General features: G+C 41.8%; 3 protein-coding genes across 3 annotated transcripts; 2 read left to right on the plus strand and 1 right to left on the minus strand.

Moving 5' to 3' along the window:
• Positions 1-1,406: 1,406 nt before the first annotated feature.
• rbis (ribosomal biogenesis factor) lies at positions 1,407-23,798 on the minus strand. Its single transcript, XM_028792827.2, has 4 exons — positions 23,659-23,798; positions 18,982-19,101; positions 10,986-11,102; positions 1,407-2,995 (listed from the first exon to the last, which is right to left on the minus strand). The coding sequence occupies exons 1-4, from the start codon at positions 23,743-23,745 to the stop codon at positions 2,927-2,929; spliced, it is 393 nt and encodes a 130-aa protein (XP_028648660.1). The 5' UTR covers positions 23,746-23,798; the 3' UTR covers positions 1,407-2,926.
• Positions 23,799-26,683: 2,885 nt separating this feature from the next.
• zfand1 (zinc finger, AN1-type domain 1) lies at positions 26,684-54,130 on the plus strand. The gene is made up of 8 exons (XM_028792826.2): positions 26,684-26,784; positions 31,367-31,409; positions 34,195-34,234; positions 35,041-35,168; positions 35,268-35,359; positions 38,442-38,563; positions 52,868-53,023; positions 53,871-54,130. Exons 1-8 carry the CDS (start codon positions 26,730-26,732, stop codon positions 54,045-54,047), a joined length of 813 nt encoding a protein of 270 aa, XP_028648659.1. The 5' UTR covers positions 26,684-26,729; the 3' UTR covers positions 54,048-54,130.
• A 36,058-nt stretch (positions 54,131-90,188) lies between these two features.
• LOC114653205 (aquaporin-4-like) lies at positions 90,189-103,271 on the plus strand. The gene is made up of 4 exons (XM_028803389.2): positions 90,189-90,676; positions 98,635-98,799; positions 98,893-98,973; positions 102,710-103,271. The coding sequence occupies exons 1-4, from the start codon at positions 90,302-90,304 to the stop codon at positions 102,902-102,904; spliced, it is 816 nt and encodes a 271-aa protein (XP_028659222.1). The 5' UTR covers positions 90,189-90,301; the 3' UTR covers positions 102,905-103,271.
• Positions 103,272-113,765: the final 10,494 nt, after the last annotated feature.

The raw sequence follows: 113,765 nt of genomic DNA on the forward strand, positions 1-113,765 counted from the left end.
TATGTATGTGTGTGTGTGTGTGTGTGTGTGTGTGTATTGTGGCGGACAGCTGGTGCCCTTGCCTTAACAATGGAAGGACCAGGGGAGAGAGAGAGCTTATTCAGGGCACTACCTCCCCCAGGACCCTAGGTGGCAGCATCCCTGGGTTGCAGCGGTGCCTCAGACTCCCACAGGGCTCCTTGGGAATTGAGTTTGGAGCAGACCTGCTGGGATCTGTGGGTGCTGCAGGATCTATTGAGCCCTGTGTGGCAGCACTGTGCTTCCGGAAGAAGGTCGTTGAACACCTGGAGCGCTTCCGGGTGTCCTATAAAAGGAGCCAGCCGCCAGGACTCTGGGAACCAGAATTGGGAAGAGGTGGTCAACGCTTCCTGGAGGGAAGAGTGGAGTCAAAGAGAGAGGAAGACAAAGAAGAAGAGAACTGTGTTTGTGTAGTGTTGTGATGCGTGCTTGAACTGTACGTTACAGGTGGGAAATTTTTGAAGACACTTCCCGTGTGGGAAAAAATGAAAAAATAAAAGTGTGTGTGCTGAACTCGTGTCCGCATCTGTCTGTATCAGCGTTTGGGCAGCAGGAGTTCCCTCTAGCGGCCACAGTATATTTCTACTTACTATGTTACATTGTTTTTTCTTTTTAGGTGCGTTTGCATATAATGCACGAAGCACCAATTGTGAAAACCCTCGTCTGTCTGTCCGTGTGAAACAACTCTGGGGGAGAGAGTTTCTAGAGTCCAACTGGGAATGAGTTTACTGTTTCAGTTTTACCTTGAGAGCAGTTGCTTGAACTTTTTTCTGAACACCCGAGTCTATGGTTAACATTAAAGTAGCTAATTATGGCCAACAGTTTGTGGGCACGTGACCTTCAGACCTGGCTCTAGATAGATAGACACTTTATGAATCCCCAAGGGGAAATTCACATTATTCACTGACATGGACAACTAGAATGGTGAGATCATGGGGCGACGTATTTTTAGGATGCAGTGTCCTATGAGACATCCTTTCATCTCTTAACATGACTTTTAGATTTTTAAGTGTAGTACAAGTGAATTCTGACACTCCATGTGTAAACTAGTCCTGATTTAAAGACTTTGTTTTAAATCTGTGGTTCACTGGGCTGAATGAAAATACAGCAGTGGATTCAAATGAACGCTTACATTTACAAATCTCCACTTGTGTGTAAATGAGCACTTCTCTACCTTCTGTCCATGCCCGAGTGTAATGCCATCTGGCGTCCACAAGAGGGCGGGAATGTCTCAAGAACGAAGGCAACAAGACAAGTGACAGATGGCATAACCGGTGGACAGAGCTTCAGAACAGTCATTTTGTTGAACTAGCACAACTTTTCCACTACTTTTATTACTGTAGCCTTGAATTAGACAGATACAAATTCAGAAACAACAAAACGTAGACAACAATTTAATAATTAACTTTATTTGGCTTTTGTTAAATTGAGAAACATATTACAAACCCTTTGATCATTTTGTAGTATTTGAAATTTTAATGGCTTAAAAATCTTAATAGGTGACCCCACACTTCATTAAGTAAACACCACTTTAAAAAAAAAAAAAAAAAAAAGTCAAAATCAATCTCTTACAACCTCACATTTCTAAACACACAACTTCCCGTACATCACCATGCCTTTTCGTTGTCCATTTTACAGCAGGAGTTGGGGTATTTATTACCAGAGGACGCTTGTAATTGCAGTCCCACCCGATTCACACAGGCCTACTTTAACCTGGGGGGTTACTTTACAGATTTTTCTTTACAGAAGGTAAAAGTCACTTGAATCTTGAACATGTAAGCCTGCAAAAAGTTGAGACATTAGCGATTTAGACGGCCCTCCTGTCAGTCATTACGTTACCCCACTTGCTGGTGTCAAACTAAACCTTGCCGAGCAGGGGCTGCTTGTATGCCTAAAACTCAGGGTTTACATTTTAAAACCTTGTGAGCGGTTTGCCTTGTCGAGAGGCGCTCATGTCAGTCTACCGGACCTCCTCTGCCTACCCACTGCACAATTCACAGTGCGCACGGCCACGTCAAGGGGTACTGCTAAGCTAACTCTCTCTAAACAGAATACAGGCAGTTGTAGCTGTAGTACACTTACAAGCCGTCAATTGGGTGGTAATAAAAGTACAAAATTGTAGAGCACTAAAATGATCAAAAATAACAAACGGGTGTGCTGTTGGAGTAAACGACTCACCCAGAACTACCCAAGGAGTTCAGCAACCTTCTAGCTGATGTTCAGTGTCGGGTCTTAAGCTCTAGACTAGTGTTAACAAAATATGAACTCTTGCCAGATACTAAATTGTTTACCTTCAAATTTTATTTTTTCTTTTATCAAACTAGAAACGAAAATCCGATTGCTGGTTAACATTTGAGTCACTGCAGTACTCCATAAACGAGGCTGGCATCCATCTCCCCTCCACTTCAACGGGTCTGCCGTGATACACCTACACCTCACGTTAAAGCCTGCTGATGCACTTTCTTCAAGTAGCAAACCAATCAAACTGTGGACAGGTAAAAGGAACACCAGCTAATCCTGTCTCAATTTTCTGAAGTTTGGAGAATAAAGAGCCCAAAAATACGATTGAGTTAAACGAGACGACCCAGCCGCTTCAATAAAATGCAACAATGAAAAAGCCAAACAGATGGCAAGAATTTCAGTGTCCACAACTGTCTGGCATTAGAGCACCAAACCCCAGTTTTCCACTAATGCCTTCTTTTTTTAAAATTGACAAAGTCTGTAATGATGAAGACATTTTTGACAGCAATGAACACCTTTTTCCTTGTATAATTTGCCAACTTTGGTGAAGCTTAATTTACTTTAGAAGTTTGTATTCTTTTCAAAAATAATATACACAGTGCAATGCAGGCTTACACGGCCCGTAGTACAAACAATTTGTCATCAGACATGAGGGCGCAGAAGCATCTTATAGTTGTGAAAACAGCTGGGTGGCAGCCTCCATATTCACACTTTCAACTGGTGCCGATACTGGAATCTGTAGAGGAGAAAAGCAGAATGGCATCAGCCACAAATAAAATACACTCGGCTAACGGAAGAGAGCAGGGAGGTAAACAAATGAAATGGTCAGAAAGAAACGTTATACACTGCCTGGCCAAAAAAAAAAAAGGTCACACACTCTAATATTTCGATGGACCGCCTTTAGCTTTGATTACGGCACGCACTCGCTGTGGCATTGTTTCGATAAGCTTCTGCAATGTCACAAGATTTAGTTCCATCCAGTGTTGCATTAATTTTTCACCAAGATCTTGCATGATGGGTGTATTACTTCATCTGCCTTTCTTCTTACCCTGATGCGCCCATCACTCTGGAACAGGGTAAATCTGGACTCATCAGACCACATGACCTTCTCTCATTGCTCCAGAGTCCCATCTTTATGCTCCCTAGCAAACTGAAGCCTTTTCTTCTGGTTTGCCTCACTGATTAGTGGTTTTCTTACGGCTACACAGCTGTTCAGTCCCAATCCCTTCAGTTCCCTTCGCATTGTGCGTGTGGAAATGCTCTTAATTTCACTATTAAACACAGACCTGAGTTCTAATGTTGTTTTTTCTTCGATTTGATTTCACCAAACGTTTAAGTGATCGCCGATCACTCAGGATTTTTTTCCGGCCACATTTCTTCCTCAAAGACGATGGGTCCCCACTATCCTTCCAGTTTTTAATAATGCGTTGGACAGTTCTTAACCCAATTTTAGTAGTTTCTGCAATCTCCTTAGATGTTTTCTCTGCCTGATGCATGCCAATGATTTGACCCTTCTCTAACAGACTAACATCTTTTCCACGACCACGAGATGTGTCTTTCGACATGGTTGTTTAAGAAATGAGAAGCAAGTCATTGCACCAGTTGGGGTTAAATAACTTGTTGCCAGCTGAAAGATAATCGCCCATGCAATAATTATCCAATAGGAGGCTCATACCTATTTGCTTAGTTAAATCCAGGTGGCGACTTTTTTTTTGGCCAGGCAGTGTATTACGACCATACAGACATTTATGATTAGATTAGCTGAACTTTACTAATTTCACGGTGAATTTCAAATGCATTCAGCAGCAGGCCCAAAATAAAACAAAAACACAAACTCACAGGACTCCGAAATACATCAATCAACAAAACAAATCTAAGGAGTGCAATCGGGTGAATTATAGCAGTGGGCAGAAAAGACACCCAGAGACGTTTCTTAGCATGCCATGGTGGGGATTTTTAATGATGCCATCCAATTTACAATTACATATATGAGGGACGTTCAAAAAGTTTACGCACTTTTATATTTTCATTGGAAACGGTGAAGCTGGGAGGAGAAGTAACTGGGCATTAAAAAGCTGTCACGACTCTGGGAAAATTGCATCGCAAAGGAAGGTGACCATGTAGAAAAGTGATAGAATTTTGTTTTTGAAGTTCTTAATAGAGTTAAACGAAAAAAAAAGGGCTGATACTTTTTTGAACATCCCGTGTATCAATCTCTATCTATATATGTTGCATAGTTTACAGTCAAATAATGCAAAGTGTACACGACCCGTGTTTCGCCCTCATTTGGGCTCATCAGGTGTACACACTCGACTGCTCCCCTCTCGGGGAAACGAACCTCGGATGTCAGAGGCGAAGCCTCTTTACATTGCGCCACGGCGTGTGGTTTGTTTATTTGACAGCCTGGAGATCAGAGTAATTACATTCATAGCATTCGTAGTCTGAATCACAATCTGATTGTATGAGTGGTTACCTACCAGGTAACGCTTGTGGTTGGTCTGCAAGTCGGCAAACATCCGCCACGGTGCCCTCTCAGTTGCGAGACGCACGCTGACATCAGAGGTTCGATCCCCGAGAGGGGTGCAGTGAGTGTTTACGTCTGATGAGCCCAAATGAGGGCGAAACACGTGTCGCGTACACTTTGCATTATTTGACTGTAAACTATGCAACATTCTATGATCTGCTTCTTGCAACTGAGAGGGCACCATGGTGGATGTTTGCCAACCAACCACAAGTGTTACCTGGTAGGTAACCACCCACACAATCAGATTACGAATGCTGGGAATATATACAGTTGTGCTTGAAAGTTTGTGACCCCTTTAGAATTTTCTATATTTCTGCCTAAATATGACCTAAAACATCATCAGATTTTCACTCAAGTCCTAAAAGTAGATCAAGAGAACCCAGTTAAACAAATGAGACAAAAAATATTATACTTGGTCATTTATTTATTAACGAAAATGATTGAATATTACATATTTGTGAGTGGCAAAAGTATGTGAACCTCTAGGATTAGCAGTTAGTTTGAAGGTGAAATTCGAGTCTGGTGTTTTCAATCAATGGGATGACAATCAGGTGTGAGTGGGCACCCTGTGTTATTTCAAGAACAGGATCTATCAAAGTCTGCTCTTCACAACACATGTTTGTGGAAGTATATCATGGCATGAACAAAGGAGATTTCTGAGGACCTCAGAAAAAGAGTTGTTGATGCTCATCAGGCTGGAAAAGGTTAAAAAACCATCTCTAAAGAGTGTGGACTCCACCAATCCACAGTCAGACAGATTGTGTACAAATGGAGGAAATTCAAGACCATTGTTACCCTCGCCAGGAGTGGTTGACCAACAAAGATCACTCCAAGAGCAAGGTGTGTAATAGTCGGCGAGGTCACAAAGGAACCCAGGGTAACTTCTAAACAACTGAAGGCCTCTCTCACATTGGCTAATGTTCATGTTCATGAGTCCACCATCAGAAGAACACTGAACAACAATGGTGTGCATAGCAGGGTTGCAAGGAGAAAGCCACTGCTCTCCAAAAAAACATTGCTGCTCGTCTGCAGTTTGCTAAAGATCATGTGGACAAACCAGAAGGCTATTGGAAGAATGTTTTGTGGATGGATGAGACCAAAATAGAACTTTTTGGTTTAAATGAAAAGCGTTATGTTTGGAGAAAGGAAAACCCTGCATTCCAGCATAAGAACCTTATCTCATCTGTGAAACATGGTGGTGGTAGTATCACGGTTTGGGCCTGTTTTGCTGCATCTGGGCCAGGACAGCTTGCCTTCATTGATGGAACAATGAATTCTGAATTATATCAGAGAATTCTAAAGGAAAATGTCAGGACGTCTGTCCATGAACTGAATCTCAAGAGAAGGCGGGTCATGCAGCAAGACAACAACCCTAAGCACACAAGTCGTTCTACCAAAGAACGGTTAAAGAAGAATAAAGTTAATGTTTTGGAACGGCCAAGTCAAAGTCCTGACCTTAATCCAATCGAAATGTTGTGGAAGGACCTGAAGTGAGCAGTTAATGTGAGGAAACCCACCAACATCCCAGAGTTGAAGCTGTTCTGTACGGAGGAATGGGCCGGTGTGCAGGACTGATTAACAGTTACCGGAAACATTTAGTTGCAGTTATTGTTGCAAAGGGGGGTCACACCAGATACTGAAAGCAAACGGTCACATACTTTTGCCACTCACAAATATGTAATATTCGATCATTTTCGTTAATAAATAAATGACCAAGTATAATATTTTTGTCTCGTTTGTTTAACTGGTTTCTCTTTATCTACTTTTAGGACTTGAGTAAAAATCTGATGATGTTTTAGGTCATATTTATGCAGAAATTTAGAAAATTCTAAAGGTTTCACAAACTTTCAAGCACAACTGTACAACCCAAATACCATTCATCATGAACCATGAGGACTTGAAATTTGTAATGTAGGTTACCCTTGTCCCATAGGTGCTCACTAAGAAACAGTTTTAAAAATTCTGTGGTCCAAGCGCATTTTGTCTGTATGTTTGTCCGCTTTTCATGAGAGAATTACTTAACGGATTTAGATCGGGTTGTTTTATATAATTTGCTTGAACTTTCCAGTTCATTTTGCAACTTCTCTCATCACGCTAAGTACCAGAGTTCACTTGCGGTACCGATGTAGTTATGCAAATCCAACAGAGTGGCTGTTGGCCAAGAGCAGTGGGATGGGGCCTTCCTCATTCACTCGCCAGCCTCCGTTCGAGTCGCTCTACCTCTCACCACGTGTTGGAGTGCACCTCGCCTCTGGTTAGCTAGCGATACCGGTTTCTTCAACACACATTATCATCTAGAGATTGTTAAGGAGTAACGTTTGACGTTTTTGAGAGAGAGATCAGAGCTCCGTGTGTTTTAGAGTGTAGCTGCTGATTGGCAGAGGTATCACGGCCATGTGCTTTTCTCCCCACATAGAGAACACTCTCCCGTCAGAGCTGAACATGATCAGATACAGTGCCAACGTCTATTGATTTTTAAAGTTTGCCCTGTTTCATTACTATGTGGGCGAAGCTACAGGGTACAGCTAGTTAGAGATAAATAGAAGATATATATATATATATATATTATAAGGTCACAGTGCATCTCAGTGTACAAAGGAGGTGTGAAGAGAGTACACTTATTTTCCATTTATGTATTTGTGTCTTTTATAGTCCCAACGTGTTCCAGCCTTATGCCCAGTGCTGCCAACACAAGTTTCCCTATTGCCACCCTGAACTGGACAAAGTGGATTCACGAAATACATGGAGATACAGTAGGAAACTGGTTTCTTGCTATCGGGTATAAAAAATACATTCGGGGACATTTTGTCCATAAATGTAAAATGGGTGAATGTCCATTCGCTATGCTGTCAGATGCTGTACACTTTAAATCGCTGTGTGTTTAATCCCAGTCATCAAGTGTGCCCATCGAGTGCTTAATCCAACACCACAGAAAGGTGAACCTGGAATGGCAGGCTGTAAACAAGTGTGAAAAGTCAAAGCGATGTCACCGAGTACCTGCTCGCCGCTGCGACTCGGGCCATTGCTAGTGTCGCCTGCTTGGAGTACCAAAAAGAAATATTTGGAGAAAAGCTGTGTGAGAATGAGGTGAATATTCTACAAAGGTGGTAGAGACACCGCTAAAGGGACAAATGTGTACTTGTTAAAAATTGTGCTGGAGGATAGTGGAGGACATGCACACATTTTCCATCGATAACCGGCAGTGTGCGGTGGTGATCTGATCTAACCCACACACACTACTGCTGTGTTTCATAATAATAATTTGTTACATTTGTTCAGCCTATATACAACGGACTTCCAATACAACTCGGAGTCCTGCCACGTGCAAAAGTTCGCTGATGACACTGCTATCGTGGGCTGCATCAGGAGTGGGCAGGAGGAGGAGTATAGGGACCTAATCAATGACTTTGTTAAATGGTGCGACTCAAACCACCTACATCTGAACACCAGCAAAACCAAGGAGCTGGCGGTGGATTTCAGGAGGACCAGGGCCCTCATGGACCCTGTGATCATCAAGCTATATATCAAGCTATATATATATATATATATAATCATATAACTATTTCTATAGCTCTTTTTCTCACTACTCAAAGCACTAATGTGCTATCAGACGTTTCGAAGCTCCCATTTGTGATGTTTTACCCTCCCGCTTCAGTGTGTTCACATGCATTTGCAGTCAAACTATTTGGAGCAACGCAAGGTTACTTTTGATTTGTTACCTGGACTTAAAGAACAAAAAAAAAAGGAACTAAAGACGGCCTCTATGTCTTTCATGAAAATAAAGAAAATAACTAAGCATATTAAATGTATTATCAGTTTGCCCTAAACACAATCGGACTACAACAATGTAACTTGTTAAGCCAGAGAGAGCTTGTTTTAATTTGATAGAGTTGGCAAAGGTGAAAGGTCGCCGGACTCGGCTTGCTTTGTTTTCTCTGAATTGTCAAACCCGAAGCTGTGAGTTAACAGGGCGTTCATCACGTGAAACTCCGTTTGTCTAAAAGTAGCGCGCGTGTCCAGAACAAAGCTTGCATGTTTTCCTTTAGATGTGTATGAAGCTGCGATCGCCCACACTGTGCAACATTCTCTGTGGTCTCTGACGTCGTTTTAAATGTTAAATGCTTGAAGTGTTCACCTCCTTCATATTTCACAAATACAACAGAAAAATGACTGCAGATGAGCTGATGGGCCATCCAATAAAAAAACTGTTCAGCTCATTAAATTCATTTGATTCTTACACAATGCATTTTTCAAAAGTCCAGCTCAGAGTGCACCATGGCCTTCATTAAACCTGACGATAGCACAATGTGGTCTCCACTGCACATGGGGTCGGCTTCAGGATATGTTTCCCTTATTTTTAACAATTTCATAAAATATTTTTACATCTGAAAGTGGTCCCTGGAAATTCTTTGTATTGCCATTCCTATTAACAAACTGACACTAGCCTTTTCTGTTTTAACACAATAAGCAGCAACATTAGACACAACTTTAGCCAAACAGTAGAAGCTGTAATGTCAAATAACAACTAATAATAATTTGAAATGCAACTCGACACAAAATATGGAGACACACCTTGTTCAAATGAATTTTGTCACTGAGGAGAAACTTCAGTTACACTCTTTAGATTTCAAAATCTGTTGTATTTTTAATTTTCCCCTCATCCATTACCAGTTAATGTTTTTCTACTACTCGAAATGAACATCAGAACAATCTGAACAAGAGCAGGCCATCATTCAGCCCAACAAAGCTCACCCGGCCTATTCGCTTAATTCTTCTGAAAAGCACCAAGTTGAGTTCTTAAATTCCTATGGTCCACCACCCTACTTGGTCACTTATTCCATGTGTTATAATATTTGTGCAAAATTTACCCTTCAGTTTCCAACTGTGTCCCTGTGTTCTTGATGAACTCATTTTAAAGTCACCGTCTTGATCCACTGTGCTAATTCCCTTCATAATTTTAAACACTTTAGTCAGGTCTCCTCTTAATCTCCTTTTGCTTAAAAGTGTAAAGGCTCAGCTCTTTAAATCTTTCCTCCTAACTCATCCCCTGTAGACCTGAATCAGCCTAGTCGCTCTTTTCTGGACCTTTTCTTGTGCTGCTATGTCCTTTTTGTAGTTTGAAGACCAAAACTGCACACAGGACTCCAGATGAGGCCTCACCAGTGTGTTATAAAGCTTGAGCAGAACCTCCTGTGACTTGGACTTGAGTTTTGAAAGTCCCTAAAGTCTTACTGTCTACCACACTACTTGGTGTCTTATTCCAAGTGTCAATCGTTCTCTGTGTGAAGAAAAACTTCCTAATGTTTGTGTGAAATTTCCCCTTAACAAGTTTCCAACTGTGTCTCCATGTTCTTGATGAACTAATTTTAAAGTCACCGTCTCGATCCACTGGACTAATTCCCTTCATAATTTTAAACACTTGACTCAGGTCACCTCTTAATCTTCTCCTTAACCTGTAAAGGCTCAGCTCTTTTAATCTTTCCTCATAATTCATCCCCTGTAGCCCTGAATCAGCCTAGTCGCTCTTCTCTGGACCTTTTCTAGTGCTGCTATGTCCTTTTTTGTAATCAAGAGACCCAAACTGCACACAGGACTCCAGATGAGGCCTCACCAGAGTGTTATAAAGCTTGAGCAGAACCTCCTGTGACTTGTACTCCACACATGTCAAGGCACTATATAACCTGACATTCTGTTCACCTTATAAATGGCTTCGGAGGTTAAGTAGTTTGACACATTCGTGGTGCCGAAGGGGGGAGGCACACTGCAATTTGGTTGGAGGTAAAAGTAAGAAGTTTTTGTACACACAACAATATGACTGCCATTACTCACAGCATTTATCATCGTAAGCTGTCCTTCAATTTAAAACTTAGTATTTACTAAATTTGTCTAATTTCCACTCTGGGAAGAGTACATAGTAAAATGGAAGTCGTATTTGCATGTCCTTTTAACATTTTATCTCGGTAATGACATATTTTAAACAGGTCTGTGTTTATGCGTATGTTCTTAGTTTTGTATATCTTACTGCTTTTATACATGAAAATGTGTTTGTGTGCCATATATACACAGATACAGAATTTTATTTGGCTGGTCTTCTAGAAACTGTGATATGTAAGAATCAGCTGACTTGAACTGAATTCACCCAGAAGCTTCCCAGAGCTGCTTTTAATGTACCGTCTGTCTGAAAGCTGTCCATCCACACTACCTGAAGTTTGCGTGTTCTTTCCGGTGACTTCTGTTTTCCCACACTCTTCACTTCGTTTTGCACTTCTGTGAAAATTTTGTTGATTGTTTCCACTTTTCTGCTATTTCCAGCATTTATCTGAAGGTTAAAAAAAAAAAACAGCAATCATCCTTTCAGGCTTTCTTGTTAAGCAGAAATATCAAAACACTAGTAAAAGAAGCATTGTCAACTATCTATTTTATTTCTTTCCCTTGTTTTCTTAAATGCTGAAGCACCTTGTAGGTTGTTGCTGTTGTTATTTATTGTGCCTTTAGCACACAGCTTCACATGGAGACTCCCTGAACAATAACATACTACATTTTACAAATGAAACCCGTTTTCTTAAAGGCTGCACACTGCCCTGTCGTTCCTCTTAATTACAATTATCTCAATACAACTGAAATATTTGTGGCATTATTAAAAACTAACACTTTAGCTGAAGGTTCTGTTCAGGGCTCTGTGTCTGGGCTTGCGAGTGTCCTGATAAAAACTAACACCCAGGCCTTTAATGACCTCTTAGGCACGGCCATCAGCAGTGTGTCTGTCTGTGGAGAGAGTGTCGACCTCATCGAGAGGTTTACTTACCTCGGCAGTGACATTCACGTCTCTGGTGACTCTTCTTATAAAGTCAGTAGATGGATTGGGAGATTATGGGGGGTCATGAGGTCACTGGAAAGGAGGGTGTGGCGCTCACGATATCTCTGCTAAAGGACGAAGGTCCAAGTCTTCAGAGTTCTGGTGCCCCGTTTGTGAGACATGGACGCTATCCAGTGACCTGAGACGAAGACTGAACTCCTTTGGTACTGTCTCTCCGGAAAATCCTTGGTTATTGCTGGTTTGACTTTGTGTTGCTCATGGAGTACTGAATGAGGCACATTACCTGCATTGTGAGGGAGCATCAGTTACAGCACTACGGCCATGTGGCGCGGTTCCCCTGATGGTGATCCGGCATGCAGGATACTTATTGTTGAGTACCGAATGGCTGGACCAGGCCAAGGGGACGCCCACATAACACCTGCCTTCGGCAGATAGAGGGTCATTTCTGGAGGGTGGGACTGGACCGCGTGTCTACCTGGGAAATTGCCAACCGGGATCCTAAGCCATTTCCTTGTGTGGTGGGTGCAGTAATGTGCTGTACCAGTGCTTGCTCATCAAGGAGGGCTGTTTGGAAGAGCAGTGTAACTGCATTAGAGCAGATGTATCTAATAAAGTGGCCTGTGAGTGTATAAAAAACTGATATAAGTGACTTCAAAAACTATACCAAAAAAGTTACATAAAAAACAAAACAAAATAGATAGATAGATCCAGTTAATAATGAAATGATTAGCCTCCCAATAGAAATGGAGGAAAACTGTTAACTTTAACAAGGAAGTGACTAGGGCCTTCATGTATAAAATATTAAAATATACGCTTGCCACAAAAACAAGAAAATGTGTACACCAAAACTTGGCATACGCACATTTCTATTCAGTTTGCTGTTTATAAATTACATTTGCATATATGAGCGAACCTCGAATGCCACCATGAAACATACATAGATGGAGCGGGCTACTCAACATCAAACACATGCAATCATGGTGCTGCAGGACTTTGGCTGGCAGAGCAGCCTCCCTCTTGACACATCGAGACCCCACCACCTGCATTAAGAGTATCTGGCTGTGCTCCACACCTGAAACCACAAGATCAAGTAGCGACGTTATGGTTACTGTACCTCTCCATGTCTTCCTATCGCCTAGAAAAGGGCATAAGGTGCCAGCGCCTGAGTAGATAACAGTTATCACTTGGCACATGTAATGACATGATTGCTGTCACAATGAATAGTACAGGCCATGTGACACACTGAGGGTTCAGCCAGTTACCTTATCAACAAGCCAGCCGTCACAAACATCACGTTTTCTAAAACCTGCTTTGCCTAAAAATAAATGAATGTCACGTTGACCCAGGCCATCGAGACACAACACTTGCCAGTCACATCCCAGATGACTTGTGCATTAATGGAACGTCTCTGCTTATGGTTAACAAAAGCAGCTTCTCTCTCACTACTTGCCCCCTAATTACAATATGAATACAGTAAAGTGCTCTGAATGTGCTGAAAACCAGACACTGCTGCAAAATGCCTTCTTTATGTTGACAAAAATCTTTTGTGTTTTACGTATGTACACCCGCGCCACACAAAAATTGGATACGTCACCTCAGCAGTCAGTTAAGGACTTCAAGCACCGCTGTCACAATGTAGAGAAAGAATGTCTGAGACATTCCTGTACTGTTGGCCACTTCTCTGAGAAGTGACAATAGGCAGCCAATATAAACTGAAGAATAACCAAACAAATTCTTAAAATGCAAATAGACCGCCTCAGGCCTAATAAAAGAGAGCTAAAATACAGTCTGTGTATCGTATTTATCGGTTTTGAGTAGAAATTGCGTTTGTCACAGAAAATCACACCCTGCCCACATCCCACTCGGCATCAACGGTTTAGATGTGGAGACTGTTAGGAGTACCAAGTTCCTCGGTGTACACATAACTGAGGAACTTATGTGGACACATAACACCTCATCACTAATCAAGAAAGCCCAGCAGAGACTACACTTGCTGAAGTGAACAAGTCTTCCCCCTTCCATCCTCGCCATGTTCTACAGGGGCACCATTGAGAGTGTTCTGACCAGCTGCATCACTGTCTAGTATGGCAACTGCAACACATCCGACTGCAAGCGCCTGCAAAGGATAGTAAAGACAGCAAAGAACATTATTGGGGCGCCTCTCCCTTCACTACAGGACATATTTTACAAACGCAGTGTCCGCAAGGCCTGCAGCATTGTGCAGGACCTCTTGCATGCCTCACATGGACTTTTCACACTTCTGTCATCCAAGAGAAGATACTGCAGCATCAGACCCAGATTTGCCAGGCTGCAGGAGAGATTTTACCCCCAAGCTGTCAGACTCCTTAACACCATGTTGCCCCCTGGGATCTTCCACATGGCCTCAACCACCTCTAAAATCAGAACTTTTATACTTGCGAGCCACTGACCTGTAAAGACGAGTGTGCAGGTAGAGAAGAACTGAAAATCTCACACTGACTTTAAGGATTTTGACACTCTTGATATCCTACTGCTGTGAAACATTCTGACCTGTCATTGTTTACACGTCTTAAACAACTATTATCATACACTGATCAATTCTGTATTATAATAATAAATAGCAGATATAGATATTACATATCTATTGACTATATTTATGTATCTAGATTGCAAATGCCATACATTGCATCAATGTTCATATTGCTAACTACACGTCAATATTGCTGCTACTTCTTTGTCTTGTTTGTGTTTTAATTTTAAATTTTAATTCTAATTTTAATTGATCATTTACACTTCATGTTGTTACACTGTGGACCCTGAACTTCGCAATTTCGTCTATCTGTATACTTGTATATGGTTGAGATGACAATAAAGTTCACTTTGACTCTGATATGAATTATTACATGTGCGAGTCATCACTTATCTGGATTGTCTGCATTCCCTTACTGGATTAAAGGTGCCATCATTTCCCAGTTTCCCCAAAATGTCATGCAGACACGGGTCAGAGTTGCTGTAAATATATGCATGTTCCTCCAAGATATCTTTGATAAATCCTGACGTATGTGTGGGAAGTTGCATGAGCAGATTTCGAGCCTCTTTTTTGTGCGTACACAAGCTTTATAAATGAGGCCCCAGGACCAGATAACTCTTATCTTCATGTGCTTTAAGGGTTTTGCGAGTACAGATGTAAACCCCTGATGCATAATTTTAGGGAGTCACTGCACCCTGGGGAAATTCTAAAGGCCTGGAAAATGGCAAAAACTATCAAAAAGGGTGGTTGAGCAGAGTAACTACTGGCCAGTGAGCTTAACATGCATCACAGGTAAATTAATGGAAGGAATTACTAAGGAGAAGATTGAGAGATACTTGGCAAGGACAGGAGTTTTACTGAAACATCAGTGTGGGCTCAGAAGAGGGAGGTCATGTTTTACTGACATGCTGGAATTCGACGAGGGACGTTCAAAAAGTTTCTGCACTTTAACTGTATTTATTAAGAATTTCAAAAACAAGTTACATCACTTTTCCACATAGTCACCTTCATTTGTGATGCAGTTTTCCCACAGTTGTACCAACTTTTTAATGCCCAATTACTGATCCACCCGCCTTCACCGATTCCAACGAAAACATAAAAGTGCGGAAACTTCTTGAATGTTCCTCGTATGACGGAGCAACAAAAGGGTATTATCAGAGAGGAGCATCTGATATTATTGAATAAGATGCCACATGAGAGGCTAGGCATCAAACTAAAAGAAGTGGCAGTTCAGGGTGCTGAGTGTAGATGGGGGCAGAATTGGCTCAGACACAGGAACCTCATCAGAATTGACTGATGTTTAGAGTGGTGACCAGCAGGGGTCAGTGCTGGGGCTGCTGCTATTTTTAATATTTATAAATGATTTAGATAGGAATATAAGTAACAAGTAGGTTAAGCTTGCAGACAATACCAAGGTTTGTTAGATAATCAAAAATTAGTTGAATCATCATATAGACAGCATACAGGCTTGGGCAGATTTAATGTCAGTAAATGTAAAGAATTACAGATAGGAAGTAAAAATGTTAGGTTTCAATACACAATGGGAGGTCGGAAAATCGAGAGTACAGCTTAGAAGAATAATTTAGGGGTCATAGTGGACTCAAGTTCAGAAGCCATTAAGAAGGCTAACAGAACGTCAGGTTATATAGCGCCTTGATGTGTGGAGTAATGAAACTCGGCCAGCTGATTTGGTCATACGATTTACCCAAGAACTGAAATTGCCCGTGTTGTGGATCAATAGTAAGGGAGATTTAAGCTAATAAAATTTTAACTTGTTTGGGGGAGGATTATGACTTTGACTGGTTATATCTACCTTAAATGCAAGTTCCACAGAAATGGTTCCCATATTATTTTAAAGCTCTTTTCCAGCTCTGTATTTTGCGTAAATACTATGCTATCCCCAAAATGAAAAATGACCATGTTACGAATGACTATAATATTAAAAATTGTATAGCGAAAAAACCTATACAGTCGACCCTCGATATATGACGGGCCTGACATGCAAACACCTTGGTTTACGACCAAAATTTTTGTTTTGAATTACGTCAAACATCTTGAGTTACGACCCGCATGCGGTCACGTGTATCTGCTTGTGCGATTGTAAACAAACAGCCGAGAGCGTTCGTAAGCATCAGTCGGAGCCCAGATATACGTGTGTTTGTGGATGTAATTTAGGTCAGTGCAGTGATTTATATAATTTATTTCAATAATTGCTATCAAAATGGCACCAAAAAGCTAGAAAAGAAGCTAAGGAAGGAAGAGAAGGTAACGAAGGTAAAGAAAGCGATCACAATTGAAACGAAGAAAATATGAGAGTGGCATTCGTGTGACCGATCTCGCTAATATGTACAGCATGTCGAAATCCACCATCTTGACAATTTTACAAAGAAAAGATAACCACCTTCCATTTCATTCTCCTCCTCCTCCTCCCTTACTGCAAGCCAAAGATGTCAACTTAAATGGCGAGTACAGTATGAAATTGTTGTTTCTGGTAGGCTAGGCACTTTTTATAACTTTTTGGTTAGTACATTAGAAAAATTATTGGTGTTTTTGGTAAATTATGCACATTATACAACCCTTTTTTATTATGAAAAGGTTAAGTAAGTGTTGCTGTGGGAGGTTCAGAACGCATTATAGGTATTTCCATTATTTCTTATGGGAAAAATAGTCTTGACTTACAAACTCAATTTGTTCGCAAAGGCTAGTTGTAAGTCAAGGGTCCACTGTATGCTAAATAACGATATATTATTTACCCTACAGAACTCACACGCAGATAAACAGACTTGAGCTGAGAGAACTTTCTGTCCATTCTGCGTTGGTGAAGGGTGATGGGATAGCAGTGCCGCTTGTGCTGACCGACACATTTACAACACAAAAGAGGCTGACGGAGAGGTGCGAAGGGATTTAAGGTGGGGCTGGGATTACAAGTTTTTCCGTAGTCCTTGGTAATTCTAGTGTTAAAGCAGGGGTTACCTTCTTGAGCTGAGATTTGAAAGGAACACAACAAGATTTCTGATCGAGTTTAAACACGTTCTCTACCAAAGACGTTGCATGCTGCTGCAGCAAAGACGATGCTTTCATCTCCACTGGGTTACTGACAGCATCTTCTATTGATTGATTGCACACCTCACTTCCCCTCTGATTAACGCAGGCTGGAGCTTTGGCATTTATTAGCCACATTGGATTGGGCCCTTTTCACAGAAGCCATTTTGACATGAAAATAGTATGGCAAGCACAAGGGGTCATTACTGACATTAATGAAGCTTCTGTTCAATTTCAGTGTAGCATAACCGGAACCTTCATTAATGTCATTACTTACACCTGTGCTTAAAATATTAGGTCATGTCAAAATGAAAAAGGCCCACTAGTAATATGAAACCATGTTAGTAAAGATAGCTCAGCAAGGACTCAAAAACCAAAGATCACATTTTCTGGAGATGTTCATGACATTATACGATAGCTTTAGTAAAAAAAAAAAAAAAAAATTGACCAATTTTAAAAGTTTTTTTTTTTGCTTTTTTAACATTATAATTACTAATAAAATGTTTTTGTTTTTTTTATTTTGGGGATAGCATAGTATTTATGCAAAATACAGAGCTGGAAAAGAGTTTAAAAACAATATGGGAACCATTTCTGTGCAACTTCTATTTAGGGAGATATAGCCAGTCAAAGTCATAATCCCACCCCTTTGTTAGCTTAAATCTCCCTTAATATTGACCTAAGGCATGTGCAGTTTCAGTTCCGTGGGTTACTCATATGACCAAATCAAGTTTTATTAAAATCTTGTGACAATGAGGTCCAAAACGTGTGAGCATTTGACATGGAATTACCCTGATTAGGATATAGCAGGTTGGATAATGGATGGATGGAATACAAAATTGTAGCCACAGGGTCGCCCCAGGACTGAACATGAGAACCCCTGTTGTTGACCATGCTTCATAGTGATTTTTAACTTTAAATAAAGTTGATTGATTGATTGATTAATGCACACAGCTAGTGGGGCTCGGAAATCCTGTTCTCTGGAGTGACAAGTTATGGTTTACTTCCTAGAAGTCTGAAGGACTGATCTGGGTTTGGCAGATGCCAGGAGAACCCTACCATCAATACTGCAATGTTTGGTGGAGGAGAGATAATGGCAGGGTTTGGGCTGGGCCCCCTTGGTTCCAGTAAAGGGTATTGTTAATGCTATAGTATATGCAGACATGTTAGACAATTTTGTTTTTTTTTGTTTTGTTTGTGAAGACTCTTTTCTGTTCCAGCATGACTGTGCCCCATAGAAGGCCAAATCCATAAAGACATAGAAGAACTCAGGTGGTCTACACAGAGCAATGACTTCAACTCTACTGAACACCAATTGTGAGCCAGCCAGGTCTTCTCATCCAACATCAGTAACTGACCCTCATAAAAGCTTTTTTGGATTAACATGCAAAGACTCACTCAGAAATCTTATGGAATGCCTTCTCAGAAAAGTGGAGACCGTTATGGGTACAAAGAAGGGGTAACTCCATATTAATGTCCATGGTATTGGAATGGAGTGTCTAACAAGCCCACATAAGTGTGATGGTTCACAAACTTTTGGCCTTAAAGTGTATGTCTGTTGTCTGCTCCACTCACTGTTAATTGTCATCATTAAGATAGCGTTAAAGGAGTCAACTCCACAGAAGGAGAGGTAAGAACTGAAAACTGAGGTATAAATGTGAGTATTTCTCATTTTCTTATGATTCTAAATCTGCTCTTTTCTAATTGTGGAATAAGAAAATCAGCTGATTAAACCATTAGAGAGAAACTGGCTGGAACAAAAACCAGCAGCCTCCGGACTGGGACTGGAAACGCTTGGCCGGGGCAGCAGGGTTCAGAATATAGAAACCTCACCTTCTTAAGGCTCGTTGCGACGGGCTTGGCTTTATTCTTGGGTTTGATGTGTTTGTTGGCCACCTGGAAGACATTTTTCTGCTTCTGCGCTTTCGTTTTATTCTTTCCCATGATGAGAACCTGAAAAGACATTTAATATACACACACAATTTGTTAGTTTGTAAAGTAGAAATCCTGTTTGATATGCAGAAAATATGCAGTGAAATTGAGAAGCAGATCCAGAATGGGAGGACAACTCATGCCAGGGCTCACTCCCACATTCACACACATACCCGGCTGGCTCAGAGTCACAAAATGAATCTGTCACAGATACCGGGGAGGGGGGGGGGGGGCTATGGGGCGTTGGATACACTCTACAAAAACACATGCAGAACATGCAAAGTCCACCGAGGCAGAGACTACTGTAAGTCAGTATTTGAATTCAGGGTCCCAGAATTGGAAAAGCAGTAGCTTGGGCCACAACACAATCCACAATTGCTTCCATGATTATTAGCACCACTAGTTAAGAGGAGTGTTAAGAGCCAATCTTAGAAAGTTAAAGCTTTGAGTTGAACTCATATTAGTGTTTGCTTAATTTGAATAGAATATAATTTTCTTTCATATAGTCATAGACAATGGTATGGTCTTTTCCCCCTATAAGTTAGTAAAGATAGAACTTTCTTGCTATAACTGAGACACAGTGTGTTAATTGTGTCAGTTGTTGTTTAGAACAGGTCCCAGTACACAGGGTCTTGAAACAACAACATTTATTTCTATAGCACGTTTTCATACAAACAGTGGAGCTCAAAGTGCTTTACATGATGAAGAAAGAGAAAAAAGACAAAATAAATCAGAATTAAAATAACATAGAATAAAAGTAAGGTCTGATGGCCAGGGAGGACAGAAAAAAACAAAAAAAAAAAAAATCCAGACGGCTGGAGAAAAAAATAAAATCTGCAGGGGTTCTGAGGCCACGAGACCACCCAGCCAGCCCCCTCTAGGCATTCTACCTACCTTACCTGAAAGACCCATCGTCAACTCAGAAATGGGATAGGCATCCAGTTTTCTGACCATCGTTTTGAAGTGATTTGTAACGATTTGAAATGTAACAAGACTTAAGCTTTGAACAGAACTTTTCTTAACAAGATTTTTTTTTTTTTTTTGCTATTTTAATTTACTTTTTTATGTGAACTGTTTTACTTTGAATTTTAACTAAAACTTACAAAAACCAAAGATATTTTGTCCGTGCAATCATTTCGGCGCATCAGGCTTTTGTTGAATCCCATTTTTTAAGTTAGAGCTGCTGAACTTTGGTAATTTGGGAAAAACGCAGCTACAAGGAGAAAAAAAAAATATTTTTACAAAATCACGTTTTGGTGAATTACCTAAATCTCACACTGAAAAAAGATGAAACTAAATCCAACTCTTAACTGAAGGAAACTTATTCTTAATAAAAATTATTTCTCATCAAGAAATGTCCATCAGGTGAACGTCTAATAAATTTTGATCTATTTGGCCAAACAACACCCTGATGGTATCCTCAGAAAAATAAAAAAAGTTTCATGGCAGCCATATTGCCATGCAGTAGTACTAAAAGCACAGGTGTAAGTAATGACATTAATGAAGGTTCCAGTTATGCCACACTGAAATTGAACAGAAGCTTCATTAATGTCATTAGTGACACCTGTGCTTGCCCTATTATTTTCATGTCAAAAGAAAATGTCTGGTGTGGCAGAATATGAGCACCAAGCAACCATGGAATTAAACAACAGGTTTCACTAACAACAAGAATTGGCTTCTACTTAAGAAATTGGTTGGATTTGGAGGTCCCCTGCCTTTGCTTTGTCACATGTTGGCTTGTGTCGTATCCTGCTTTTGTTTAGCTGCAAGGTAATAAAAAAAAAAACTAAATAAATAAAAGAAATAATTAAGAGGTCTGGGTAACAGTAACGGCTCTTGTCCAGAAAGCGGACGCCACTTAGTTATTTAACAATAATTAAGATTAGGTATATAAATAGGTTTCACATTTCTATTATCATTTTAGCCCTAAAGCAGTGACTTAACATCAGGGACCTATTTTATTGACCTTAAGGTTAGAGTTTGGGCGAGGGGAAGGCCGTCTCAGGTGGCGTCCGCTTTCTGAACAAGACCCGCATGGCTAAAACGAAAGCTTGCAGCAACTGTGACCCTTGAGGAGTTCAGGATGGACAGATGGACACTTTATTAAACCCAATGATTTACTAACTAGTGAGTCTGACATTGAAGTCGTTGCTGCTTTCATCATCCCGGGTTGTTAATTGTCACTATTAGGGTTAATTGAAGGGAGCAAACTACACAGCAAAAGGGGAAAATAATAGAACAACAAAACAGAAATAAGCATTTATAGCTTTAGAAAAAAAAATTGAAATATTCCTAAAAGTCTTATAAATGTAAAAACCATAGTGTTGTGTTTTTCTAAATGCAGAATAAGAGAAGAATAAAAAAAGACCAGCTAATTAAATGATGAGTTGTTATCGATTATTATCACTGATTATGAATCTGGTTGGAACAAAAACCTGCGGCCACAGTGGGTCCCCAGGATCGAGTTTGGGAACCACTGTTGTACCCCGATCTCAGTTATTTTTGTCCGACATCCTTTTACCTGAACCTACCAGCAGCATCTGCCATCTCTCCTCCACTTGATTCACTACTAGCACAGCATCACAATGGTTTACCTCCAGTGTGCCCCCAGCCGGTTTTATGAGTGGATGCCCAGTTGCAAGTTCCATGTGGTGCATTTGGTACATCGCATGGGTGCTTAGGTACAGTATGTATGACAACCATGAGATGTTCTTGTTGCAGTGACTTTGAATGGAAAGAACATTCGATAACTAAAGTGAAATGAGATAGCTGTGCAAATCCTGCAGTGGATTAAAGTGTGACTGGTGACGAATGAGCACTGGAGAAGTGCATCAGGTTGATTTTCTGATAGTCTTAATAATAATAATTCTTTGCATTTATATAGCGCTTTTCTCACTACTCAGGGTTAGGGTTCAGTATTCAGTAATGTGGTATTAAATTAAAAACATGTTAATTTAAAATTATTGCAATATTTTATATTACAACCTCACAACGTGCATATAAATAGCCACTTTAGCACTGGTGCATAAAGTACACAACGCAAGTACTCATGAGATGAGAAATGGTTCGAGCTGTTAAGGGTTAAAGATTTCAGGGTTCTGCCTTAACTGGGTTCCTCCCCTTATCCCCTTTTTAGAGGTCTGCTAGGCCAGCTCAGTACCACTCAGGGAACAAGACCACCATGGCCATGGGGCAACTCACTGTAGAGGGTAGAAACAACCCCATGTGGTGTTCCCTGGAGCAATGCAGCTGTCTCAGTCTGTTACCGATGGGGCTGCTCATACCAGTGGATGACTGTCACTGTCCAGAACAAAAAGCTTGCTGAGAGGTCATCTATTCCACCATTTCCTCCAGTGAGTCCAGCCCGACTCCCAAGATTGAACCCAATGTTTCAATCGATTCATTTAGTCTGTTGGCATCATCTGTATTAATGCCATTTACCCAGTACACGACTGCAGATTAGACGGCACTGGCCACTACAGTCTGGTTGAAAACATCTAAGAGTGGCCTGCATACACCAAACGACCTCAAGCTCTGTGAGAAATCGAGGTGACGCTGACCCTTCTTGTATACAAATGGCCTCTGTGTGGGTACTCAACTCAAGCCTGCCATTCAGTTGCACCCCAAGGTAATTACCTGCATGTTTTTAACATTGATATTCGCCATCAATGAGAACTGGGGGCAGAGTGGGCTTGACCCTGCTGAAGTCTACGTTTACCTCCTTTGTCTTGCTGATGTTGATCTGTGGGTGGTTCAGTCTGTGGCACTCAACAGAGTCCTTCACTAGTGTCCTGTATTCTTCCTCCTGCCCATCACTGATAACACCCAACTATGGCTGAGATGCCAGGATTCGGTGTTGTATCTCAAACTTTACTTGTTGGCAGCGCCCTGTAAAACGTATGGTCATTTTTTTCGGGTGCCCCCCTTGGAGTTTCTCTACGTTTTGGGGTTGTGGACGTCATTACTTTCATAATGTTCGCCGTGCACCGTTTGAGAACCATTGATCTAAAGTGTGAGGTGCACAGGGTTAACAGGAATGGGTTCCGGTGCAGTCCACTGTGGAACCTCAGTGCTTGCTACTCGTGATCAGGTCCGACACACGAACTGTGGGCATAAGCTGGCTGGAGGTGGTCTGTATGAGCGGTCACGACCAAAAAAAAAACTCCTGCAAGCTCACCTGGCGACCCCGGCTGGACAGGCAGCAGAGGATTCCACGTCCCCTTCGCCGTCTGTTTATCCGACTGAGGCTGACGACAGGACTGGGCGCAGGCTGGCGATTCAGATTGTCTGCCTATAGAAAAGCGACATGAGTCGATCTGGTAGCTAAACAAGCTCACGAGATGTGTCGTGAAAGGACTGCCGGCTCCCTCCGTAAACATTTTGAAGAGTTTACTCTTCGTGTTAATCACGAACTTCAGCCTCGCCTGCTTAATCGAGTTCGTCTAACACGAGGGGTTTCAAATAGAAAGTCGGTCAGCTTTGCGTTCGTATGTGTGCTCAACCTCAGTTCTGAAGGTGGCATCTGCCCACCTCAGCTCCAAACCTATTCCACCAAAAAATAAAAATAATCAAACTCACCGCAACCTGCACCACACGTGTCTTCTTCTTCTTGTCTTCCTCTTGACTTTCAGATTGTTGACCGGAGTGACTGAGCTCGCGCTTCATTAGTTTTTGCTGCCATCTAGTGGTTGGAGACTCACTTGCGCCAACAGAGGCAATTTTGTACCGCTGCCGCTGAAGACTCGAACTTAAACGGGTAAATAGATTAGGTGTGTGTGTGTCCGGTTGTTGTGTTACTGTCATTGCAAAAGGTGTCGCAAGATGATCCCAAGAATTCTAGAGGTAACTGTATGCCCCACTTCAGTGAAGATGTAGGAGTGGTGAGTATTTACAAGTACCACGGGCTGCATCTGAATGACAGGCTCGAGTGGGCAAACAGCACAGAGGCCATCAATTTATAAGAAGGGTCAGAGTCGCCTATGTTTGCTGAAGAGGCTGAGGTTGTTTGGTGTATGCAGGCCACTCTTATATGTTTTCTACCAGTCTGTAGCAACCAGTGCCATCTTCAATGTCATAAGTGTGCTGGGGAAATGGCATTAGTGCAGGTGATGCCAACAGACAAAATAAACTGATAAAAAAGGCTGGCTTCAATCTTGTAAATCAGACTGGACTTACTGGAGGAAGTGGTAGAACAAGAGGGCCTTTAGGATGCTGCTGACTACCCAGGACAATGAATCTCGCTCCATATATGAGGAGCACCTTCAGTAACAGGCTGAGATAACTGCAGTTGCTCCAAGGAGTACCATTAATGGTTGTTTCAACTGTCAGCAATCAGGCTCTGTAGAGTGTCATCCCTCAGCCGAGGTGGTCTTGTTTCCTGTGTGCTGAATGGTCCTGAGCTGGCCGACAGCAGACATCATAACAGACAAGAATGCTATGTGCCATACGCTATGCCATTGAGTGGCATCCAGTACTGTGAAATAGTAAGTGATAAGTACGAGCAAACTTTACACTTAGTAAATACCTACATATGATGTTAATTTACTTTACAAATAATTCTTGTTATATGTGTCTTTGTACCTTTTTATATTTGCTTCTGTAACCCAGCAATTTTCTTTATGATTAATATCTATCTATCTATCTATCTATCTATCTATCTATCTATCTATCTATCTATCTATCTATCAGTAGTTACTAGGGTGTTGTACCATGTTAGCCATTATAAATGTAGTGAAAAGTCAAGCAAAATGACCCCTTTTATTGGTTAACTAAAGAGATTACAATATGCAAGCTTTCAAGGCAACTCAGACCCCTTCTTCAGGCACAGATGTAATCATCTTGCTTACATCTTGCTTACATCTTGCTTACATCTTGCCTGAAGAAGGGTCTTGAGTTGCCTCAAAAGCTTGCATATTGTAATCTCTTTAGTTAACCAATAAAAGGGGTCATTTTGCTTGACTTTTCATTTATCTATCTATCTATCTATCTATCTATCTATCTATCTATCTATCTATCTATCTATCTATCTATCTATCTATCAAATAATGCCTTTACAGTGCATGAATCCTGAATTGGACTCAGAATTGGGATTTTTCCATTACACAACAGCCCAGACCATTTTACAGTTTATGTACCATACGTAGGATGCCAGTTAATATTGGCATTAGAAATGGAGTTATCTGATATCAGAATGCTATTCCTGATGTGAAAGTTGTTACTTTTGTGGTCTAAATGGAACACCAACAGTTGGAGATATTATCTTAGCATCCACAAGCTGAAGAGCCTCACATAACAGTTTTAGCTGTCCTGCTAGTGACTAATTTTCATTTAACCATCAGAGTAAAAGAATGTTATTATTTTATTAACATGATTTATTGAAATGTGTTCACCCGCATAAACATGTTCTCTTCTAATTTTATGGACGTGCAAATCTCTTATGTTATTAACTAAAACTGAGCAGCAGGGTGGCACATTCTTCAGATAGATTAACAGATAGAACAAGGTACCATATTGAATAAACACAAAAGCCGCAATATAACAGAAATATACATAAGCATGAAGGACAATACAAAATGCACTGTATCATGTACTATACAACCGAGGAGATGATTACTTATAAAAGTCATAGATAGATATGAAAGGAACTGTATGATAGATAGATAGAAAGGCACTATATAATAGATAATAGATAAGAAATGGACTATATAATAGATAGATAGATAGATAGATAGATAGATAGATAGAAAGGCACTATCCATCCATTTTCCAACCCGCTGAATCCAAACACAGGTCACGGGGGTCTGCTGGAGCCAATCCCAGCCAACACAGGGCACAAGGCAGGAACCAATCCCGGGCAGGGTGCCAACCCACCGCAGGACACACACAAACACACCCACACACCAAGCACACACTAGGGCCAATTTAGAATCACCAATCCACCTAACCAGCATGTCTTTGGACTGTGGGAGGAAACCGGAGCACCAGGAGGAAACCCACGCAGACACGGGGAGAACATACAAACTCCACGCAGGGAAGAAAGGCACTATATAATAGATAATAGATAAGAAATGGACTATATAATAGATAGATAGATAAAAAGGCACTATATAATAGATAGATAGATCTTCTTCTTTTTCTTTCGGCTGCTTACGTTAGGGGTCGCCATAGCGGATCAACTTCTTCCATAAGATAGATGGATAAGGCACTCTATAATAGAAGATAGAAAGCACTTTATTTGTTCCAAGGTGAAATTTGGGAAGCCTCAACTCATAAATGAATATTATAACAAATAACGACCCCCTACTATAAAGACAGAAAAACGTCCGACGTTGTCGTTGGTATTCAGAAGCCCCAATCTCGGTTCTTGACACTTATTATTTTTTGAACGTTTGTATACCATGTTAATGGATAAATTGTATCACTAATGTATTTTAATACTAATGCAATAAACAGATGTTATAAAAATACAAACATGCTGTCTTGCCCAACTGAGCTAAATACATTTCATTGCGGGTATTAGGAGGGTTGTCGTAATGGCAGAGAGGAGTGATGCGAGTCCCAAGAGATACGAACGCGTCCTCATTTCGCGCTCCGTACTAAAGGAGATTTGGCCTCCGCGACTTTCCGTAGATGAGCCGGTCAAAGACGTCATGGCGGAGCTGGACATAGGAAAGCACTGCAGCGTTCGTGAGTGTAACTTAAAAGGTACGGTACATTTGTCAAATTTTTTTTATCATAATTATTTTTTTTTTAATTTAAGGTGCATGTATAGTTATTTAAACTCAGTTATGACGTGTCACGAAACAGCCATTCATTTTTCCTAAGACACTGCCAAAGTTCAGAATCAGAATTTGACTCGCTTAATTTAATTCAGGATAACGGGGGACCTGAGCCTAACCGAGGAGTATCAGGAGTAAGCAGGAGGCAGTCCTGGATGGGGCAGCAGTTCAACATGGGTTCAATTTAGAATTTCAAAAATTGGCAAATAAAATGTACTGAGAAAATATTCAGACCCCTTCACTCTCCGCACACTTTATCGAGTTACAGATTTAATTTGAAATAGTTCATTTGCCATTTTTGCCCATCAGTGTACACACAATAACCCATAATTACAAAGTGGAAACATATTTTTAGAAAGGTTTACTAATTTATTAAAAATGATAAACTGAAATCTCTCATTCCTGGAAGTATTCAGACCCTTTGCTGTGACACTCCCAAGTTGTGCACAGGTGGCCCGTTTGCTTTCATTCTACTTGAGATGTGCTGAGAAACTGATTGGAGTCCACCAGTGAGGAACTGAATTGACTGGATATCATTTAGAAAGGCCCATGTGTACCTGTGTATAGAAGGACCAACAATTCCCACTGCATGTCAGGACAAAAACCAAGCCATGATATCCAAGGAACTCCCTCTAGACCTCAGTGATCAAATTGTGGTGAGGCACAGACAAGCTCAAAGGGATAAAACCATTTGTAAAGATTTTGAGTGTTCCCAGGAGCACATTGGCCTCAAGAATTCTGAAATATTTTGGAACAACTAAATAATAAGAATGGCCTTGGTCAGACCCTAACATCCTCAATAGGATCTGTGATCACTTGCTCGCCTACCAGCAACAGCAGCAGCAGCCTGATTTTACACCTATGAAGTTTACCATCGACTGCATCCTGGCCATTGAGGTTTCTCATGGAGCGCAAGTGCGAATATCAGCAAGAGTTTCTTTGCAGCCTTTGTCGATTTTCGTAGAGCATTTGACTCAGTTGATAGAGCCGCCCTGTGAAATATCCTGAGACTTTGCAGGATCCCCCTAAAGTTGCTGGATATCAGGGCCGGCCTGAACACTGGTACCGTGAGTGCTGTGCAGAGTGGAGGCAGGACCTCTGTGTTTTTCCCAGTTGATTCTGAGGTTCATCAGGGGTCTGTTTCTGCTGCTACTCTGTTCAGTGCATGTATGGAATGGGTGTTGGGCAGGGTCTTGGGGTCCAGCGGCTTGGGGCATCTGTTGGTGAAGAAAGATTCATGGATCTTGACTTTGCTGACGATGCTGTGATCTTCACAGAGTCAGTGGAGGCACTGATTTGATCAACATGAATTTAAAAAACTAGGGGCTTTGCCCCTTCTCGCTTCACCTGCCAACCCTCCAGCCTGTGCTTTGCACCAGCCACTTCACGTCTCTGCTGCTCACGTATGTGGATTTCACTTTCACCAAACAACAAATCTTTTAATTCTCGTGGATAGGCCTCTTCATTGGGAAGAAACCCTACTTTACCCTGATGGCAGCACGAATTAGACGATCTACAAGTGACTTAAACTTTACAGCCAAACAATATCTACATACTTCTGTCATATCACCTATGTCCATATATTCAATCTGTTTTCGCTGTTCCGTTATTTCACCGAGTCCTAATTTCCATTTGTTAGTGCTAATGCGATCTTTACTATCAGTTTTTTGAGACTTTTGAATTTTAGTTCTTTCATAATCTCTAACCTGCTCTGCATGTGTATCGCGCCAACGTTTTTGAACCTCTTTACGACGTTCTACTTTGTCTTCTTCTCTTTGTCTTTTATTTCCAACCCCGCTTGGAGCTGAGAGCGGAGGAACTGTGTCTGACAATAGCATTCACACGAATGAGAAGTGAGTGGACCGTAGGCGTGGTTGTAAATGTTTGAGAGGAGAGATGGGACTTGTCAAAAAGTCTCGTCTCGCGGGACCTGAAATTATCTCCGAGAAAGTCTCGTCCCAGGATTTCCTTTTCTAATAGAGAGAGAAAAAAAAAGGTTTTCTTGTGATCGAGTCAGTTAGAACACATACAAAGGTGGCAAAACATGAACGGCAGTGCCCTGTTAGACCGCCGATCAAATGCCCTAATCTTGTTCCATGATTACGCCATGCATGCAGGTGGGCCGTCGTCTCACTGTTCACACTAACATTGACGTGTTAGTCAACAACAACCACATTTATTTGTATATACAAATGATGTAGCTCAAAGTGCTTTACAAGATGAAGTGACATGTGATTCATCACACAGGAATCTGTTGCCCTAGATGTTTAGCTGTCATAAGCTAGGACTACGCTGACCTGAGAGATGTGTCCGACACTTTGCTTAAGATCTTGATAACGCCTAGGTACAATAACTTCACTCATTTGCTTTCTGGTTGGCATAGTATACCACAATTCAAAAACCTGTACCATTTGTTGAAAGCCCTCGTTTTCAACAACGGTGTACGGTCTCATATCTTTACAGATAAAAATTGCTACAAATTGTTATTATTTGAGCAAGAGGTTAATTAAATGGAAGGCTGGAGTTACCTATCGTCTCCAGAGTAGATTGTTTAGTCAAGCATTCCAAAATAAATATTAAATAAGTACAAGAGTTAAAACAGTAGAAGTAATTTGAGGTGACGTTCACGTTGTGGCTACTGGAGAGTAAACGTGCAGCATCAATGAAATCAGGATGTGGAAGACGTGATGCTGCCAATCCACACATGATGAATTGTGTCCAAAATCCAGTTACAGAGGCTGGTGCAGAGTCCTACAGTTGAGGCGTTTATTGTCCAGCTTTACTGGTATAGAGCTGTTAAATACCGAGATGTAGTCTACAAACAGTTCTCTGACTTAACAGTTTTTATTGTCCAGATATGCCAGGATAGTATGAAGTGCAAGGGCGATGGCATCTCGGGTGAACTGCTTGTGACACGATATGCAAACTCCGGCACCAGCCTCAAAGAAAATCTGGACTGCGCATATAATGCATTACACTGGTCCACAAAAAAATATTTTTTGTTGGGAACTTCAGAGCAGCTCTTTATTAAGTTTTTTACACTGATTCCATACACGAAATCAGAATAATGCTAGCACGTCAGGTTTTTGATATACACATCACTGACGTTTTGACACTTTTGAATATCAATATATCAACACGATATCTGGAGTTTGGACTCTGTGCCACCAAAATTGTTCTGATGTGCTTATTCTGAAAACAAACCAGAAGACGATACCAGAGATACGTTAAAGTATATTTATGTCAATTTACCTCAATATAAAAGTGAGGTCGGCATGCCCAAAAATGTCTGAAGCACTCACTATTGCGCTTGTACTGCACATCCGTCTCTCTTTGCAAGAACCAACAGTAGTCACCCATCATGCTCAGAGTGAATTTTCCCCGATATCAGTTTTCCATCACCTTTGTTTCTTGATGAAATCTTTCCCTATACTCATCTCTTACATCGTCCAGATTTGGTGGAAAAAAGTCGAGATGAGAATGTCAAAAATGCATCTTCAGTGACATTCTGGCTCCCATAAGTTGATATACGTCCAGCAGGTTCTCCACAAGCTCAGCGTTATTCTCTCCTCTGTGACTGCTAAGACAATTCTGGACAACCCGCACAAATGAGGGTGCTGATTCAGTGTGGGCTTCAGTTTCCTTTTGAACTCATCGTCAAGCATCAGTTTACGGATTTCAGGGCCAACAAAAACACCTTCCCTAATTTTGGCTTCACTTTTCTCGAGACCAAACTTATTTCTTAAATGCTGAAAAGCATCGCCGTTTCTGTCCATCGCCTTGACAAAATTTTCAAAGTAATGGTGAATCTAACGAACGAATTGTCCTGACATGCAATGTTACATTTAACGGTAAAACTGACTACCTACTGCACCGTCATGTCTGAGTTGTGTCATTATGCTTTACAGTCATATAAGACCTGGTAATCAGTAACAAATATTTTTTTTGATAATTAAAAATTAATAATTAAAAAATGTAATAATGATGAGGTAAACAACTTACAGCTGTTAGTAACGTGTGGCGAATTCTTTTATCTCAATGGCATTCCTAGTGGAATTACTTTGTGAATTTCCCCTTAGATAGATACTTTATTAATCCCATCTATCTATCTATCTATCTATCTATCTATCTATCTATCTATCTATCTATCTATCTATCTATCTATCTATCTATCTATCTATCTATCTATCTATCTATCTATCTATCTATCTATCTATCTATCTATCTATCTATCTATCTATCGGGGTTTATCAAAATGGTTATCCGTCTTTACTGTCCAGTCACCCTAGTTGTCCAAGACCTGGAACATCATAACTAAAACACAGGACGTGCTGCTGGACGAAAACAGTTTTCAGATTTGGAGTCGGCAAGTGAAACCTGTTAAAGTGAAGGTGAAAGACTCCCAGTAGCAAACTTCTTGTTGACCAGTGTTACTAATACTCTGGTAAGCAGAGTGCCCCTTGTTGAAAGCTGTGTGTAACTTATTTATTTATTTATTTTTTTAACAGATTTTCTGCCTTTTGTCTGTGATGGCTGTTCCGGAGTCTACTGGTATGGTTGCTCTGTTCTTCTTCAGCTTGTTTACAAATACATATTAAGGTTACTTTTGGGTTATGTTCACTGTGCATAATGCTGCACTTTTACCTGCTCACAGAACCTTGCAGACATTCCTGATCATCTAACCACATCCTTCAACCCACTTAATTCAAGTCAGGGTCACAGAAGGCCGGTGCCTATGCTGGCAGCTCTGGCTGAGGCGATATGTGATGATATCGTCCATCGCCGATTGGCTGACCACATCATCGATGTAAATAAAAATCGACAGTTGGCTCCAAATATTTGCACTAATTTCCTCAAAACACCAAACTGAGAAACGCTGGTCTATCCAGTACACATTTTCAAAGATGCTGTGTCTTTTCAATGGTATGTGCAATACATTTTATTTTTTTCTTGGTTAGTTCTTATATATTCTTTTACTTTACACCAGTGTTTCCCAGCCTTGGCCCTGGTGTCCCCCTGTGGCTGCAGGTTTTTATTTCCCACCAGCTTCTGTTTTTAATTGGACTCCTGGGCTAATTAAGTGATGTGTTATTTCCCGAGTTCTGTGTTTTGGGAACAATCTAGAAATTAGAAAACTAAGTTTGGTAAAAACAAAATATACAGTATCTCACAAAAGTGAGTACACCCCTCACATTTTTGTAAATATTTTATTATATCTGTTCATGGGACAACATTGAAGATATGACACTTTGATCCAATGTAAAGTACTCCGTGTACAGCTTGTATCACAGTGTAAATTTGCTGTACCCTCAAAATAACTCAACACACAGCCATTAATGTCTAAACCACTGGCATAAAAAGTGAGTACACCCCTAAGTGAAAAATGTCCAAATTGTGCTCAGTTAGCCATTTTCTCTCCCCAGTGTCATGTGACTCGTTAGTGTTACAAGGACTACGGTGTGTTAAATTTGGTGTTTATCGCTCTCGCACTCTCTCATACTGGTCACTGGAAGTTCAACATGGCACCTCATGGCAAAGCACTCTCTGAGGATCTGAAAAAAGGAATTGCTGCTCTACATAAAGATGGCCTCGGCTATAAAAAGATTGCCAACACCCTGAAACTGAGCTGCAGCATGGTGGCCAAGACTATACAGCGGTTTAACAGAGCAGGTTCCACTCAGGACAGGCTTTGCCATGGTCGACCAAAGAAGCTGAGTTCACGTGCTCCGCGTCATATCCAGAGGTGGTCTTTTGAAAATAGACGCTTGAGTGCTGCCAGCATCATATCTTCAATGTTGTCCCATGAAATGATATAATAAAATATTTACAGAAATGTGAGGGGTGTACTCACTTTTGTGAGATACTGTGTATATATATATATATATATATATATATATATATATATATCTCAAGCTCTTTTGAAGAAGCACAAAGAAACGGGCAACATTGAGGATCGTAGACACAGTGGTCGGCCAAGGAAACTTAGTGCAGCAGATGAAAGACACATCAAGCTTATTACCCTTCGAAATCGGAAGATGTCCAGCAGTGCCATCAGCTCAGAACTGGCAGAAACCAGTGGGACCCAGGTACACCCATCTACTGTCCGGAGAAGTCTGGCCAGAAGTGGTCTTCATGGAAGAGTTGCAGCCAAAAAGCCATACCTTCGACGTGGAAACAAGGACAAGTGACTCAAGTGTGCACGAAAACAAAGAACAACTGGGGTGCAGAAAAATGGCAGCAGGTGCTCTGGACTGAGGAGTCAAAATTTGAAATATTTGGCTGTAGCAGAAGGCAGTTTGTTTGTCGAAGGGCTGGAGAGTGGTACAATAATGAGTGTCTGCAGGCAACAGTGAAGCATGGTGGAGGTTCCTTGAACGTTTGGGGCTGCATTTCTGCAAATGGAGTTGGAGATTTGGTCAGGATTAATGGTGTTCTCAATGCTGAGGAATACAGGCAGATACTTATCCATCATGCAATACCATCAGGGAGGCGTATGATTGGCCCCAAATTTATTCTGCAGCAGGACAACGACCCCAAACATACAGCCAAAGTCATTAAGAACTATCTTCAGCGTAAAGAAGAACACGAAGTGATGGTATGGCCTCCACAGAGCCCTAATCTCAACATCATCGAGTGTGTCTGGGATTACATGAAGAGACAGAAGGATGTGAGGAAGCCTACATCCACAGAAGATCTGTGGTTAGTTCTCCAAGATGTTTGTAACAACCTACCAGCTGAGTTCCTTCAAAAACTGTGTGCAAGTGTACCTAGAAGAACTGCTGCTGTTGGCCAAGGGTGGTCACACCAAATATTGATTTGATTTAGATTTCTCTTTTGTTCATTCACTGCATTCTGTTGATTGATGAAAATAAATGATTAACACTTCCATTTGTGAAAGCTTTCTTTGTTTACAGCATTTTTTCACACCTGCCTAAAACTTTTGCACAGTACTGTATATATATATATATATATATATATATATATATATATATATATATATATATATATATATATATGAGAGAGAGAGAGATTTTGACTTTTTGCCCAGGTTCTGACCATTCTTTCAATTTCTGTTTTAGAACTTGTTTGCCTGGGATTGCCCCTCTTATTATGGGTAATTCCATTTTGCATTTGTGTCCATGGTGCTTCATCGCTATTGGGATACTGTTTTGCAAAGAATAAAGCTTTCATTTGGTAAAGATTCTTTGAGGCAGGTATTTTGTCAGTGAACATTATTGGAAGGGCATTTGAAACTTTTGGGTCTTAACATGCTTTGAAAACCTTACTGTTCACAAGGCTGGCAGGTCATTTTAATAAATGTATTTTGTTTTCACAGTCTTGAGCACAGAAGCAGAGACTCCCATTGCTGTTCCCAGGTATGTAAAAGAATGTGGCTATCAAATATACCTAGTAGTGGTACTAGTAGAAATCCTGGAGTAAAGCTAAAGATTTAAAAAAAAACGAAGTATTTGTTGCCAAATTATTTTCCGCCAATCATTTTAACAAGTTGTAGATATGCACCCTTATTCCTTTCTGTGGTTAAACAGCCCCTTGCTGCGATTGGAAGTTGGTAGACAGGGAGAAGTGAGGGACTGAACACATCAGCCAGGCAGCTGCGTTCTGGAGGGGTTGGAGATGTTGGATAGCAGTTGATGGGAGTCGTACGAGAAGAGCAGCAGACACCTAGCCACCAGAGTGCAAGAGCCTGAACAATGTGACGAGTGGCATAGCTGAAGAGAGAGGGTCAGTTTTGTAAGGAAAGAAACCTCAGGATTGGAACCATAAAGAAACGTGTTTTGATTGTGAGGGAACCATCTGGGAGTCCTGAGGGTATCCAATTTTTAGAGGGGTAGATCATCCAATACGTTATGTAGAAAAAGATGGGTGGATTGAGAAATGGAAAGCAAGTGTGAGATATCAGAATTTGGAGATGTTACGTTTAAAATAAGATCTGTACATCCAAGATGTGAAGATGTCAGAAAAGAAACTGGGGATCCCGGACGATGGGAAATGAAAGGAAGATCTCCGTATCATAGGCATAGAAATGGTAGGGGAAGAATGGGAAGAGAGACGACCATGTAGGGAACATATTTACTGTATATATACTGTATATATTTTTTTATCTTTCCAGTAAGTGGAAGATCAGTCATCTGTGTTTCTGTTCATGTGTGCTTACTTTCAGATAAGTGTTAAAAAGCAGTGTGTTAAGTCGGAACAAAGCACGTCGTATCCCTGCAATTACCAAGGATGTTTTGGAAAAGAGCCCTTGCCCGTAGTCTGTCAGCACTGTGAGAAACACTTCTGTCTAGCGTAAGGGAGATTCCTTTCTATGAATAATATTTTATTCGTCTTTTAAAATCTGTGGTGCATACTTACATATTTGTTTGTTTGTGCGCAATGTTTTTATAGCCACCGGCATCAACAAGATCATGATTGTGAAAAGCTGCAAATTCCTAAGCCACGTATGGCTGCAACTCAACAGCTTGTGAAAGACATTTTAGGTTTGTGTTGTATCAATTTATTATTTCATAATGTTACAGTATCATTATGTGTTCTGTTGCTCACAGTATCCTGAAAACTTGGGGTATGGGCAAGTATGGAACATTAGAACACTCTCGACGAGAACAGGCCATTCAGCCTTACAAAACTCACCAGTCCTATCCACTTATTTCTCTCTATTATAATAAAAAAATTTTGGGACGAGATGAGATCTTTTAGCCTGGGACAAGACGAGACAATTTCAGAGAGATACTTTCATGTCCCGCGAGACGAGAATTTGTGCCAAGAGATTTAACCAGGCTCGGGGCCAGAAATAAAAGACAAAGAGCAGATGACAAAGTAGAACATCGTAAAGAATTAAAAAACGTTGGCGCAATACACATGCAGAGCAGGTTAGAGATAATGAAAGTACTAAACTTAGAAAGTCTCAAAAAAAAAATGATAATAATAATAAATTTTATTTATATAGAGCCTTTCCCATGCTCAAGGCACTTACAGAATATAAGAAAGAACGGCAGGGTATACAGTATATAGCATTGTACAAACCAGATAAATAAATAAAGAAGATTACGACAGTGAATTCAGAGAAAAAAGCCTAACAGACAACATAATTGATGGTCTCGCACACACACACACACACACAGGTTACATGAGCATCTTGACATCGAGATAAACTGAGTGAAGGCTAATAAAGTCAAGTAGAGCTATAAGCTTTCCTGAACAGATGAGTTTTGAGTTGTCTTTTAAAAGAATTCATGGAGTCAGCTGACCTGATTAATTTCGGTAGGTCATTCCAGAGTCTGGGCGCTATACAGCTGAAGGCCCTGCTGTCACCCATGGAGTGTAGATTAGTGAGGGACACAACAAGATTGCCAGAATCAGAGGACCTTAGTGGGCGGACAGGCACATAGTGATAGAGAAGGTCACTGATGTAGTTTGGCGTGAGGTTATTTAAGGCTTTGTAGGTTATTAGTAGGACTTTATATTCGATTCTGTAAGACACAGGGAGCCAGTGAAGGCGAAGCAGGATGGGTGTGATGTGCTCGCTGCTGCTGGTCTATGTAAGGACTCTTGCAGCCGAGTTTTGAATAAGCTGGAGGTGTGATAGAAGATTAGAAGGGGCACCTGCCAGTAAGGAATTACAATAATCGATGCAGGATGTGATAAAAGCATGGACACGTTTCTCAGCATTAGAGAAGGAGAGGAAGGAGCGAACACGGGATATGTTACTGAGGTGAAAGTAAGAAAGTTTCTTAATGTGATTTATGTGGGCGGAATAAGAAAGGAAGGAATCAAAAATGACACCAAGATTCTTTACAGTAGCGGCAGATCTGATGAGATCACCGCCAAGATGGACTGGTTCTTTCCAAAAAAAATGATAGTAAAGATCGCATTAGCATAAACAAACGGAAATTATTACTCGGTGAAATAACGGAACAGCAAAAAGAGATTGAATATATTGTTCAGATTTAAACTTTAAGTCGGACACTTGTAGATCATCAAATTTGGGTTGCCATCAGGGGAAAGTAGTGTTTCTTCCCAATGAAGAGGCCTATCCGCGAGACTTAAAAGATTTTTTGTTTGGTGGCGTGAAGTGGCCGGCATGTAGCGCAGGCTGGGGAGGTTGCTAGCGGTACATTTTTGACGACTCCGACCCCAGGTACCCAAAATTGTCTCCGACTCCACGGTCCTGGTTATAATTTGGGCTAACGCCATAGTCTGTAGTGCCTACAGAGAATTTAACGCATAGCCTGACCCATACCTCCTCAGGAAAGTCAGTATGGCGTGGGCTTCACGCAGAAGTATAAATCAGCCTTAACATAAATGTAATTTTTGGATAGATTATTCCTTTAAGTGCTTATGTATAAAACACCATGTGTATAGCTTATGTTTACTGCACATGTCAATGAGAAGAAGCGGCTCTTTGCTTTGTCTGCAGCCTATTACACATGCTACACATACTTGTGGGACTCCTGTTAAGACTAACCAATCAGGAGACTCCGTAATCATTTTTGCCTACAAGTCCAGGTATTATCTAGTAATGTCATGTTTTGTAAGAGCAAATCCTCTTACTTGTAAGAAGTGAGACATGGGGAAATTATTAATTTGAGATGCAGGAAAAAGTTGCATTTAATAAGATATTTCTTCCTAGGTAAATTGCTTATTAATACAATTAACAGTAATTAAGTGTAAAAATGTGTACAGTAAGAGGTAAACTTGCTTGCTGTCTTATTGCTGTTGTCTTATATACCAAGAATTTAAACCCATCCACTTAGCTGTATTACGTTTAAGCTTCCCAGTGAGTTAACGTCATTATTTTTAAATAGAAATGCTATTTCAGACCAGCATAAAAATACTTCCTTCTGCTTACTTGTTGTGTATAACTGTCTGGAGCCTACATTTACATTTAATTATTTGGCCTTTATCTAAGGTGACTTATAACATTTGAGATACAATTGGTTATATTTTATTGTTTTTTGTATCAGCAAGGTGCTGCTGGAGTATATGAATTTCCCCTTGGGATTAATAAAGTATCTATCTATCTATCTATCTATCTATCTATCTATCTATCTATCTATCTATCTATCTATCTATCTATCTATCTATCTATCTATCTATCTATCTATCTATCTATCTATCTATCTATCTATCTATCTATCTATCTATCTATCTATCTATCTATCTATCTATCTATCTATCTATCTATCTATCTATCAATCACAGGGTCACAGTAGCAGGATTTGGACCCACCACCTCAGACTTTGAAGTTAAAAGCTTTAACTACTGCACCAGACTGCCAGGCAGTTCAAAACCCTTCGTGGAGTGTTTGTCACATTTTATTTTGGCCATCTGTGCCTCTTGTTTGTCACATTGATAAAATTAAGACATAAAGGTAGACATTTTTCTTAACATTTTGGTAGTCACATGCGAGCAAAAGTCTTATTGGCAGCTCATTGCCAGCCCTAGTATCCTTTTAATGTAATTCTAAACGTTCTATAAACAGTTAATGCCTATCTTTTGTTTACCCCCTTCTTTCACCCTGCTTTGAACTTCTGAATTTTTCACTTTATTTTTTTGACATAGAATCAAAGAAATCTGCCCTTCCTGGCAAAAAGAGAAAAGGAGCCAAAAACAGTGAAACAGCTGCCAAGGTTGCACTAATGAAGCTCAAATTGCATGCGGTGGGAGATAAAGCCCTGCCACAGGTATGTGAAGTGCTTGATAACGACATGCCCCGTGTATCCGTTCACCTTCAAACTCTGTGCAGGGCCCCAGAAATTTCAAGTGTGTGTCTCAAGTGCACACAGTGGATTCAGAAAGAATTCTGACTCCCATCACCTTTTTCACATTTTGCTATGTTGTGTAGTGTGGACACTTTTTGTGACTGAAGACAGAGAAGAAAATTAAAATTAGTCAAAACCTTTTATTAATACATACCAGGCAAGGGTAAAATGTCAGAGAAACACAGTCCTAGGACACCGCGCTTCATCCGCCTCGAGCACAGATGTCCTTGTTCTTTTATACCTTTCTAATCTCCTGATCGTTGACCATGTAAGCAAAAAATAGCATCCTGACTCATTGTACTTTTCCAGTTTTTGTAAAGTCATTACCCTAAAGGTATATTTTCTTGTCACACACATTATCAAAAGAAACTTCTAGAAAGTATACATGCTTTTTGTCACGTACGCAAAACACAAACAAGTTTCATCATTCTGTCCTATTTTCTATACACACATACATTTTGTTCAATTACATCTTTTTATGTTTTCACACTCCTCCCTTTTTGAACAAAAATGATGTGGGCCTATAAATTCTATCTTGAAATGGTTGATGAAGGGGAAGGGGAAAAAGAAGTGGAAGAAGCTATATGAGACATGCGCTCATCATGTAGCATATATGCCCTTTCCATAGAGGCGGTAAAGTACTTAGATATTATATAGCGAACCAAAGGATAATACAACAACCAACCAGGAGGAGGAGACAAAATGTCACAACCAAAGAAATGAAAACAGATCTTATCCATTGTCCCCAGGATCCGAAGGAGGATGCAAACCACTGATCCCAGGGATTGGTAATGCCAGAATTAGTGGAAAGTTCTTTAGAGAGAGCAGTGAGGCCTGCCAATGCACGAGTCATTGATCCATCTGGCGCGGTATTATTTGGAATATATGTACAACAAGCATCACCAAACATAGCACAAACACCTCCCTTTTCTGCAAGTAACATGTCCAGGGCTAGACGATTTTGCCAAGTCATCAGAGAAGTACGATCAAGCTGTTCATGTATACCTTCAATAGCGTCTTTGGTGAAGTTAAGGAAACGTTGTTGGTTATAATTAATCCAGTCTACATTCTTATTAATAGTAATTTGGGGTATGATAGATTCAAAACCGGCTGCGACTTGATTCCTAGCTTTAAATCTGTCTGGGACACCCCTAGGGACTCCAATAGCATCTATGTATACTCCAGGGCCATGTAAGGAGATATTAGTAGGCGTATGGAAAAGGGAGCGGGTATGTCGGAAATAAAAAGGAGGTGTGGAATAATATGGGGAGTGAGAGGGAGGTAAGGATAGAAGTCTAAAAGGCATAAAAGTCTAAAAGGCATAACTAATTGGATTGGAGCACAGGTACCAGACCAATTAGGGGGAAAGGTGGCAAATAATTTGGACCTACGACACATCCACCAAATATCTGATCTAGGAGTGGTTTGGGAGAGAAGAAAGGAAGACAGAACGGTGTTCAGAGAAAAGTTAACCTGAAAAGTTTGAGAACAGAAAGAAAATGGTAATTCTCCTACCCATGTCGTTCCATAAGATTTGAAACATGTATAATTTCCTTCGTGAGTTAGAAACATAGGGGTATCCATGTGACGGGTGGGGGAAAAAAGAATAGATAGATTAGAACACTTTGAACTAGAGAGGGGTTTCTTGGAAGTAGTGAATAAATACAGAAGGCAGGGCAACCCCACGGGGTCAGAAATGTTAGATAATGGGAAAGGGACTGTAGCTAAATGGGGACGGGCTGCAGCGCACGCATAACAATGAGAACGATTAACTTGCTTAGCTGAATAGAGAACCCACTGCAACCATCTATTCTGATTCCCATAACCAGTTTCCACTGAAAAAGTGGATGAAAGGGTAGAAATATTCATAATCTTAACAGGAGAAAAATCTGAACCAAAAGTTGGGGAGATGGGTGTGTGTGCCAGAGAATGAGGGGTGTGTTAGTAACAGGATCGTCAATCTTAATTAGAAATCTCCCTAAAGGGTCTGTTCCAGATACATATACCCCTAATACATAAATACCTGAGTTACAATGGTTGTCAGCACATACAATGAGAGGCATGTCCTTTTATGATAGAAAACCGATTTTTCAAACCGTATTTTTGGGCCTCAAAAGGTTGATAACCCCAGTCCTCAGTTCCAGTGTTAGCAAAAACCCATTGCCAGTTGTCGCAGTCACTTCCCCTCATACACACGTATTTGTCAGATCCGGTCCACTGGGCTTGTCGACCAGTCCCACAGTTGATAATAGAGCAGAAATCAAACTGCACTGATGTGGTAATTCCCAACGGGAAAGTCAAGGTGACCAGGGCAGTAGACAAGGGAAAAGAAAAACATAGTAGCACAGCAATCAAGGGTGCCATCTCTTGCAATGTGAGGCGTGAATCCAGGCAGGCAGTCCTTCAACTTTCACGGCGTGTGGTGTGGATAGAAGAATTTGGAATGATCCTCTCCACCTAGGCTGATGCCAGTGTTTCCTCCGAGTATCTCAAACCAGGATCCAGGTGCCCAAAGGAATTGGTAAATCCTTGGAAAGGGGGCTGGTCCTCCAGGCTTGATTAACCTGCTGGTGGATTTCCTTCAACGAGGTTCGCAAACCTGCAAGACTAGAGAAAATCATTGGGAGAAAAAGGTTTGTTAGTGCGTTTATGAGTCCAGACTCCATCAGAGAGGGACCCTTCTTTGGACCATTTTCTCCTTTCGATATCCGTGGCTGCATTCTGGAAAGAAATAATTTGATTATCAGGGTCCTGGTCATTTCTCTGTTGGAATAAAGAAATTGGTGTGTTATTATATGCAGCCTCTTTAGCAAAGTGGTCAGCTAAATCATTCCCTTTGCTAGCAGGATCCTGTTTTCCTGTGTGAGCTTGACATTTAACAATCGCTAGCTCCGATGGTTTGGTTATAACTTCTAAAAGGGATTCGATCAATTTCTGATGTTGGATGGGTTTGCCAGTACTGGTCTTAAGTTGTGCTTAAAAGTTATCTATGCAACATACTTAAACGCGTCTTTTCCTTCATGCTTATTATTAACAAGGAAAACATACGTGCTTGAACCTTTATTCGTATCAAGTGTGCTGACCACTGCGTCACCATGCTCTTCCTTTATAGTACCTAAAATACACAACTTCCATTCATATCACAATTAGACACACATTCATATCACAATTAGACACACATTCATATCACAATTAGACACATTCCGCTTATCGCCAAAAAACTTGTCTCCCTTCTCATGTAATATTATTAAAAGAGCATTTTCCCTTCAAACTTGATCAGGGTTTAAAAGGAAAAATACTTTTGTATATTTACAAGCCTTAAACAAAAGTGGAGACATTCATTTGCGCTAAACCAATCACACAAATCGATAATTATCTTTTTCAGTTTTTTAGTTAGAGCTCTCCAGGACTGGTCTTAAATTCCCTTAGTTTCCATAGTGTTCCATGATCATGGCAGACTCCAAAAGCATACCTGGAATCTGTATAAATTGTTACGATCTTCCCTTCGGACAGCTGACATGCTTGAGTGAGTGCTACGAGTTCAGCTGTTTTGTGCACTTAGCTTGATGAAATTTGATTTGCCTCCAGCAGGCGGTCCCCTTGGACCACTGCGTAACTGGTTGAGGGTGCTCCATTTTTCAATTGTAACATTTGACAAAGTACAGAGTACATTCTGATACTCATAGGGATCCCTTTAATACACTCTATAACACACTATATTTGGAAACAATGCAGCAAAGGAAACAGAAACAAATGGACTCTGAAGAAAAGCAAGTTCAACTCTTCAGGACAAACAAACATAAGAAAAAAGAAAAGGACAGAAGAAATTTCATGAGAACTACATCCGTGCTTGCTAATACAGCTTCTGTTGTTGCAGCCACAGCACGAAGACACGGAGGAAGTGCTGCGGCCACTGGATCCAGTTTTTTAGAAAAAATAAGTCACCGGTCTTTGTTTATCTCCATGTTGTTGCGTCAGTACTGAATTCATAAATCCCTGCTTTTTGTCCACGAACAAAGTGAATGGACGAGAATGATCAGGCAAACCTAGCGCGGGCGCAGATAAAAGAGTAGCTTTGAGGTTACAGAGCCTTCTCAGCCAGTTGTTGCAACGGCTGTGCTCTTTCAGTAAAATTTAGAACCCACTGTCTGTAGTAGCCCAGAATACCTAAAACAGACATAACCTGTTGTTTTGTTTAGCTGCAGCTTAACCTTAGAAACTTTATGGCCATTTTCCCACAGAAACAGCAACAATTTCTGGGTGTCTATTGTACAATTTTCTTCCGTCGCGATTTCCATCTACATACTGTTTTCCGGCCAAACGCCGTTTAAATTTACTACTTCCGGCCAGACGCCGTCCAAATTTTTGGGCAAGAGCTTAACCAGAAACACAAAGGGCTTCTCTGTATCCCTGAGGCATGACGGTCCATGTCCATCGGCGGTACCGCGTTTGACGAGATCGGGATGTACGGCGGAGATGCCAGCCTCTGCTTCGGGAGACAAAGGATATTGGGCACGGTGCGGGCGGAAGGAGGATTTCGGGTGGATCACCAGAGGCTCACAATGGGCTATCCTTTGAAACACTACTTTAGTTATTAAATGGTCAGGAGTATCAAAAATACCTGGAGTAACTTGTAACCAGTCTGTTCTTTCAAGGCATTTTTCCACCCATGGTCCTATTTCCCCCCATTTAACAGTGTGTGATTTAGCTAAGGAAAAATATGAGGCACTATTTTGCCAAGATAATATATGTGCTGTGAGCATGTAAAATGAACAGAAGCAGCTACCTTTGTGGATGAAATAAAAACACAGTAGATGTGAAGGGTTTCGGGGCAAATACCAGAAGTAAGGAAAGATTCTAGTCAGGTGGTGTCTACTTCTATAGGGAAGTATTGGGCAGTACAGTGTAAAATGTCAGGGGCCTGTAAATTGGGAAAAAGACAAGGGAAAAAAAATGTAGGGCTTTGAGGATAATAGTGTGTGGGGAAATATCTAAAGTCCATGCTGCAAAAAAGGGTTTGGGGTAAGGGGTAATTTGACACAACAACTTTAGGGTTGAACAGAAAAAACAAAGCTGATTCAAACTTGAAAAAGGTGAGGTTGTCCAGAAGCAGTAAGCACAGTAACAGTTTCGTTCGAAGCAGGGACCTTTGCCAGCGAGCGAGTGGCACCAGTGTCGATTAAGAAAACAGTCTCAGTGCCATCAACGAACAATGTCAGTAAAGGATCAGTCTCTGAATTATGAGTGAGCAAAGGTAGTTGAAAAGAGTGGCTGGAGGTCCCAGCGTTTTCCTATGGCCAGTATTGTTAGTCAGGGGTGTCAGAGGAAACAGGTGGAATAAGGGGAGGTGGGGGCTGTTGCTGTCTGTGAGGGCACTCCCGACGAAAATGTCCAGTTTCACCACAGGCGTAGCAAGAGAAGGAATTAGCATTGGAATTTAAGGGAGAGGGAATAAAAGGATTCTTAGTGTGGTCAACAGGAGGAGCTCTAAAACCACCTCGTCCTCTTCCTCGTCCTCGTCCCCTTCCTCTAAAGCCATATCCTCGACCTTGGTCAGGAGTATTCCTGGTATAATAGTTCATCTGTGCTGCCAATAATTTGGCATGAGAGTTCGATTCGGCCTGTTCAGCATGTCGTTTGACTTCATCAAACGTGGCACTTTCCCATTCATCAACCGTCTCGTCTTTCTTTTGTTTTGCAGCAGAAATAAATTCGCCTTCTCCACCTATCCCCTGTCCTCGAGTTAAAGCTGGGTTCCATACCCATGGAATGTCATTGCGGACACCCCTGCTAACAGTGGCCCATGTGGTCCCAAACTTTCGACGAAGTACCTGGGTCCATTCAGCAGCATTAGGCTTATACATGCTATCTAACTGATCAAGTTGTTCAACAAATTTTAGTCCTCCTACTTCCTTTGAATCTGGAAGTGCATTCACGACATCTTTTAGTTCTTGGATGTCCCAATTCCGATGTATCATTACTGTTGTGGGATTTTGGGGTCCAGTTGGATGGGCAGGGTTATAATGGGGATTGGGAACTTCTATTAAAGGGCAAGTAAGTGAAGGTGAAGGATTAGAGGAGAAAAAAGTTGGAGCTGGTTTGTGACTTCGAGTGCATTTGGAGACGGGGGTTTGTCTAGTACAGGGTGAGTCATAGTGATCTGTGCCTGGGGGATCATCGGGAGAAACTTCTGCTAGTTGTAGTGCAGGGGGGGGCAGTCGGAATGAGGGATAGAGGAGGGGATAATAGAGGTGTCTGAGGTTGGTTCTGAGGAGGGGAAAAAAAATAATAGGATAAATCTAAACCTGTCTTCTTTTCTATAAATTTTCCAGGAGACCCATTTTTACGGGGCGTCTGTTGATCCTCCGAAAATAATCCCTAAAGCACTAATGATTTTGATCCCCCTGTGCGGCGATTAACAGGCTTACTGTTATAAGTTCCCATTTTGTTCCCTTGCCCTCCCGGGTTCTGTATTTAATTTTCCAACTATATACTGATTCGCCTAATCCCTTGTACGTATGAATCAGCAAGGCATTAAGTGTGCCACTCACTAAACCTAAACTGTTCCCTTCTTAGTTCCAAGGGGAGACACCTAACTATCAACTGATCCAGTTCCCAGGAGAACACGGTTTTGTTGCTTATTCCGTATGTAGATTTATTTATTCCTTCCTAACAGCAATCCTGCAATCTGTGCTCTTTTCGGTTTATATTTCCATACCACCCCGTTACTCGTCCCGTTAGCCTGTCCGCTCACATCCCTGGATTCCAGCTCAGGTGACTTCGTGTCCGATTCGGTTCAAGTCTCCATCACCTTAAGCAACCCGTTGAGATATGAGTATGACTAGACGGTCAACAGGAAACTCGCCCTCCCGTTATTTAGAAAATAAAAAATATTCGGAAATCCCCCGGTGCTTACCCCAGCCTGGAAGTGTGCAAGCTCTGTCTGGAAATCCGTTCAGTCACCGTGGATGTAGCAAAGAGGAGACCAGGGGCTCCTCACGCAAGAACTGTTTCAGGACAGGGCAGTCCTAACTTTTGCCGGAGCTGCATGCTCTGCTGCCGGATATCTCAAGTTAACGGCAGTCCGCTGGTAAGACGGATCACTGAAATGGTCTCGCTGGAGGAGTCGACCGGCCGTCTCTTGCCCCACGTCCGGGCGCCAAAAACTGTGGACACTTTTTGTGACTGAAGACAGAGAAGAAAATTAAAATTAGTCAAAACCTTTTATTAATACATACCAGGCAAGGGTAAAATGTCAGAGAAACACAGTCCTAGGACACCGCGCTTCATCCGCCTCGAGCACAGATGTCCTTGTTCTTTTATACCTTTCTAATCTCCTGATCGTTGACCATGTAAGCAAAAAATAGCATCCTGACTCATTGTACTTTTCCAGTTTTTGTAAAGTCATTACCCTAAAGGTATATTTTCTTGTCACACACATTATCAAAAGAAACTTCTAGAAAGTATACATGCTTTTTGTCACGTACGCAAAACACAAACAAGTTTCATCATTCTGTCCTATTTTCTATACACACATACATTTTGTTCAATTACATCTTTTTATGTTTTCACAGTAGCCTTATGCTTAAATCCTTTAGATGCATTTTCTTCCCATATCCAGCAACATTCAGAACCAAGAACGACCAAGCGAAAACAGGATTTTAGACATTTTTCCTGATTTGTTAAAATTAAAAAAGAACTCTCACACAGGCACAAGTATTTAGACCCTTTACAATTACACTTGATAGAGCTACCAGGCAAAAGGAAACGAGGAAGGCCTAAGAGAAGACTTATGGATGTGGTGAGAGAGGACATGCAGGTGTTGGATGTGACAGAGCAAGATGGAGAGGACAGGAAGAGAAGGAACAAGATGATCTGCTGTGGCGACCCCTAATAGGAGCAGCTGAAAGAAGAAGAACAAGATTACGACACTTGAAAGCTGAGGTGCATCCCATTCTGTTGTGTAACAGAGCAAGAACCAAGTGTTGAGGTCAAAAGAATTGGCTGCAGAGTTTAGAGGCACAGGTCTGGCCTCCATTATTCTTAAATAAAAGAAGTGTATAGTAGCCATGCCTCTTCCTAGAGTTTGCCATACTGAGCAATCTTGGTCGAATGGCCATGGTAAGACGAGGTGACCAAGAATCTGATAGTCACACTGGCTAAGCACTCCAGAAAGCCTTTGTGGAGATGGGAGAAATTTCCAAAAGGACAACCACCATTGCAATACTCCACTAATCTGGGATTTATGGCTGAGTGGTCTGACTGAAATCCTGCCTGGTGTTTGCAAAAACGCACCTAAAGGACTCACAGACTATGAGAAACAATATTCTCTGCTCCGAAGAAACCAAAATTAGCATCATGTCTTAAAGATGTCGGACCTGTGCGATACCCATTCCAGCAGTGAAGCATGGTGGTGGCAGCATCATACTGTGGGGTTGTTTTCAGTGGCAGGGACTGGGAGACCAGTTAGAGTTGAGAGAAAGCCTAATTGTGTGAAGTACAGGTGGTCGTCGACTTATAACCACATTGGGTTCTGACGGACTGGTCGTAAGTCAATATGGTTCCAAGACGGACTGGTATATGTATTCAAACCTGACCATAATTTTAATACTGTACAGTAAGTCATTTTGTTTATTTTATATCCTATTTTTTTATAATCATTCTTAGCAAATTCAGTGATTTTTTTCTTCTTCACCATCTTCACTGATCTTGACTTTGCTGATGATGCTGTGATCTTCTCTAAGTCAATGGGGCTCTCATGAGTCTGAGTGTCTGGGCTTGCGAGTATCCACCAAGAGCCAGGTCTTTAATGACCTGTGTCTCTGTCTGCGGAGAGAGTGTCGACCTCGTCGACAGGTTAACTTACATGAGACATTCTTCTCTTCCTATGAAGTCAGTAGATGGATTGGGAGAGGGGGGAGGGGGGATCATGAGGTCGCTGGAAAGGAGTGTGTGGTGCTCCAGATATCTCTGCAAAAGGCCAAAGGTCCAAGTCTTTAGAGTCCTGGTGCTTCCGGTCTTGCTATATGGTTGCGAGACATGGATGCTATCCAGTGACCTGAGATGAAGACTGGACTCCTTCAGTACTGTGTCTCTTCAGAGGATCCTTGGGTACCGCTGGTTTGACTTTGTGTTGCTCATGGAGTCCCAAATGAGACCCGTTACTTACATTGTGAGGGAGCGTCAGTTATGGCACTACGGCCATGTGGCGCAATTCTGCAAGGGTGATCCATTTCGCAGGATCCTCATTGTTGAGGACCCGAGTGGCCGGACCAGGCCAAGGGGATGCCCACGTAACACCTGGCTGCGGCAGATAGAGAGTCATTTCTAGAGGGTGGGACTGGACTGTATGTCTGCCTGGGGGGTTACCAGCTGGGATCCCAAGGTGTTTCGTCATGTGGCGGATGCAGCAAAGCGCTGTACCAGTGCATGCCGCCCAACCTGACCTGACCGTAGCACATTGTGTAGTTTTTCTATTATTTTCTTTGTAAAATATTTTCATTATTTATTACTGTTGCTAAAATGGGTGCCAAACCTTTAACAGCTTCACAAAACTTTTCTTTGCCTTTGTTATGTTACGTCATCGGTGTTCGCCTCTCCCAATGTTCATTGTGTTAACTGTGAGAGGAGGAATTGTACCTGCAGAGTTTTTCTGTTTTCACATTTCAGCCTGTTAATAATAAACATTAACAGATAAAAGAGTACAGTGTGGTTTCATTACCCCTTTGTGGCGGTTCGCGAGTCACAACGCAGAAGCTTCTGAGATTAACCGGATTCAAAGCCAGAGCACAGCAGTACAGCAAATGCAGTGAACACCAGTTACAAGGGGATAACTTAAAGTCACATGCAATCGCATTCACTTTCTTTGCTCCCTCACACTGCTTGATCACCCTTATTTTTATGTTGAGATCATTTGACTTTTTTCCTGTAATTGTAAGACAAATGTAACTGAACATAGTCAGAACAGCTGCAGGTAATAAACTGAGACTGAGATGAATGAGTCACGGCATACAGAGCTGGTGTGTCGAAAACTGTAGTTTGCCACTGAGACGTGGTAGCGGCCATATGTTGAATGATTGAAAGATGCAGAGGTTGTAAGTCGACAGCTACCAGTAATGAGATATCCTTAATAAAAACCTGCTCCAGAGCTCTATTGGCCTGAGGTTCACAAAGTAAGGACAACACAGGAGTGGCTTAGAGACAACTGCATGAATGTTCTTAAAATAGGTCGAGACTTGACCTCAATTAACTCTTTTAGGGCTAATTTTTTTTTTGTTTCTTTTCTCCCAGGGCTGAATATTTTTCCAAAAACTAACATTTTTTAAAAAAGAACACAAAGCAATTGTTTAACATATCAAATCAACAAAAAATATTTACTTTTGACAAATGTTACTGTCTTGCATGTTGTATGAGCCTGAATTCTCTATGATTTCACATACATATCACATACATTTTACACAGCAAAGTCTGATCTCTCTCAAAGCAGCCAATTTCAGTCATTGCCACATTGCACTCCTTACAATACGTGTTGTTTTGATGCCTATTTTTCAATTGTCTGTTGCTGCATTTTCTAACATATATTGTTAGTGTGTACTGTAGAGAGACAAGTCACCCATTTGCCATCGTGTCATGCCACTGCCACCAAGTTTTCTGCCTGCATGAAAACCGTATTGTCACCTCTTTTCATCTTCTGAAACTTTATGAACTTTATGTATGGCATTATAGCCTGGCTCACCCCATGGGATTTGCTTCTGTTTATTACAGAAGTGAATAAAACTTTGCAGCAGCACGTACCTAAGCCACCAGGGGACAAAACACGTTTGGACCAATGCTCCCTGAAGTTATATCGCCAGTTCTGTCCCATCTCTATTTGTAATGCCACAGCGCGCTTCATCTCGTCTTTCGTTGTGGGTTTCCACTTTGAAAAACGAGAATGCGATGCAAACGCAGCCCGCGATTCAAAAAAAATCTCTGCCTATCTGTTTGTCTCGTCTGACAGTAGCTGAAAAGCAGCATCAGGAGAGAGCAGCCTGAAGTACAGCAGCTGGTGATCTGTCGTGTCCAAAAGCAAGCCATGCCGTCTTGTAAACTCCGGTAGCCAGATCGGCTCTCAACGGATCAATGTCTGTGTATTTATCCCATGCAAACCTTGCCGTAGATGCATCGGCTGCGCGAAGGCACTCAACTGGCAGCAGATCCGCTCGCGTGGCATCGGCTGGTGTCTGATCAGCTGATGCCTGCTTCTACCTCTCTTGCTCGATCTCCTGATCACTACCAATAAAGTCCGATTCTGAAAAATCAAGAGTCCGACTCCGCGGTAATGCGCAAAACAACGTCTGCCAAGTGTTTTCTTTTCTGCACTTGCTTCGCTGCCTTTTCACATGTCGGTGCCATCTTGCCTTTGTTTACATTTCGCAACTCACGCACACGCAATGTTTACTTGCCGAGTCAACGAGTCTAGCATTCCTCCAAGCACAGAGGGAATGCCTGTGACGTGACAGTGAGATTTGTCGCCATTAACAGCTGATTGTTGCCCTTTATCCCTGGATGTCGACATTCGCCCTCAACCCCTCCTGTCGACATCCGCCCTAAAAGAGTTAAACACCTCCAGAGAGACCATCTATTGATGCTCTCCATTCAACTTGACAGACCCTGAGGAGATCTGCTGGGAAGAATGGCAGGAAATCCCCAAATTCAGGTGTGCCAAGGTTGTTGCGTCAAATCCTAAACTTGCATTTTTCTGAGGTCTTCACAAATGAGCAAGTGGATAACCTCCCAGAGGTAAACGGGACTACTAAGGAGGTACTGAGGGATTTGGAAATTGTAGAGAGAGAAGAGCTGTGTAGATTAAATAGGCTGAAATAAAACCAACAGGACCAGATAATATATTCTCTCGAGTTCTTAAGGAGGCTTGTGAGTGCAGATATAAACCCTTGACGCACATTTTTAGGAAGTCACTGCGCACTGGAGTGATTCCAGAACACTGCAAAATGACAAATATCATCCCATTATATAAACAGGGTGACAGGGCAGATCCAAACAACTATAGGCCAGTAAGTTTAACATGAAACATCACAAGAAAATTAATGGAAGGAATTATTAAGGATAAGATTGAGCAACACATAGCAAGGATAGGAGTTATTAGGAACAGTCAGCATGGGTTCAGAAGAGGAAGGTCGTGTTTTACTAACATGCTGGAATTCTATGAGAAGGCAACAAAAGGATACGATCAAAGTGGAGCAGATGATATTATTTATCTGGACTTTCAGAAAGCATTTGATAAGGTGCCACATGAGAGGATGGGCATCAAACTAAAAGAAGTGGCACTTCAGGGTGTGGTGTGTAGATGGGGACAGAATTGACTGAGACACAGAAAGTAGAGGGTGATGGTCAGGGGAACCTCTTCAGAATTGGCAGATGTTAAGAATGGCTGCTGCTATTTTTAATATATATAAATGATTTAGATAGGAATATAAGTAACAAGCTGGTAAAGTTTGCAGATGATACCAAGATTGGTGGATTAGTAGATAATTTAGAATTCGTTATATCATCACAGAAGGACTTGGACAGCATACAGGCTTGGGCAGATTTGTGGAGATGAAATTTAATGTCAATAAATGTAAAGAATTACACATAGCAAGTAAAAATGTTAGGTTTGAATACACAATAGGAGGTCTGAAAATCGAGAGTCCACCTTATGAGAAGGATTTAGGAGTCGCAGTGGACTCTAAGCTATCGACTTTCAGACAGTGTTCAGAAGCCATTAAGAAGGTTAACAGAATGTCAGGTTATATAGTGCCTTGATGTGTGGAGTACAAGTCACAGGAGGTTCTGCTCAAGCTTTATAACACACTGGTGAGGCCTCATCTGGAGTCCTAGGTGCAGTTTTGGTCTCCAGGCTGCAAAAAAGACATAGCAGCACTAGAGAAGGTCCAGAGAAGAGCAACTAGGCTGATTGCAGGAGTACAGGGGATGAGTTATGAGGAAAGATTAAAAGAGCTGAGCCTTTACAGTTTAAGCAAAAGAAGATTAAGAGGTGACATAATTGAAGTGTGCAAAATTATGAAGGAAATTAGTCCAGTGGATTGAGACGGTGACTTTAGTGAGTTCATCGAGAACACGAGGACACAGTTGTTAACTTGTTAAGGGTAAATTTTGCACAAACATTAGGATGTTTTTCTTTACACAAAGAATGATAGACACTTGGAATAAGCAACCAAGTAGTGTGGCAGACAGTAAGACTTTAGGGACTTTCAAAATTGAACTTGATGTTTTTTTGAAAGAAATAAGTGGATAGGACTGGCGAGCTTTGTTGGGCTGAATGGCCTGTTCTCATCGAGAACACTCCAGGTTGGAATGGCTGCCAAAGGTGCTTCAACTACGTGCTGGGTGAAGGGTCTGAATACTTGAGTTACTTGAAGCACGATGGTGGCAGCATCTTGCTGTGGGGTTGGGGAACTATTGACTAGACAGGGTTGAGGAAAAGCTGAACCGAGCAAAGCACAGAGATGTCCTTAATAAAAAGTGTCTCCAGAACGCTGTGGAGCTCAGACTGGGCCAAAGGTTCATCTTCCAGATTTCTTCATGGACAGTGTTGATATTTTTTTTCCAGCATTGGTTCCCATAGGCGCCTGTTTCAGTAACTTTATCTCAGTCCGGCATTAAAATGTGATTAAAAATTCTTCTCTGCCATGTAAAAAAAAAAAAAATGTGTATATTGTGTGGCACCACAAAACATATTTTGGTTAAACGCTTTAACTTTTGATATCAAGCAGCTTTTGGCAATTCTAAATTGGATTAAGCAAGTTTGCAAATGTTGGGTTACAGTACAGTGTCCTCACAGGTGGCGCAGTGGTAGTGCAGTAAGGAGACTGTGAAGGATTGTGGGTTCATTTCCCGGTTCCTCCCTGTGTGGATAGCCCTTGGAGTACTGAGAAAAGCGCTATATAAATGTAATGAATTACTATTATTATTAACAGCACAAGTCCCTTTATATTCCATTCCTATTTTAGTAAAATTCTTGCTGGTCTCCTAAAGCTGCGCACACACCTTATAAATTAGATTTTAAATAAACTCCTCATTTTCATCCCTGAGAACTGCAGTGTTTGTTGCTGTTAATATTGGTAATTTACATGTTGGTCACAATGTTGTAAACTGCTTCAGGATGTTGAGTGTGTCAAATTTTAATTGGCAATAATGTAATTGTTGTCTCTTTTTGTACTTTAGACAGAAAGAATATATTTTCAGGTGTACTTACCTAAAGGAAGCGCTGAGAAGAGTAAGCCAATGTTCTTTTCCTCGCGATGGAGTGTTGGTAGAGTGGTGGACTACGCTGCATCTTTGGCCGGCCTTAAAAATAACAACAACATTCTCACAGCAAAGGTAAAACTATCGGGAATATTTTGATCCGTATTTTTCCAAAAGAAATTCCAGTCTTTGATGTTGATGTGAAGGTCCTGTTTATTAACACCGACCGAGACAAAAATCACTCCATTGCTTGTTTTTTCCCCTGAGAAGCTCTCCTTTGTCAGTGTACATTCAACGAGGATCAGAAAAGAGAATATTTGTTCCCTCGGGCATTTGTAATGTCTACTTTCAGAACAAATAGACTTTAAAGTAGGAATCAACTCAGTTTATTGTCATCATATCTTACGGTAATCGATCTGGAGTTCTAATACTGTACATACTGGTGTAAATGGCAGAGCCACCCACAGAGTGAATGAGCACAAGGTGTTAAAATGGCCCCGGGTGGCATCTTATTTTTATTGTATGTGTTTTTTTAGTTCCCGCTTTTCCTTTTGTGTAATGCTCCTTTGTGTATTTTAAGATTCATAGTAAACAGCATTCTAATGGCTCCACTGGACATTCTTAGTGTCTTTGTAAGTACAGGCACTGCACTAGAGTGCCTCCTACTGGTCCCACATTTCCAGTTTGTTAGCGTTTTGACCCGGAAGCCATTTATCCAGTTCCAGCAGTGTTATAAATGTGTCTGTTGTGTCAGTAATCAATTTGGAGACATATTAGTTCAAGTCTCAATAAGGACAACAACTCGGATTTAAGAAACTGAGGTGAAATTAAAAAATAGTAGGAGGCTTGATGTTTTAAAGAGGGCCAGGGTTCAAAATCCATTTGTGAATGCACGAGGGCCCTGACAGTATAGTTATGTTTTGTATTTGTCTTCAGGCGGAGGAGTCAATTCGGAGGTGACTGTGTTTTCTTTTCTTTATAGAAACTGAGGCTGTGCCACCCACTTTCTGGAGAGGCACTGCCAATGGACCAGACCTTGGAATCCTGGATCTCTCGCACAGAGTGCCCTCTCTACACTGGAGGCAATATCATTTTTGAATATTTGGACAATGACATCAAAGGACTTGAAGATGCAGATTCATATTTTGTTGAACCTTAATAAACAAAAATTAAACCATCAACGACCGTCATCAATTGGTGTCTGTCGTGGAAACCCATTTTACTAATTACCACCTACCACCTTACTACGTACTACTTACCAATTTAGGTAGGTAATTTTTATCTTGTATGTTGAGTGGTTGGTTTGCATGATAAACATTTTTGTCGGAGACATCCATGCTTTTTAAAGGAAAATACAGTGGGGGAATTAATTATTTGATCCCCTGCTGAATTTGTAAGTTGGCCCACTTACAAAGAAATGAGCATTTTAATGGAGAAAGACGGAATGTCAACCAAAAATCCAGAAAAAGACGCATCAATGGTATAAATTGATGTCATTGAGAGAAATAAGGATTTGGTCCCCTACAACCCAGCCGGAGTTCCGTCTCCCACAGATTAATCATAATGTGTGTGCCACGTGGGCACACAGCCGATCGATCGATCAATTACAGATACTCTTGATCTCAGGCTTATGTGTATAAAGCACACCTGTCCACAGCATTAATTTCTTTCATTCCAACCTCTCCATCACCATGGGCAACACCAAAGAGCTTTCAAAGAACGTCAGGGATGAGGCTGGAATGGGCAGCAAGACCACCAGCAAGAAGCTTGGTGAGAAGGTGACAACTGTTGGTGCGATTATTCGGAAATGGAATTAATTGTAATATTTAACTAGCTGCGTGTGGTCTTCAGGACAAAAAAACTCACTAGCAGTTTTACTATTTTGGTGAATTTGCGGAGGTGTCAGCTAATTGGGCTGTGACAGATCGTATTTTATCCGAGACGGACGTGTAGTCGAGTGCAGCTGTGGCACAAACTGAGCAAGAAAGGCTGGAACCCATCTCAGGCAAACGTATGGTAGCTTTTTGTGTGAACGTACAACATGCATGTACCACAAAGCTGAGTTTGTCTGCTTGGGTTGAATGAGAAATGAGGTGCAACCGGCGAAAAAATGTAAAAGCATGCATGCGCCATCTAGTGGCTGAGGTTGAGCGTGAGCAGAGCAGACTGCTCCATACACACACACACACACAGGTCTTTTGTCTACCGTATATACTCGCATGTAAGTCGGGTCTTGAAACCCGAAAAATCAACCATAAAATCAGACCCTGACTTATACACCCGTTCAAAAATGTGACACTTAATTTTTTTTCCCATTTTCTTGCCTCCTCCAATCTCACATCAGTTTCTCCAACACATCGAGTTTTTGTTACAGCAGCACAGTTGCCAATTTCTTTCACCACGTCAATGACTTTTAATTAAAAACCAGCTTCATATTTTCTTCTGATCGAACGCTCCATCGCAGATAAGGGATGCTCTTACGATAAAGGTGTATGAGGGTGTGAGACACGAAAAACACAAATCAGTGCAAAAGTCACTTCGGAGTAGTTTGGGTATTACTGTGTGGTCACGTAGGCACAATACATAGAAATAAAAAGGCCGTGTGCTCCGTGGTGACTCTCTCAGGTGGGCGTTAGCATATTATAATCTCTTGGACCAACAGCGTGAGTTTTCCGCATTAGACGTATATGACTGACATTATAAAACACCATAAATTTTACAGTAAAATTAAGTCCCAACTTATCCGCGGGAGAACTTATCTGTGAGTATATACGGTATACACTGTATGTCTAATAGATAGGACAAATCCAGCTAATGTATTATGGCATTGGTGTCACTGTAAGTGAAATGTAATAACCTTGTAAAGCATAAGTTCTAGTGATTGAGTTTATCCTAAATTCAGTAAGAAAGTTCAGAGCAGCATCTCGCATGCACACACACACACGCAGACATGGGGTGTGTGTGTGTCTTGGGGTCAAGCCAGTGCAGAGACTAGCTGTGGGCAAATGAACACCATTAGAAGCTTCATAGCCAGCTAAAGAACTTATCCATCTTAACCTCATGAACTGGAAGATCAGAATTCATAAGTTATGTGCCTTTTTCCATAAGAGAGGAAAAGTTCACCTAGGCTCCTGTAATTTTATGTTTTGCATAATAATTAAATGTATGGTAAGTACATTATTGAATGAAAAAAAAATAATGACATTGTTTTCCATAAATCAGATGGCTTTTTTTCACAACTGAATGGCACATTTATATATCCACTGTACTTTTTTTCATGTGATTATTTTCATAATTGTATTTATTTCAATTTGGCATAAATGATGCTCCATAACCACCTTTTCCCCCCAGTAAAATTTTTGAAATGCCCTGGAGTCTGGACTTTAAGTTAGTTCAACTTTATGATTCTAGCAAATTTTCATCTATTTTAATCTATTATATAGCACCTTTCTATCTATCTATCTATCTATCTATCTATCTATCTATCTATCTATCTATCTATCTATCTATCTATCTATCTATCGCGCCTTTCATATCTATCATATCTATTATATAGTGCCTTTCATATCTATCTATCTTCTCTATCTATTATATAGTGCCTTTCTTATTTATCTATATCAATTATATAGTGCCTTTCTTATTTATCTATATCAATTATATAGTGCCTTTCTTATTTATCTATATCAATTATATAGTGCCTTTCTTATCTATCATCTATCTATTATATAAAGTACAATGGTCGTCTGTCTTTCTGTCTGTTTCCTATGCAGTCCTAACACCCTTTGACCAATCTGGACCTTCGGTAATTGTACATAGTTGGCTCTCTTGGATCATACAGACAAGCTAAACTGTATTAGAATCTAATAGAGTCCCAGTTCCATGCCACCCCCTTTCAAGGTGTGCTACAGTTTGCACACCAGTGCCACCTGCTGGCTCAGTGCAAGTAAAACATCTGAGCAGACTGAAGCCAGACTAGCAGACAGTCTAAGCCGAGCTGAGCATTACTTACCCAGGGACCACGGTGTTGCCGCTTCTATCTACTGTAATGAACGGTGGAGTATCATGTGCTTTGACGGGGTGGTGATGGGTGAGGTTTGATCAAGAGTGGACATGCAGCTCAACACAAGCAGAATCAAAGGGTTGTTGTTTAACTCCTGCCTTGTCGTCTTTTAGTTATAATTTAAGCACAAAGAACTGTCCACCTTGAATTAAGAGATTAAGTCAGACATGACAGCATTCATTGATACAACCCAGTAAGGAGTTGAGACGATTCTGGAATCGAGAAGAAATTGTCAACTCACGAAAGCAGAGACGTTGATAGAGAGGCAGTGGTATGACAGATGGGACAGCTAGGGATAACGGGTCACCATTTTAAAAACTCGTAAACCTTATTTTTCTTAACGCATTCTACAAACATACCCTGACAACTATTTTGACTAGTAGCCTATATTTTAATTCGGACCAACACTATGTTTAATGCAAAATTCAGTGAAAATCGGTTCCGCTGTTTTTGTGTGATTGATGACGTTCATTTAATTGTATTTGCATACATTTCAGTCACAATGACAAAGAGACAAGATGTGATCTTAGGGTTGATATGAGGATCTTAGTGTGCAAAACAGATAAATAACAATAAAGGAAGCTGAAGAAACTTAAAAGACAGATGGAGGGCATTAGGATGTTACACTCTATTGCCAAAAGTATTGGGACGCCCGCCTTTACACACAAATATGAACTTTAATGACATCCCATTCTTCATGCATAGGTTTTAATATGGAGTTGGCCCACCCTTTGCAGCTCTAACAGCTTCAACTCTTCTGGGGAGGCTTTCCACAAGGTGTAGGAGTGTGTTTATGGGAATCATTGACCAGGAGAGCATTTGTGAGGTCAGGCACTGATGTTGGACGAGAAGGCCTGGCTCGCTCGTAGTCTCCAGTCTCGAATTCATCCCAAAGGTGTTCTGTCAGGTTGAGGTCAGGGCTCTGCGCAGGCCATTCAAGTTCCTCCACACCAAACTCGCTCATCCATTTCTTTATAGACCTTGCTTTGTGCACTGGTGTGTCCAGTCATGTTTCCATCCCCAAACTGTTTGCACAAAGTTGGAAGCATGAAATTGTCCAAAATGGCTTTGTATGCAGAGCCATTAAGAGTTCCTTTCACTGGTACTAAGGGGTCAAGACCAACCCCACACCATAATCCCCCCTCCACCTCCAAACTTTACACTTGGCACAATGCAGTCAGGCGAGTCCCATTGTCCTGGTAAGTGCCAAACCCAGACTCGTCTATCGGATTGTGTGACTCGTCACTCCAGAGGACATTTCTGCACTGCTGTAGAATCCAGTGGTGGGCTTTACACCACTGCATCAGACGCTTTGCATTGCACTTGGTGATGTCAGGCTTGGCTGTGGCTGCTCGGCCATGGAGACCCATCCCATGAAGCTCTCTCTCTACGCTGCACTGTTCTTGAGCTTTTGGAGGTCTGTAGCTATGGACTCAGCAGAAAGTTGGTGAATTCTGCCCACCTCAGCGTGCACCATCCCCGTTTTGTGATTTGACGTGGCCTACCACTTCACAGCTGAGTTGCTGTTGTTCCCAATTGCTTCCACTTTGTTAGAATATCACTAACAGTCGAATGTGGAATATTTAGTAACGAGGAAATGTCACAAATGGACTTATGGCACAGGTGGCATCGTATCACGGTACCAGGCTTGAATTCACTGAGCTCCTGAGAGCGACCCGTTCTTTCACAAGTGTTTGTAGAAGCAGTCAGCATGTCGAAGTGCTTGATGTTTTACACATGTGGCCATGGAAGTGACTGAATTCATTGATTTGGAAGGGGGTCCCAATACTTTCGGCTATATAATGTATTTCTGTTGATTGTGTATTCCATAGTAGCTGAGTAAGATGTTGTCAACACTGGTGCACTAATAGGACCCTCTGATCACCGAGGTGTTGTGCTGATCGAGCTCAGCTCCAGCTGTTGTGAATGCTGCAGGATATCTTAAGAGACTTCTGGAAGCTTCATGTTGCCACACTTTGTGGAGTAATAGATTGCGTAATGTAGCAAGTGAAGAATCGCCAGTGATCTGTTTCAGCAAAAAAAAATAAAAGCTGAACGTAAAAATGTTTTGACAAGAACAGGCCGTTCAATCCAGCACTGCGTGTCGGTTCTTAATCACGTCAAGTTGGGATCAGAAGGCCCTCGGGATGTTAAATTCAACCTGCGCCGTGGGTCTAAAGCTTTCTGTGTGATAAACGGTCATCGTAACAATGGTGTCCATGTGAATCTGAGGCGTATACAGTAACAGAGCCATTCTTCTTTGATTTCCCCCTCTGCTCCACTCCTCTTTAAAATTACAAATCAAACAATTCAGACTTGTGATTCAAGTGCACACTGCACACATTTTGGTGTCACCAGCTCTTTTTGTACATTGTCCCCCCATTTCAGGGCACCATAACAGTTGAGACACAGCAATGGCCGGTCATATTGAGTTCTTTGTCACATATCCCTCACATGCAATAACTGCTTGAAGTCTGCGATTCACGGACACCAGAAGGTGCTGAGGGTCTTCTCTGGTGATGCTCTGCCAAACCTCTAATGCAGCCAACTTCAGCTCCTGCTTCTATCGGGGGAGCTTGTCCCCTTCAGTTTTCTCTTCGGCATATGGAAGGCCTGCTCAGTTAGATTGAAATTGGGTGACTGGCTTGGCCATTCAAGAATTTTCCGTTTTTTAGCTTTGATAAATTCCTGTGTTGCCTCATCAGTGTGTTTGGCTCATTATCTTGTTGTAGGATGAAGTGCGGCCCAAAGAGTTTGGCGGCATTTACTGAAACTTGAGCAGATCAGATGTTCCTACACACCTCAGAATTCATTGTGTCGCTGCTGTTTGCAGTCACATCATCAATGAAGAGAAGTGTGCCAGGACCTGTGCCAGCCGTATATGCCCAAGTCATAACACCACCATGTTTAACAGATGAGGTGGTCTGCTTTGGATCTTGGGCAGTTCCTTTGTGTCTCCACACTCTGCTCTTGCCATCTCTCTGACCAGGTTCATCTTTGTCTCGTTTGTCCACAAGACATTTTCCCAGAATTCTGCAGGCTCTTTGAGGTCATTTTACACAAATTGTAATCTGGCCATCCTGTTTTTGTGGTGTTCATCTTGCAGTGTGTCCTCCTCTGTGTTTCTGTTCATGAAGTCTTCTGCTGATACTTGTCTCTGACACACACACATCGGCCCCCTGAAGACTGTGTATGATCTGTCGTACAGACATTGGGGGCTTTTTCTTGACCATAGTGACGATTCTTCTGTCATCAACAATGGAGGTCTTCCTTGGCCCACCAGTCCATGTGTGATTACTGAGCCCACCAGTGTGTTCTTTCTTCTTCATGATATCCCAGACAGTTAATTTCGGTCATCCTAAGGTGTTACTGATGTCTCCAATGGTTTTATTCTTGATTTTCAGCCTCATAATGTCTTCTTTGACTTTCATTGGCACAGCTCTTGTCCTCATGCCGAACAATAACAACTACAGACTCTGAAGGGTAGAAGCTGGCCGAGGTATCTTATAAAGCTATGAAACCCACCTGAGGAATCACAAACACCTGAGACGCCAATTGTCCCAAACATTATGGTGCCCTGAAATGGGGGGACTGTGTAGAAAAGTGCTGTGTGAGTGAAATGTCTGTAAATCCCCTTAAATGATAGTCTGCAGTGTGCACTTTAATCACAATGTCTGAATTGTTTGATTTGTCCCATTCCCTTTCACTCTTGCTGATATCCGTCTGTCACAAATCACTCCTGACACTCTTCTCCACCCATTCCACCCTGCCTGCACTCTCTTCTTCACCTCTCTTCCACAATCCCTGTTACTCTGTACTGTTGATCCCAAGTATTTAAACTCATCCTCCTTTGCCAACTCTACTCCCCTCATCCTCACCATTCCACTGACCTCCCTCTCATTCACACACATGTATTCTGTCTTTCCTCTCCTCTCCTCTCATATCTCCACCTCTCCAGGGTCTCCTCGACCTGCTCCCTGCTCCCACTACAGATCACGATGTCATCAGCAAACATCACAGTCCACGGGGACTCCTGTCTAATCTCGTCTGTCAACCTGTCCATCACCATTGCAAATAAGAAAGGGCTTAGAGCCGATCCCTGATGTGATTCCACCTCCACCTTGAATGCATCCGTCACTCCTACTGCAGACCTCACCACGGTCACACTTCCCTCATACATATCCTGTACAACTCTTGCGTACTTCTCTGCCACTCCCGACTTCCTCATACAATACCACAGCTCCTCTCAGTCACCCTGTCATTTGCTTTCTCCAGGTCCACAAAGACGCAATGCAACTCCTTCTGGTCTTCTCTCTACTTCTCCATCAACACCCTCATAGCAAACGTCACATCTGTGGTGCTCTTTCTTGGCATAAAACCACACTGCTGTTCACTAATCATCACCTCACTTCTTAACCGAGCTTCCACTACTCTTTCCCATAACTTCATGGTGTGGAGTGTCATTATCTATCTATCTATTGTGGAATATGGCCAGCCGTTCATCCCGGCCAATACCCCCAAGCCGCCAGGTGGAGCCCTGCCTGCAACATAGAGGTGCCCCGAGTTCCAGCAGGGCATCATGAACAGTGGAGTTTTTCATCACAGCCCTGCTGAATACCATGGGAACCTCCAGGGGACGCAGCAGGAAGGCCCAGAGACTTTTGTTTCACCTATAACCCGGAAGTGCGTCTTAGTCACGGCGACAGAGCGAATGACACACTTCCGGGTTGAAGAAAAGGAGCTTTTATCTGACCCGGAAGTGTTCACGGTCACATGGACAGAGAGAGGCGAAACACTTCCGGGTCAAGGACTATAAAAGGACTGTGGGAAATCCAAGACGGGAAGCTGAGCTGGGTGGAAGGGTGGCAACGCGTCTGGGAGTGGAGGATTGTGATTAGTGATTATTGATTTATTAAGTATTGTGGAGTGGAGGGTGCTTTGTGCACATTTATTATTATAATAAATATTTTGGATTTTTATCTGGGGTCTGACGTTTGGTCTGAGGGTTCAAGGGGTCACGGGGACCCCGTAAACTGTCACACTATCTATCTATCTATCATATAGTGCCTTTCACATCTATCTATCTATCTATCTATCTATCTATCTATCTATCTATCTATCTATCATATAGTGCCTTTCACATCTATCTATCATATAGTGCCTTTCACATCTATCTATCTATCTATCTATCTATCTATCTATCTATCTATCTATCTATCATATAGTGCCTTTCACATCTATCTATCATATAGTGCCTTTCACATCTATCTATCTATCTATCATATAGTGCCTTTCACATCTATCTATCTATCTATCTATCTATCTATCTATCTATCATATAGTGCCTTTCACGTCTATCTATCTATCTATCTATCTATCTATCTATCTATCTATCATATAGTGCCTTTCACGTCTATCTATCTATCTATCTATCTATCTATCTATCTATCTATCTATCTATCTATCTATCATATAGTGCCTTTCACGTCTATCTATCTATCTATCTATCTATCTATCTATCTATCTATCTATCTATCTATCTATCATATAGTGCCTTTCACGTCTATCTATCTATCTATCTATCTATCTATCTATCTATCTATCTATCTATCTATCTATCTATCTATCTATCTATCTATCATATAGTGCCTTTCACATCTATCTATCATATAGTGCCTTTCACATCTATCTATCTATCATATAGTGCCTTTCACATCTATCTATCTATCTATCTATCTATCTATCTATCTATCTATCTATCTATCTATCTATCTATCTATCTATCTATCTATCTATCTATCTCATATAGTGCCTTTCACATCTATCTATCTATCTATCTATCTATCTATCTATCTATCATATAGTGCCTTTTACATCTATCTATCATATAGTGCCTTTCACATCTATCTATCTATCTATCTATCTATCTATCTATCTATCTATCTATCTATCTATCTATCATATAGTGCCTTTCACATCTATCTATCTATCTATCTATCTATCTATCTATCTATCTATCTATCTATCTATCTATCATATAGTGCCTTTCACATCTATCTATCATATAGTGCCTTTCACGTCTATCTATCTATCTATCTATCTATCTATCTATCTATCTATCTATCTATCTATCTGTCTATCTATCTATCTATCTATCATATAGTGCCTTTCACATCTATCTATCATATAGTGCCTTTCACATCTATCTATCTATCTATCTATCTATCTATCTATCTATCTATCTATCTATCTATCTATCTATCTATCATATAGTGCCTTTCACGTCTATCTATCTATCTATCTATCTATCATATAGTGCCTTTCACATCTATCTATCATATAGTGCCTTTCACATCTATCTATCTATCTATCTATCATATAGTGCCTTTCACATCTATCTATCATATAGTGCCTTTCACATCTATCTATCATATAGTGCCTTTCACATCTATCTATCTATCTATCTATCTATCTATCTATCTATCTATCTATCTATCATATAGTGCCTTTCACGTCTATCTATCTATCTATCTATCTATCTATCTATCTATCTATCTATCTATCTATCATATAGTGCCTTTCACGTCTATCTATCTATCTATCTATCTATCTATCTATCTATCTATCTATCTATCTATCATATAGTGCTTTTCACGTCTATCTATCTATCTATCTATCTATCTATCTATCTATCTATCTATCTATCTATCTATCTATCTATCATATAGTGCCTTTCATGTCTATCTATCTATCTATCTATCTATCTATCTATCTATCTATCTATCTATCTATCTATCTATCATATAGTGCCTTTCACATCTATCTGTCTATCTATCTATCTATCTATCTATCTATCTATCTATCTATCTATCTATCTATCTATCTATCTATCATATAGTGCCTTTCACATCTATCTATCATATAGTGCCTTTCACATCTATCAATCTATCATATAGTGCCTTTCACGTCTATCAATCTATCATATAGTGCCTTTCACGTCTATCTATCTATCTATCTATCTATCTATCTATCTATCTATCTATCTATCATATAGTGCCTTTCACGTCTATCTATCTATCTATCTATCTATCTATCTATCTATCTATCTATCTATCTATCTATCTATCATATAGTGCCTTTCACATCTATCATATAGTGCCTTTCACATCTATCTATCTATCTATCATATAGTGCCTTTCACATCTATCATATAGTGCCTTTCACATCTATCTATCTATCTATCTATCATATAGTGCCTTTCACATCTATCTATCATATAGTGCCTTTCACATCTATCTATCTATCTATCTATCTATCTATCTATCTATCTATCTATCTATCTATCTATCTATCTATCTATCTATCATATAGTGCCTTTCACGTCTATCTATCTATCTATCTATCTATCTATCTATCTATCTATCTATCTATCTATCTATCTATCTATCTATCTATCTATCTATCATATAGTGCCTTTCACGTCTATCTATCTATCTATCTATCTATCTATCTATCTATCTATCTATCTATCTATCTATCTATCATATAGTGCCTTTCACGTCTATCTATCTATCTATCTATCTATCTATCTATCTATCTATCTATCTATCTATCTATCTATCTATCATATAGTGCCTTTCACATCTATCTATCATATAGTGCCTTTCACATCTATCTATCATATAGTGCCTTTCACATCTATCAATCTATCATATAGTGCCTTTCACGTCTATCAATCTATCATATAGTGCCTTTCACGTCTATCTATCTATCTATCTATCTATCTATCTATCTATCTATCTATCTATCTATCTATCTATCATATAGTGCCTTTCACATCTATCTATCATATAGTGCCTTTCACATCTATATATCTATCTATCTATCTATCTATCTATCTATCTATCTATCTATCTATCTATCTATCTATCTATCATATAGTGCCTTTCACATCTATCTATCTATCTATCTATCTATCTATCTATCTATCTATCTATCTATCTATCATATAGTGCCTTTCACGTCTATCTATCTATCTATCTATCTATCTATCTATCTATCTATCTATCTATCTATCTATCTATCTATCTATCATATAGTGCCTTTCACATCTATCTATCATATAGTGCCTTTCACGTCTATCTATCTATCTATCTATCTATCTATCTATCTATCTATCTATCTATCTATCTATCTATCTATCTATCTATCTATCCCCCTGTAGTTACTACAGCTCTGCACATTCAGCTTATTCTTAAAAGCAGTTAGGGTTCAAAATCTTAACAAGTGAGACAACTAAAATGAAGCAGAATGGTGTCACTTGAGCAATAAGTACTTCTTATTAAGCAATTGGGTTGGATCAAAAGCCACTGTGCCCCTCCAGGACCGCCTGTGCCCACCCCTATTTTTGTTTCTCAGTAGTCCAGGGCTTGTTGTTTGGATGGCATGCTGCCATATGATTGGCTGATTAGATCGCTTCATGGATAAGTACAGTAGGTGTCTCTAACAATCGGCCTGAGAGTGTATTTTGTAACCTGTAATGTTGCTAGTTGTATTTTGGCCTGCAATCAGTGAGGAGCGCTATATCTGCAAAAATGTGTGGACACATCCCCGGTCCCAGTAGTTGTTGTGCCACCGCTAGCTATAAGCTGTATTCTTTTTTTTTCTTGTGTTACTTCCTATGACACCTGTAACTCGATGACCCCAGCGTGCGTCTGGCTCGTTGAACTGCATTTCCGGTTTCTCTGACTGAACGGCTCGCCCTCCGGAGGCATCCGAGGCACGCAGAGCATTCTTTAAATCTTCGGATTTGCTTATTTTGTTGCTCTTGGCTATTTCCTTTTGTGATTAAAGGTGAACACCTCTTCCGTGGAGTCGTTCCTAGAATGAAAGTCCAAGCCGTTTTGATGGCCTGACTATTCCAGGAATGTTTAGATCTGTTGAGTTGGAGCCGGCGAGCGTGGAGAGTTTCACCCGCTGACACGTGACGTAAAGCAGTGAGTCACACGCCTGCAAGTTTCGCTCCGTCAATCTGTTTCTGCAAATATTAATTTTTTGAACACTTATAAGGATGCTTATAAGAAACACAACCTGTGCTATTTCATTATTTCCTAGTGTGCAGCATATAATTGCCTTTTTTTATTATTTATTTATTTAAAGGTATTGTCTGTTTTTGAACATTAGTCATGATGAAGGCTCAGCTGTGAGGAGGAATTGTGCTAGAAAAGGAAATCGCTAATTTGTCTGAAATGATGAATCTCCCTGCCATTTCGGTAAGCGAGTCTGCCTGCCTGAATTTTATCATGAAGTCGTTTCTCTCCCCATGACCCTAAATGAAACACGGAGGGAAAAATAAAAAACCAAAACACTTCACAACTTCTGAGTTGCCAACTAACTTTAGGGAGCATTCAGAAAGTCTTTGGACCCAAACCCTTCACTTTTGTTGTGTTGTAGCTGTAGCAGGTGCTTAGTGGGTGAGGAGGGCAACACGGCACTCCAACAACCACCACTCACTACGCAGCGCTTTACAATTTTACTCTAGGTTCGGTTAAAGGAAGCATGAAAGACGGAGCAACAAATATGTATATAAAAATTGGCAGATTTATTAAAGCAATAACAAAAGAAAAAAAAAAAAAAAATGAGAAAAATATGTATAGGTATCTATCACATCCGTTAAACAAGAGTCCAAAACCATTTAACAACGATTAACCAGTTAAAGAGTGCAATTTTCTCTCTTATCTGTTCTCTGATGAGATGCACAACTTGCTGTTGTGAAAGTTCTAGGATTCAAAACACGAAGACGTGAAGTCGAGGTGGGCAACGAAAGAAATTAGCTTTCTGTTCCAGTGGGCTGCTGGCTCGCCATTCAGCTCAAATCCAGGCACGAAAAACAAAACAATCTGCAGTCCAATTACAAAAGCAGGTTTTTTATTCTAACATTAATCAGATCTCCGTTATATTTCCATTCTAATTTCTAATAAATACACCGAAAACGCATAAACTTCTATGCACGATTAAAATAGTCGTACTACATTCACTCATCATGAAAATATGAGAAAATAAAGGAGAACAACAGAATTGGCTCAACTATTATTAAATATCCTCTCAAGTTGGATAATACAGTATAAAATATTCACACCCACCAAAGGCTATTTACTCTGACTGTTTTTTTTTTAGTAAGATATTAATACAATTACACAACTAATTACATATACAGTAACATAACACAAACACCAGGGGCCTCATGTATAAACGGTGCATATGCACAAAAATGTTGCGTACTCCCGTTTCCAAACTCACATTGTGATGTATAAAAACTTAACTTGGCATAAAACCACGCACATTTCCACGGTAGCTAAAACCCTGGCGTATGCAGGGTTCATCTCTTGGTTTTGCAAACTGGCAGCACCCAGCTACAAGCAGTGATTTTGTTCCAGTGTGGTTTCCCTTTCTTCTTTAGATCCACATCCCTGACGCGGCTTTATAAATACACTGAAATTAACTGCATGTTGTTTATTAGTTTAACGCATCTGATTGTAATAAACCTGTAGTTATATAATGGTCCACAGAATGGTCAAACTATTCCAAATACCATAGCTGCATTAGCGTTGTTACTCTCACTGCACCTTCTTCTTCTTCTTTCAGCTGCTCCCGTTAGGTGTTGCCACAGCGGATCATCTTTTTCCATATTACTCTCACTGCACCACTCGGAGTGTTTATATCACTGTATCTGAGTGTGGAATCGCAGATCTACAGCAGCTGATCAGAAAGAGAATTATCAGTATACAGCATCAAGCACACGCTACCTCAGCCATGCTTCCTATTTGAACTGCTCTCATACGGCAAACGCTTCAGAGCCTTTCCTGTACAGACCTCGCGGTTCACAAACAGTTTCATCCCAAGAACTCTAAACGCACTCAGTCAGTCCATCAAGTGCTCCTTGTAGAACTGTTTGTACTTATAAGTACAATCACCTCACTGTAAACTTGCACTACAGTTATAATATTGCACAACCTGAGCCACTTTATAAAGCGCGTATTTACATATGATGACGATATCATTTTTAAGATGAAATGCAGCAGAATATGTTTTTTATATTATACAGATAAAATGTTAACCTCATTTAAATAATCTATATTGTTAATAATTAAACATGTGAGGACACGGTGTCGCAGCGCCTCGCTCAGGGATTGTTCCTGCCTCGCCCTGTATTCTTGCTGGTGCTGGTGCGACACTGGAAGTATAGACGGATTGAATAATTAAACACGAACTACGAAGATATTTCGATGTTCCTTAAAAGTTTTGAAGAATCCACGTTCTCGGCTTACAGATGGCTTAACATTTATTACAGAGCTGATTGTGTGGCGATTGGGTATTTGGAGAAAGGAAAGGAAGGACAAGAATGGGAGGTTAGTACGTTTGAGAGAGACAGCACTGCTGCAATAAATTATTTCATCGAAGGTCACGCATGGCGCAGCAAGCATCTTGCGTGAGGCAGGAATAATCTCTGGACAAGGTGCCACCGTGTTCCCATGTTTAATAACATGCTTTAACTCCTATCATCATGAAAATTATATCACGTATACATCTCAGTATTTAAATTATTCAGAGAGCTGTAATATTATGAATGTAATCGATTCTGTGTCCTGTCGGAGGAAGAGAAAGTCCATTTAAGAAGCACGTAGTGATTCACACACATAGAGCACATAGAAGAACACATACAGTACAAAACAAAGCATTTAACGCGCTACATTAGTTACGATGGTATTTGAGAAACTAGTAAATTAAACGATTTAAAGATGAAGTTTATGATGTTCTACTTTAATGACAAAATAAACTACATGATTAAAGTGGAAATTTTGAGATTAAAGTTGACATTTTGAGATTTTTCCCACTGTGTCCCTATTTTTTTTTCCTCTGTACTCCAATAAGCTTTCATATGACAGTCAGACGGTGGGCTACAACTCACCTTTTCATGGTGACTTTGATATCTAACAACTTCTATTTTATTTTGAACACTGTGCGACTTTCTGAACTTGAGTTTTTGAGTTTTTCTGACACGCTATGTCACTCGATCAACTTCCTTTTGTTCTTTATATAACTGTTTAAACCAACAAATAGTTTGTTTTTCTTTGCCTCCACTTGGTATTCGCTGAAATTCTTCTGTTTTCCCTTGTGCTTTTGCCATTGTCTTTTCACAGAACGCTGAGCTTACGGGCTATTTATATTGATTTGCATATTCAAAAAGGCATAATTCTGGGAGGAGTTTGGGTTGGGGCAGAAGGCGCGTGCACGTGCGTTACTTTTCACGCTGACTGGGATTTATGTAGTGGAACAACGTGGAAGTTGGCGAATGCACAGATTTATGCAGCTGGATTTTTTTGTGCGTATGCACATTTCCGCTTTTGTCCGTACGCCATGTTTTAGTGTGAATTCTATGCACGGCGTTATGCATGTAGTTTGCTTTAAACAGTTTTTTTCTTTTACTCTTGAGAAAAAAAAAATCAAAGAAAGCAGAAACTATTAGTACTCGTAGAGCTGAAATTCTAACATATAAATTTATTTTGAAATCCTATGTTCCCACTTATTATGTTAAATTCTAACTGGCAAAAAAAAATAAAAATAAATCAAACTCTTTTTATTTCCTTCTCTAGCGACAGCTATACAAGAATTTTTTTTTTTTTTTTAACCTTTCACCTCCCAAGATACCCCTCCACTCTCCAGACAATTCAAGTTAAAAGTCCTGTTACCAATACTGGCTTACACAGGCAAATTAAGAGTCTTGCCCTATTAAGCTAAACATAAAACACTTCCTCCCCCCATTCTGTTATTTTTCTAAAATAACTAAATTATTAAACTAGATACAATTAATGATATTCATATACATGTGTTTTATACAATATATATATATATATATATATATATTTTTTTTTTAGTAATTAGCTTTAAAGTGGGTTAAACAGCCTTATGCTAAAAGCTTTTCAATTCATTTATTTTCCTTTGCGCCCTTCCCCACCATAACGTATTGTCTTTGGGAGAGGAGTGAAAGCTTTAGACGCGTCAAAAATTTCGATCTCTGATTTTCGACGGATCTCAACGTTTTAGGGTCCCCTGATACTGAAAGTATCGATATCACGATGATGGGTGTGTGTTTGTCTGTGTGTCTCTGTGTGTCACAGTTTCTTGAAACTGTCTCGAGCTAAAACAACTGGACGGAAAAATCCCAAACTCGAAACTTAAGCCTGTTATGAGATGGTGATGCGCTGATTAGTTTTTGTGCCAAATCGTGCAAAAGATTTGATGAACCCTCAAATGCCACAATTCTACAATTCAATATGAATTCTTCTCTTCATTTGCTATCGTAACGACCTGTTTTATGATCAGCAAGATCAGGGTCAGGGTGGTAAATAATTACCGAAGTGTTTGTACAGTAGAATAGTTCGGGTAACTTGGTTCCTAAGGCGCAAAGCCTACTGACGCTCACGTCTAAATTTTGTTTCCCCCTACATTGAACAATCCAAGAAGACGACAGGCAGTAGCGTAGCGTGGGTGTCAGCCGCCCAGGGCGGAGGAAAATTCCGCTGCCCCCTTATTTAGGTATGGTTCAAATTTTTACAAGATTTTATTATTATTTATTATGAAATTTTGCCGCCCCCTAAAAGTGCCGCCCGGGGCGGGCCGCCCCCACTACGCTACGCCACTGACGACAGGCTGGAATCACTGCCATAGGGGCTTCAACTAAGTCCTGAAGAAAGGTCCGAACGCTTGCGTCATTGGGATAATTACAGATTTTAGGTGAGTTTGTATGTAATGCACAAAGCACCTATTGTGAAAGTCCATGTCTGTCGGTCTGTCTGTCTGTCGTAAAACAATTCGGGACCCATACCACCCCCTCTCCCCCCGGACCAATTGTTTTTGAGCTGTGGCACACTATTTCTTCAAAGAAATTTGTTGAGAAAGTTCAATTTTTGTTCAGATATCTCAAACAGTACAAAGTTTTAAAATTTCTAAATCACCCGTTGGAAAGCTTTGACGATTTTTCGGACTCGTCCATCTTAAAATGGAGAAACGTTTGGTGCGACTTCAAGTAACAATGAGTTTACTGTTTCATTTTACCTTGAGAGTGGTTGCTTGAACTTGTAGATTTTCCTCATTTACTCGTCGGACAGCCGCTCGGATGCGCAATTGAAGTGAGCCAACACTGGGCAGACCCCCGAATGGGTCACACAGACAGTTATCTGGAGGGAAAAAAGTGGGTGACAACAGCAGAAAAGATAAAGCCCCCCAAAAAAATTAATAAGGATACTTAAGAATATTTATGTTCGGCAGACTGCCCAATGGGGGTGAGTGATCTTTTAGACTTGAACTCCTGCAGGTCTCACTCAGCTCTGCTCCAAAAACTCTTACTATGGTGTGCCGTCCAGCAATAGTGCAGTCCTGCAGCGGCACATCCATGTTCATTTAACCTTGACTTTAACAAGACTAACGGCAGAGCGCCATGCTGTACATGTTCACACTACCCATAAGCCATTGTGAGTGTGTTGTAGTGTGTCAGCTTCGATCCATACAGTGTGAAATCAATATTATTATATAGCAACATTAATAAAACTACAGAAAGAGCAATGGAGGCAAAAGTAGGAAATGTATTTGAAAAGTGGCAAAGGTTAAAAAATATATTTGAAAAAGACTCTTGTTGAAGATGAAGGTGATGGAAGAGGAGCCTTTGAAAGTCTGGACAGACTTTCAATTCCTCTTCCTCAAAGCACTGCCATCTGAAGACTCTGACCATGATAAGGCCCACAAAGTCACCAAACACAGCCACACAAACGGAACACTTCCTCTGCGCACAACCGAACTAGTTCACCAACGCTAATGGCGTAAGCCAAAACACTCATGTCTAAATTTTTATAAGTTTTAATGGGAGTGAGCGCTGTAAACTCGAAACGTCGTATTCTGTTAAAATAACAGAATACAATAACACAGTCCGTCTTGAGAGGCGCTGCTATTTCTCTAAGATTATAAATAACAATGCTAGTAATCCCAGAGTCTTATTTTCGACAATTGATCATCTGTTAAACCCAGGTAACTCAAAGGAATGCCTCCTAAGTACTTCCAGTAAAACCTGTGAGGCTATCGCTGTATTTTTCAATCAAAAAATTAATGATATTAGAAATAACATAGTATATCTCCCCAACACTAAGGATCCCCCGAAACCCCAGTACTCCATAATAAATAAATTAGAGTCTTTCACTAGGATAGATTTACCTGATTTACATAAAATAATTTCTCAAATGAAACCATCCACCTGTGCCCTTGACCCAATACCAACAAATTTTTTCAAAGAAGTATCGGGTGTGCTTATTGATAATGTTCTTGACATAGTAAATTCGTCATTAGATACGGGGGTCTTCCCAGACTGTCTTAAGACTGCGGTAATTAAACCCCTACTTAAGAAAAATAATCTCGACCCCTCTTCTCTTGAAAATTATAGACCCATCTCTAACCTGCCTTTCTTAAGTAAAATTCTAGAGAAGGCAGTCATTATGCAGTTAAATGAGCACCTCAATAAACATGCTATTCTTGATAAATTTCAGTCAGGTTTTAGAACAAATCACAGCACAGAAACTGCACTCGTTAAAGTAGTAAATGACTTGCGGGTAAATGCAGACAGAGGCCATTTATCTGTTCTCATCCTCTTAGATTTGAGTGCCGCATTTGACACTATTGATCATAATATTCTTAAGAATCGCCTTAGTCAATGGGTGGGCCTCTCTGGCAGTGTCTTAAACTGGTTTGAATCCTACCTGGCAGGGAGAAAATTCTTTGTTAGTTGTGGTAATTATAACTCAAAGACACATGATATTCTATATGGTGTTCCACAAGGCTCTATCCTGGGTCCGCTGCTCTTCTCAATCTACATGCTTCCATTAGGTCAGATTATCTCGGGACATAACGTGAGCTACCACAGCTATGCTGATGACACACAGCTGTATTTATCAATAGCACCTGATGACCCCAAATCTCTTGATTCGCTAACACAATGTCTAACCTGTATCTCAGAATGGATGAATAGTAACTTTCTCAAATTAAATAAAGAAAAAACCGAAATCTTAGTGATTGGCAATAATGGATACAATGAGGCTATTAGAAATAAACTGGATGCATTAGGATTAAAAGTCAAATCGGAGGTAAAAAGCTTAGGGGTAACCGTTGATTGTAATCTGAATTTTAAATCGCATATTAATAAAATCACTAGGACAGCATTTTTTCACCTAAGGAACATAGCAAAAGTTAGACCTCTTATATCATCGAAAGATGCAGAGAAATTAGTTCATGCGTTTGTCTTTAGTCGGCTAGATTACTGTAATGCACTCCTCTCAGGACTACCCAAAAAAGACATCAATCGTTTGCAGTTAGTGCAGAATGCAGCTGCTAGAATCCTTACCAGGAAAAGAAAATCCGAACACATTTCTCCAGTTTTGATGTCACTACACTGGTTACCTGTGTCATTCAGAATTGACTTTAAAATTCTGCTTATGGTTTATAAAGCTTTAAATAATCTCGCCCCGTCTTATATATCGGAATGTCTGACACCTTATATTCCAAATCGCAACCTCAGATCCTCAACTGAGTGTCTCCTTAGAATTCCAAGAGCAAAACTTAAAAGAAGTGGTGAGGCGGCCTTCTGCTGTTATGCACCTAAAATCTGGAATAGCCTGCCAGTAGGAATTCGCCAGGCTAATACAGTGGAGCACTTTAAAAAACTACTGAAAACACATTACTTTAACATGGCCTTCTCATAACTTCACTGTAATTTAATCCTGACACTCTGTATATCCAATTCATTATAATAACTATTCATTCAAAATTTGTACTAACCCCTACTCTCTCTTCTGTTTCCTTTTCCGGTGTCCTATTGGTGGTGGCTTGTGCCACCACCATCTACCCAAAGCACCATGATGTTCCAACAATGATGGATGGATTAAAAGCCAGAAGTCTGTATAACCATCAGCATAAAGTGACTCCGTGAGAACCCTAACTACAAAGAGGACTATTTCATTTATGTTAGGTAGAATGCCCAAAGGGGACTGGGCGGTCTCGTGGCCTGGAACCCCTACAGATTTTATTTTTTTTCTCCAGCCTTCTGGAGTTTTTTTTTGTTTTTTCTGTCCACCCTGGCCATCGGACCTTACTCCTTTTTATGTTAACTAAGGTTGTCTTATTTGAATTTCTTATTTGTCTTTTATTCTTCTTTTCTTCATTATGTAAAGCACTTTGAGCTACTTTTTGTATGAAAATGTGCTATATAAATAAATGTTGTTGTTGTTGTTGTATGTCGAGACGTTGTAACCCGAGGACTCCCTGTACTTATTTTAGTCAAATAATTGGAACCAAAAATAAAGCCACCGAATGTAGTTGTACAATTGCTTTGCATTAATTGATTAATAGCTCTGATTAATAATAAAGAATGATTAATCATATTAGAATTCTTGATCATTTTTTCTTATTCAATCTATGTATTTTGTATTGAAAAAACGTGTCATTTATAATTTCTAATACAATTTTTAATGTGTTCTTTTCACATATCTATCTATCTATCTATCTATCTATCTATCTATCTATCTATCTATCTATCATATAGTGCCTTTCATATCTATCTATCTATCTATCTATCTATCTATCTATCTATCTATCTATCTATCTATGTATTTTAAAATATCGAATGACCAATAATATAAAATCCGGTTATACTTTTATATACTTTTGAAGCCCATTATAACTGGACCAATTTTGATACTATATATAACAAAATTGCTAGAATGACGATGGCACACGTAATAACATTGTGACATGGGTTCGGCACGATGACACCGCTGAAAGGTTGCCGACCCCTGATCTAAAAGTTAGTAAAGAAACAGAATTTAAGATTAATCTGTAGCAGTTGTTTAAAAATATACACAGGGTGTGTTTAACATGGGATACAAGAATCCAGAGTTCAAAAGCCCAAGGCGACTCTCTTCAAATTAAGTTAAAAGGCGCAGGTTTTCTAATTACTGGCTGATTACTCAGGCGGAGGTCCTTCTTGCTGGCAGGTGACTCAGCAGTAGTTCCCACAGTTCACATTCTGAGTTTTTCTTTTTTTCACTCCATTCTCGTATTTTATATACTGATTAAAGGACAGTACTGTCAATTCTGCACATTAAAATGGCTCATTTTTTATACCAATTCTCCCGGACACCCATTTTCCGATGCTACCTCCTTCTGGGGGGATACCGAGGCGTTCCCAGGCCAGAGATACTGCGTAATCTCTGGGTTTGCTCCAAGGTGTCCTCCCAGTTGGACATGCCTGAAGCACCTCCCATGGGGTCTTCCTATTTAGATGCCCGGGCCCCGCTCAATGTAGAGGAGCAGCGACTCTACTTTGAGCTCCTCTCGAATGTCCGTGCTCCTCACCCTATCTCTAGGACTGCGACTGGACACCCAGCGAAGGAAACACATTTCTGCCGCTTGTATCCACAATCCAGTTCTTTCGGTCACACTATACCCAGAGCTCATGACCATAGATGAGGGTAGGGACAGAGAACAACCGGTAATTTGAGAGCTGAGCCAAAACGTGACCACGACTGACCAGTACAACGTTCACATAACTGCAGACATATCTCCGAATCCGCCTGTCAATCTCCCGCTCCCTTCGTTCCCTCACTTGTGAACAAGATCCTGAGATATGTCAACAACAACAACAACAACATTTATTTATATAGCACATTTTCATACAAAAAGTAGCTCAAAGTGCTTTACATAATGAAGAAAAGAAAAATAAAAGACAAATAAGAAATTAAAATAAGACAACATTAGTTAACATAGAAAGGAGTAAGGTCCGATGGCCAGAGTGGACAGAAAAAACAAAAAAAAACTCCAGAAGGCTGGAGAAAAAAATAAAATCTGTAGGGGTTCCAGGCCACGAGACCACCCAGTCCCCTCTGGGCATTCTACCTGACATAAATGAAATAGTCCTCTTTGTAGTTCGGGTTTTTCACGGAGTCACTTGATGCTGATGGTCATACAGACTTCTGGCTTTTAATCCATCCATCATTGTTGGAACATCATGGTGCTTTGGGTAGATGGTGGTGGCGCACGCCACCACCAACAGGACACCGGAAAAGGAAACAGAAGAGAGAGTAGGGGTTAGTACAGATTTTGAATGAATAGTTATTATAATGAATTGGATATACAGAGTATCAGGATTAAATTACAGTGAAGTTATCAGAAGGCCATGTTAAAGTAATGTGTTTTCAGTAGTTTTTTAAAGTGCTCCACTGTATTAGCCTGGCGAATTCCTACTGGCAGGCTATTCCAGATTTTAGGTGCATAACAGCAGAAGGCCGCCCGCCTCACCACTTCTTTTAAGTTTTGCTCTTGGAATTCTAAGGAGACACTCAGTTGAGGATCTGAGGTTACGATTTGGAATATAAGATGTCAGACATTCCAATATATAAGATGGGGCGAGATTATTTAAAGCTTTATAAACCATAAGCAGAATTTTAAAGTCAATTCTGAATGACACAGGTAACCAGTGTAGTGACATCAAAACTGGAGAGATGTGCTCGAATTTTCTTTTCCTGGTAAGGATTCTAGCAGCTGCATTCTGCACTAGTTGCAAACGATTGATGTCTTTTTTGGGTGGTCCTGAGAGGAGTGCGTTACAGTAATCTAGTCAACTGAAAACAAACGCATGAACTAATTTCTCTGCATCTTTCGATGATATAAGAGGTCTAACTTTTGCTATGTTTCTTAGGTGAAAAAATGCTGTCCTAGTGATCTGATTAATATGTGATTTAAAATTCAGATTACAATCAACGGTTACCTCTAAGCTTTTTACCTCCGATTTGACTTTTAATCCTAATGCATCCAGTTTATTTCTAATAGCCTCATTGTATCCATTATTGCCAATCACTAAGATTTCGGTTTTTTCTTTATTTAATTTGAGAAAGTTACTATTCATCCATTCTGAGATACAAGTTAGACATTGTGTTAGCGAATCAAGAGATTTGGGGTCATCAGGTGCTATTGATAAATACAGCTGTGTGTCATCAGCATAGCTGTGGTAGCTCACGTTGTGCCCTGAGATAATCTGACCTAATGGAAGCAAGTAGATTGAGAAGAGCAGTGGACCCAGGATAGAGCCTTGTGGAACACCATATAGGATATCATGTGTCTTTGAGTTATAATTACCACAACTAACAAAGAATTTTCTCCCTGCCAGGTAGGATTCAAACCAATTTAAGACGCTGCCAGAGAGGCCCACCCATTGACTAAGGCGATTTCTAAGAATATTATGATCAATGGTGTCAAATGCGGCACTCAGATCTAGGAGGATGAGAACAGATAAATGGCCTCTGTCTGCATTTACCCGCAAGTCATTTACTACTTTAACGAGTGCAGTTTCTGTGCTGTGATTTGTTCTAAAACCTGACTGAAATTTATCAAGAATAGCAGGTTTATTAAGGTGCTCATTTAACTGTATAATGACTGCCTTCTCTAGAATTTTACTTAAGAAAGGCAGGTTAGAGATGGGTCTATAATTTTCAAGAGCAGAGGGGTCGAGATTATTTTTCTTAAGTAGGGGTTTAACTACAGCAGTCTTAAGACAGTCTGGGAAGACCCCCGTATCTAATGACGAATTTACTATGTCAAGAACATTATCAATAAGCACGCCTGATACCTCTTTGAAATAATTTGTTGGTATTGGGTCAAGGGCACAGGTGGAGGGTTTCATTTGAGAAATTATTTTATGTAAATCAGGTAAATCTATCCTAGTGAAAGACTTTAATTTGTTTATTATGGGGTACTGGGGTTTAGGAGGATCCTTAGTGTTGGGGAGATATACTATGTTATTTCTAATATCATTAATTTTTTGATTGAAAAATACAGCGATAGCCTCACAGGTTTTACTGGAAGTACTTAGGAGGCATTCCTTTGAGTTACCTGGGTTTAACAGATGATCAATCGTCAAAAATAAGACTCTGGGATTACTAGCATTGTTATTTATAATCTTAGAGAAATAGCAGCGCCTCTCAAGACGGACTGTGTTATTGTATTCTGTTATTTTAACTTTTAATATCTCATAGTCAATAGTTAGTTTAGTCTTCCTCCATTTACGCTCAGCTCTACGGCATGTTCTCTTTAAATCAGACACTCTTTGGGTCTTCCATGGTATAACAATGCTAGAAGATTTTTTAACTGTCTTTTCAGGTGCAACTAAGTCAACAGCAGCCCTCACTTTAGTATTAAATCTTTCCACCTTACTATTTACATTCTTCTTGCTGTTATAGTTGGCACTATAAACGGACTGATTGGTTAGAATGTTTGTAAGTTTTAAAGCTGCTGATGAGTCAAAGAAGCGTTTTTTAACAATATGCTTCTCATGAGTGTTTTCTATCATTATTTCTATATTAAAAAGTAGAAGAAAATGGTCTGATAGACCCGTATCAATGACCTGCTTTATATCAACTTTTAGTCCTTTAGTAATTACTAAGTCTAACGTATGACCTGCTTTATGTGTAGGCTGATTAACGAGCTGTCTCAAATCAAAAGAGTCTAGGAGGTTCATAAATTCTTTTACTTTCTGGTCACATTGATTATCTATATGAAAATTAAAGTCGCCGACTATTAAGAGTGTGTCATAGTTCGTAATTAAGATTGACATCAAGTCAGAGAATTCCTCAAAGAAAGACACGTTGAATTTTGGAGGTCTATACACGGATAATACTAGAACGTGAGAATCTCCCTGAATAATAATGGCGAGATACTCAAAAGACTTGAATTTACCAAAACTGATATTTTTACATTTTAACCTGCTAGAGTAAATGTTTGCTAATCCTCCACCTCTCTTTCCTTGGCGATCAGCATGAGTAAAACTGTAATCCGGAGGCGCAGATTCGATTAAAACAGCTGCGCCATCTGAGCTAAGCCACGTTTCACTTAGTGCAATAAAATCTATTTTTTTATCACTAATAAGATAGTTGATAAAAAACGTCTTGTTAGTTAAAGCTCTAATATATCAACTCCTCTGCTTGACGCGGCACTCCATCCCCAACCCAGAGAGGGCACGCCACCCTACTCCAGCTAGGAACCTTCACCTCGGACTTGGAGGTGCCGATTCTCATCCTGGTTGCTTCACACTTGGCCGCAAACCAGTGCATGTGTGAGGTCACAGCTTGGTGAAGTCAACAGGACCACATCATCCACAAAAAGCAGAGATGCGATCCTGAGGCCACCAAACTGGACCCCTTCCACTCCTTAGCAGCACCTAGAAATTCTGTCCGTAAATATTTATGAACACAATCGGTAACAAAGGGCACAAGTCTGACCTACCAAGCTTTTGCTCCGGTTCTTTAGGGAGCCATCAACAGCTGACCTGGCACCCCATACCCCACGGGACCCCACACAAGAGCCTATGACTTTTCCAAGGCCACGCAGAGACCATGTCTATGTGTGCCAGTCCTATTCATCTAGATTCTAGAGCATCCAAAATAGTATCAAGTTGAAATCTGATGGTCTCTGAAATCCAAGTGTCCACCGCCCTGCTTGGGCGTTTGCTCCACGTGTCTATGGTTGGAGCGGAACACTTTCGGGGTGAGTGTGCATCTGCTCTTCATATTCCATCACCATCACCATCCTCAGGAGACGGACAAGCCAGAATACAATTACGCCGTAGACATGTGATAATAAAATGTGAACTTAAAATGTGAATTTCCCATTGGGATTAATAAAGTATCTATCTATCTATCTATCTATCTATCTATCTATCTATCTATCTATCTATCTATCTATCTATCTATCTATCTATCTATCTATCTATCTATCTATTATATAGTGCCTTTCTATCTATCTATCTATCTATCTATCTATCTATCTATCTATCTATCTATCTATCTATCTATCTATCTATCTATCTATTATATAGTGCCTTTCTATCTATCTATCTATCTATCTATCTATCTATCTATCTATCTATCTATCTATCTATCTATCTATTATATAGTGCCTTTCACATCTATCTATCTATCTATCTATCTATCTATCTATCTATCTATCTATCTATCTATCTATCTATTATATAGTGCCTTTCACATCTATCTATCTATCTATCTATCTATCTATCTATCTATCTATCTATCTATCTATCTATTATATAGTGCCTTTCTATCTATCTATCTATCTATCTATCTATCTATCTATCTATCTATCTATCTATCTATCTATCTATCTATCTATTATATAGTGCCTTTCACATCTATCTATCTATCTATCTATCTATCTATCTATCTATCTATCTATCTATCTATCTATCTATCTATTATATAGTGCCTTTCACATCTATCTATCTATCTATCTATCTATCTATCTATCTATCTATCTATCTATCTATCTATCTATCTATCTATCTATCTAAAATGTCGATAAACATGAGCATGGACTTAACGGCACATGGGAGTGGCGGCTGACTTCTGAAGTCGCTGTGTTTCCTTTATGCAGGATGGGCAGATAAAGACAATCCATTTTTAAAAAAAGGGTTGACGTGGTGACTGTAGACATTTCACTTATTAAATAACAATATGGAAGCAGGCGTTTTCATTTTTGAAGACAACACCCATATGACTACAAAAAGAATGACAAGCAAGGTCTGTCATGATAGGCTCATTAGGTGTTCCCCTCGTGTCATTTTGCTCAGATTTACAATCGTTAAAAAAGGCGGAAGCTCTCCACGCCGGCCGTGCCCACTGTATCCGATATAAGTGACGACAATCACACCTGACAGAGGAATGCTAGACAACAGAACAGACTTAAGAATTACAGCAGAGAGCCACCTAACTGCTGCGTCACGTCTGCTCTGGGAACTGACATCATCACAATGAAGATACCAAAGCTTGGAGATGACCTGTGACAGCAAGCACGTCATTGCGTCCGCTTCACTGCGAATGTGGGAAGAGTCGTAAAAACCCACCAGGCTTGGCGATCGATTGTACAAGAACCTCAAAAGGCCTAAGCTGGGGCTATTCAAGTACTAATTCGGTTGGGCCCGATTTTCAAACCTTGAATTCGAACTGGGCCGGACATTTTCAGTGGCCGGTAGGCAGACGGTAATGACAAATTTTAAACCAACACAAAGAAATGTATTGAAAAAGAAGTCATTGTTTCCCCTTTAAATCTGGTCACGTCTGACACAGGCACATCAAACAATAAAAAAGCTACAACAGAACAGAATCTGAGGGTAGTAGTAATACTTTTTTTCCCACTTTTGAAATAAATCCCTCGGGGTAAACATAAAGCTCTTCATCAAGAAAATCTCACCGTCTGTATGGAAAAAATTAAGCAAGACTTGCATAGATGGTCAACCCTCCATCTCACTCTAGCTGGAAGAATTAACGTTGTTAAGATGAATATCCTTCCTACGCTTCTCTTTTTATTTCAAAACATTTTAATGTACATTGTAAAGGACAGCCGGGTTCCATGCCCGGCAGGGACGCCTCTGCTGCATCTGTTCCGGGGGAGCCACCACGGGCAGCTCAATACCTCCCCCGGGACGCTTGGTGGCAGCCTCCCTGCTGGACGATGATTCCCCAGCCTGGCGCAAGGCTCCATGGGAGATGGAGTCCTCCACAGCCTGGTTGGGGGCTTGGATGGCCGCCAGGGGGAGCTGCGTGGACTTTCCAGCCCAGCTGGTCGACTCGTCAGCCCCACCCGGAAGGTCAATTAGGACCAGGTAACCAAGCACCTGGAACGCTTCCAGGTGGGGTATAAAAAAGGCCAGCCACCACCACTCGGGAGAGCCAGAGTCGGGAGGAGGAAGACTAAGCCTGAGGAGGAGGAGGAGGAGGAGGAGTGGTGGCGGTGCTGCCAGAAGGATTGTTGCTGTGGTAATTGTGAGTGTATTTGGGACTGTGTTGGGCCTGTGGGACACGGGGAAGACGTGCCCCACGGCTGAAGAAATAATAAAGCGTGTTTTATTTAAGTACGTGCCTCTGCCTGAGTCTGTGCCGGGTCGGGCACTATATAGCGCCTTTTACAACATCAATAGATCATTCTTTAAGCAATTAGATTCAACCCTAACCTCATTCATTTGGAACTTAAAACATAGACGTAACCAAAGAGCGACCCTACAAAGGGCTAAAGCAGAAGGTGGCATGGCTCTACCTAGCTTTCAGTTTTACTACTGGGCAGCAAACATACAAACTATAAAAACCTGGACACAAATAGATGAACATCCACAGGCTTGGTGTGCAATAGAAATAAAATCCCGCAGTACTTCTTTATATTCCCCAATAAATGAAAGTTATCACTGATATCCTAACAAACCAATTGTGCTTCACTCACTCAGAATATGAAACCAATGTAGGAAGCATTTTAAGATGGAGAATCTTTTATCTGTGGCACCTCTGCATGAGAAACACCTTTTTCAACCCTCGCAAACATATGCAGTTTTTAATATGTGGAAAACATTTGGGATTAAATCACTTACAGATCTTTATATAGACAACGTCTTTGCATCCTACGAACAATCCATCCATCCATTTTCCAACCCGCTGAGTCCGAACACAGGGTCACGGGGGTCTGCTGGAGCCAATTCCAGCCAACACAGGGCACAAGGCAGGAACCAATCCCGGGCAGGGTGCCAACCCACCGCAGGACACACACAAACACACCCACACACCAAGCACACACTAGGGCCAATTTAGAATCGCCAATCCACCTAACCTGCATGTCTTTGGACTGTGGGAGGAAACCGGAGCGCCCGGAAAAAACCCACGCAGACACGGGGAGAACATGCAAACTCCACACAGGGAGGACCCGGGAAGCAAACCCAGGTCCCCAGGTCTCCCAACTGCGAAGCAGCAGCGCTACCCACTGCGCCACCGTGCCGCCCCCTACGAACAATTACACTCCAAATTTAACTTTCCAGCAACACATTTCTTTCACTATCTTCAAATTAGAAACTTTGTTAAACAGAACCTGCCTGATTTTCCTCACCTCGTACCCTCCACCATGCTGGAAAAAATATTGACCAGTCATGAGGACTCGGGACAGCATTTCCATAATTTATAAAGCTATTTTTCAGTCCCTCCCTTTCAAAGATCCAGGAGGACAGTTGGTAAAGGATCTCTCACTCAATATCTCAGAGAAGGAGTAGAAAGTTAGCATTGCAGAGAATTCACTCGCGCTCCATATGCGAAAAGCATATAATTATTCAACTCAAAATTATATATCAAGCACATCTGTCTAGTTTAAAATTGTCCAAAATGTTTCCAGGGCAAGATCCAACCTGTGAACGCTGCAATCGAGCTCCAGCCTCACTGGGTGACATGTTTTGGGCCACATGCACCAAATTAACATCACTCTGGACCAAAGTCTTTAAACGCCTATCAAACAGCCTTGGTGTCACAATCCCTCCTAACCCAATAACAGCTGTGTGTGGTGGGCTCATGCACTTTGAGATGTGCATAGGTCAGGTATGACCAAAATGTCAGTCAGTCAGTCAGTCAGTCATTCATTATCCAACCCGCCATATCCTAACTACAGCGTCATGGGGGTCTGCTGGAGCCAATCCCAGCCAGCACAGGGCGCAAGGCAGAAACAAACCCCGGGCAGGGTGCCAGCCCACCGCAGCCCATAATAAGTGATACAGCAAACTCATAATAATAATAATAATAATTTTTATTTATGTAGCACCTTTCATACACTCAAGGACACTTTACAATTCAATAAACATATTAACAATTCATATTACTAACCGAGACTGGTAATCCGAAAGGCACAGACGCAGGTCTTGGTAATAATAATAATAATAATAATTCATTACATTTATATAGCGCTTTTCTCAGTACTCAAAGCGCTATCCACACAGGGTGAAACCGGAAAGCGAACCCACAATCTAAACCGGACGCAGGTACACGGCGATGGACCCAGGAGACATAGTGCGCAGGCGCCTACAGCGCGCATCTCATAAACCGCGAGCGAAGTCTGATCCACCGCAAACGAAGGAGTTACGGCTCAGAAACGAAAGAGCTCAACTAACGTAAATAGGACATGAAGCAACAACGCGCCCATAGCTAACGACTAATGATACAGCCACACAGAAAAGAGGATTCTGCACTGCACTCCAGAGTCAAACGGAAGACACTACGGGGTCTGCAAAGGTCCACAAAGATAGTACGAAAGGCGCCTACAACACGCTTCTGAACTAAACGTCCACACTACACAGCATGGTCCGGGTGATAAGAATAAACAAACTCTTCGTATTAAACGTACGGCATCCTCACACGTCCAAACCATATAGCATATGTGAATCACATTACAGTGATGCATTATTAACAGTACAACCACAGAAAACGCTCCGTATTAACAGTAAGTGCAATTATCCATATTACTAACGGTAGACAATGGATAACTAATGGAGTCACGGTCACGGCTCCAAAACGATCCAGCTCAACTAACAGAGCTACAAAAGCGAGCCCGCATGGATAAAAACAACAGACGTAGGCGCCTACAACGCGCGTCTGAAACCGCGGAAGCAAAACCGTCTCGGCTCCAAAACCAAACAGCTCGACTAACGGAGCTACAAAAACGAGCCCGCATGGACAAATACAATGAACATAGATGCCTACAACGCGCGTCTGACACTGCGGAAGCAAAGCAGGCACGGGTTCAAAAAGAAAGAGCTCGACTAATGGGGCTACAAAAACGAGCCCGCCTGGATAAAGTCAATGAATGCAGGTGCCTACAGCGCGCGTCTGAAATGCCGCAAGCAAAGCAGGCACGGCTCCAAAAAGAAAGAGCTCGACTAATGGGGCTACAAAAACGAGCCCGCCTGGATACAACAAATGAACGCAGGCGCCTACAACGCGCTTCTCAAACAACGCAACCAAAGGAGTCACGGCTCCAAGATGAAACATCTCAACTAACGGACATACAGAAGCGAGCCCGGCTGAATACAATTAATGAACGTAGGCGCCTACAACGCGCCTCTCAAACAGCGGAGTCAATAGATAAACGGCAAAGAAAGGAACGACAGACGGCCGCTAAACAATAACGCCAATTAGCTGACAACGCATTCTGTAATGAGTCCACTATTAGTGAACATTCATTAGGATTAATGAATATACGTCCTTTGTTCGTCATCTACACCTTTACACTCCAATATATCTCACACATTCATCAATGTATTTCGGGTTACCCAACACCGGGGGTAGGCGAGCGAAGCCCCCTTGTTACAGTAGAAATTACATACAAGAGAATGAATGATACTCATTGAAGAGATGTGCTTTTAACAGGAGTTTGAAATGAATAATAGACTGAGAGGAGGAGCATTCCAAATTTTAGGGGCCATCACACTGAAAGCTCTGCCACCCATAGTTACTAAGCTGTATTTAGTGTGGACACTAGGGGTCACTGTTGCCCCTTAAACCCAACAGACAGACGCGCAGGACACAGGGTAAAAGCACTAAGAAGTTATTTTCAAATTATTTTCTTCCTTTCCAGTGCCTCCAAAGCACCACAGCCACAATAAACACACAACTCAGCAATAAACATAATAGTCTTCTCTCCTCCACACCTCCCTGCAAGCATTGTCCACCTCCTCCCGACTCAGGCTCGGCTTGCTGGGTTCCCATCAGTCCTTTCAATAGTCTTTGACCCGGAAGTGCTTCTGTCCTTCCTGGCACTTCTGGGCCCACCTAATAAAGAATTGGGATTTTCTTCATTCCGGGCTATAAGGAAAGAATACGTCCCCAGGTCCTTTGACAGCTCCCCCTGGCGGCACCCGCGGCACCCAGCAGGGCTGTGTGTGCAAACTCCATGTCCCATAGTGCCCTGTGGGAAACCGGGGTACAACTGCGGTTCAGAGGAGCTGCCATCTAGTGTCTTGGCAGATGCAGTGTCCTAGAAAAGCTGTCTTCCACGTCCTTCCATCTTAGGGGCGTCCCGGCCGTCTCTTACATTACGTACAGTGAGTAAGTTAGCGTCCGATGATCTTAATGCACAGGCGAGAGTGTAAGGAAGGGCTAAACCATGAAGGGCTTTAAAGGAGATGAGAATAATATTATATTTGATTTTTGAAGAAATTGGTAACTCAATACAAGTCATAGAGGACAGGAGTGATGTGAGCAGATTTTTTAGGGTGTGTAAGTAGACGAGCAGCAGAATTCTGAACATACTGTAATCTGTTGATATATTTAGTCGGGAGGCCATAAAACAATACATTGCAATAGTCCAGACGGGTAGTGATGATGAAAGCGTGAATCCGTGTTTCAGTATCCTGCACACTGAGGAAAGAATGAAGAGGAGCAAAGATGAAACAAATCTGTCTGTACAACTGAGTGAATGTGTGGTTGGAAAGTAAGAAGATGACACCCAAATTACGGACTGATGCTGAGGGTTCAACCAGGATCCCATCGACGTCACGAAGGGTAGAGAGGACAGATTTGGTACCAACTAATAAGAGTTCTGTTTTATCAGGATTAGGGCACAGAGGTTCGTTCTCAACCACCACATGTGTGTTGATATTGTGACGCGTCTCGCTACTGCATGGGCTTTTGGGGGGCGGTGGAGTCTTGGGGGTGGGGGACCGAGGGCACCTCTCTAGAGAGAGCTAAGTGGCAGGATCAGGGGGAGACAGAAGGGAACGGTAGAAGAACAGGAAGAGATCCCCCCAGAGAAGCGGCTCCTTCGACAGGTCGTCACAGTGTCGTAGATCAGGGGTCACCAAATCCGGTCCTGGAGGACCACCATGGCAGCAGGTTTTCATTCTAACCCTTTATTTTTTTTAATGAGTCCCCTATTTGTGCTGCTAATTAACTTCTTGTGAATTCATTTTAATTGAATTGCTTTTTTAAGATTTGTTCCCCTGAATTGTTTCATTTCTTTCCTTACATGGCACCCAAACAGAAATGAAACGTCAAGTGAGGGAGCCAACAGAAGACCAACGAAGTCAGGGCCGCAAACTCCAACCGATTTCACTCCAACCAGCTGCTTAATCCGGCGCTGAGTCTTGTTGTTAACTAAACCCGTTCTTTAATTCCTTGGCTTGTTGCTGCTCTCGTTGTGTAACAGCAGACATTTCTGAAATTGCTGATTTTCTCTTTTCTAAGAGCAATGGGGACCTGAGCAGATCAACATTCTTGAGACCTTCACCTTTCTTTATTTTCAGTTGTTGTATGATGGACACCAGTTGTTTGGGCTCATTTTGTATCTCATTATTGTTTGGCTGCTAATTAAGGAATAAATGAAACAATTAAGGGGTCTGGGGCGGCACGGTGGCGCAGTGGGTAGCGCTGCTGCCTCGCAGTTGGGAGACCTGGGGACCCGGGTTCACTTCCCGGGTCCTCCCTGCGTGGAGTTTGCATGTTCTCCCCATGTCTGCGTGGGTTTCCTCCGGGTGCTCCGGTTTCCTCCCACAGTCCAAAGACATGCAGGTTAGGTGGATTGGTGATTCTAAATTGGCCCTAGTGTGTGCTTGGTGTGTTTGTGTGTGTCCTGCAGTGGGTTGGCACCCTGCCCAGGATTGGTTTCTGCCTTGTGCCCTGTGTTGGCTGGGATTGGCTCCAGCAGACCCCCGTGACCCTGTGTTCGGATTCAGCGGGTTGGAAAATGGATGGATGGATTAAGGGGTCTGAGTCTTCAAGAGCAGGGCAATTAAAATGAATTCAAAAGAAGTTAATTAGCAGCAAAAACAGCTCACTAATTAAGAAAAAGGGTGAGAATGAAAACCTGCAGCCACTGCGGCCCTCCAGGACTGGAGTTGGCGACCCCTGTCATAGACCAGTACCAGCATGTGGAATACACACAACGACACACTGCATTGTGGGGTGGCAGACCATATTTCATTCATGGCGTGTCCTACTGTAGGAATTTCTTAAAGCTCGTGTGTTTTTCTCGGTTGTTCTCAGTGTTTCTGGTGGGACCTCAAGCTGGGCCACTCGTAGGTTTGCTTCTGGGCCACATGTGGCCTGCGGGCCGCCATTTGAGTGGGCCGGGCCTAAGCTGATTAGATAATGGATTTATTGTCCTCACAGGTGGCACAGTGGTAGTGCAGCTGCTTTGCAGTAAGGGGATTGTGGGTTCGCTTCCCGGGTCCTCCCTGTGTGGAGAGCACTTTGAGTAGTGAATAAAGCACTTTATAAATGTAAAGGATTATTATTATTGTAAATCAGAAATTTGATAAAGGAGAGGAGACCATTCAGTCCATCAAGCCTGTTTGTTCAGCTAATAGCTAAGCTGTCCTAATGTCTCGTCTAGGTCTCTGCTTCAACTCCACAGCTCTTTGTATAAAGAAGGGCTTCCTGACATCAGTCTTAGGGCTCGTGTATACTTCACGCTCTGAACGTGTACGCGCCCGCATCATGGCTGCCATGCGTTCCCAGAGTTCATTTGACCTCAGAAATTAACTTGACGCGTGCGCGGGTTTCAGTACCAGCAAAAAGTCGGAGGGCGCAGTGTGATAAAAGTTGGAGTCTCTGTTTACTATCTACATATGACAGAAACTCGCTTTGCGGATCCTACGAGATCGATGTACGCACTTCGATGTTTGCTGAATGGTTCGATGTGGTGAAGCAAAATGCCGACATACAGATGCATTTGTGGTGCTTTTATATTCAAGCGTCGCATATTCCCCATCGTAATGACACGATACGTTTTAAAGGTCTCACATAACATCTTCTGTGCCGTCTTTTTTTTCTGTGGCTTCCTCCTGACCAGACAGCAGCAGCAAACAGCAACAGGTCACCACACAGAACACATTACATGTATGATATTCCAACTCTCTGCACATTTAGAATCCTTAGATGTAAACTTGATATCACTTCCATGATGAAATGCATTAAAGAATGTATGTTACATTTTACAGATAAGTCGTTAATTTAGTTTAAATAATGAATACTGTTACTAATGACACGGTGGCTCCGGTTTCCTTCCAGAGATATGCAGATTTGGTGACACTAAAATGACGCCAGTGTGTATGTGAGTGCTGGTATTCAATTTGTGATGAGCTGATGCCCCGTCCAGGGATTGTTTCTACCTCATGCCCAATACTAGCTGAAATGGCCACATCCCTGGATTGATGGATGCCATCAATATTGTGCTAAGGTGTCATCAGAGTTTAATGGCTGTTCCAGGCAACTCACAACACAGCGAAGCCGAACCTGTTCTCACCGTGATGATATCTCACACTGCCACCTGGTGGATTCCTCCAGATTTACGTAAAGTACGTGAGCAAGTATAAACAGTACAACACTTGCGTAGCAGGACCGTCCACTGCAGCATGCGTCGTGTGAAGTATAAATCCGGCCTTAAATGCACGTCCCTTTCATTTTCGCTGGTGTCCCCAAGTGTGCGGTTCTCTGTTAAGCAGAGAATGTTGCTGGATCTCCTTTATCGATGCCTTTGAGGATTTTGAAGACCTAGATGAGGTCCCCATGCAGACTCCTCTGCCAGGTTTAATTCTCCGAATCTGTCAACATAGGACATGTCCTTCAGTCCCATGATGCACCTGGTTGCTGTCCTCCAGACTCCCTCTAGTGCTGCTATGTCTTTTATTTCAAAATATGGAGATCAAAACTGCACACCATGCTCGAGGTGAGACCTCACCAGTGTCTCATGTGACTTAAGCATGCCCGCCCTTGACTGGCACTCCACACCTCATGGTGTTCCACCTAACATCCTGTTATCCTTCTTAACGGCTCCTGGACACAGTCTGTGAGTTGAGAGTGTCGAGTCCACTGCGACTCCTAACTCCTTCTCATAAGGTGGACCTCCCATCGGGTTTTCAAACCTCACATTTTCACTTCCTACGTGTAACACTTTACATTTATTTTTCCACCTGGTCTGGAAGGAGAACTGTGAGGGCCAGAAAACAGAAGTGAGTCGCCTCAAGGCCTTTCCAGCGATTTTACATAAGTGTCAGTCTTCATGGTGGCCCACGGTGACATTCTGAACTCGTGACGCAGCAGCAGGCCAGTATTGTCCAGTCTGCCTCCGTCTGTCTGTTTATGTGTTCTGTTCTTTCTCCATTGATCGGCGTGTCCTGTAAGTGTTTGATTTCAACACACAAGGCGCAATCTGAATGATTATTGGCTATGGAATGCAGGGGCTGCACGACTGGATGAATCCGGCTTTAGAACAAGGTGGGGTTCAGAAAACATTTCCTCACGACTTGCTGAGCAGGTTTCTTTAACTTTAACTCCTCGACTAATCCAGCCTTCCTGCTCTTCTCTTTTTCAGATTTGGGCGTCTTAGCAGTGCAGCAGAGGAGAGCAGAACAGTCGCGGGCTTCCTAAACGCTTCACTCAACTGCGGAGATAATGACGGCCTTCAAAGGAGTCTGGACGAGGCAGTTCTGGACCTCGATGGCCGGGGAGTTTTTGGCCGTTTTCATTTTCTTGGTGGTCAGCCTGGGCTGTACGGTGAACCTGAAGGACCAAGCAACACCGGGGCCGAGCACCACACACATCGCTCTCTGCTTCGGGTTCAGCATTGCCATACTGATTCACTGCTTTGGACACATCTGTGAAGTTTACTTGAACCCGGCCGTGGCCGTGGCCATGATCTGCACCAAAAAAATCAGCATGGCCAAAGGAGTCTTTTACATCATTGCACAATGCATGTCGGCACTGGCGGCAGCGGGAACTGTAGCACTGGTGACGCCGCACAGCAAATGGCCAGTTGCAGTGACTCAGGTAAGGGAAACATCTAAGCAATTTGCTTCCCTAGAACAATCCCACAAAAAGGCGCTTTTAGAGGGGCTGGAGGGTGGCACGGTGGCACAGTGGCACAGTGGATAGCACTGCTGCCTCGCAGTTAGGAGACCTGGGTGTTCGCTTCCTGGGTCCTCCCTGCGTGGAGTTTGCATGTTCTCAAAGGTGCATTGGTGGTCCTAAATTGTCTGTGGTGGGTGTGTGTGTGTGTGTGTGTGTGCCCTGCAGTGGGCTGGCACTCTGCCCAGGATTTGTTCCTACCTTGCGGCCTGTGTTGGCTGGGATTGGCCCCAGCAGACCCCCGTGACCCTGTAGTTAGGATATAGCAGGTTGGATACTGGATGGATAGAGGGGCTTGATTCAAAACTTTATAGACTGCTTTTTCTTCTTCTTGAGCAAGTGAAAGGCGCTATATAAATACAATAAAATGTATCCCTATGTTTGGCGGAGTGGTGGCGCTGAGGCTAGGGATCTGCACTGGCAATCGAAAGGTTGCCGGTTCGAATCCCATAAATGCCAATAGGGACTCTGCTCTCTTAGGCCCTTGAGCAAAGCCCTTAACCTGCAATTGCTGAGCGCTTTGAGTAGTGAGAAAGGCGCTATATAAATGCAATAAAATGTATCCATCCATCTATTATCCAACCCACTATATGCTAACTAAAGGGTCACAGGGGTCTGCTGGAGCCAATCCCAGCCAACACAGGGCACAAGGCAGGAAACAAACCCCGGGCAGGGTGCCAGCCCACCGCAGGGCACCCACACACAAGGGACATTTTAGGATCGCCAATGCACCTAACCTGCATGTCTTTGGACTGTGGGAGGAAACCGACGCAGACATGGGGAGAACATGCAAACTCCACGCAGGGAGGACCCGGGAGGCGAACCCAGGTCTTCTAACTGCGAGGCAGCAGTGCTACCCTCTGTGCCACCATGCCACCCAATAAAATGTATCCCTATGTTTATATGCAGTTGCTATTTTAATGAGACTTCTCCAATTGAGGTTTTTGGTTGTTTATTTACGATTGGATGCTTTTCCTGACTCCATTTATCCGGGTTTTGGGACCGGCTCTAAAATGGAGGGAGAGTTATAGACGTATTAAATAAAATCAGTTCAGGAAAAAAAATGAATAATCGCTTAAGAGTTCAGAGTGCAGCCACTCGACTAAAGGGGCTTCGATTCAAGTTCTGCTCTTCAGTAACCCTAACCCTAACCATAACCCTCAAAAACAGATCAGTAGATATTTTGAAAAATATTAGCATAATCATATACAGTCGTGGCCAAAGGTTTTGAGAATGACACAAATATTAATTTTCACAAAGTTTGCTGCCTCAGTTTTTATGATGCAATTTGCATCGACTCCAGAATGTTCTGAAGAGGATCAGATGAATAGCGATGAATTGCAAAGTCCCTCTTTGCCATGAAAATTAACCACTGCATGTCAGCCCTGCCACCAAAGGATCTGCTGACGTCACTTCAGTGAACTTCTGGTATGTTGACGAGGACAAGGCTGGAGGTCACTCTGTTATGCTGATTGGGTTACAATAGCAGACTGGATGCTTTAAAAGGAGGGTGCTGCTTGAAATCATTGGCATTGGAAAACACCAGGACCGTATCCTAAGGTTGATTCAGCTGTGGGCACCACCAGTGCAGAGCTTGCTCAGGAATGAATGGCAGCAGGCAGGTGTGAGGGAGGTGAAGACTTTAGGAGGATGGCCTGGTGGGTGCCAAGAAAGGCAGCAAAGACACCAAGAGAAACATCAGGGACAGACTGATATTCTGGGATTGGACTGCTGAGGACTGCTGGGCGAAAGTCATCTTCTCTGATGAATCCTCTTTCTGATTGTTTGGGGCATCAGGATAAAAGAAAAGGTGAGTGGCGCTACCATCAGTCCTGTGTCATGCCAACAGTGAGACCATTCATGTCACGTGGGGTTGCTTCTCAGCCAAGGCAGTGGGCTCACTCACAATTTGGCCTAAGAACACAGCCATGAATAAAGAATGGCACCAAAACATCCTGCGAGAACAACTTCTCCCAACCATCCACGAACAGTTTGGTGACCAATAATGCATGATGGAGCACCGGGCCGTAACGCAGAAGTGAGAACTAAGTGACTCGGGGGAACAAAACATCAACATTTGGGGTCCACAGCCAGGAAACTCCCCATTGAGAACTTGTGGTCAATCCTCAAGAGGCGGGTGGACCAACAAAAACCCACCGATTCTGACAAACTCCAAGCATTGATTGTGTAAGAATGGGCTGCTGCCATCAGTCAGGATTTGGCCCAGAAGTTGATGGACAGACAGCCTGCCAGGGTAAATTGCAGAGAAAGAAGGGCCAACACTGCAAATATGGACTCTGTGCATAAACTTCATGTCATTGTCAATAAAAACCTTTGAAACTTCTGAACTGCTTGTCATTCTACTTCAGTACACCACAGAAACATCTGACAAAAGATCTAAAAACACTGAAGCAGCAAACTTTCTGGAAACCAACACTTGGGTCATTCTCAAAACATTTGGCCACGACTGTACATTTTACACTTATACTAAAAAAGAAAAACCAAAACCTGACCCTGACCCTGACCTTCACGCAAAACCCTAAACTTAATAGTAACAGTAGAGACCCAGACGTCCTGCCCTCACCCAAACCCTAAACATAACCACACCACACCGGCAATAATAAAACCTCAGACACCTCACCCTCACCCAAACCCTAATCTTCACCACAGCACGCCTGCAGAGACCCCTTCTGGTGTCAAGACTGATATCTGCTACCCCAGGGGCCATTCGCTCTTTTAGGGCGGATGTCGACTTTTGTCGACACGAGAGGTTGATGACGGATATCAGGTGAAGAGGGCGAAAGAAAGCTGTAAATGTTGATCAGACTCACCGTTACATTATTGGTGGACCCTCTTTGCTCGGAGGACTGTTAGACTTGTTGGCTGCATGTGTGTGAGTAGCGCAGAGTAAGCAACGTCTAGAATGGCATCGACGTCGGGCGAGAGAGTGAAGCAAAGGCGCAAAACAAAATACTCTGTGCATGTTATTTCTTTCTTTCTTTCTTCTTTGCTGAATCAGACTCTGACGTATCGAACTCCGATTCTGATACAAGTGATCTGGAGATCGAAATGGAAAGTCAGGTGCCTGCATCAGCTGATTGTAGCGCTCGTGCAGCTGACACGCCAATGAAAACGTTCGCCCTGGGAGGGACTACACAGACATCGATCTGCGGGAGACGAGCTGGCAACTGCACTTCACCAAACGACGCGGCCTGCTGGTGGGCACTACGGGTTAGCAGCCACTCGACGACTTCAAGTCGATGTTTTACCAGAAAGTCCCTTTCAGCTTACGAGTGATGGGACAAACACGGATGTAATAAATATGTGAATACGCAGACTGTAGGGGCTCCTGGAACATAAAATGGAGTGGCAACATAATGTTGATTTATGTGTGAAGCCATTGCTTTGAGTATTTTGGAAAAAATATTCAGCCCTGGGACAAAAGGAAGAAAAAATAATTAGCCCTAAAAGAATTAAACTTTAAGCACACACTAGTGACAATTAATAATAATTCTTTGCATTTATATAGAGCTTTTCTCACTACTCAAAGCGCTTAGCAAGGGCCCAACAGAGCAGAGTCCCTATTGGCATTTATGGGATTTGAACCAGCAACCTTCCGATTGCCAGTGCAGATCTCTAGCCTCAGAGCCACCACTTCGCCAATTTAGGATCGCTAATGCACCTAACCTGCATGTCTTTGGACTGTGGGAGAAAACCCACGCAGACACGGGGAGAACATGCAAACTCCACACCGGGAGGACCCGGGAAGTGAACCCACCTTACTGCGAGGCAGCAGCACTACAATACAATACAATACAGTTTATTTTTGTATAGCCCAAAATCACACAGGAAGTGCCGCAATGGGCTTTAACAGGCCCTGCCTCTTGACAGCCCCCCAGCCTTGACTCTCTCAGAAGACAAGGAAAAACTCCCAAAAAAAAACCTAGTAGGGAAAAAATAGAAGAAACTTTTGGAAAGAGAGACCCCTTTCCAGGTAGGTTGGGCGTACAGTGGGTGTCAAAAGAAGGGGGTCAATACAATACAATACACAGAACAGAACAAATCCTCAATAAAAAATATAAATTTTAGAAGTACAGAGTAGAATTTAACAGTAGATGATATATCCCATAATAAGATTTGGATTTGTGTAGAGTCCTGGAGACCTCATCCTTCAAGCTGCCTCCCCCATTTGGCCATTCCACAGCTGAAACAGTGCTGGGCCAGCCAATCCGATGAAAGGACCCCTCTTTCCCACGATTCCTGCGATCCTCCATCAGGGATGACTTTTCCTTAGGCAGGCAAAACAACTTGGCAGGTAGGCCGTGGCACCAAGTGCCACATTTGAGTACCGAGAAGAAAAACAGAATAAGTGAGGGTTAGTATACAATTATAACTGTCATGTTACTTATGTTTAAGTGCTAATGACTAACAACAGAGATGCAGTCTGTACAGTTAATCAGCAGCTCTAGTCAGGGTGTGCTAAACTGAAGTTGTGAGTCTTCAGCCGGGATTTGAAAGCTGAGACCGAAGGGGCATCTCTTATAGTAGCAAGCAGACCACTCCACAGTTTAGGGGCCCTGTAACTAAAAGCTCGACCTCCCACTGTTATTTTATTAATCCTTTAAACTCATAAGCAGACCGGCATCTTGAGATCTTAATGTGCGCTCAGGTTTGTAAGTCATGATAAGTTCAGACAAGTAAGTCGGACCTCGACCATTTAATGCTTTATATGTTAAAAGAAGGATTTTGAAATCTGCCCTGAACTTAACCAGGAGCCAGTGTAAGGATTTAAGAACTGGAGTTATGTGTTTGTATTTTCTTGTTCTTGTAATAATTCTCGCAGCCGCATTTTGGATTAACTGGAGGCTGTATAAAGAACAGTTTGAACATCCAGTGAACACCGCATTGCAGTAGTCAATCCTACTAGAGATAAATGCATGAATTAGTTTCTCAGAATCCTGTTTATTTAAAAAGCGCCTTAATTTCCTAACATTTTTAAGATGGAAGAAACAACTTTGTAATATGCGCTTTAAATGACATGCTAGAGTCAAAGATAACTCCTAGATTGCGGGCTGATTCAGTAAAATTGACTGGGATTCCAACTGAGTTAAATGATGACAAAATATTGTTGTGATCAGCATCATTCCCTCCAACAATTAACATCTCTGTTTTATCTGTATTTAAAGACAAGTAGTTCTCATTCATCTGCTCCTTTAATTCGCTAACACAACTAATTAAAGACAACATTGGAGAAACTTCGTTTGATTTAAATGAAAGATATAACTGGGTGTCATCTGCATACGAGTGAAAATTAACATTATGTTTCCTAATGAGAGATCCCAGTGGAAGCATGTATAGTGAAAACAGTAAAGGTCCGAGTACTGAGCCCTGCGGGACACCATATTGAACTTCTGTGTATAATGATGGAGTCCTGTCAGCACATTTCTGTACATACAGTGCATCCAGAAAGTATTCACAGTGCATCACTTTTTTCACATTTTGTTATGTTACAGCCTTATTCCAAAATGGATTAAATTCATTTTTTTCCTCAGAATTCTACACACAACACCCCATAATGACAACATGAAAAAAGTTTACTTGAGGTTTTTGCAAATTTATTAAAAATAAAGAAACTGAGAAATCCCATGTACATAAGTATTTACGGCCTTTGCTCAATACTTTGTCGATGCACCTTTGGCAGCAATTCCAGCCTCAAGTCTTGTTGAATATGATGCCACAAGCTTGGCACACCAATCCTTGGCCAGTTTCGCCCATTCCTCTTTGCAGCACCTCTCAAGCTCCATCAGGTTGGATGGGAAGCGTCGGTGCACAGCCATTTTAAGATCTCTCCAGAGATGTTCAATCGGATTCAAGTCTGGGCTCTGGCTGGGCCACTCAAGGACATTCACAGAGTTGTCCTGAAGCCACTCCTTTGATATCTTGGCTGTGTGCTTAGGGTCGTTGTCCTGCTGAAAGATGAACCGTCGCCCCAGTCTGAGGTCAAGAGCGCTCTGGAGCAGGTTTTCATCCAGGATGTCTCTGTACATTGCTGCAGTCATCTTTCCCTTTATCCTGACTAGTCTCCCAGTCCCTGCCGCTGAAAAAGTCCCTACAACATGATGCTGCCACCACCATGCTTCACTGTAGGGATGGTATTGGCCTGGTGATGAGCGGTGCCTGGTTTCCTCCAAACGTGACACCTGGCATTCACACCAAAGAGTTCAATCTTTGTCTCATCAGACCAGAGAATTTTCTTTCTCATGGTCTGAGAGTCCTTCAGGTGCCTTTTGGCAAACACCAGGCGGGCTGCCATGTGCCTTTTACTAAGGAGTGGCTTCCGTCTGGCCACTCTACCATACAGGCCTGATTGGTGGATTGCTGCAGAGATGGTTGTCCTTCTGGAAGGTTCTCCTCTCTCCACAGAGGACCTCTGGAGCTCTGACAGAGTGACCATCGGTTCTTGGTCACCTCCCTGACTAAGGCCCTTCTCCCCCGATCACTCAGTTTAGATGGCCGGCCAGCTCTAGGAAGAGTCCTGGTGGTTTTGAACTTCTTCACTTATGGATGATGGAGGCCACTGTGCTCATTGGGACCTTCAAAGCAGCAGAAATTTTTCTGTAACCTTCCCCAGATTTGTGCCTGGAGACAATCCTGTCTCGGAGTCTACAGACAATTCCTTTGACTTCATGCTTGGTTTGTGCTCTGACATGAACTGTCAACTGTGGGACCTTCTATAGACAGGTGTGTGCCTTTCCAAATCATGTCCAGTCAACTGAATTTACCACAGGTGGACTCCAATGAAGCTGCAGAAACATCTCAAGGATGATCAGGGGAAACAGGATGCACCGGAGCTCAATTTTGAGCTTCATGGCAAAAGCTGTGAATACTTATGTACATGTGCTTTATCAATTTTTTTATTTTTAATAAATTTGCAAAAACCTCAAGTAAACTTTTTTCACGTTGTCATTATGGGGTGTTGTGTGCAGAATTCTGAGGAAAAAAATGAATTTAAACCATTTTGGAATAAGGCTGTAACATAACAAAATGTGGAAAAAGTGATGCGCTGTGAATACTTTCCGGATGCACTGTATTGGAATCGATTTGATAAGTAAGAACTAAACCAAGCGAGCACGGTGCCTGTAAGCCCAACATCATTTTCTAGCCTGTGCAGTAAGATAGAATGGTCGATGGTGTCAAACGCTGCACTTAAGTCCAACAACATAATTACAGTGGAGTTTCCTTCATCAGAGGATATCAGAATGTCGTTTACAACCCGTGTTAGTGCCGTTTCTGTACTATGACCAGTGCGAAAACCAGACTGGAATTTCTCAAATAAATTGTAATGCATAAGGTGTGTCTGAAGCTGACTGGCGACTACTTTTTCTAGTATTTTAGAGAGAAACGGTAAATTTGAAATAGGCCTATAATTATTTAGTATATGTGGGTCAAGATCTGACTTTTTAAGTAAAAACTACCCACACTACCCACTGTGCCACCTTGCTACCCGGGAAAAAAGTGAAGGAGTCAAAATACTTTCTAAATCCACTGTAAGTGCTGGGGCACTGGGACACCCGAGAGAGTTAATTCTCCTGTTCAAGAAACGGGAAACCAAGAACACGGACCACTGAAGCCCACAGCACTGCTTGTGCATGCCAGGCGTGAGACTGCATGTCGGGCACCATTAAAGAAGGGTGGGGTGCACTTCAAGGAAAGATTTGCGAAATCTTTAGTGTGCTGTGAGGTCACCCGAGTGCAGCAGTGCTAGCTTGGCTCGCTGCCTCGATGAGGTAAGACTGAGTGGGGTGTGAGAAATGAAATCCCCTGGCAGCTGCTTTCTCCCAAATGAACGTTGGTTTTGTTTTTGTGTTTGCCTCCTCCAGGTCAACGAAAACCTCTCGGCCGGCCAGGCGCTCCTCGTCGAAGTGTTCATTACCTTTCAGCTCGTGTTCACCATCTTTGCCTCATGTGACTCTAAAAGAAAAGATATCAAGGTCCCAATCCCCCTGATCATCGGACTGTCGGTCACCATTGGCCACCTCTTTGCTGTAAGTGTTTTTGTGGCTGCGCTCATGCAGGTCTTCTTGTTCTTAAGACGCCATGACATTTTCCCTTTTTTAAATGTTTCTTTTTCCACACAGATCCCCTACACCGGAGCCAGTATGAACCCCGCCAGATCTTTAGGCGTTGCTGTTGTTTTCAACTCCTGGCACAACCACTGGGTAAGGGGGGGGGGGGTCCCAGATTTCCATGTCTGGTTTGGTGCAGTGTGGATTATCAGGGTAAAGACACAGGGCAGCGGAGATGATATTGGTGCCTACTAAATTAGGCCAAAAAGAATGAGATTGACGTAACAAGGACCCCCTACTCTAAGACCCCGTATTTAATCCCAAATTACCAACCCATAATTGAAATTGGTAGAGGTGGCACTACCTGAGGAGCAGCAGCAGCAGAAGAAGAAGTGACACAACACCTAAAGGCCAGTCTGTCAGCAGGGGCTTACAAAGACCTTCCAGTAAGTACCAGTGCCATTGTGGGTCCTTATCAGAGGGGCAGACTGGTAGTTTAGCATCACATCAAGTCTTTTAGCCTTGAAGACCATCCAGGATAGTGCAGACGTTAACGGCGGCGCCATCTAGCAGCATGTCTGGTCCCTGTGCATCGCTCTTTACCAATGTTTCTTTAAATTGCCAACAGTTGGCACAAGTGTCCAAGTATGAGAAGGCCGACTGCTTTCATCGGGTGAAGGGAAACTGGATGTAAAACGTGAACGGCCCAGTGTGCGTGACTGACTTTCCGTATTTGTAGTGCTATTTGCTTGCTTTCTGACTCACAGTACGATTTCAGTCTTAGTCTTTCTGTCTGACTGGTGCTATTTGTTCGCTTTCCAACGTATTGTAAGTAACGTACATTCATCTCACTGTGGTGCTTATTCCATAAGTAATACCATGTAACACATTATAATTGTCCTGGTTTTTGCTAATATACCCATGCCACCGAAAAAAAGATGCAGAATTAGAAAGTCCACTTCCGATGCCAGAAAAAAGTCTGTTTCAGGGGCGTCTGAGACATTGCACAAGATGTGAAGATGTTCTCATACCAAGAATTCTGCTGATTCCAAATGATTTACCGTTTGATTTCAAATGACTACACGGACAACTCTACGTAGCATGTTCTATTGAATGTGAATTCGATTCTATGTGAATTTCCCCTTGGGATTAATAAAGTATCTATCTATCTATCTATCTATCTATCTATCTATCTATCTATCTATCTATCTATCTATCTATCTATCTATCTATCTATCTATCTATCTATCTATCTATCTATCTATCTATCTATCATATAGTGCCTTTCATATCTATCTATCTATCTATCTATCTATCTATCTATCTATCTATCTATCTATCTATCTATCTATCTATCTATCTATCTATCTATCATATAGTGCCTTTCATATATCTATCTATCTATCTATCTATCTATCTATCTATCTATCTATCTATCTATCTATCTATCTATCTATCTATCTATCTATCTATCTATCTATCTATCTATCTATCATATAGTGCCTTTCATATCTATCTATCTATCTATCTATCTATCTATCTATCTATCTATCTATCTATCTATCTATCTATCTATCTATCTATCTATCTATCTATCTATCTATCTACAGTGGGCAATCCTCACAATTTGTTCATTTTCGCACCACAAGGCAAAACAAAAAATATAGTGTATCCAAAGGCTCTGGATTGACCACTTATGAGACCAGTGGTTCGCTTCCTGTCGTCCTCCCTGCGTGGAGTTTGCATGTTCTCCCCGTGTCTACATGGGTTTCCTCCCACAGTCCAATGTCATGCAGGTTAAGTGCATTGGCGATTCTAAATTGTCCCTAGTGTGTGCTTGGTGTATGTGTATGTGTGTGTGTGCCCTGCGGTGGGTTGGCACCCAGCCCGGGGTTTGTTTCCTGCCTTGTGCCCTGTGTTGGCTGGGATTAGCTCCAGCACACCCCCGTGACCCTGTAGTTTGAATATAGTGGGTGGATAATGGATAGATGGACGGGTCAGCAGCAGGCCAAGCAGGTCAGCCCAGACCTCCCTGTCCTCAGCTACAGATTCTAGCACTTCCTGAGTAATTCCCAGGTATTCCCAAGCCAGCCAAGAAATATAATCTCTCTAGGCATGTCCTGGTTGGCTGCAGGGTCTCCACCTAATGGGACATGTGTGGAGCAGCTTTAGTGGGAGCCATCCAGGGGGCATCCTTACGACACGCCCAAACAAGCTCAACCAGCTTCCCTCGATCCTGAGGAGCAGTGATTGTACTCTGAGGCCTTACCTTGGAGTGTGGGCCCAGCCACTCTGAGAAGAAACCCTATTTCTGCCGCTTGTACTCCCAGTCTCATTCTTTTGATTTTTATTGTTCACAGCTCATGACCATAGATGAGGACAGGGATGTGGATTGACCGGTCTTTAGAGTCAGTTTCTGCTTCACCACATTGGACCCGTATGGCACCTTCAGAACACCACTTGTCAGTCCAATGTGTTCACCAAATAAATACAACGAAAATTGTGAGGTTTCAATACACAAATAGGGGATCTAAAAATTGAAAGTCCACCTTATGAGAAGGACGTGGGAGTCGTAGTGGACTCTAAACTATTAATTACCAGTCAGTGTTCAGAAGCCATTAAGAAGACTAACAGAATGTCAGGTTATATAGCACCTTGATGTGTGGACTACAAGTCACAGGAGGTTCTGCTCAACCTTTATAACACACTGGTGAGGCCTCATCTGGAGTCCTGTGTGCAGTTTTGGTCTCCAGGCTACAAAAAGGACATAGCAGCACTAGAAAAGGTCCAGAGAAGCGCGACTAGGCTGATTGAGGGCTACAGGGGATGGGTTATGAGGAAAGATTAAAAGAGCTGAGCCTTTACAGTTTAAGGAAAAGAAGATTAAGAGGAGACCTGACTGAAGTGTTTAAACTTATGAAGGGAATTAGTCCCGTGGATCGAGACGGTGACTTTAAAATGAGTTCAACAAGAACACGGGGACACAGCTGGAAACTTGTTAAGGGGAAATTTTACACAAATATTTTGAAAATTTATCTTAATACACAGAACCACAGACACTTGGAATAAGCTGGAAGTAGTGTGGTAGACAATAGGACTTAAGGGACTTCTAAAACTCAAGTCCAAGTCACAGGAGCTTCTTCTCAAGCTTTATAACACACTGGTGAGGCCTCATCTGGAGTCCTGTGTGCAGTTTTGGGTCTCCAGGCTACAAAAAGGACATAACAGCACTAGAGAAGGTCCAGAGAAGAGTGATGAGGTTGATTCAGGGCTACAGGGATTGAGTTATAAGGAAAGATTAAAAGAGCTGAGCCTTTACAGTTTAAGCAGAAGGAGATGAAGAGGAGACCTGACTGAAGTGTTTAAAATTATGAAGGGAATTAGTGCAGTGGATCGAGACTATGACTTTAAAATGAGTTCATCAAGAACATGAGGACACAGTTGGAAACTAATTAAGGGTAAATTTCATACAAACATTAGGAAGTTTTTCTTTACATAAAGAAAGATAGACAGTAGTAGTGTGGTAGACAGTAAGACATTAGGGACCTTCAAAACTCGACCTGATGTTATTTTTGAGGAATTAAGTGGACAGGACTCGCCATCCTTGTTGGGCTCAATGGCTCCTTCTCGACCAGACTGTTCTAAAGTTCTAATTAATTCACCAGTGGCACACCAGTCAATGCTGCAGCCTTGCATCTCCACTTGCCCAAATTTTTTTCACGGCCCATAACTACCTGTTCACAAACTGATCATCTTCCCCATATCCATATGGATTTTCTCCAGTACTCCCATTTCTCCCACACCCCATTTTGGACTATTCCTTACAAAGGCTGCATAAAAGTCCCATTACTTACTTACTTACTTACTTTTCCTTTCCTTTTCTCATTAGATCTACTGGATCGGCCCGTTGATGGGCGCTTTACTTGCTGCATTCATCTACGAATACGTCTTCTGCCCGGATCCTGAACGCAAATTAAAGTTGAAAGCCATCTACCAGAAAAGCAGCACTGGAGTGGCAGACGACTCTGTGCAGCTCACCCCGGGGAGTAACACTGAATACAGTAAGCTGGAAGCTGCCGCATGAACGTTTAATTTCAGATTTATCTTCACTTGGACTGCATTGCTGTCTGACATCTTTTTATTTAACAAAGAGACTGAATCATGGAACGGTGAGATATTTATTTTTAATGTTCTTCACAAGTACCGTCTGCTCTCACTTTCACCCTTAATGGCCACAAAGCTCAGACATCGGTGGTTTCTTGGATGTGTCTCACACTTACCGCTCACTAGTGCTAACCTAATGTATATATTTATTTTTTTGTTCGTATCTTAATGCAGTTGCACCAATTGCATTAATGCATACTGTACAGAGTTTATAGTTCAGTATTTTCCATTTTTCTCTTGTCTAAAACAAGTAACGTGTAATTGTTTCATAATAAACGTGTTTGATTCATTGGCGGCTCTAAGTATCGTGTTCATGCATGATTGCTGCCTTGTCCCCTTTCTTTGGCTCCTGCCTTGCACTTGATGCTGTTGGGATTGATCGGCCCGCACACGGGATTAAGCAGATCTCATCGGTGACGGGTGAGTCACAAATGATTCGTTCTTTATGGGTGACTCTTTTCAGTGAATCGTGGGAATCGATTCACAAACTCAAACGACTCGACAGGAGTGCTAAAGCATTTGGTTGTGCGAGTACCGCATGTCTGATTCATGACAGCTGTTCACTTCACTTAGGATTCTTTCTAATCAGAACTAAATTATTATTGGTGAATGAGAGCTCTGTCATTGGTCATTCTCTCTTTCGTCATTCAAATTCAATACAGTAACAACACTTTTATATTAGAGTGTTCTAATTGTTTTTTGTGTATAAGTTGTTATTGGACTTGTTTAAACAGAATATGTAAATACTAGCTGTGATACCTGCTTAAGACGGGTTCAAATCTAAGTAATCAATGTAGACGTCATGGTACTGTTTGCAGGGCACCATCTATTGCAATTTTCTAATGTGTATAACAATAAAATGCATTTCATGTGTCGTTCCAACAGATGGCGCATCACAAACATGTGTAAGAAGAAAATGCATTGCATGTGTCGTTCCAATAGATGGCGCATCACAAACATTTGTAAGAAGAAAATGCATTGCATGTGTTGTTCCAACAGATGGCGCAGTACAAACATTTGTAGTAATAAACCACATAGATGTAAGATGCATAAAATGCTAGATTGGGAGCTTATTCCAGTGGTTTTTCTCCTTTCAAGGGGTAATACTGATACTGAGTCTATGCTAGTACTAGCCGTGCTACCCATCTAAGAGAGGTTGAAGTCGACATAATCAACGTAGACCTCAGTGTTAACATTTGCAGTGTGCCATCTGCTTGAAATGTTTTTGTACTTCCTGTAGTAATAAAATACATTGAATGTGCCATTCCAACAAATGGTGCATCATGAACATTTGCAGTAACAAAACGCATAGATGCTAGATACATAAAATGCTAGATAGGGAACTTATTCCTGTAGTTTTTCTCCTTTCATGGTTTAATACTGATACTGAGTCTATGTCAGTACTAGCTGTGCTACCCATCTAAGAGAGGTTGAAGTCGACATAATCAACGTAGACCTCGGTGTTAACATTTGCAATGTGCCATCTACTTGAAATGTATTTTGGACTGCACGTTGTTAATAAAATACATTGCGTTTTTCATTCCAACAGATGGCGCATCACAAACATTTGTAGCAATAAAATGTATTGAATGTGTCGTTTCAAAAGATGTCACATCACAAGCATTTGTAGTAATGAACCACATGGACGCAAGATGCATAAAATGCTAGATTGGGAGCTTATTCCAGTGGTTTTTCTCTTTCATGGGGTAATGCTGATACTGAGTCTATGTCAGTACTAGCTGTGCTACCCATCTAAGACAGCTTGAAGTCGACATAATCAATGTAGTTCTCAGTGTTAACATTTGCAGTGCACCAACTACTTGAAATGTATTTTGGACTGCACGTTGTAATAAAATACTTTGCGTTTTTCTTTCCAACAGATGGTGCATCACAAACATTTGTAGCAATAAAATTTATTGAATGTGTAAATTCAAAAGATGTCACATTTCATGCATTTGTAGTAATAAACCACATGGATGCAAGGTGCATAAAATGCTAGATTGGGAGCTTATTCAAGCGTTTTTTCTCCTTTCAAGGGGTAATATTGAAACTAAATTCGATGCTAGTGCTAGCTGTGCTACCCATCTAAGACAGGTTGAAGTTGGCATAATCAACGTAGATCTCAGTGTTAACATGTGCAGTGCACCATCTACTTGAAATGTAGTAATTAAATACATTTGTCATTCCAACAGATGGTGCACCACAAACATTTACAGTAATAAAATGAATTACTACAATGGCAGGTCCAAGGGCGCTTTGTGCTTTTATTGTTCTTCAAGCAGAGGTACAAAACCCCCAAGTGCAAAAAAGTGCAGTGCTTTAGTAAATGGATAATCGTCAATACAAACAAGTGGCTTTGTGAACACATAAGGTGGATGAAACCCAACAATGAATCCCTGCAGACATCGCGTTCTTTTCCTTTATCTCCTGTCAGCCCAGAGTGTCTTTCTCCTTCCATCTCCCCCAACTCACCCTTCAGGTCTTGCAGCCGGGCAGAGACGCCGACAGCTGCACTCCCACTCTCTGGCTCCATTCCTGACCGCCTCTGTTGGCACCTCCAGAGCCCGACTCCCTAATTCCTGCCGCCTCTGCCAGCGTGTACAGGACCTCTGAGAGATTCCTGCTCTTCCATGGTGTTCAGCGTGAGAGACCTACCCTTAGAGCTCCATTCCCCTCACTCCCTTTCAGGACCACCATGCTGAATCAAACTCACCCCCCCAATCTGCCATTGCTTCTCAATCCAGTCTGATCCTCCCCTCGTTATTCTGCTCCTTTTAAGCTGATAGGGATGCAGGCGGCATGGCAATTACAGACCCCGGAGTGCTAATGGGGCAGTCAGCTGAACTCTGCGCTCTGTAAACTGATTTCACGGTCAGCCGATGTCCAGAGCCGCTCCGCCACACTACCAGGCCCACCTCCACCCCTCCGAGCCTGAGTGCATGGCCTTGATTTAACTCTTGTCCGCGACGGACCCCACTCACCATACTACCCAGTGAGGACAGTACAGTAATTAGTGGCTCCAGTTTTTGAACACATGAAGTCTCCTTGGGTGTATTCTGGGTATCGGGGGGCTCCTGAGGAACCCCTGCTATCACAAGTGTGTTTGGGAGTATTCTGGCTGGGGCCCATTCAGCTGCAAGAGAGTGTAACTGGTCTACATTCCGCCTGATTGGTCAAGCAGGTCACACGGCCCGACATTAGATAAGGGGTGGAGCTGAGTGTACCAGGGTGGGAATGAGAAAAAAAAAAAGTGCCAGCCTGTGCCTGCAGGGCATACCTGCTTCTGCGTGCGTGAGGACAGACATGGAGGTATTGTGGGAGTTTTCATACCATGGAGTTCATTCACATTACTAACAACTGACTCTGACTTAAAGCAAAATCATAATAATAATAAAAAGAAAGGCAAGGCAAACTGGCTGATACTTATTGCTCTGGCATTCCAGTGAAGTGAGCCAAGAACTTGTAGGGATTTGCACGCCATGATAGTGGAGATTAATCTGAGAGACAGAACTCTTCTTTGAAGGTTTGGCCGTCCTTACCCAGGTGTCACTTTACACAGGCTGCAGTGCTACAGGACAAACAGACCAAGGCGTCCCAGAAGAGCAGGAGACACGGCGCACAGACTTGTCCTAAAGTTAGGCCTTGTACAAGTCAAGTCAAGTGGTACACCCACCACACCCACTGGTTGGTAACCCCCCCCAGTCAGACATGCGGTCCAGTCCCACCCTTCAGAAATGGTCTATCTGCCGCAGCCAGGTGTTACGTGGGCGACCCCTTGGTCTGGTTCAGCCACTCAGGTCCCCAACAATGAGGATCTTATGAGCCGGATCACCCTCGGGGAAACGTGCCCATATGGCCGTAGTGTCGTAACTGACGCTCCCTCACAATGAAGGTCATGGGCCTCATTCAGGACTCCGCCAGCAACACAAAGTCAAACCAGTGGTACTCTCTAAACGGACACAGTACCACAGGAGTCCAGTCTTCATCTCAGGTCTCTGGATAGTGTCCATGTCTCACAAACAGGGGGTATCAGGACTCTAAAGACTTGGACCTTCGTCCTTTTGTAGATACCTGGAGCACCACACACCCCTTTCCAGCGACCTCATGACCCCCCATGCTCTCCCAATCCATCGACTGACTTCATAAGTCACGAATGTCACTGCCGAGGTAAGTAAACCTCTCGATGATGAGGTCGACGCTCTCTCCACAGACGGACACACTGCTGATGGCCGTGCCCAAGAGGTCATTAAAGGCCCGGCTCTTTGGTTTCTATCAGGACCCTCACAATCCCAGACACTCAGACTCCTCACTCAGTCTCTCGAGACCCCTGATCAGAGCCTCCATCGACTCCGTGAAGATCACAGCATCGTCAGCAAAGTCAAGATCTGTGAGTCTTTCTTCACCAACAGACGCCCCACAGCCGCCGGACCCCACGATGTACAAACCCCAATTCCAATGAAGTTGGGACGTTGTGTAAAACGTAAATAAAAACAGAATACAATGATCTGCAAATCCTTTTCAACCTAGATTCAATTGAATACACTACAAAGACAAGATATCGAATGTTCAAACTGATAAACTTTATTGTTGTTTTGCAAATCTTCACTCATTTTGAATTTGATGTCTGCAACACGTTCCAAAAAAGCTGGGACAGGGGCAGCATGTTTACCACTGTGTTATATCACCTTTCCTTTTAACAACACTCAATAAGCGTTTGGGAACTGAGGACACTAATTGTTGAAGCTGTGGAGCTGGAATTCTTTCCCATTCTTGCTTGATGTACAACTTCAGTTGCTCAACAGTCCGGGGTCTCCGTTGTCGTATTTTGCGCTTCATAATGCGCCACACATTTTCAATGAGAGACAGGTGTGGACTGCAGGCAGGCCAGTCTCGTACCCGCACTCTTTTACTACGAAGCCACGCTGTTGTAACACATGCAGAATGTGGCTTCGCATTGTCCTGCTGAAATAAGCAGGGACGTCCCTGAAAAAGACGTTGCTTGGATGGCAGCATATGTTGCTCCAAAACCTGTATGTACCTTTCAGCATTAATGGTGCCTTCACAGATGTGCAAGTTACCCATGCCATGGGCACTAACACACCCCCATACCATCACAGATGCTGGCTTTTGAACTTTGCGCTGATAACAATCCGGATGGTCCTTTTCCCCTTAGGCCCGGAGGACACGACGTCCATGATTTCCAAAAACAATTTGAAATGTGGACTCGTCAGACCACAGCACACTTTTCCACTTTGCGTCAGTCCATCTCAGATGAGCTCGGGCCCAGAGAAGCCGGCGGCGTTTATGGGTGTTGTTGATATATGGCTTTCGCTTTGCATGGTAGAGTTTTAACTTGCACTTGTACGGTTAGGTCCATAAATATTTGGACAGAGACAACTTTTTTCTAATTTTTGTTCTGTACATTACCACAATGAATTTGAAATGAAACAACTCAGACGCAGTTGAAGTGCAGACTTTCAGCTTTAATTCAGTGGGGTGAACAAAACGATTGCATAAAAATGTGAGGCAACTAAAGCATTTTTTGAATGCAATCCCTTGGTGGTTTCTCTCTGAGCTTAACAGAAAAAGAAATATGGCACATGCCTTTACTGAATTATTTACTTGACATACCTAATTCACACTAAGTTTAATGCTCATAGACATTCTTACTAAGTTTACATTTATCCATGCCAATACATGAAGTTTAATCTACATATACAGTCATATGAAAAGGTTTGTGAACCCCTCTCAGCCTGCATTATAATTGACTCTCCTTTCAACAATAATGATAACAGTGGTATGTCTTTCATTTCCTAGGAACATCTGAGTACTGCTGTGTTTTCTGAACAAAGATTTCTAGTGAAGCAGTATTTAGTTGTATGAAATTAAATCAAATGTGAAAAACTGGCTGTGCACAAATGTGGGTCCCCTTGTCATTGTGCTGATTTGAATGCCTGTCACTGCTCAATGCTGATTGGTTGGATGAGGTCATTAAGCCTTGAACTTCATAGACCAGTGTGTCCAATCATGAGATATAAAGGGATTTAAGGTGGTCAATTACAAGTTGTGCTTCCCTCCCCTTTGACTCTCCTCTGAAGAGTGACAGCATGGGATCCTCAAAGCAACTCTCCAAAGATCTGAAAACAAAGATTGTTGAGTCTCCTGGTTTAGGGGAAGGCTACAAAAAGCCATCTCAGAGGTTTAAACTGTCAGTTTCTGTAACTGTAAGGAATGGAATCATGAAATGGAAGGCCACAGGCACAGTTGCTGTTAAATCCAGCAGGTCTGGCAGGCCAAGAAAAATACAGGAGCGGCAAATGTGCAGGATTGTGAGAATGGTGACAGACAACACACAGATCACCTCCGAAGACCTTCAAGAACATCTTGCTGCAGATGGTGTATCTGTACATTGTTCTACAATTCAGCGTAATTAGCACAAAGAACATCTGCATGGCAGGGTGATGAGAAAGAAACCCTTTCTGCACTCACGCCACAAACAGAGTCGCTTGTTGAATGCCAATGCTCATTTAGACAAGCCAGATTCATTTTTGGAGCAAAGTGCTTTGGACTGAGGAGACAAAAATTGAGTTATTTGGTCTTAACATAAAGAGCTTTGCATCGTGCATTCCAAGAAAAACACCTGCTACCAACTGTCAAATTTGGTGGAGGTCCCATCATGCTGTGGGGCTGTGTGGCTAGTTCAGGGACTGGGGCCCTTGTTAAAGTCGAGGGTCAGATGAATTCAACCCAATATCAACAAATTCTTCAGGATAATGTTCAAGCATCAGTCACAAAGCTGAAGTTACGCAGGGGTTGGATATTCCAACAAGACAATGACCCAAAACACAGTTGGAAATCTACAAAGACATTCATGCAGAGGGAGAAGTACAATGTTCTGGAATGGCCATCACAGTCCCCTGACTTGAACATCATCGACAATCTATGGGATGATTTGAAGCAGGCTGTCCATCAAATTGAACTGAACTGGAGAGATTTTGTATGAAGAATGGTGAACAATACCTCCATCCTGAATCAGACACTCATCAGTGGCTATAGTAGGACAGCGTCTAGAGGCCAAAAGGAGGCTCAACTAAGTATTGATGTCATATCTCTGTTGGGTGCCCACATTTATGCACCTGTCTAATTTTGTTATGATGCATATTTTCTGTTAATCCAATAAACTTAATGTCACTGCTGAAATCCTACTGTTTCCATAAGGCATGTCAGATATTAAAAGGAAGTTGCTACTTTGAAAGCTCAGCCAATCAGAAACACAAATCCAAAGAATTAAGAGGGGTTCCCAAACTTTTTCATATGACTGTATATAAAAGGCAAAGCCCTCACTGACTCCTCACTAATTCTCCCACTTTCCATATACAGTAGGTGGGAAGCTGATATTTCATGTGCTCATTCCTTGCAGTGTACTTACAAGAACCATCAACAACAAATCAAGCCAAATTAATAAAATATTGAATAATCTCTCTATTACAAAAAAAAATCTTTGGGAGGGAGTCTAGGGAGACGAGATGTGATCTTCTCAGAAGACAATTTGAAGTCCTGCGAGAGACACTTTAACTTCCTACCAGCTCTTAAAACAACGACAAGCAACAAGCAAAACACGCAGCTTGCCAGCAGCAGAAAGCCAGCAGATGATCCGATGTCATCCTCGGAGGCCGGAGCCGGAAGTGTGGCAACTGATCCTGGTGGGATTTCCCAGGAAAGGTCTGCAGGCGACTTAGAAAGAGGGTTAGCGCACCCCGCCGCCCCCTGGGCAGATGTGTTACCATTAGTCTTTAAGCCCTTCAGCTGCCTCCTATTCGCACGTGTGTGACACCACCTTCCACACAACAGATTTCCAGCACAATACCAGTGCTTGCCATCGAATGTAATTTTCAGATGACTCGTCCATCACAGGCTGCATTAATAATCAAGATGAGTCCGAGTACAGGAAAGTCATGGAGGACTTTGTCTTGTGGTGCAGGGACAACATCAGCAAGATAAAATACAATACAATACAATTTATTTTTATAGAGCTCAAAATCACACAAGGAGGGCCGCAATGGGCTTCAACAGGCCCTGCCTCTTGACTCTCTAAGAAGACAAGGAAGAACTTGTAGGGAAAAAAATGGAAGAAACCTCGGGAAAGAGAGTTCAAAGAGAGACCCCTTTCCAGGTAGGTTGGACATGCAGTGGGTGTCAAAGAAAAAGGGTGGGGGGGTTAAATACAATACACACAACAAAACACAAGTGTGGTGGTGGACTTGAAATGTGCCAAGAGGCTTCTGAGACCAGTCACTATCCAGGGGGAGGACGTGGAAGTGGTATAGAGCTACAAGGACCTGGGGGTCCAGATAAAGAACAAACTGGACTGGTCTGACAACACAGAGGCACTGGACAAGAAGGGTCAGAGCAGACTGGACTTCCTAATGAGACTCGGGTATTTTGATGTGTGCAGCAAACTGCTGGAGATGTTCTACCAGTCCATAGTAGCCACTGTGGTGTTCTATGTTGTAGTCTCCTAGGGAAGCAACCTGAGCTCAAAAGAAGTGCAACATCTGAACAAAAGTATCAGGGCAGCCTGCTCCACCATGGGGAGAACCCTGGACACACTGGAAGTTGTTGTAGAAAAGGGGATGGTGGCAGAATTGGACACCATCATGAAAAATTCCCTCCATCCCCTCCAGGAGGCGCTCTCTCTTGGAGCTCTTTAACCCAGAGGCTCATTCCACCACGGTGTGCTAAGAACCTCTGGGGGTCTTTTCTGCCCATTGCTATCAGGCATTTCAATGCTTTCTCCTGGGGCACTCGTTTAGTTCATTTTGAAATAACATTTTGAAGTATCTGAACAATATGTGGAGTTTGCATGTTCTCCCCGTGTCTGCGTGGGTTTCCTCCGGGTGCTCCAGTTTCCTCCCACAGTCCAAAGACATGCAGGTTAGGTGCATCGGCGATCCTAAATTGTCCCTGGTGTGTGCTTGGTGTGTGTGTGTGTGTTTGTGTGTGTCTTGTGGTGGGCTGGCGCCCTGCCCGGGGTTTGCTTCCTGCCTTGTGCCCTGTGTTGACTGGGATTGGCTCCAGCAGACCCCCGTGACCCTGTAGTTAGGATATAGCAGGTTGGATAATGGATGGATGGATGGATGTGTTTTGGTTTGTTACTTATTTAATTAAATAGTGAAGAAGGCAAAATTGTTAGTGAATTAATGTATTCAGGATGGATGAACAATATGCATTTATTTCTTAATATTTACTTATTTATTTTTATTTACATATTGATTGATTGATTGGCTGTATTATTTGTCCTGTGAGTCTGTATCCTTGTTTTTATGCTTCTGCTGCCGTATGCCTGTGAATTTCTCCTTGGGAATAATAAAGATAATCAAATCTAATCAAATTAGATGCATCACGTCCTGGGATGGCAACTCCTTGGTTTAAGGTTCTAGAAGCCCTGGGTGGTCACGGAGACACAAAATATGACTGGTACTCAACTGCCTTCTGGTCAGGACATAAAAACCACACTGTATTATGAAGGAGAACAGGATTATTAAAGACCTCAGCCATCATGCTGCTGCTTCCCTGGGCAGTCAGGACAACTGGTGCTAACTGGCAGACAACGACAGGCTTCATTCAGAGCTCTGCTGTTTCTTTCTCCTTAACATTTTGCTCTAAACTACAAAGAATTGTGAATTTCCCATTGGGATTAATAAAGTATCTATCTATCTATCTATCTATCTATCTATCTATCTATCTATCTATCTATCTATCTATCTATCTATCTATCTATCTATCTATCTATCTATCTATCTATCTATCTATCTATCTATCTATCTATCTAAAAGAGCTTGAATCTCAGCTCTCATCCCTGGAAAAAGTGCACCATCTTGTGGCCATTAAAGATCATGCACATGTTAACTGCCAATGCAAGAACTGAGCTACATGGCCGTTTTCCTCCAACAGGGTCGCTGTACCAGGACTTGCCTTTTTGTTTCAGGAGTCAAGCCAAGCCAAGCTGGTTGGTTGCTTTCAGAATCGAGAAAAACGCCCAGGGTGTCCCAAAATTCACGCAAGATTTGAATTTGGTGCCATTTGTGCGGTAAAGTGTTGCCAACGAAAAAAAAAAGACAGCGTGATAGCTCACAGTTCAAGGTTATTAAAAATGGCAGCGCTTCACGAAAGAACAACGCGTTTTCATTGTTGAGCAATATCCATCCATCCATCCATCCATTTTCCAACCCGCTGAATCCGAACAGGGTCACGGGGGTCTGCTGGAGCCAATCCCAGCCAACACAGGGCACAAGGCAGGAAACAATCCCGGGCAGGGTGCCAACCCACCGCAGGACACACACAAACACACCCACACACCAAGCACACACTAGGGCCAATTTAGAATCACCAATCCACCTGACCTGCATGTCTTTGGACTGTGGGAGGAAACCGGAGCCCCCGGAGGAAACCCACGCAGACACGGGGAGAACATGCAAACTCCACGCAGGGAGGACCCGGGAATCGAACCCAGGTCCTGTTGAGCAATATTTTAAAAATAATGAAGGTTTGGCAGCTACAGTTCGCAATTTTTGTATAAAATATGGTCGGAATAGTGATTTAACTTCATCGACTGTGAAGAGATTAATTAAAAAATTCAGGGAGACTGGATCAATTAGTGATCTTAGACACTCTGGCCGTCCTTCAGCAAGTCGTTCAACACAAAACATCGAAGCAGTTCATGAGAGTGTTGCTGAGAGTCCAGGAACATCAATTCGGCACCGTGGTCAAGAACTGAACAT

The sequence above is a fragment of the Erpetoichthys calabaricus genome, chromosome 6 (assembly GCF_900747795.2).
Source record: "Erpetoichthys calabaricus chromosome 6, fErpCal1.3, whole genome shotgun sequence".
NCBI lineage: Eukaryota > Metazoa > Chordata > Cladistia > Polypteriformes > Polypteridae > Erpetoichthys > Erpetoichthys calabaricus.

Excerpts from the sequence above, each read along its gene's own strand:
- rbis (XM_028792827.2), bottom strand. The coding sequence starts at position 23,745 with ATGAAGCGCGAGCTCAGTCACTCCGGTCAACAATCTGAAAGTCAAGAG. Across the intron at positions 11,103-18,981 it reads TCGCAACGAGCCTTAAGAAG|ATAAATGCTGGAAATAGCAG; the intron begins GTGAGGTTTCTA and ends TTTAACCTTCAG. Across the intron at positions 2,996-10,985 it reads AAAGAACACGCAAACTTCAG|ATTCCAGTATCGGCACCAGT; the intron begins GTAGTGTGGATG and ends TCTCCTCTACAG.
- zfand1 (XM_028792826.2), top strand. The coding sequence starts at position 26,730 with ATGGCGGAGCTGGACATAGGAAAGCACTGCAGCGTTCGTGAGTGTAAC. Across the intron at positions 26,785-31,366 it reads TCGTGAGTGTAACTTAAAAG|ATTTTCTGCCTTTTGTCTGT; the intron begins GTACGGTACATT and ends TTTTTTTAACAG. Across the intron at positions 35,169-35,267 it reads GAGAAACACTTCTGTCTAGC|CCACCGGCATCAACAAGATC; the intron begins GTAAGGGAGATT and ends ATGTTTTTATAG.
- LOC114653205 (XM_028803389.2), top strand. The coding sequence starts at position 90,302 with ATGACGGCCTTCAAAGGAGTCTGGACGAGGCAGTTCTGGACCTCGATG. Across the intron at positions 98,800-98,892 it reads CCATTGGCCACCTCTTTGCT|ATCCCCTACACCGGAGCCAG; the intron begins GTAAGTGTTTTT and ends TTTTCCACACAG. Across the intron at positions 98,974-102,709 it reads ACTCCTGGCACAACCACTGG|ATCTACTGGATCGGCCCGTT; the intron begins GTAAGGGGGGGG and ends TTTTCTCATTAG.